This window comes from Lepeophtheirus salmonis, chromosome 6 (assembly GCF_016086655.4).
Source record: "Lepeophtheirus salmonis chromosome 6, UVic_Lsal_1.4, whole genome shotgun sequence".
Lineage (NCBI taxonomy): Eukaryota > Metazoa > Arthropoda > Copepoda > Siphonostomatoida > Caligidae > Lepeophtheirus > Lepeophtheirus salmonis.
In genome coordinates, this window is record NC_052136.2 from 55860121 (window position 1) to 55993143 (window position 133023).

At 31.0% G+C, this 133023-nt stretch overlaps 6 protein-coding genes and 2 long non-coding RNA genes across 15 annotated transcripts; 3 read left to right on the forward strand and 5 right to left on the reverse strand.

The window, feature by feature from the left end:
• Positions 1–21130: 21130 nt before the first annotated feature.
• Positions 21131–25880, reverse strand: LOC121120453 (transmembrane protein 45B). Of its 3 annotated transcripts, none has more exons than XM_040715324.2 (4): positions 25733–25880; positions 25508–25662; positions 24918–25365; positions 21131–21655 (listed from the first exon to the last, which is right to left on the reverse strand). In XM_040715324.2, exons 2-4 carry the CDS (start codon positions 25508–25510, stop codon positions 21399–21401), a joined length of 708 nt encoding a protein of 235 aa, XP_040571258.1. In that variant the 5' UTR covers positions 25511–25662; positions 25733–25880; the 3' UTR covers positions 21131–21398. The 3 variants fall into 3 exon arrangements, with proteins under 3 accessions (XP_040571258.1, XP_040571256.1, XP_040571257.1); XM_040715322.2 differs by having other exon boundaries at positions 25720–25789; XM_040715323.2 differs by lacking the exon at positions 25733–25880 and having other exon boundaries at positions 25508–25726.
• Positions 25881–35029: 9149 nt separating this feature from the next.
• On the reverse strand, positions 35030–39713 carry LOC139905889 (uncharacterized). The gene is made up of 2 exons (XR_011781002.1): positions 39584–39713; positions 35030–39547 (listed from the first exon to the last, which is right to left on the reverse strand). It is a non-coding gene; the product is annotated as an uncharacterized lncRNA (long non-coding RNA).
• Positions 39714–52564: 12851 nt separating this feature from the next.
• Positions 52565–53661, forward strand: LOC139905890 (uncharacterized). Its single transcript, XR_011781003.1, has 2 exons — positions 52565–53414; positions 53475–53661. It is a non-coding gene; the product is annotated as an uncharacterized lncRNA (long non-coding RNA).
• Positions 53662–54237: 576 nt separating this feature from the next.
• On the forward strand, positions 54238–86417 carry LOC121120243 (uncharacterized). 3 transcript variants are annotated; one of them, XM_071889750.1, is made up of 9 exons: positions 54238–54347; positions 69927–70619; positions 70695–71829; positions 80012–80180; positions 84429–84543; positions 84603–84908; positions 84988–85180; positions 85839–85911; positions 86066–86417. In XM_071889750.1, exons 2-7 carry the CDS (start codon positions 69947–69949, stop codon positions 85005–85007), a joined length of 2418 nt encoding a protein of 805 aa, XP_071745851.1. In that variant the 5' UTR covers positions 54238–54347; positions 69927–69946; the 3' UTR covers positions 85008–85180; positions 85839–85911; positions 86066–86417. The 3 variants fall into 3 exon arrangements, with proteins under 3 accessions (XP_071745851.1, XP_040571025.2, XP_071745850.1); XM_040715091.2 differs by having other exon boundaries at positions 85839–86417; XM_071889749.1 differs by lacking the exons at positions 85839–85911; positions 86066–86417 and having other exon boundaries at positions 84603–85003.
• A 6049-nt stretch (positions 86418–92466) lies between these two features.
• On the reverse strand, positions 92467–95002 carry Prp3 (pre-mRNA processing factor 3). The gene is given in 8 exon segments (XM_040714558.2): positions 92467–92849; positions 92903–93140; positions 93208–93512; positions 93514–93987; positions 93989–94132; positions 94193–94472; positions 94545–94672; positions 94731–95002. Coding segments are annotated over 8 exon segments (1848 nt in total). The 5' UTR covers positions 94857–95002; the 3' UTR covers positions 92467–92696.
• A 3149-nt stretch (positions 95003–98151) lies between these two features.
• LOC121120845 (CSC1-like protein 1) lies at positions 98152–102149 on the forward strand. Of its 3 annotated transcripts, none has more exons than XM_071889751.1 (4): positions 98152–100392; positions 100456–100890; positions 100952–101428; positions 101497–102149. In XM_071889751.1, the coding sequence occupies exons 1-4, from the start codon at positions 99837–99839 to the stop codon at positions 102042–102044; spliced, it is 2016 nt and encodes a 671-aa protein (XP_071745852.1). In that variant the 5' UTR covers positions 98152–99836; the 3' UTR covers positions 102045–102149. The 3 variants fall into 3 exon arrangements, with proteins under 3 accessions (XP_071745852.1, XP_040571675.1, XP_040571676.1); XM_040715742.2 differs by having other exon boundaries at positions 100254–100388; XM_040715741.2 differs by having other exon boundaries at positions 98154–100890.
• Positions 102150–106381: 4232 nt separating this feature from the next.
• LOC121119761 (beta-1,3-galactosyltransferase 5) lies at positions 106382–107612 on the reverse strand. The gene is made up of 2 exons (XM_040714541.2): positions 106898–107612; positions 106382–106841 (listed from the first exon to the last, which is right to left on the reverse strand). The coding sequence occupies exons 1-2, from the start codon at positions 107535–107537 to the stop codon at positions 106489–106491; spliced, it is 993 nt and encodes a 330-aa protein (XP_040570475.1). The 5' UTR covers positions 107538–107612; the 3' UTR covers positions 106382–106488.
• Positions 107613–109161: 1549 nt separating this feature from the next.
• Positions 109162–111143, reverse strand: LOC121119760 (uncharacterized). 2 transcript variants are annotated; one of them, XM_040714540.2, is made up of 8 exons: positions 110941–111143; positions 110796–110835; positions 110616–110736; positions 110326–110556; positions 110132–110263; positions 109740–110075; positions 109440–109668; positions 109162–109383 (listed from the first exon to the last, which is right to left on the reverse strand). In XM_040714540.2, the coding sequence occupies exons 1-8, from the start codon at positions 110975–110977 to the stop codon at positions 109376–109378; spliced, it is 1134 nt and encodes a 377-aa protein (XP_040570474.1). In that variant the 5' UTR covers positions 110978–111143; the 3' UTR covers positions 109162–109375. The 2 variants fall into 2 exon arrangements, with proteins under 2 accessions (XP_040570474.1, XP_040570473.1); XM_040714539.2 differs by having other exon boundaries at positions 109162–109668.
• Between the last annotated feature and the right edge of the window lie 21880 nt (positions 111144–133023).

Below are 133023 nucleotides of genomic sequence, written 5' to 3' on the forward strand. Positions count from 1 at the left end.
ATACTGACTTACAAAATGATAAAATAAATCCTGGTTGACGAAAACCCAGTGGTATGGTGGAGGGATGATTTAAATAAATTTTCCAATGTTTCCAAGTTAGCTTGTCGATACCTCGCAACTACAGATACATCAGTATGAAGCTAAATCATTTTTTCGACCGCTGGTGATATTGTGACTGCGAATCGGTCTTGATTATTTAGATAAGCTCATCTTTTGAAAAAAATATTATAAATTCATGAATAATAGTATTATCTAACCCGTGTATATTTTCTATCAAGCTTTGTTTTTTTTTAGAGAAGTTAAATTTATTTGAAAAGAAAATATTTAAGAATAAAATATCCAAAAAAGCATGGAAAAATAAAGTAATTCTATTGAATTATTTTGGGCTTAGCGTACATTTATTGGCATTGTAAAGTAAGACAGAAAACTTAGCAAGATTTTTTTCGTAATTGCAAAACCAAAAAAGTTATGCATTATTTAATTAAAGCATTGCTCATTCCAGTTACCAACTATACATTGATACTATCATTTCAGCTTAATCTATTAAAATGATACAGTTATTATGATTATTTATGAGTAATATAATCCTGGACATTTGAACTTTATGACGTGTCCACGAATATTTATGTTGTAGTGATTTTTTTTTTAAATCCACAAAAAATTACATCACTTATATGTCAATCACACGTGAAATATTCCATTATTGCGCCATCCTGACGCAATTACTCTAAATCTTTCATTTAAAGTTATACATCTCATTTTTTAGTTGCAACTTGTACAATTTGCTCATACAAGTTACAACTTGTACAAAATCGTAACTTGCACACTATATATATAGATTAACGTAATAGTCTAACTTTATACTTATATGTTCTTTTTTTAATAATAAGATACTAATGAGGACAGCTTTTGGTATATAAAAAACTGTTTATGTATCAACTTGTACTTGTCCAAGGTCATAAAACACTTAACTTACATTGACTTATATGAAACAATGTTCATAAAAGCCCCGTTATTTTTCCCATACCGTTTGTTCTCTTGGATGCAATGTAGTTTTAATTAAGTCAGGACTACCATGTGATAAAGGAAGATAATTAGCAGAGGAGATGGATGAATGGATGAAGCATAGAGTGGGATTTTGATTGATTTGATAGGGTATACATATTTACTTTGTACATACAATTCATCATTGTAGCTATGTAACAACTTTTAAATGTTAAGTTATGATAATATCAAAATGTATGCTAGATCTTTGTTATATCTGTTATTCATGTAGCAATATCATGTTTGTCAATCATTTTCATCTCAAACCCAAACACCTACGTAGAAGGTATTTATGAAGTGTGGACAGAGAGTCTTTGGTACATTTGATAACGGTCAAAAAGATCTCACTGTGAACATCAAAATAATTTAAATTTGTATCTTATGACACAAACTCATCTCCTTATAGTCAAACATGGGATTTTTGTAGATAAAAATACCTTTTTTTAAAGAAATAAGGAAAAACGGGTTGTATTATTGTTGCTTTAAAAGAAATATGTTTTTGATGGACAACCATGGTATTACTAACTCTCTCTGGTAGCCACGTGCTACGTAGGATGTAGTTTTGGAGAAAAATCCACAACTGTTCTCAAAAAATTAAATTTCAAAAAATGACATTTATAATATTAATGATTTAAAAAAAAATTATATTATAAAAAACTTCAGAAATACTTTGTTTTTCACAGAAAATTAAATTTTTAGGGAAAAAAACTTGAAATATTAAATTTTTTGTAAAATTTTTTTGAAATATTAAATATTCTAGTATAAAGCAAAAATCCTTCATTTGGGGTATATATTTATTTCATAACTTAAAAGAGGAATAAATAAAATATACATAAGAGTATTATTACAAAATAAGACATTATTTTCCCGATGCCAATTCCAGAAAAGCAACCCAATTATCCGATTCCCGATTAATATCCCCATCACTACATTCTACACTTTTTTTAAAGATTTATAAGTGTTCTATTATGTGTAGTAAAAATTTCAAAAACATCTAAAATACCAACCTTAAAAAATAGGAGGTCATGTTCATCTCAATTTTTGGCTTGAATCTATACACCTATATATTTAGTATTTCCCATAGAAGGGACCAGTAGGAACACAGTCTACGACGTCTACAATCCCTGGAAGGAGGAGAAATCATATAATAGAAAAGGCCACAAGTCCCGGAGTGCCTAAAAACACACTCCCAGATTCTTCGTTGGCCTGAAACGGTCTGTGAAGGCATCTCCTGGGACTCCAATTAACGTGTTTACCAAAAAGCGCCGATTAAGCCGTGTAACAATCTCCAGGGTCCTAAACACTGACCTGAGGATGAAATTATATCGTTTATATATAAGACCTATCCTTACAGACAAAATAAAGGCCACCTGGACTGCCCAATAAAGAAACTGGCTGAACGATTTGAAGTAGGTAAACGAACCACCATTTATATAGATGAGAAACATTGGACCCTACGTCTTTAAAATCAAGTTTCCAGCCATCATTATGATTTTAGGGATAATTGGGAGCAACAGGAGTTTCATGCCTTGCATCTACCTTGAGCCAAATGAGAGATTGTACGCCGACAGGTCCTGTGAACTCCTGTCTGACCAAGTGATACCTTGGATAAAAGCTGAGGCTAATTGTGTCGAGATCTTGTTTTAAAAAGACTCCGCCCCTCTCACAAGGCCTGCAAGGCCCAAAACTTTTTTAAAGAAATGAAGGTGCCATTTTGATACCCCCAGACCTGCCCTTCTAACTCGCCCATATGAATCCCACGGATTACTTTTTTTAGTAGGAGTTACAGAGGAAGGTGTCTGATAATTCACACAACAGCATCGACTTTTTGAAGGCCTACATCATCAAGTACTGGGACAAAGTCTCCTCCACGGACATGGTCAAGGCCTGCAAACTCTTTAGTCCTCCTATCGAGCGAATGATTGGGGATGATGGTGTACAGGGAAAAATGTTAAATTTACTCCTGTAAACATAAAAACAAACTGAATTTTTTTATATCAGAGTGTTATTTATTGTAAATCCTATTAATAAAGAGTACAAATGGATCAAACCGGCCATTAAAGCGAATACTGCTCCCATCTTTAATTTAAAATGGAAATGGGAAGCAATGTAATAAGTATTATGTAATTATTTATGTTAAGGGCTGAGTTACAAGGGCGGTCTAAAAAGTTTCCGACCTAACAAAAAAACACAAGGGATTTATTTATTTATTTTTCAACATAGTGTCCTTGTCACTCTTCACAGTTCTTCCAGCGATGTTTCCATCTCTGTAACCCGTCCAAATAGTAATCGCCGTTTTTCTCTCCAAAATAATTATTCACAAGACACTTTGTTTTTGACTCAATTACTCCGGGTTGGATTGACTTAGACGAGTAAAATTTTAAAACAGGAAGCCTTAATAATTCTGTATTGTTTGAGCCCTTTTAAAGGTTACAATTTCAAAAAATATATATATATAAAAATGACAGCTCAATACTCACTTCTATCCATTTTCATATACACACTCACATCAACTCACACAAACAACTGTTCCATAACAACTGTGCGTCTAAAATAGCTAAAACTTTGGTTAGTAGCTGACAACAGATGCTAGATAGAGGTTACCAGCTTTTATTTACGATTCCTGCCATCTTCACGTTGAGTTTGGTAACTTTTCAGAACACACTCATAACTAAACAATTCCCGTTAAATCTCCTATTGTAAATATAAATAAAAAAACCACAACTCAATATATTGAGGGATAGTAGACAATTTTAACGTTCTATTCGTGGATTGATTGAATTTGAATTGGATATTGTTAAGCTGTGAACAATTATTGCATAATAATTCCATAGTTGGAGGAATTGGCTAACTAACAACTGATTTGTTGGCCTTTACTCTCTTCTTTTCGGAGGAAGAGAAGTTGCGAGGTACATTAAAGGTAGCTCAACGTTATTTTTGTAGAGTTACAATCAAAGTCAATGACTTCATTTATAAAGACATACTCATTTAGTACATAAACAGATATAATTAGTATGGGTAGAAGGAAAACATCAAAACAAAACAGAATCATCATATTTTTTGAAGGGGTACAAAAATTAATGATACTCAAATACAAACGAAATAAACATGATTTATCATCATCTCCAACGGAATTTATATTTGAAAGAAAATTATATGTTTTTTTTTTGCAATTGAAAATGAAATTAACTATGGGAGTATGACTCTTGTAAAAATAAATACCTATAAAAAAATCGCATCCATGTTTATATATATATATATGTGTGTTAATAAACAGAAGAGATAAAATCCATATACGTAGAGATATACCGGGTAGTCCAGTGAAATCTGAACACTTACTAATTCAATTATTAATGAAGGTTGAGTGATTGAAATTAATTTATATTCCGGTTTATTAAAGCATGATCAATTAATTACTAAGTAAAACAAATCCGTGCTCTCTACCTTTTATTCTAGTCGAAAAAAATGAGACTTGAACGTAATCGAAGAATTTCCATTCGCACACTCCAAGCAGTTGAACGTCTCCCAGACCCCCGTCTACGCCATCAGCAAGTCCAAAACGTTAGAAATTTGACTCTGTCAAAAAAGCCAAGCTGGATCCGCAGGAGTTAAAGAAAACAACCCATGAGGACCCATGCAAGTGATCTCGGGATTTCAAAACAGACTGTCCAGAGATCTATCAAAAAAAGTGGCTGGAAAGAGCCTTGTTAGGATGGAGAGGCCACTTTTAACATCAGTAATCAAAGAAACACATCTTCAATTGCAACATTATTTTTAATGAGTCTTTCCAGTTCTTTTAAACTCTTTTTTGATACTTTTGGATCCCTACATCCCTGATGAAAAACCCTTGACGACACCTTTTGCGTGCATGTCAAGGGGAGGGCCTGCAGTGTCCGACATTCAAGGAGGAAGCCCTCAATGACACTTTCATCCAGCACTGGGATGTAATGACAGAGGGCTACATCCGTAGCGGGTGCCAGACCTTCCACCGCCGTCTGGAAGTCATCATTGCCGTTAAGGGGGGCTACATTAATGATTAACACACATATATTTATAGTATTGTTGAAATTCTATTGATAATGAATAATCTTGTTGAAGTTTAAGATTCAAAATTTTCAGATTTTAATGAACTACTCGGTAGTAAGAGTTTCTGACTAAAAGTCTTTAGGGTAAAAGAAATATTTAAATTCCGAGCATATTTTGTCTCCTACTACATATTTAAGCGAGTAATAAAGAAAGAAAAAACCCCATATTAAATGAGGTTTTCTTATTCTTGACTAAAAATAAAAATAAATACACAAAGTTCCCAGGGAGCTCTGTATTGTGGGGAGATGAATCTCGGAATGAAAGATCAAAGCAAATGAGGAAAAATATATATATTTATTCATCCATTCATGAGATAATTTAGAGCCTCTATTTTGAAGAGACACTTTTTCCCAAAAAATGATTTCATATCCATACAATACATAGAATGATTTGTAAACTGATAAGCGTATTAAATCATTATTGTTTAATACCAAACATGGGATTAAGATGGCTCTACCAGAGTCTCAGGTAAAAAAATATCTAAATCCTTTCAGTTTAAAAATAAATTTTGTTTATAGACATATACTTTTCACTCCCCTGTCTTGGAGGAAAATAACAGTTTTATGTATACATAGGTAAATTGTGTAGAAGTAAGAATGTGATTTACAAATGTCTGGAAAAAGTTTTAGATATTGTTGTTTGATTCATGCAACTCACATGTACACCACCAAACATGGGCAATGAGTATCATTCACAAATCATTTTGTTATTAAAGACTCACTTAAAAACCATCTGTTTTTGATATTATGGCAGATGTTTCCTCATGAATTGAAACAATTAAATTAAACATATCTCTAATAAAAGTTAAGCTGATTACAATTCCAAAAAATGGTTTTTGTTTGTTGGTTTTTTTAATGGATAAGAATCAATCACAAGGGTATCATCTCCTCAACGCCAATAATTCCAAATGTCAGCTGTCGGTTTGTCCACTTTTAACATTTATACATAAGTGTTCTGAACGCTGATTGGTAGATAACTTTAATTATTTATGGTAAGTAATGCACATATTATGTATTTTTTTGTAAGGTGTTGATTTGTTTACTCTTAACTTTTATTTGTGTTTTCATCTTGATCCAAGATATTTTGAACGTTTATAATTGTATCGGTAATACATACATATGCGACTTTAAATCGGTATGTTTCTGTCACTTATTGGGCCTTGAAGAACACATCAATCTTTAAAATGTTCTTTAGAACGCATTATTTCAATATTATTACAGTGAAGTACACCAATTTACCAATTGAATAAGTAGGTGTGGGAACTTAGACTCAAAACTTGCAACTCAATTTGATCACATAACAAAAGACTTGGCTTCTAAAACTAAGGATTTATACTTAATTTGATTTCAGACTGTTTACATCATTTACTTCATTTTTTTCACTGGATATAACTCTAGATGAAAATATTCCAAGACATGGACTTGTGAGCAAAGGCTTGAGACTTGACTTGGACCTACAGTATATTCCAACCTCTATAAATAAGTTTAGTAAATCTATAAGTTTATTTCGTGAACGATAATGATTTGGCACTTTTCTTAATTTATGACTAATTAAAGTATCTATTATTCTTATAAGCATTGGATCCTTGATGGACAAGATTGATTGATGATGACGTAAATGGTAGTAATTTATGATGATGTTTTAAAGCAATGGTTGTCCTTCGAGACAACTTTTACGTCCAATTTGGAAGCCCCCTTAACATATAAACCGGGACGTCAAAATTTTAGGAGTACCACACCCCTATCAGTATCTATTATAAAAAATAGTCCAACAGCTGAAAAAAATCATGCTATGAATTAATTTTAAAACCCTTTTTATTTATTTTTTAGGGGAGGGGGGAAGGTTGAGAGATATTCTATATAAAGATAATAGTTTTCCATAGGTTTCTGTTATCTATATGCAAATATTTATAAATATGTAACTATTAGTATTACTATGATAAAAGATGATTTATTATTTGAAGTTACAAAAACAAATATTTTGATCTATTATTGCTCGTCTACGCATGGAACAGTTATCCACTTTGTGTTCCTATTCATTTTTATACTAAAAACCATATGTTAACGAACGAAATTCCTGGAAACATCAGGTCATTCAATTGTTTTTTATACGTAAATAAGAACCTTCCATAAAACAAGTATGGATTGAATAAGAAGTGGCTCGTTTCTTTTTTATTGTTAGGTGGCACATTTTAATCCATTTGAACAAATAGCAATAAAAATACTATTTTTTGACGTGAGTGTTTTTGTATTTGAAAGGTTATGGGTCAGGAAATCAGTGAGTAAATTCCTTAACTAAAATACAAAACAATATTATTAAAGGGATCTCACATTTAAATCATTTAACTAAGATTGACCAGCACTCAGGTTTCGTTGTCAAAACTATTCTCGATGGATCATCCAATTATAACAAATAAATACTGGATTGTATCTATATGTTCTCAATGGTAGCAAACATGTTTTTAAGTACATTCTATTCTTTCAAATTTATCACAAACATCAACAATACCATATTATATTTTTTGTTTGCTGTCGATTGTTGAACTCAAATTAAATCTTGTTAAGATGTAAATAAACTTCTTTTAAATAGAAACTAATCCAACAATTACAGATAAATATATAATTGTCTAGCCAGCATGTAATTTGGGGCATTTTCCTATCTCCTTTTTTGGAAATAAGGTCTGGCCCTTACAAATTTACTCTGCATTTTATTGTTCTGCTAATCAGTATTTTGATCGTCGATTGTTTGAATTTGATGTAGCGCTTGTTAAGGTGTGAACCATTATCAACAGTTATTAATAGACATAGGATTTTTGAACTATTTTTTGGGCCAAAATGAGCGCTAAACTGTTGAAAAATAACCACCCAAAATATACAAATTGAGCAATTTGTATATAAAGAAAAATACAGTTTTATAATAATGAATTAAATTTGTAAGGGTTGTTTTCTATTTATCATTTATTTATTCATAAATTTTGCTAAATTATATCGACAAAACAAGGCTTTAAAAAGATTTTCTTCTGTTAATTTTTGCTTTCGATCAGTATTGGTAGTTCTAAATATACTAAAAGACGTCCATTAATAGTTGAAGGAAATGTAAAGTTGACGTGCTCTTCAGGAGTCTTCTTAGACAGAGGTTTTTCATAATCACAAGCAGAACAATTACGTCCAATCTTTACCATAAATGTAAGGTAAGGATTTGACTGTTTGGGGCAAAAGTATTTTTCATTTGTTGAAATCTTCAATGGGGATTATTCAACAGTCTATTTTGTGTCAAGTTTATCGATCCTCTAATAAACTGTCTTCGGATTCTAGCTCCCTCACATATCCGATCCTGTAATCATAACCCTGATGATATTATATACTTATTTTACCTTCAAAAAGAGAGCCTAATGAAAGAAGGTTTTGTCAGATAGTTTTTCCCTAGAAAAATATCATCAAATAATCTTCAAAAGCTTTTGTGTAATCTAAGGAGAACCCAAACGTTCTAAATTTATTTCATACCGGTTTAAAAAAACAAGCCATTTAAAAACAAAAAAGAGTAGAATGAGTAATCTTTGAGCAATTAAGCAATCACTGACAAAACCCAAGTTTAGTAATTAATTAATGTTTCCGAATTTGAGAAGAAATGGTTAACTAAAATGTGGTATTGACATTTGTTTATTATTATTTTTTTTTTTTTTTTGAGGAAAAGTTGCAAAATACAATAAAGGTTGTTACAGCGTGTTAGAGAGGCAATGGACATTAAGATACATTATAAGCTGAGTTCAAAGATCAATTCCAATATATATATATATATATACTTAAATCCAATGATAACTTCATTTATAAATCACTAAAGTTTTTCCTTTCGAAAAGTACATAGGGTAAATGCTTTACTAAAAGTATAACGCTTAATGCGCATGGATAAAAGAAACTCATTTTGAGTGAGATGCATTCGAGTCTTTAACAATGGTTCTTATTATGACGAGAGCTCTGTTTAGAGTAACTTTCAGAAGCATTATGTTTTAACTGACGGTATTATAATGGAAAACGGTAATAATGTATTTTCGCTATCTAATGAAACAGGTTTTTTGTAATATAGAATTAATATACTAGGCCAGAAGGTGGTGCATTCAAGAGGCGGCCAAATCCTGATTTTTGAATTTTAAAGTTTATATATTTATAACTCGTATATTGGGTCATTTGGGAAGGGGAGAAAATAGATCCACGATTGGAAAACAAATAATTTTCGATCCACTTTCATGACCGAAATTTCAGTGCATAAAAAATAATTTGAGTCCAAGCTGGGGGGGAAGGGGTCTTAACTAGTCAGTTCAGTCGTAGGACCGGTCCTATCAGTCCTTGGGATTGGTCCTTAAGACTGTCAGTACTAGAACTTATTTCAAAAAGAAGATATAAAGTTAATTGACGACATCAAGGATCAAACTTTAAAAGATTTTAGGACTGAACTGGACTGGACTGAGAGTAAACTGAATGGGACAGCAGTCTTCAATCCTAAATAAGGACTAAATCTACATTAGTCTCAATAACAAAAACACTATGCAAAAAAAAAAGTTTTTGATCGAACGTCCGCCGGATAAAAAATGTTGTCTGAAAAATTCCGAAATTGCAATTAAAAAGTCCATTAAATCTAAGCTAATAGAAATACAAGGTTATAACATAACGCATGTAGGACTGATGTTTGACATCCACCACGCTTTTAATATTGACGTCATTTACATGAGTGGTTGTGTGTTTTGTTAAAATCTGTTTTTATTTCCCAGCAGTCGGTGCAATACATTAAATTGAAAATTCTAGTAATAGTTACGTCATAGACTTTGAGTGGTTGCATATTTTGTCCAAATCTGCCTGCCTTGACCAGCAGTCCGTACAATACATCAGATTGAAAATTCTAGCAAGCCAGATAACATGATGTCTAACCTTGTATTTCTATTAACCTTGTATTAAATGAATAATATTCAATAAATATTAATCAAATACATTGGATATGAAATATACTTTATTTGGGTCAATCTCATTTACTTTTAAATATTATTTGCTTATTATAATTAGTCAAACAATCAACTTACTTATATTTTTTTTGGAACATTATTTGATACAAACTTTTTTTATTGCTTATTTATAAAATATTCTTTAAGAAAATTAAAAGTTAAACCTACAATCAAAATCTAACTTTTTGACTGTAAATCTTAAAAGTTGTCATTTAAGGTATATTCTAAATTTATAGCTTTAATATAAAGTAATTGAATAATAAATTAGCTTTTAAATATGAGCCTTCATTTTTCTTGATTTTTGTATAATTATACTACGCATTTTGTAGGAACTGTCTGCAAGATAACTTAATAATTAATTTATTTTTTGAATGTTGTTTTATGGTTTTATTTAATTGTTATAATCTTCAAATTTCATTTATACTAGAGTAGGTTTGCCTAGCGTTGATATAAAAAAAAAAAATTTATCTGCTTAATATAAAACAAAAAATAAAGCCCGTAAAATTAAAAGAATTATTCTCATGTTGGTTTTATGTGTATGTGTAAACTAATAGGTATAGGCACTCTTCTTTTACGAAATGAGGAAGTGGTTGCTTTATTCTAGGTCAGACGCCGAATTTGTAGTCACTTCTCTGAGTATCAAGGAAACCTGCTAATATCCCCAAATGCATGCTGGCTCTCAGTGGCCTCTAGGCAGTTTAAACTCCACCACCGCCACATTTATAAGCACCAAGAACCCCTTCTTATATACTAGAATATACACCCGTGCTGTGGGCTGCTGATTCCTGAGTCAAGTTAAATTCTTATATCGCTGCTTCCCTGAGCATCAAAGAACCCTTTTAATAGCCAAAAAATACCCCCGGCCCTCAAGTTATAGAGGTGAAGAGCTATAAAATGCTATTTATAGGCCGCTATGACCATGAAAACCAAAAAAAAATTTACCAGACCCGTTTATAGAGACATAAGAAGCTACATAAAAAATATTAGCTAAATCCATCATTTCTTTTGCCCGTAATTGAAGGACAACCACGCAAACAGACTATATAATTTAGTAATTATATAGTTATTTTACTATCAGGGGCGTCCACCTCATTTTGGAATTTTTTGTGAAAAAAAAATTGAATAATTAATTTTCGATTCCAATTCTAGAAAAATACCCGATTCTCCGAAGTCAGTTAAACGTCTCATCACTAATTATCCATGCTAAGTTTAAATCTTTATATTATTATAAAACTAACAAAATATTGTTTATCCTTTTTCTTAAATTGACTTGATACTTATTAAAAACAAACCAAAAATAGAAAAATCAAGTGTCTTCTATGTTGAATGAAAAAGTCTAATTGGATTGATATCCCACATAGTAGGTGCCGAATCAAAGGCTAATAAATGCTAACATTTCAAAAAACGAGAGATTATTATAATGGTTCTAATTTTATAAAGATGTAACCAAGATTGTGCCTTTATCAGTGTAGCAGTTCTAACGTTTGAAGCGGTTCCGGTTTTTGAACCGCTATAAATGGAACCAACAAAGTCGAACCGAGACAGCAATATATTGCTTTTCGGTCCCGGTTCTTACTTTCGTTTGTTGCATTTTTGGTATAGTTATAACTTTTTAATATACCATCGGCATAATTTTATGTAAATGAAACACGTCGTTACCTTTATTGTATCACGCAACCTTTCCTCCAAAAAATAACCTGTAGGAAGACCCAAAATCATATGATAGTTAGCCAAATAAGTCAACCATCTTCCTGAGCTAACTCCCCCCTAGCCACCCCTCATGGCCTCGCTTTGAAAACCATTGTCTTAAGCAACATAAGTTTTGCGTGTCCCTACTGGAGCTTGGGGCACTAAGCACTCTGCGTATCAGGTAGCTGAAACCCTGTTTGTATCTAATTTCCTTTCCTGAGCCAAATTTTCTAGCGACGCCTCTTATTTTACGAGTTTTGTTACCAAACTGAGCCTGTATAAAAAGAACCAAAACCAAACCGTTGAAATGAAAGAAGTAGGACCGATAGAACCAAGGCGAATATGTAATTCAATCATTACAACTATTATTTCTATATTATTTCTCCACTGTTTTTAAAATGAATTACTTAAATACTTTTCATAATATTAAAAACTTATAGAGTCCTATTTTATACACTAACCAGTATTATTTTATTAAAAGTATATTTTTATTCAAATTTCAAATTTCGAAATAGAAACATTAAGATGGGCAATATGCTACACTTCCATTTAAAGAATTTGCTCTTCAATTAGATAAATTTTTATTGATCAGAGAATTTTAGATATCCATCTGGTTTGTATAGCTCTTCCTTTTAATTCTCTTCACCAGAGCCAACAGGTTTGTATAGTCGTGCCATTTATTTATAATCACCTATACAATATGAGGTCACTGTTTATAATGAATCCATGACACATTTTTTGTAAGATAAAAGTATTTTTTTGGCATCTGCATCGTATTTTTCGATGTGTACATTGGACAATTTTCTATGCTACTCACAAAAGAGAAGTTCCCAATTCTTTTGGATCCTTTTATCAAGGAGACTTCAGGTGACTTTGAGGGCTCAATTTCAAGACATTGAAAAACATTATTTAAAATTATCTCTCCAACAAGATGACGACATGCTGACCACAAGAGTTATATTTGAATAGAAATACAAGCAACTGTAATATGTCAAGTATTCGAAGCTGTTGTATCGAAGCCGATTGCTTGCACTGCCATTTGCTTAAGAATTCAAGAGAATGTTCTGCAATTATATTTTTCCATAGCATCACTAAACCATATACAAAATATTTTGTCAAGTTGTGCTTTTTCAGACTCGAGCCTTGTCATGGTATTTTGATTTCCCAGACGAGACGCTGGAATTTGATGTAATTTGCTGCTTTCACTGAGAAGATCAAGTATTCATTTACAACATTGATGATCCGAAGGGATAGGAGTATTCGCCTTATTCTAGAAAATTTTCAGCTGAATGAGGAGGGTCCTTGATGACTTCCATTTCAATGGCTGCGTTTGCCTACATTGCACAACTTCTTTTTGAACGTGCCACATCAGGCATCTAAGAACCTGCCCACGAGTTGGAAGGCGGACTCCGGTTAATATACCATCCTACACTGTTAAGCCATTCTCAAGACCAAATATAGCCCTTGTTGATCTAGTTTTGTTAGTCTCCATGGGCACAATTTCAAAAGAAAATCGCAGGCGTATATAGCACAAATGTAAGTGAGAAAGGATTTATTTTTCTCCCTTATATAGTACATCAACCGAGGGGTATAATTTTTCTTCTTCTCCTTTGTTTCAAACAAAGGGTATCAACGGGAATTTAGATCAACGTGTTTAAACAAGAAAATACAAAAATAATTTATATAACAATATATTGGATTACAAAATGTAGTCATAGAGGGAAAATGAGTTATGGAATTTTTACTTTGTTTTACTTAATTTTTAAGCTTAGTTCGAAAAATTCAAGGGCTCGACGGGCACCCAGGACCCCCTCCTATTGTGCTTATTTTTTGCACATTATGTTTTTTCACAGAGTTACACATATAGGAGAATAGACAAGAAAATCAAAGAACATAAGGCGTTTGATGCACCCAAATATATATGTATGATTTGAGGAAAAAATATTTAGGAAAATAAGACTGTGGAAAAATCGAAAAAAATGGAAAAGTGACTTAGTAGAAAAAACGACCAGATTATTTTACATATTAACCTTATAATATATGTATATTTAAAAAAAATAATAATATGTACGACAACTGTTGAATGGAAGAAGTGTTAATCACATATTTATAAAATCATTAGACATGATGGATTATTCCCATTCGACAAGACTCGTGTTTTGACGAAGAATCATTATGATAATATTAGGCGAGAGTAGTGCTTTCCACTTCGTTATGATATAACATGTGTCAGAAGAGGCGGTTAGTTACGGTGAAACAAACCATAGAATATTCGGGTAGGCAGTCAAAGTTCGGATCGTTGGAAAGCGCAAGGAAAACTGCCAATCTCAGTAAAGTTAGAGCTATCTGAAATTGCAATAGAACGATGGTCTTAGTCTGTTCAAAAACCTTCATACTTGTCCAAAGAGAACAATATTACGTATTAACTCAAAGGACTCGAATCCTCAAAGTTATTTATCTAGGACTGGCAATTCATACTTCCAATGAATATCAAGCCAAGTATGAGAAACATAAAAAGTGACTTATAGGTTCCTTGAACAAATATTAATGTGTATTTTTCTAGTATGAAACGACATTTGAATATGTGACTACATTTGTTATAATAGTCTTCTGTGATATTTATTTAAGAATATGAAAACACATGTTCTACAATTGCTTAAGGATTCAAGGTATTAGGGAGGCCGTAGATAAGAATATTCTTGTGGAGTACGGGTGAAAATAGATGTCCTAGACTGGCTCATAACGACGTCGAGCCTTCACACGAACTGCAAAAAAATGAGACTTGGGCTGTGAGCGTCCTCTCAATCCTCTACGTGATCTGGTGTAGAAGGAAGGGGATTTAAAGGGTTTAAAGAATTATATAGAGCAATCGATCCGTATTCTCAGATACTCCACAGATAGGGGAGCCCGGCTTGGATCAGGAGAATGGACGGATGATGGGGAAAAAATATGTTATAAAAGTGTGTTCTCTATATATGGTTTTCAACTTTATACTATTCGTTGGTGGTCTTCAAATGAAAGTTTTTTTATTCTTATGTTGACATAGTCTCTGTTTGTGATCAACCGGAATTTTCTAAAAGAGAGATAAAGGCTCACACATCGACTCTCACTCCTTTCTTTTTCTTTTTTCTCCTTCGTTTTTCTTACGTCCGAGGAAGAATATACGAATATTATAATTCAATCTACCGGGTGGTGGTACATATTGAAATATGAACTTCAATAATAAATTAAGGTTGAGTGATTGAAATTAATTCATATTTGGATACATTAAACATAAACAATTAGTTACAAAAATAAACAAACCTGAGCTGTCTTGCTTTCGTACAAGTCGAGAAAATGACACTTGAATGTGATGGACGAATTTCCATTTGCGCACTCCAAGCAGTTGGGTGTCAGCAAGTCCGAAACGTTGGAGAGGATGAAGGGCTCTTTTACCAATCAGCGTTCCAATTATAAGGTAGTACCAGGCTTGTGCAGTATACATGCATTCACTAGCACGCTCGTTAAAAGAAGCTCTACTGTTTATGAGCCATAAAAAAGTCGGATACTCTAAATGAGATTGCTAAATTAAATTGAATGTAGAAAAACTATAACACTTTCATGTATGTCCGGGGCCCCAGAGATTTTTTTTGTCAAAAATGTCTATGGGAATCATAGCAAAACAATTACCAAACTCAAGTTCAAAACACTAACAGCCTACTAAAAATTACAATATTTTATTTTAACAGAAGTAGAATAGCTACTTCCGTTATGATTAAATCATATCGATCTTCTCTTAATCACATATGTAAATATAAATGAATTAATAAGTAATTAATTAGTAAATCTATTATATATAACTAATGACCAACTCTTAATAGTACTGAGTTATTGTAATAAAATTCAACCCAAAAGGAAGCTAGAATATTTATTCTCAAAATTGAACAAAGAATACATTTTCCAACAAATTACAGTTAATTTCAATGAACAAATGATTCTAATTAATCCTTTGTAGCCCACCGCTATTTGTAGTTAAATTAACAAAAAATCACCCCCATATATATAGATGTTGGAAATTCATAAATTATATTTCGAAGACAATATTGGGCCAAATTAAGTCAAATAATGTAGTTTTTAAACTACAGTTAACACTCTCGGATATTTCAATTCATCCCAGAAATTTTGAATTTAATGCCTTGAATTGACCGTAATATCTCTTTGAAATATTACTCTGTCATTTTATAAATATAAATGATTGAACCTTTCTATATATGATTGGTGTATTTTACATAAAAATAAATAGTTTTTTTTAACTAAACCCCGACATGTAGGCGACATTGAAAAAATATATTCCAGCCAAGATTAATAGAAATACTATTAACCTTGATTGCAACTAGTAACGTTAAATATATTATCTAACTAAAATATCTACTCAATGTGTAGTACTTTAAATCCATACGAAAAATTAATGACAAAAATAAAAAACAAAGAGCGTGAGAATGTGTTTCATCGAGTACAGAATAAATTAAATTATTACTGAGGTAAAGGAGTATAAATAATAGTTATGGACTTTTTAAAGTTAATTCACGTTTATATGAATATTAATATCAGGGGCGTCTGCAGGAGTGGAACCTCCACAATTTCAAAAATTGCCCCTGAGTTTGCATAGTTCTATTTCGAGGATACTTATCCCGTGGACAACTACACCCCTTCCGAAATTACTATCACCTTTTGGAACAGAGTGCTAAAACCTCAATTTTAAAATTCAGCGTTCCCATCATTGAACGCAGGTTCCATAGAACAGCCCAGGCCCCATAAGTCCATGAGGGCCTAGGGTAGAGATCTATAAGTTTCAAACCAGACTTTCGAGAGAGCTATCAAAAAATTGGATGGATAGAGCCTAGTGAGGGTGGAGATGCAACTTTTGACACCAAAGAAACCCATCTCATCCGTTGCAAAACTCTTTTTTATGCTTTTGGCCCTCTACTGCCCTGATGTCAACTACCTATACTACACCTTTTGAGTGCATGGTGAGGGGTAGCATATGGTACGTATGGTTGGGGTCAACTCACTCTGTGGAAAGGTTTCCGAACATAGAAAAATTCAAATATCTTATATTTCTCAATACATTATGATAATGATTGTTCGTCAATCCATGAGTCTTGTCAAATATGAATAATCCATTAAGTATAATACTATTATGATTGATAACGGATAATTAAGTGATTAGGACTCCTTCCATTCGAACTGTTGTCGTGTTTGTTTATTTTTCCTTATTCTAATTATATTACACTAGCAGCCACTAAGGGCCCCCATGCCAAATTTGCACATGGTAAAAATAGGGAGTCCTAAATTAATTTACTAAAAAGTTTAGTTGTAAATTGTATCAATATTATACAAATTAAGTAATAGGTGGCGACATTTTTAAATAAATAGCCAAATAATTTGCATATATGAGCAATATCTTACAAAATTAATTTAGTCAAAATTTTATTATTCAAAAGTTAATTTAACCAGATATAACTCCACGAACTGACTTCAACAGAGTCAATAGCAGCCAATAAGGACTTTTTGCAAATTATTTTTCAAATATTTAACCTAAATATGCAAAGACAATTTAATCAAAAGTTAATTTTACTAATATAATTCCAGGAACTGACCTGCATCAGAGTCAGTAGGAGCCAATAAGGATTTTTCAAAAGATTTGCAATATTAGCAATATTATACAAATTAGTTAAGTAAAAAGTATGTATATTGAACCAAAAAATATTTAAATAATAAGAGATTACTTTAAAGAACCTGGTTCTCATGAAATAGCCGAATATGTTTTTCTTTTTTTCCCTTGTTCACATTTCCTGACACCAAACGTATACATTTATATATATTAGGGTGCCAATTAAATAACTTTTTGTGAAAAAGTAAAAAATTAGGGTTCAAATGTATTCCTTTTTATAAAAAAATATGTTTAAAAATATGATTTTATGTCAATACAGATTCACCTAAAGTTTTGAAAATCAGAAAACAATTTTGTTTTGAGATCTTACACATTGACGTTGCCAAAATATTTACAGTTTAAATAATATGAAAAAGCCTTTTTGACTGTTTAATAGACAAAACTCGTTTTATCGAACAAAAAAATGCTTTTGATTCCGATGAAAAAAAAATGGTTCAAAAAAATGTCAAATAAAAAAATAATGTTAGATTTTTTAATAAAATGACGCCCAAAGGCATTTGAGCGTTAAAGTTCCAAATTTATAAATTGTATATTTAGACAAAAAAAACATTGTTGAATAAAAACCTAACCATTTTTGTCCAGTAGATTTTGACAAAAATACTTTAACGCTCTATTTTATTAAAATCTAGTTGAACCATTTTTTTTCAAAAGCATTTGTTCGATGAGTTTTGTCTTTTAAACAGTCAATTTATATTATTTAAACTGTAAATTAGCTGATAGGTGAATCTGTGACAAAGATAACAAGAAACACGTTCCCTTCAATAATGGCGTTAAGGGTATTTCCACATCACCATCTCAAAAGAAGACAAATCGAAAATCATCTTGTGATACCACAACTTAAGTAACTAATTTTTTTATTGATGTATATCAGCACGTACTGAAAGGTTTCTTCGGGGAAGGAAGAATTTTAAACGTGTTTATGAGCCTGTATAGCCCAGTGAGAAAAAAACAACACAAAAAGTATTCAAATCAAATAATCATCATCATCTACTAAAAAAGAGATATTAATTAATGAACGAAAAACTAAGAGGAGGAAATGCAAATGTAAGCTGAAAAAGTATTCAAATCAAATAATCATTATCATCTTTATAAAGAAATAGTTTGAAAAACGTTATATTGGGATGGAAAAGATTCGGCTAATTTGGGAGAAAAGTACTAAGGCAATGTCAAAGGAATATTCCAACATTGGTAGGAATACTTTGTACCCAAGAGTGTTTGGGTGGTTCCCGAAGTTGTTCTTAAACATAATTTGGATGAGCTTGTTCTTTATAAAGAAAATTATGCATTCGAATCTAATTGGGAGAAAATAGTTAAGGGTGGTTCTAACATATTAAATGTTTTTTCGAATGGTTGGTCTTTTAGATTCAACAATCTTTCCATTTTTTTTGTCTAAATATACAATTTATAAATTTGGACCGATCAATAAAACGAAATGTGAATATGGAATTGCAGATAAAGAGGTGGTTTTAACGAACATCTTGAAAATAAAATAAAGGGAAGAGGAAAAATAGAACTAGTGATGATAAATTGTTGAAATATACCTGGTGCATGCATCCTATCAAAAGTCTTATAATCTGGATGTTCAAATGCCTTTGAGGCGTCATGTTTTTTGAAAATATATATAATAGTTTAAAATTAGCTCCTACTAAAAATTTCATTCATCCAAAAACATTATTTTTTTATTTGAAGTTTGTCATCCAAAGGCGGATGCCGAGCTCTTTTTGAGCAACAACAGTTTTTCAAAAAAAATTGACTATATTCACAGGTGTTTTTCATAAAGGTCATGAAAAAGGTCATCAAGGTTAAGGTCATATAAAAATATAAGGCTATGTACTACTTTTTTAATTATTAACCTTAATCTTCACCCTCAAATACTTTGGACGCATTTACTAAAATTTTTGTATTTTTTTATAAGCAGCTGCTCATTGGCTGCAATACGTAAAGAAACAGACAGATAGGCAAAAAGCCTACATTTCATTTCAATATTTTTATCGTTCTTTTAGACACGTAAAAAAGGATTTATCATCAACATTTATAAAAAACTTTTGATAGAAGTTTAACTTGACTAAATTTGTTAATTTTACTAACAAGCCTTAATGTGTAGTGTACGGATGATATTAATACAAAAATTTCAAAAATCCATATCTATTCACAGAAATTTAAATTTTTTAGAAAAAAAAATGGAGATTCTTTTTTTTTTTTTCTTTTTGAAACTGGGATATTTGTGTGGAAACTACAGCTCTCTAACCCACTCTTTTTTTCTTTTCCACCAATTTTTTTGTGGGTGTAATGAAGGCTATAAAAAGTCGCAGGGAAGTTAAAAGCCTAAGGGGGGTAAAAATAAGTATAAACACGTGAGGACGTCCCTTTATTTGATATATTACTATAAGATTCTTATCAAGGTTTATAATGAACTATTTTTTCCTATTTATAAATTACAATGATAATTATGTCTATATAATATGTCTACGAAAGTAAACAAATATATTTGATAATTGATTATATGTAAGCTTTATCTAATTTCCATAAATACTATTACAAACTCGATGTTTCTAGCCTTTATCTAAGAACAAAGTTATTCCCTAATTCCAAATTCAATTCTTCCTTATATTTTTTATTAATTTTGGTAAATATTTCCACAACGTTTGCAATCCTAGTTTATTTTTGACAGATGAAAAAAAATAGACTTGACAATATCATATATATATTTTTTTTTAAAGGGGATGGGGCTTGTTTTTTTTCAACTTCAAAAGCCCAAAAATTTTCACAAAAAGTTAATTTTTTGCAAAAACGTTTCAAAAAAATATATTTCAAACATCACATTTTTTCGATAAAAATTCCAAAAATTCTCAACTATTCGGAAAAAATTAAATTTAGTGGAAGAAAATCAAAAATCAACAGCTGCATAGAAAAAATTAAATTTTTTGGAAAAAATTTTTTAATATTAATTTTTTTTGGAAAAAAAAATTAAAAAGAAAACAGCTTTTCACAAAAAATTATTTTTTTTCCAAAAAATTTATATGATTAAAACAAAATTATTTCAAATATTAACTGTTTTTATGTTGAAGCATGTGCAGTAGGGTGTCCCGTTAATCTATTTTTTTTAGCATTGCCAACACAAGGGGTATAAAAATTTGTGTAATTTTATACAAATTATCAAAATAGTAGGAAAAAAATGTTCATCGTTTGGAGGGCTCTACAAAGTTTTGTAAAAATTTACGTCTTCACAGATTTAAACGGTGTCAATAAAATAATCCAAAACTGAATTTTGAGAGTTGTTCGATGATTAAAACAAGAATGGGCATTCAAAGAGAACAAAACCTCCGCTTTGGTGTGACCTTGGAATATTGATCTTAACCTCTCAAAATGTAATGGGCTCTTACTGTGACTATATATAATCTTAGTACAAAGTTTCATCAAAATCGATCCGTAAATTGTATTATTTAAATCAATAATTTTCACTTTGATATATAGTAACAACTGCTGTGGAAGAAAAACAGATCAAATATTAAATTTTCTAGTAAGAAGCAAATATTCCTTAATTAGGGGGGGGGGGACTAGAGCCCTTCCGGCCCTGCCCTTGCAGACGTTCTTTATCTGAAACATTATTTTATTAAATTAAATTTAGCATTTATTCAATTGTGGAATATTGCAACACAAGTCCTTTAACTTTTTATAGGTCAAAAACAAACCAACGAAAACAAAAATGGCGGATATTGTCAACATACATTGTGGACATGCGATATAATAATTGTAAATTATTTGCAAATAGAATTTAGAATAAGAAAAAAAGGTTGTTTTCTTTTAGAGTAGATTCTATATAAATTATATATTAACTAATACTAGTAGATGCAACATGCATTTTTTATGAGTTTATAAGTTCAAATCCATTGTATCTGAGTCGGAAGAAGATGTGAGTGGTAGAAGTCGATTATTTGCGTTGAGTACAGCATAGCGAGCATTCTTTAGTTTATCTTTGTTGTTTTTGTAGAATGTCAGTCCAATGATTCCAATGAATGTGAAGATGCTTAAAACGTGGAGAATGAAATAAATTGGTATGAGCATGAGGTCCCTATGACTGTTTGGATCCCAATGAATGCTCTCGGATATGGGGTATAAAATGAGTCCAACTGAAATAAATAAAATGTTAGTTATATTATATTAGGGTCTGAAATTCCTACTTAGAAAATTATATTTTAAATGTTGTTAGTCTATATCAAGGATGTCCAACCTTTTAATATAATGGGCCGCAATGTCATTTAAAATATTTTAATGGGCCACACAACCTATTATTAAATTTCAAAAAACTATTCAATACATATATATAATATGTTTATGTAGAATTAAAAAAAAAGCAAAATCTAATTTTCCAATGACAAACTGCTTCAAAAAAAAAAAGAAAAAAAAAGCCAAAAATTATATATTTAGGGGGCTTGGTTATTTTTAGTGATGTGCCACGCGCAAAACTCGTGAATTGGTACTCCAGTTTTTATGAAGTAAATAAAAAAAGACACAAAAACCCCGGCTCGTGTGTTTAAAAAGCAGAGTATTACTCGAAACTCGTCACAACTTGGGATTCTTTTTGGAGCCCATTATCAAAGTTAAATCTTCCTAGACTTACTTCCTTTCTTTGCAAAATTTAGAATTTATGTTTTCCCACAGGTAGAATAAATGTGTTGACTTGTCTGTAATGTCTACTCATAATTCCTGCTAGTTTTAAAAATAATCTTTGTTTGATTTTTTAAAGAATAGAGGAAGTACTCGACATTGCTTGGAATTACTTAGCCGTCTAAAAACTTTTATTTTTCTATATATTATCATTAATATGCATTCATATTAATAAGCACCAGTGCCTCTAAAAACATGTTTGTTGCAAGTTATCACAAAACTATAGTATAATATTGGTTTATTGACTTGATAAATTGTTGAACTACGCTTATGACCATGATTCAAATAAGTTAAACTAATTTTTAATTTTTTAAATACAGTGTCCTCTAGAGAACTACACAAATTTTTAAATGACAAATCTCAATAATTCATTACAAAATATGATTTTTTGACTGACAAAATTTGAGAGAGGAAAAAATACGAGTATTTTTTTTTTTTTTTTAGAAACTCGAAAATATTCATTTAGTAAAGTTCAGCTCGTGGTACATCACTAGTTATTTTGATTTTTTTTAATATTAAAATTTTTGGTCTACTGCATTATTTGATGGAAGGACATTTTTTAGAATATAAATCCTTAATAAAAAAAAACTCAATGTTTTTTGTTTAATTATTTTTCCCCAGAGGGCTAATTTTTCAAGAATGACTTTATTTGTAAATTTTTTTTATTTGTTTGTACGCGTTATGATGATATTGTGACTATTTTGAAGCTACTTGAAGTGAGAATGAGTAGTGGGCCACACTTAAACGTTAAACGAGCCGTAATGCGGACCACAAACTATGAGTTGGCCATCTTGGGTCTATTGTATACTTTCAAATCTATGAGAGCCATAGTTGGCACTCAGAGTAAGTTGGTTCTCTTCAATTTTTAGCAAGTTTCTACGAGTTGTGCAAATAACATCATAATTTGAACCATACTACTTTTAATCATATAATTATGTTATTAATACTTGATACTTAAATACTTGACACTTGTTCACATCCATTAACATAAAGCCTCTTCAGAGGAAATTTCAATTCAATACAACACACTATTTACAAAGTTATTAAATAAATTATTTTTGTTTTTGAGTATATTCATATATTCCATTAGTTCCCTAAATTAAATAAAAAATGTATTTTTGTTTCATTAATGCCGATAAATACGGGGTGGTCCATTGAAATCGAATACTTAATAATTCAATAATTAATGAGTGATGGAAATTTATTCATATTCCCATTTATTAAGCAGTAACTATTAGTTACAAAACAAAGCAAACCTGAACTCTCTAGCAAACGTACAAGTCGAGAAAATGAAACTTGAACATTATCGACGAGTTTCCATTCGCACACTCCTAGCAGTTGGGCGTCTCCAAGACCACTGTCAGCAAGTCTGAAACGTTAGAGAGGAAGAGGAGCTCTGTCAAAAAAGCCAGCTTGGATCCGGAGGAGTTAAAGAAAACAGCACAGGCCAACAACCCCCAAGTCCATGAGGGCCCATGTAAGATATCTCGGAGTTTCACACCAGATTGTCCAGAGAGTGATCAAAAAACTTGGTGGAAAGAGTCTTGTAAGGGTGGAGAGACCGCTTTTGGCACCAGCAATGAAAGAATCCCATTTCCCCGTTTCAAGACTCTTTTGAATGAGTCTATTGAGTTCTTTTGATTTTTTTTTTTTGACACTTTTGGACCCCTTACAGCCCTTTTACCAACCCCCTCGACTACACTTTTTGTATGCATGTCGAGGGGAATGTCTGAAGTGTCTATTCTCCAAACAACGAGACCCTCAAATTCCTTGTGTGCTAGCACTACGTCGCCATGACAGAGGACTACATCTGCAGTGGGTGCCAGGACTTCCACCACCGTCTGGAAGCCATCATTGGTGTTAAGGGCAACCAAATTAATAACTAAGAGAGCTCAGACACACATCTATTGATAGTATTTATTTTATTGAAATTCTATTGTTATTAATAAATTATATCTTGTTGAAATTCTATTGTTAATTAATAAATTATATCTTGTTAAAGTTTAAAATTCAATGTGTTTGGATTTTAATGGACCACTCTTAAGGTATCTTAAATCAAATAAAGATTTAAGATGGGGGCTAAACATCTTGTTCGTATAAAATTATCCTACAAATTTGAATACAATGCCTTTAATTGCCTCAAATATACCTATTAAATATTGGGCTGTATGAAAATTTGAAGTAAAAAAATACATTTGGATTTTCTACATTTCTTTACTTTAGTTCAAGATTGTTTTTATTTTGACTCACTACATATCAAAGATATAATCTAATGTAGGGACTGCTAGTTTTAGAGAAGGTCACAAGGGGAATTTTCCAGCACCTGCATTTGATTGGGATGCTTAGGAGGGTAGATCTTTGTCGGTATTAGTAAATGTATAACTGGCCATTGAAAAAAAAATATATACATATTATTTTCTAAAAAAATAAAATCCAATATGTATTTTCTAAAACAAGCAAAATTCGAATTTAAATTCAAATGTTCAAGGGAAAAAGAAGAGGGGGCCTGCCCATGTATTTTTACCCAGGCACTGTTTACGCTAAAACCGGGAACTGGATGTAAGTATATACCATTTTGGTTGTGGGGATCCTATCCCACGTAGACTTCCTTCACCCCCAAAAAAAAAAAAATCATAAATGGAGTTTTTCCTCGAGTGTGTATTAGATATTCCGTTCCTACCATTTTTTATGTAAAAGGACCTTTAATTAGATTTATTTACGTACCATGAAAGAACCAGGTTCCTTGAAGAATAGTGGATCCACTTCTTAATAGAAAAACGCTGAAATTACGTCTCTTAACAAGCTCAAGGATTGTAAAGAGAGTACATGCTAAAGATCCGTATACTAAGAGGGTATGCACATAAATATCCAATTGATTTCGTCCATGAAGATGCCAATAGAACAACAGACTTTCTCCACCAAATGCCACAGCACCAAAAATGTAGTCTAAATCAGGTGGGAGCACCATTTTAGCGGAGTTTTTAGACTCTCCTGCCATGAGAACAATTATTTCCACTATACTTTGTACTCCAAAAAGGCAGTACATGACACAGTGTTGGGAGTTGTGAGCTCCTAGTTCACCTTCCGGAGATAAACCAGTCACAATTTCTCCAGCAATTCCAATCAGAGATGCAAATAATTTGATCCAACTCTCCAAAGGGATGTTTTTATACTTGAAGGTGGTAAAAATCAGGACTTTAATTGCTTGAAAAAAATAAAAAGAGGATCCTTAGTCTTGATGTTACAAAGTAAAATGTAGATTGAAGTACACGAAATGAATGATATGCTTAAGGATCCTCTTTCAATTTTCAAACCATGTTAGTTTTTCGATCTCTATATCGATATTTAGTACAGGTCCGACTTGAATAACCATTTTTCCCACGTATAGCTGCATGGAAATATCGTTTAAATCCATCAAACAATCCAATGCATCCAAAAATGAAGAAAAATGTACCAGGGAGTACGTGTCCTAGAAGTGTGCCCATTTTCAAAAAAAAAACACTTTTGAAGAGCTGCTTATACTAACTGTTACAACATACAAAACCCAGAAAAGAAAATATAATTTTTTTTTGTGTCCACATTAGGTTAGATATTAATATAAGTACGTTGTGTGCGTAAAATTAATGATAAGAAACTGATTCATGCTTCTGCATCGTTATCGTAGGAAACAAGCAAGTCATATTAAACGGGATATCTAACAATATAATATAATAAGTAGTGTTGGATTGGTCCAAGAACTGATTTCCTGATCAGTCTTTTATTTACCCTTTCAGTATTTTTTTAATATCTGTCCATCTCTTTTTCACTATTCCATGGCCCTTCAGTCACAGCTATTATTTTTATTTTCTTCATTCATAGATAGGATTGAATTATATAAAAAAAACTTCAACATGATATAATTAACAATAGAATTTCAACTAAATGAAGGCTATAATAATATGTGTGCCTGAGCTCTCTGAATCAGTAATGTTGCTGTCCTCAGCGGCAAATAAGCATTCTAGACGGCTGGGCGGAAGGTCTGACACCCACTGCGTATGTAGTCCTCTGTCATGGCGTTCCAATGCTGGTAGACAGTTGCTTTGAGGCCCTCAGTCTATAGATGAGGGACACTACAGGCCTTTCCCTCGATATACAGAGAAACCGTGTAGTGAAAGGGCTTCGTATCAGGGCTGTAGGAGTGCAAAAACTCTCAAAAAAAAAAAAGTTCATAAGAGTCTTGCAGTGGAGGAGATGATTTTCTTTCATTGGTGGTGTATAAGGTGCCTCTCCACGCTCAAACAACTTTTCAAATAGTTTATCACATCAACTACTAATATTTTTTTTCTAAAGAACGGAAGTTTGACTCAATTCAGTCAAATTTAATCAACTCACTATTTTCTCTAGCTCCTTCGGGTCCAGTTTGGTCTTTTTGACATAGCCCTTCTTCCTTTTGAACGTTTAGGACTTGCTGACGGCGTGCATATGGGCGTCTCCAGGACTACTTGGAGACGCCCATAATGTCTAGAACTTATAATAAATAAGTTCTAGACACACGCATTTGACTTTAAACGTAGGCTGTCTTGTATCACCACAGAGATAAAATACATGGAGTGATGATGTAAAGAAGTAGTTGACGCCGTCAAAAAAGAAGAAATAGTTGACCAAAACACTTCAATTGTAATAGTTAGGTATATTAAAACATTGAAGTTGCTTCAAATATGTTTATGTCTTCAAAGAAACATTGTATCAATTATCATTCCTTATTGTCACGGCGTTACCTCGCCAACAGCAAAATACCCTGTGTATTTTGCTGTTAGCTGTCGATTCCCCCCTCTCACTTCCTCTCACAGCCATGACGTATCATGGCTGTTTCATAATTTAGTCTAATATATACTATGTAGGATTTTAATATTATGAAATATCTATAAAATTGTGCAAAAATAACATGACAACGGTAGTATAAGAGTACTTAAGAGATAAATATCAGTTGGTATTACTTATTTGGTTAATGATCAAATGACATCCCTCCTTTTTTCTGTTTCTCTTTGGAGGGAAGGTTGCATGATACAATAAAGGTAATGACGTGAACTACGTCCTTTCAGCTCTTGTAGTTACTATAAAAGACCAATAAGGACCTGTCCTGGCGCTGAGAAATTTTATTTGGACCCGACTGATAGAACTGCAGTCTTTTCAGTTTTTTATACCACCCAACACAAATAATAAGTCATAGCAACTAACAATTTAGTCTAACATAAAAACAGGAAAAATACCACAAAATTGTAGGGATATTTAAGCGGCGTATTCATGTGACGTCAACATTGTTGATATCAGACATTTTGGGGCTCTAAACAACCAAGTATTAAAAATATAAAACTCCTTTTTAATTCATATTAAGAAAAATAGAGAACAGTAGGATGTTAAAATATGACCAAAAAACCAAAGAATCACGAATTTCTAATTCTATTTATAGGTGGATGTGGTCTAGGTCCTACCTCGATATCCGCCGTCCGAACTTTATTTTGCCAAGCTCAAAAGCCGTGTCCCGTGAACCTTCCACCTCGACATATATTACTAATAATAAATATTTCCTTTACAACCAATCGATGACGTCATTTTCCATTTGCCAAAAATGAAGAAATTTTTGTAAAAATAAAATCCTACAGATGCCCCTGTTGGCTGATATTTGACTTAATCAATTAGTTATTATCTAGTGATCCTATTGTATCGTCCCTAATCGATAACACAAAATTATACAAACCTACCCATTTCATGGGGATTTTAAGTACTTATATCTTTGAATTAATTCTAGCATCACTGTTTAACATTGGCATGAAGTAGTATTCAATACTGCTGTTAAGTCTTTATTAATTCTTAAAGCCATTGGAGAAAGCTTATTAAAAGTGTATTGGAAATTTGCAGATTTTATGTAGTAAAAATATCAACTTTGAGCCCCCAATTATGATGCAATTATTGACCTGAGTAAAAAGGTTCTATATGGATATGGAGTATTTCATCAAGATTTGTCATACATTGTTTTATTCACGTAAATTGGTTCCAGGACACTTTCCCAAATGACGACATTAGCAATCGGACACTTTGTCGAATAACTACTTTACCAAATGTGCACTTACCTGATTGACCACTTTGCCGAAAAAAATAAAACATATATTTGAAGATTATTGGGTAAGACAGACAGATATGACGTCATAGACTATCACATTGGTACTTTAACAGTAACAGTCAAGCAAGGCGGTATAAAGCTACTCTTGGATACTCTTTCACGTCACTATTAAAAACTGTGGTGGAAGTCAAATATCAGTAAGAAAAGTATACCTTTGTATTTCTATTAAACCTAGAGGTGTACAATTTCATGTCTATCCCTACTCCCGAGACGCTCTGAAGAAGTCACATGATATAAAACTTGACGTTATTTACGAGTAAAAGGATTCAGCAAGCCACAAGTATCACTAAAATATATTGAATTCACGCTACTTTTACTCAATTAGTAAAATTATTTATCTAATTGTGTTAAAAAATAAAATATGTATTATACATACCTATTATTACGGAACATTTTGATTGTAAATTACAAAATATAACTCAACTAAACCTAACATATATTTATATTATATATTTTTTTTCCAAAATATTTTTTATTTTGTAATTAATGTTTAAATTGATTTATAATTAAAATTCAAACAATTTGGTATAATGACTAATTTATTTATAGATAGATAAATAATGAATACGTATTCATCTTTTGGATAATAATTTGACAATATTCATAACCTAATGTATTTTTAAATAAAAATCAATCGATTTATGAACTATAAGATCATCAAATATTCACATATCTCCAATATATTTCGATAAAAAATTGTATTAAAAATAGTATAAATATCTGTTATACTCTATATTAATCGACGCCTGTATATTTTTATAATTGATATACATATAATGATTATAATTAATTGTAGCGGATTTCTATCAGAGATATTATAAATCATTTTATCTATAGATAATATTATAGGTTTTATTTAATCATTTTATAATTGATTAATTTTCAATAATCAATTACTGTAATATGCCAACATAAACTGATAAGGAGGGTTTCGTTCTGCTGAGTATATCTGAACAACTTTATAAAGAAATCTCATAAGTTATTCAATATTTAATGATAAAATATGTCGTCTTGATATATATTTATAAATGTTTTGTAAAGTATTTCTAATTTATTAATTATAGTTATTTATTTCTAATTTATTAATTATAATTATTTATTTCTACATCTTCAAAAAAATATGAATGTGTTTTGTGATGATTGATTCCGCCATTAAAAATACATTAGGGTAGCATAACTTTTCAAAAAAGAATTGATACAAGGTTTGGAGATTCACAAAATTTTTATCATGCTAACTCTGCGCAAGTTATGACAGCCTTACTAAAAGGAAAAATGGAAGCAAGAGTAAAATAAGAAATAAGGAATAATAAGGTTTTTTAAAAACTCATTAATTCGCATTTTAATCATTAATTACAAATTTCATTTAAAGCGTCCTAAACTTTAAGTTAATGTATGCTTATAATTGTCTGACTTTTTAAAAATACAATTTTTCTCCATTTCTAAGAACAAAAATATTTTTTAGTTTCTTTTTTTAATCAATTTGAATTTTTGAGTTGTTGGTTAGAAATTAATAATTCATTTTTTGTATTCAATGTAAATAATGGACTTTTTTGTTCATGGATTTTGTTATAAGGAAATGAATTATTTTCTGCATATCACAACACCTCTAAAATTAAATTTGTAGTTTCTCAAAAAACACGTTGCTTTTGCTTTTTTATTCAACTCTTTGTTTGAAACACTGGAAAGTCATTTATTTGTTGCAGTATATTATTTCCCCAATATTTTGTCTTGATTATATGGATATAATCATATAATATATACTGAGTGGTCGTCCTTTTTAAATCTAAACACTTACTAATTCAATAATAAATAAAGGTTGAGTGATAGAAATTAAGACTCTTTTAAAATGAGTCTTTTGAGTTCTTTCGAACTCTTTTTGACACTTTTGCCACCCCTACAACCCTTTTGCCAAACCAACTCGACTACATCTTTTGGGTGCATGTCGAGAATAGGTTTGCAGTGTCCTTCATCCCAAGCACCAATGCCCTCAAAACCACTGTCCTATATAATCCTGCAAATGCCCCTGCATTGGTTATTTATTTATTTTTTATTGCATTCATGGAGTTTGTCAGCCAAAAAACTATGAAACCGCTCAAATAGAGGATTTTAAGGCTAATATTCAATATATAATAATATGGCAATTGGAATGTTTAAACAGAACAAGGAATCTTCCTTCGTTTATGCTACAAGATTCGATTATTGTTATTACATATGATTTGAAAATCGACTGATGCTATTTTTTTGAGTTTTCTTTCCAAAATCAATCAAAACTAAGTACATCCATTCAACATACAAAAATCGTGACATTTGAAACCTAGGTATTAGTAATATACAGGCTTGTTGATATGGATTTTTTCTGATTGGCGATCAATTGCAATATGGTGATATTATATCACTAATCGCAGTATCACATTAGGTCCTGATCTTTATATCGCTATATCAAAACAGAAATGAAAAAAAAAAAAAGTAGCGATCCGATCTATTTGTACAAAATTACACATCAACTTTTCTCCCCCTGTTCAAATTTGCGTTTCTTACCGAGAAGACTCAAGAAAAATCAAAGCAGTTCCTTCTTGAGGATCTCAATAGTATCCAAAATAGAGCAAACTCGTTTTCAAGCGTGCTATAAATGTCTGAAAGTGTCATTGAGGATTTCTATAAATAATCAATTTTATGCTTATCGCATGAAAAAAAAAATCATTAACTTACAAATAACACATGAGTTTTATCTTATAATGAATATCATTATAGTTTCACATTAAGTATGGCCTTTAACGGCAAGTCGTTTCGTACGACCCTACATCCCTAAGGATGGGTTGGCTGGAGATAATACAAAAAAGTTGCAGGTTATAATCGATTTCATTGTGAACTTTTACTTCCATATGTGGTTCGAAATTAAAGTAGATTCAAGTATTTTAACGGGTTCATTACATAGGCTACATTAAATACAATTAATTTCGAAAATGAGAAAAAAAGGTGGACTTTCAAAAAAATCAAAAAGTATCGCCATGAGAAAAGAAAAATGGAGAAAGGTGTGTGGACTGCACACTCTGAGCATGTTCTACTATCTTTGCTATCAAGCTCTAAGCAAGAAGATGGACAATTCGGGATATAAAAAATAAGAGGAAAAAATGATTGAAGTGATTTTAAAGATATCAGTGTGGGGCCATACTGTTCATCAAACCTCAATTGGGATGCTCCTTCAATCATTAATGTCCAGTATTGGAACATTACAACTGAGACTCTTATGATAGTATTCATTCCTACAAGTCAACTGATTATTTTTATCAAAAAAAAAAGGAATTAAATATTAATAATATATGAAAAATAAACTTTTAGAATATTATAAAAATATTCTTGAATAAATCAAATCAACTCTAGAAATTAAGAAACAATAAATAAAAGATTGTATTTTTAGATTTAATTAGACAGTTTTTGTTTGCAGAAATTATATTGGTAAAATAGGGTGTGTTATTTGCCATAAATAAACAACGATAGTATATTTGATAATACTAAATTCGACACTTGCTATCAAAAAAAAGAGATTTGAGGAATAAAAATGAAGGGAGAAACATCAAAATAAATGCGCGTGATACGCAGGAACAAAAGATAATATTTATTTATTAGCAACATGTTTGGGACTAAAATGAGGCAATTTAGAGATGGATTGGTAATATATTGTTTCAAAATATATGTTTCATCTATAATACTTGAGAAAATAAAAATTCTGTAACTTGACTCAAAACAGTAATTTTACAGATACAACATCAAAATTTCCGCTTTTTCAACATTTTGCAGATTTTCAAATCAAAGCGCGTCCATAAAGGACCATTTTTGGAAGCATGTAATCAATATTACTTTAACCTTGAAGAAAGAACATCTACGTAGAATGCAGGCTTGTTGAACGGAATTTTTTTTCTGATCGGCGATCAATTGCAACATGGCGATATTATATCGCTCATTGCAGTATCACAATCGGTCCTAATCTCTATATCGTAACAGAAAGAACAAAAAATTGCTTTCCGATCAATCTGTACAAAATTACATATCTTATAATGGTGCTGTGGTTCTCGAGACCAGTCTTTGTCTTCAGACTGCTATCGAGTCCGTTTTTTCCGGGTTTGGTCTCGTCTCGATCTCGACACATCAAAGTCTTGGTCTTGAGTCTAATACACTTGTCTTTGTATCTGTCTTGATTTTCGTCAAAACTTTATAACTTTATTCGGGCTTGACATGATCTTGATCCTTATATAATTATGTCATGAGAGTGCTAGCAGCGAGTGTTTGTTCTCCAAGGCCGAAAAGGTCCTGAAGGGGACTAGACAGAGGCTGAGAAATGACATTTTTGAGAAGCAGCTCCTGTAAATGTAAAATAAAGAGCTAATACAGATAAATGATATATGTAGATATTGTAATATTATTTACTGCCAAACTATATTTTAGTTTTTTTTCAAGATATATTTTATTTTTTTATTATACTAAAATGTTTTAAATATATACATTTAAAAAAGGTTTACAAATCGATAATTTAAGTTAAAGAGATTTTAATGTATAGGTTTAGTTATAGGTTTTAAGAAATTGTATATTTGAATTTGATCGCAATTAAATTGATCGGATCGCTGATTGCAAATGGTCCTGATCATTATACTCCTATACCACAGTGAAAGTTCTGATCGCAATTATTGATTTTTTCCCCAGATCTCTCACAAGCCTGGTAAAATGTAATCACAAGAGCGTGAAAGACGTGAAATTAATCTTGAAGGGTTAATTGGGAGTTTTATGTGGTTTTCGATAGTCTAGAATTGAGGATTGACAGTTTGGTAATTCCTACTCATAACTTTGTAAGATCTAGAGTGTGATTTACTTTTTTAATTCCTCTCACAGAGGCTTGCAGCTGATTTAATCAAACCATAGAGATAAAATGTATAATACATACAGGGTAAGGCAGCAAAACGTGGAATGATAATGAATGATTATTTTTCCATACCTATTAGAAAGTTTAGTGTTTATTAATTTATATTCTGTTGCCGCTGCTGTTCTTTTTACATACACAAACTAAACTAATCATTTAGTTATTTAATAATCATGAGACAGCAACAAGTAAAAGGCAGCACATCTCAGATCTCTTAGATGCTGGAGTTCATGTGACAATGATTTCGGGCATTGTTAAGTGTTTTAGAAGCCTGGTTTTAAAGTTGGCCAAGATGGGAAAAAAATGTAGATTACCTCTCCAGGACATCAGAAAGTGGAGGGCATAATTCTAAGAATGATCCAAAGTTCTTGTTAAGTTTGGAGAAGAATATAAAGGAGAATACCATTAAGTCGATGAATCGTCTCGCCAACGACTTCTCTGTGGCTCCTAGGACCATCAGGAGGTCTATAAAGCAAAACTTGGGATTACTTTCTTTCACAAGGACCCCACGCCACCTTCTGGAAGGGGGCATGTAAGTCAGGAGGCTCGAGAGGTGCAAAAAAAATCCTCACATGGATCAAGGCAAATGGGTCGATGGGTATTAAAGAACAACAAGAATTTTAAACTTGATTAATTTCACGACTGCTTGCTTGCGGAAACGAAAGAAGAGGTCCAAGGGGTTTACCACACCAAGTATCTGGCCTAAGCAATAGTTCTCAGCGTTGTGGCCTCTAATGGGAAGAAGAGGCTTCCGTTCTTTTTCAAGGCTGGACAGAAAATCGGCCAGAAGGGCTTATATAAGTTGCTTAGGTAAACCATCTTGCCATTGTTGAAGACCATCTATCTGAAGGGATACAAGGTGTGGCCTCAGGAAGGTGTTCCCTCTGACACGTCCGCTAAGTGCCAAAAGTTCTGGGCAGATAACATGACTCGATTCTTGTCAAAAGAGATATGGCCTCTGCCTCACCAAATTTGAACCCGTGGACATTTATGTAAGGGGGACTTGAGAGAAGGAAACCAACTGGACCTCAAACCCAAATGCAGACTCACTGAAGTCCTCCATAGTGACTGCATTGGGCAACTTGTCATCAACTCCTGCATGAGCTTCAGGCGATGTGTAAAGGCTGTGATTGATAATGAAGGTGGCCATATTGAATGAAAAAAGTTTTGCAAAAACCTTGTCTACATGTATAATAAAAAATATTATCAATTATTAATGTATTTCTAAATCCATCTCTCGAGCCCACGTTTTGCTTCCCTACCCTGTAGAGTTATGATACTGAGCAATAGCAAGGGGCATTCTTTGACATAGCAACAGCAGATGAGAAAAAAGAGAAGGTTGAGCGTAACAATCGAGAACCCATAAAATTTCCCATTGTAAACTTTACCAATTTTATCAAATTAAAGGAATAATTTGCATCTCATTGTTCATTACATGACGTCAACCCACACATTATCACTTCATTTTGTGCGGTCTATAATTGTACCTCCAGAGCAGGAAAATATCTGTTTTAAGAAAAATAATTAGGCCTTTCAATTTATTAATGATTATGTCTTTGATTCATCTCGTGAATCAAACCGTATATCAACACTAATCAAATATATTTCAAAATGTTGAACAGGCATAAAATTATATCATTTGGGAAACAAGAAAGTAAGAAGATTCAAAGAACCAAAGTTTGGAGCATACTCACGAATCATATTCAATTTTTGAATCAATAATTATTGTTTCAGAAATTAAATTATTTAAATTGGAATAAAATAATATTTTCAAAAGTACTTTATTAACCAATTGATATATTTAGATACAAATAACTATGGTAATACATTAAAATATATTTGAAGCGCCGTCTATGTTTTTATTAACCCTAACTATGAGAATTCAAATGGTTTGGTAAACTATTCCTTCTTTTTTGATATTATTTTTATCTCTATGAATTAAACGCATTCCTCCAAAACATTCTTCAAATTGTCAGCATTACCAAATGTTTTCCGGTTTCTTTTTTAGCATACAATAACGTTATATTTTTTTACAACTATAAACCACTTGACACTTATATAGACTAAAAAGGATATCGTCTTACAGTCTCTTTAATTTAGAATATATTTATGTATAAAAATTCAAAAATCCGTAACTTTTTACAAGAAATTAAATTTTTTGGGAACAAAAATTTGAAAAATTTAAATTTCAAATATTATTTTTTTGTGAAAAAATGATTACCCTTTCTGTCAAAATTAATTTTTTCGGGATGAAAAATCAAAAAATAAATAAATATTATAAATTTTTTACAAAAAATTTAAAAATCCACAGCTATTCACAAAAAATTAAATTTTGTAAAAAAATTTGAATAATGAAATTTCAAATATTTAATTTTTTGGAAAAAATTTCAAAAATCCAAAGCTTTTGACAAAAAAGTACATTGGGGGAATATCCTTATTGGGGGGGGACTACAACCCTTCCAGCCCACCCCTGCAGACGCCCCTGATTCAAGGGGTCTTATTAAATATTATTAAATGTAGGTCTATTAAGAGGCTTTATTATTTTATACACTAAATTAATGTTTTTACTATTATTGCGAAACGTTTAAATACATTTTTTAATAAGTAATTATACAATTATCAAAATTGCAGACCTATTAAAATTTTAGAAATGAATATGGAAAGTTTAATTAATCATATTTTTTCGTTCTTATTTTACTATATATAGAAAATATTAATCCCTTTTAATATTAACGACGAGGTTTTAAATGAAGGATCTCATAGTAGGATCCCCATTTCAATGTAACTCTAAATTAATTATATATGTAGTTTCTCCAGAATAATACACACTCCTTATAATTACTAAAACATAAGTTGTATTCTCGAGTAAACGTGAACGACTGAAACAGTTGATATAAAATAATAGATGAAGAAATACTCTCGGGAAAAATATGGAATCAACTTGTATAGTTGAGCGCTACACTGTTCCCCTCCCAGGTTGAAATTACGAACCATGGGTAAAATAACGATTATAAATTATCATTATTTTAGTACTAAACTAAATGGAAACATAAGCTGCTTTAAGGGGATTCATTGACAGTTTTGAAGGGATTTCTCTTCTTTTTAAAATAAAATAGTGATCATGTTTCTTCAATATTTTGAAAGGACCCTCATATGGAGCGTCAAAAGGTCCTCTGATTGGGGCACTCATTATGAATGCTTTTTTGGCTAATCGCAACTTTTTCTCTTCAGGTGAAGTATCTTGGCACAATGAAGAGTGATAATTTGTCCTGAAATTATTATTTGATATTTTGCTCCCTTTCGAGCACATCAGGGAGAGAGTGAGAACGAATTTCTTCGCCATAAACTTTTTCAGGAGGAGAAACGCTGGAATCCGTACGAGGAGTAGTTCTCAGATCCAATAAGATCTTGTTCAGTGCTTTTATCCAATTTTCCTCGTTCTCTGAAAGACGAGCCCTCAAAGCCTCCTTCAACGTCTTGTGTACTCTTTCCACCAAATTATTGGATTGCAGATGATATGGTGTGGTATATTTATTTTCTATTCACAAATTAATACTCATACATCTCCATACTTCAGAGATAAATTGTCTTCCCAAGTCTGAGGTCATTATAGACGGGACACCAAATCGGAACACCCACGTTACTTCAAATGCATCTGCTGTCACTGGAGCAGTAGTATTCGAAAGAGGCATTGTTTCTAGCCATCTAGTCCTTCTGTCAATTATAGTAAGCAGATTTCTCATTCCATTTACTTGAGTGAAGGGAACAACTAAATCGACATAGACATGGTACAATTCCTTGTTAGACAATTCAACCACTGACAGCTTTTTGTTCACGTGGGTTGTGATCTTCGTCTTGGCACAAGTATTACAATCATAGACGAACTTTCTTACATCTTCTTTTAAATTCTCCCAAAGTAGCAGGAAGCTATTTTCCTAGTAGTGGCTTGTACCTCTCTGTGACTCTCACAGTGAACTCTAGCAATAATTTTAATTACTAACGACGGTGGTACAACTGGACGAGGGACAGGATTACGGATGTCACAAACTACATTGAATCCATTCCCATCCCGATCTTGACGGGTTTCATCTAAGGTCACAAAGAAAAGTGACGAAAATTCTTCCCAATCCACCTCGTCGATTAGGATATTGTTGAGTCTAGAGAGAAAATCTCCAGGTATATTGTATTTACAACTGAGGTGTCGTAACGTGGCTCCATACTCAGACACTTCCGCGAAATATCGGTAGACTTTGTTAGACTAATGGTAGGATGTATCCCTAGCCATCTTGCCGCTCGAGAACGCCTCCAATCGCTTGGTCAGATGCATGGACCGTTAGGAAAAACTCCCCTCAAGAAGAATAAAGCTTCAAAGTTGCAATACCGGAGAGGGTGCTTCGCAATTTGAAGAAAGCCTTGTTAGCCACTTCAGTCCACTCAATCTTGGAACTTTTAACTTTAGGGATTAATATATAGAGGAGCTAACAACTCCCCCAGACTAGGAATAAATCTACGATAATAATTGACCATTCCAATTAACATATGAAGGTCCTTCCCCTTACCAGATTGATCAAGCATCTCGATTTGCTTAAGTTTTTCTTCTATTGGACGGATACCCTATTGAATAATTTGATGCCCAAGGATCTCGATTTCCAGTCCGCAAAACTTGTTTTTTTCCATATTGTAGGCTTTTAAAATTGAAAGTACTTTTTCGATGTGGTCATGATGTTCCTTTTTGGAATGAGAAGCTATCATGTTGTCTTCGATATAGGCAAAAACATAGTCCAAACAAGGAATCCATCAATCTTTGGAAAGTATTGCAGGCGTTGCGTAGTCCAAAGGGCATTATTGTGAATTCATAAAGCCCTGCGCACTTCGTTATTGCAGTTTTCTTGCAGTCTACGCTGGACATTGATACCTGATAGTAAGCACGCTTTTAAATCCAATTTAGTAAGAATTTACAGCTTCCAATATTGTCTTATAAAATCAGGAATATGAGGCATCGGGTAACGGTCTAGAAGGGTACAGGTGTTCAACTGTCTGTAGTCACCGACCATGCACCATGAACCATCCTGCTTTGGTACCAAATGAATTGGGGAAGACCAATTGGATTTTGACCTGCGTATAATTCCAGCCGACAATGGGTTCGAAATTTCTTCCTCACTATAGTCTCTTTTTCAGGAGATAGATGGCGAGTACGTGAAAAACAGGGATTCCCCGTTGTGAAAATTTCATGCTGAACTACATGACGTGGCTCCGGACAGAATTCTTCCTCAAACTGAGGAGTGGGATATCGAGCTAGCATTTTCCTGGCAATGTCGCACCTTTTTTCTATCACCGAAGGAGTAAGTTCGTTCTGTTGCAGTGAACCTAGTTCCAAATTTATACACAGTTTAAAATGGCTCAAGAAATCGGCACCAACGATACCATACTCAATATCTGTCACAACAAACTCCCACTAGACCTTGCCCACAGGGTCAAATTCGACCCATAATTTTCTAGAACCATGAGTTCTAACAGGAATTCCATTCGCGGCAACGACCTTGGGGAATTCTGGATTACGTCTCCCGGAGATGAGGCTCCTTGGAACGATGTACCGTTGGGATCCGGTATCGACAAGGAACTTAATCCCATTACTATGAATAAATAAAAGAACATTTCTAAAGGTTGAGTCCATGGAAAGTGAATTTATGTTTAACCCGACGATTGCTTAGTTTTTAGGAGTGATGAGCTATGGATAGATTTAAGGAGTTTCGCACTTTCTGGTCTTTCCCCCCCATTTCCTGTGATAAAAGCATTCCTTTTGGGGCCTTAACTTCTTGATAGAATGAATCAGGCCTAGGCCTTCAACCTTAGTTTTTTTTATATTTGACGTTACTAATGAAATCCGTCCAGCTAAGATCTGAGAACTGGACCGATAAAACAACCCATCTACTTTCGGGGAGACTCTTCACGAGTATTTCTTTTGATTATAGCCTCCCAGACATCGGGAACATTTGAGATGTAATCCCTTGCGAGGCTCACAATTTATAGTGATAGTGTATATGCGGCACTTCGATGAGCTGGAAGAGCCTTTCAATTTTATTCTGGGTGGCTATTTTGTGTTCACCCAAGACTTTTGCATTCAGATCGGAGTAAGGGGTTGCACTTAATGTGTCTTCGCTCTCATCATCAACAGGGTCCAGGACTTTGTCATCGATGGCACACAATAAATGATGATACTTCTCCAATTCTTCCTTTACTTGGTATAATTGAAACTGGGCTTTGATGCAACGAAACCAAGCTCTAGGTTTGGTCGTCTAAAATGGGTAGACTTTGAACTGCCCTACAACGTGAGGGACTTCATTTGACTTTGGCATGTCGGGGTCCCCAGTGTAGTTTGTCTAGAATAATACACGCTTCTTATAATTACCAAAAGATAAGTTGTATTCTCGAGTAAACACAAACGACTGAAACAGTTTATACAAAATAATAGATTAAGAGATACTCTCGGGAAGAACGTGGAATCAACTTGTATAGCTGAACAGTCCATATATATTCACTAGGACGTGCCGCTAATAAATATTTAATTTCTGATTATTTTATTAATGTTTTTAATAAGTCTAGAATTTAGTCAAACTTGTTGATAAACAACATAATAATTACAATAGACACAACTGTAATACTATATCATATAGTCTATATGTTAGTAGATGTTTGTTTGTATGTACGGTAATAAAACGCATAACCAGGGTATATATTTCATAAACAGAGACAGTACACACCTTAAACATATCAAAAATTGTTTAGAATTTTGAGTTACGTACATAGAGTCATGCTTCATTTTGATCAGAGCATATTTCAGGACTCTGGAGGGCAAGTTTTTTTTTGTTAATAAGTGGATTATTTTCATAATACAAGATCGATTCCCCGAGTTTCAATTTTTTTTTTTACATAAAAAAAAGAAAGAAGATTTTTTTGTACAACAGAAAAAGAGTATACTGAACACAAATTAAAAAAGGGAACTAGGAAGAGGATTAGTGAGTTTGACTGAGTATGTATGTCGTATATCGACAATTTTAATCAAATTATAGATTTATTTATAGCATTAATAAAATAATTCGAAATAAAATATATTTTACACGGGTAAGTCTTATTACAACTATGATAATATATTATGGTAGACTAGGATGTACCCGTATTATATATTTTATTACAAATTATTTATTTATGCACATACTAATACAAACTTGCTAATCCGTGGACGGAAGGACAGGCAAACTTACAAATACTATAATATTATTGCAACTCGAAGAAACTAAATAGGGGGTTGAGTTATTTATCAATAAGTATTATATATTTTATTACAAATTATTTTATTATGCACTATAATGTGTACGCTAATTGGCGTTTCGAAAAAAACTATACGAATAACTATGTTTTCTAAATTTATTGAAAATCAAAAATGTTATTGGCTAAAAAAAGAAAATCCGTTAAAATTGACATTTCGTTTATATCAGGAGCAAAAAAATGAACTTCAATGGAACATGGAATTAGTAAATGGAAGAAAATTTGTAGAAATTTGTCTGCAAAATTCAATTGTATATAAATTTGAAAAATAAAAATTGGCGTTGAACTGAAATATCTGTCCTTTTCTGAATAATTTTTCAATTTTGTCTCTCATTATTTTCATCATACGTCAAATTTCAGTTTTAAAAAAATGCCACAAGACGATGCTGTTCATGCAAAATATGCAAACGCAATATTAAAAACGGAGTAATTTGTATTTCATGAACATTTTGTGAAATAAGTTTTTACAATATCTTCATAAAAGGAAAATATTATTCTCCATAACTATTTTTTTGGCAAGTACGAAAAAATATTGTTAGGTTGTGTTTCTTTTACAATTCTAATAAGTGCTATGAACTTTTTTTTTGTTTTTTTGCACTAATTCATTTGCCAATTTCCAATGTGATTTCCCTCTCCCTCCATAGCCGAAGCAACCCTGGGTAATCCTTAGCTTTTATTAGAGTCAATGTAAGTATCCTACTTTGTAAACATTGATAAATATATTGGAACATTTAAATCTTTAAACTCACGAAACCTTTCTTTGCAAAATAATTTCCCCATCATGTTACCTATATTAATAAGATAAAGTTTGTCTGTCTAACATTACATTAGAAATGTTTGAATGTATGAAAAACTGTCAAGATTACACTGTTTATATCATAAACATATTTTGATCCAAGAAATAACAATGTAGTCTTAATAATGAAAAAACGGACGTCAACAACAAGGTCCTCATGTTTAATATTGTCATGGTTGAAGAGGACATTCTCAACGACAACAATCTGTTATTTAAGAGGGCACACGCCTCCAAGAAGGTGCCGCATTCCTGCAGGGAGAACATGGCTGCCTTCTGGCCGGCAGATTTCTGGACTTTCTCCTCGCCCGACATGAATCCCCAGGACTTTGCTGTTTGGTGTATCTTGGAAGGTAAGCCCATTATACTTCTCACCCTTATATCAATACCCTGAAGGCCGTGGTTACGGAGGAGTCCTTGAAATCTATCTAGGGCAGCTGTGCTTCTGTTCGTCACTGTATTGATGCCATCATTCAGAACGGAGGGGAAGATATAGAATAAAAAGTGTAAAAAATAGTAAAAATGGCTTTTAAAATTTTATAACTCTTGAGTCCTCGCCGTGTAGACTTGCCCCCCCATTTCTTTATTATTACTTAAGAATGTGTTGAATATGCGCACAAGCTTTCTTCAAATAAAATGACACATCGTTTTTTTAGAAGTAACTACATAAATTATATAATGAACAACGATGATTCATTTTACGTTCTTATATCGAAAATATTTTTATAACTAAAAAATAGAAAGAACAGGGTTTCCCCATTTATACAAGGAGGGGGATGCCCCCCCCTCCATTGACATTATGTATGTAATGTTTAATTTATTAATAGTTTATTGTATGCTAAGTTGAACAAATCATTCAAGATTGTATGTGAAAGAAAACACTGTTGTAAAAAACATTCTTCAAGTATTATCCGTTTGTTAATTGTAAGATACACATTTTTTAATTTTATTTAAATTTCATTTTTCTCATCATTATTGAAGATTTTACTCTAAATAGGGTATCAGTAGGGGATGGGCTCGAGGGCCGGTAGCCCTTCCCTCAAAAATAAGAAATTTTTGTTTGTTACAATTTCAATATTTCAAATTTAATTTAATTTTTCTGATCTGTTTTCAAAAAAAAACTAATTTTTTCTTAGAATATCGATGAATTTTTGTAATTCTTCTCCAAAAAAATTTTTTTAGTAATATATATGGATTTTTCAAATCTTTTCCGGTAAATTTAATATTTTAACTTTTTTTTCAAATAGTTTAAAATTTGAAATTTTTTATAATAATTTAAAATTTGAAATTTTATTACAAAAAAAAGTTATTTTTTTTGGGATTTTTTACAAAAAATTCTAAAACCAGGACCCTCCCCCCAAAAAAAAAAAAAATATATATATATTATTCTACTTACGCCCCTGCTAAAAGATTGACAAATGAACTCTCATGTGATAATCTTTTAGTGTAAATTATATCCAAGTCAAATCATGAGTCTTGTCACTTTGAATTTGAGAGTCAAGTATAAAGTAGGAATTTAATGTTTACTTATGTTACACACTTGTTAAATTTGTTACAGACAACTTTTCTCGTATATCTTAAAAACGAAAGTCACAATATTTCCATTTAACTGAATATAAAATATAATACAAATATTGTGGGGAAAAAATAAATTATTTTTTTAGTTTTTCTTAGAGCTTTTACTGAAAAACTGGGGTTTTTTTTTTTGGGGGAGGGGTAAAGAGTAAAGCCAGTTGAAAGTATAATTAAGCTGAAAAACATCTACTTAAATTATGTTCACACACTCTCACTGAAAGGAAGAATGGGGATGGTTCATTGTCATAGAATTCTTGACCCAAGGAATAATCACATTTGCAGCTTAAAGGAAAAGAGTAATAAATGACTTAGACTCTTTTTTCACCTGTTTTTCAACCAATTACTCCTTTTATTTTTCCCTCATATGGCAATAAAAATTATTTTGGATCTTTTGAATTCTATGCAGATGGTGCATGGCCCATGAGGTCCCCTAACAAGGGCTGGAATAGCAAAAATTCACAAATATATTAAACGTCGTTTACATCCTGGAACAATACAACAATCTGACATCTTGTCAAAAATTAAAATGTAAAGTTCAATAACCTAGGGTTAAGTCTGAAAAAATTCTGACAAAATAATACAACTAACTTATCTATTCTTAGTACATTGAAGGACTAAGTTTAATCGAACTTTTCCTTTGGACCTATCTAGACCGAATTTTTATATGAGACCGGTCCAGACCGAGGTTTTTTTTTTTTTTGACCGAACTAATTCGGTCCAACAAAAAATATAACGGACCGAACCCCAAAACTAGTCATTACCTTCATTGTATAGCACATCCTCTTCTCTAAAAAGAAGAAGAAAAAAGGCCTCAAATTAGTTGTTAGTTAACTTATTGTTTTCCAACTATAAAATTATTGTTCAATAATTGTTCTGAATTGTTTAGGGCTGAACAAGAGCAGATTCAAGTTCAACCAATCAACGTTCAGAACACTGAATAGGAGACAAGAAGAAGATGCATCTACAGTGGACAAGAAAAAACAGAAATTTTTTGACAAATTTATACAAAAATAATTGAATATGATTTATTTTTTAAGTTGTGATAAAAAAAATGCAAATTTTGACAACCTACTTTCATTTTTTGACAAAAAAACCGCTACCTTTTCGACCCCCACCCCCTCTAACCCTACTCCTTCAGTAATTGACCATGTAATAAATTATATCATTTGAATTATTGATTATTTTTGTTTGGTTAGATATATAATTCAAAATTTAGTCATTGCTGATAAATTTGAAATATGGTAACGCTGAGTGGGCCAGTAGTAATACTTTTTGAAAATGCCCTCTTTTAGAATATTCTTTATCGTTATATTAGATATTCACAGCAAGCATTTTTGTTAGACAGGTCAAGGCCTTGAAAGAGAATTTATTTTATTATATACACTATAATATAAATTTGAATAAGGCATAATATACTGAGAGTAAAATTTCTACACCTTCCTAATTCTATTTATTATTCTTAATAACATATTATTTAGTCTTAATAGACTTTCATTTATTCGTTTTTTAAACAGTTTGAATTCTCGACAGCTATTGGGAAAGTTGCAATATTTGACACGTTGTATTCAACAAGTCCAAAAGTCCGTAAAGTTGTCTATCATGAAGGCCTGGTTCTTAGCTAAGTCTTGAGTGAAAACAAAATTGTTTCTGGCCCAACCAACGTAGCACTTTCCTATCCAGAAGTTTGATGTAAGCCTCTGCATTGAGTACCTCCTTTTCTCCGTAAAAATGTGAGGACAGACTTCACCTCTGCTGGTCACAACGCCCAATACCATGGCTCCTGTTGTATTTTCTGTTCTGAAGACATCTCACAGATACTGAGACATTGTCTGAATGTTTGTTTTTAACGTAGCGGCTGTTCTACATATTCACAGTTGGATCAAAAGGGAAACAAATTTCATCAGAAAAGAGAAAGACTTAATCCGAATTTTTGTTAGCTTTGAAAAAATTTAAAATCTTCTCTCCTCTTTCCAACTGTCTCAGCTTCCTCTGTTCAGAGATAAAATCTTTTGTTGTCTTCTTCCATGATTTTGTACCAATGTCATTCCAGATTGATGATAACAAAATTTGTACCCCTAAATAATATCAACCCTTTATATATACATTCAAACAATAACAGGTATATTTGAATCTGTTGTATTAAATTGTGGTTCCTGTATGTCAAACCCCTTTCAAAGGGGATTTGAAATCCATAAATACCAAAAAGGTTTTGTAACTCTTCCCTGACTACCCTACGTTGTGTACATGTTTTTTGTTGAAGATTTTCCCCAAAAGAAAGATAAGAGATTTGAACTCTGTTGATAAGGACATTAAAGGTTTAATTGATGGGACATTATACAACATACATTAATTATTATCCTATTTTGAAGAGGCTTTATTAATTATAATTATTCAAAAGGAATAAACGGTGTGATTTGTTAGTTATATTTTATAAAGATGAACTACAAAATATTACCTGACGTTGCTCGGGAAAAGGAGGGAGCGGGATATCACATTGACGATGGTCAATTTTATTTCTTCGTAGGTGTGTTAAACCCTCTTCGGCACCAGTAGAGGTCTAATAATATAGCACCTGTACATTATATGAAATGTATTATTATTCATTTAAAAAAAAAGGTTAAAAGCTTCCAATAAACGTACCAACATATATGCTTAGAAAAAAAATTATAGATAAGAAGTCAATTTTTTATTTTTCTCAAAAAATTGCTAAACCGAAATTTGCCAAGAAAATTGTAAAAAACTATTTGAACCAAAGTAGAAAAACACATTTAATGTCATTTTAAGGAAAAACACAAATATACCAATATTTTTTCGGACTTGCGAAAACAAAAAAGATTATGGAAAATAATGTAGTTGAAAAAATAACCCTCAATAACGGGTGCAATTTTTCAAAAATTGCAAAAATTATGTTATAAACTGTTCCAGAAATTAAAAATACTATATTTCAATGTCAAAGTCTAATTTTTTTTGTAAAAAGTGCATTGTTTTATGGTATTTCTTCTTAAAAAATGAAAATTGACGTTTGATGAAAAAAAGAGACATAAATTTTAAAAAAATTGCAGAAAATGACAGATATTTATTTAAATATCTGTGTCAAATTGATATGCAAACGAATCTGCAGACAAATATCTACAAACTTTATTTTATCTACGAATCCATTCCAATTGAAAATTGCAATCGAATATGCAATTCTAACCGATTTCTTATTTTGCCAATAACTTTTTAGATTTTGAATAAATATAAAAACGTCCTTATTTCAAATATGAGTTTTTTTGATTTATAACTCAACCATCTATCATGTGTCATCGAGCTCCAAAAAACAGTTTTTTTGCTTAATGTATAGAATAAGCCCCCTTTATGTGACCCCCTCATCAAAAAACAACAACAAAACCCTTACGAGGATCAAAAGAAGCACCCATGCATAATTTCAGCATTCAATTTTTAATGTTTACTAATTGAAGAATAGGGTAAATAAATACTTCTTCAATACTTCATTTCTATAGGGGAGGGGCAAGATCTCATGCTAGGAGTAAGTTGTTGTTACTTGATAAATCTTATTTTTAGGAGGGGGAGAGGGAACGTCAAAATTTCAAATTAACGTTGTAGTATCTCCCAACATTTTCTCAAAAAAACAAAACAAAAAAAAACACCTCTTAATCATGCGGTAGTTTGTCAACTATTTCTAAATGTGGAACTAATTAGCATTAATACAGTCATTTGCAAAAGTTTAAAACTACCTGCGATATCTCACCTAATTCAATAATAATTGTTTTCCCAACGTATATGAACGATATTATATAAGTAGGAGACTTGTCATATTCAACTGAGTCTAGCAAGTGTACCTATCAATATGTTGCATAATGACGCTTGGAGGAGAATGTTGTGTTCACATAACAGCTGAAATTATTATTCTTCAAAAATGGGCAAAAAAGGTACTTTTATAGTGTTGTTACACGAAGAAAGGTATTCTAAGCACAAAATTACTGTAAAAATGTGCTGTAGCAAGACAGTTGTACACAATGGTCCTCAGTAATTTGTAAAATTCGGGATTGATTCGGGCAAAACGAAAACAAGGCGCCTTAGGAAAACATCCACAAGAGATGACGCTATGATGAAATTGACTGTTTCAAGATTTCCCATTAGTTCCCGTAAAAAAAAAAACCCATTCTAATTTCATTCGAAAAGGGTGTAAAGTAAGTGTCAGAGTCGTTTGAGTAAATAGTTCAACTTCAAAAAAAAAAAATCTGAAATACATTCTTTTTCAGCTGAAAATAAGAAAATATCCCAAGTGGTCTTAAACTTTTACAAATGACTGTAGTATGGAATTGCTAATTCGATTATAAACAATCAAGGTATATATTAATTTGTAGCATGAGTAGTAGAAAAATCGACAGCTGACAAAAACCAATAAAATTTCCACATTAATTACGCTTTTTGCTAACATAAATATTCAATATATATTTATTTATATCAGCTATGGAGACTTTTCCGCTTAATTTCACTCTTCCAGTGTGTTAAACGTGGATTGGTTAAAATCAAATTAGCTTTTGTTAGGTTGTGAACAATATTCAACAATCATTAAAATATAACTCTATAGTAGGGAGGAATTGCCTTGAAAACTAATTGATTTTGGGCCTTTTTTTTACTTTTCTCTTAAAAGGCATGATGGCAAAATATGAAGCAAGTTTAGGAGTACAAGATTTTGTAAAATAGTTATTACTCGTTGTTTGATTTATATAATCACTTAATCTAGGGTGTATTTTTCTAATAACAATCAATAAGGTTGTCGACACCAGATTCAACACCCTCCCAAAGAAGAAACCTAGTAATAGTCCTTATAATCAATACATAATAATTAAAACACGATTCTAGCTATTTAAGCGTCGTCTAGTTTTTATGTTCCTTGATGCATAATTTGAAGGACTCTCTCATAAAAGACATTAATTGATCAATGCAATATGCACTCATAGGGATCGAGGAGAGCCTATTTAGAGATGCCAGAAATCTATTTCTTAAAAAGTAACTTCCCCCCTCCTCCAATATAAAAGGACTCGACATTTTATATAATGAATTATACTACTTAATGAAACAAGAGCGTCCGCAGTGTGTGGGCTGGTTTTGCTGTAGAAACAACCTCCTCCCCCCTCAATAAAAGAAAAACAAACAAAAATTAGCGAATTTTTGCTTTTTATAAGAAAATTTAACTTTTTTTTTCTAAAATCCGTGGATATTTTTATTTTTTTTTCAAAAAATTTAATAGTTTCATTATAGCTATGGAATTTAAACTTTTTTTCACAAAATTTATTTTTTGTATATAGCTGTAGATTTTTTAATTTTTTTTTTCGAAAAATTTAATATTTGAAATTTAATTTTCGAAATTATTTTCCAAAAAATTTACTATTTGAAATATTTTTCCAAAAAAAATAATATTGGAAATTTTTTTCCAAAAAGTTTAGTTTTTGTGAATAATTATGGATTTGGATTTTTTTCCCCAAAATTTAATATTCAAAATAAAAATTTTTATATTGTTTTTCCAAAAAATTTCACTTTTTATATTTTTAAGATTTTTTTTCAAAAATCCTTTCAGATCTTGTCTTTGGAATTTTGTTTTCCAAAATTTAATAGATTTTTTTCCAAAAAGTTTAGTTTTTGTGAAAAATATTTGGATTTTTTCCCCAAAATTTAATATTCAAAATGAACCTCTTTCACTTTTTATATTTTTAAGATCCTTTATTTTCTTTGGAAATTTCCATAGAGCAAGAAATAGAAAGAAATTTTATATAGCGAAGGTTTTTATATATATAAAAACCTTCACTTTCCGATTTTCTTTTATAATATAAATTCATTTTCTTACTATTATAAAATTTGTATTTCTCAAAAATCCTTACTCTTTTTTTCTATTGTCTAATCACAAATATTATATTCTAAAGATAAGGTAGTGTTTATAATTTTTTTATATAGTATGTCCAAGTAATGTTCTCTTCAAGAATTCAATAAGGACCTTATATTTTTTATTTTTCTGTTTTTTTAACTAATGTTTTGATGATTATATTTACATAGATAAGAACCCTTAACATTTTTCAAATATTCTTCATTTTTTCTTGATTAACAATATGTTCTGAGTTAACATAAGAAAATTCAAGAAAAGTAGAGCATCCCATACTTTTTATATAAAAGTTTTATTGATATATTTGAGTAAATTATAGGGTTTTTATTCAAATTTGTGGGATGAGAAAAGATACTCAAGAAATGTAGCTATGGTTTAGAAACTTTATTTCATTTGTGAAACTTATATTGGCCCCGAATTGGCTTCCTTCAAATAAGGTATATCCATTTCTCCTTTTCATACCGGGTTGTTCATTGAAATCTGAATTATTTATAATTCAAAGGGTTTAAAGGGTGAGTGATTAAAGTTCTTTCATATTTAAATATATTAAACCTTGCAAATTAGTTTCAAAACAAAACAAATTTTAGGTCTCTAGCTTACGTACAAGTCAAGAAAAGAACACTTGACCGTCAACTTTAAGAAAAAACATTATAGCTTACTTTTGTGATGACAGACCACAAGCGTCATACCATCTTTAATTAGAAGATTTATAGTTTTTTCGAATATATAATTTTTCGAGTATAATACTTACATAGGTTTTCTAGAAGCAAATTACTCAGATTAATCCATTGGAAGCATCACAGCCAGTTCACCTTCGTGGGCATAGTAGATTATCCCAGAAAATAGAATAAAAACTCTATAATTGATCGAAATATGTCTATTAAATATTGAGCTATATTTAAAATTCATTAAATCAATCAATTGGGAGCTCGACTATTTCTAAACTTTTGTTCAAGATTGTTTATATGTGGACACGCCTTATTAATATTTTTTTTACTTAGCTATTAAAAGTTTAGTAAAAAATTTAATTCCGTATTTCCGTGAATATTGGTCGTTATATTCAAATTTACAAGCTGTTATTTATAGCCTGAAGCCTTGATTTGATTTAAGTGACTATATTTTGCTTCAATATGGTCTTTCAAATAACTAAAATATATCATATTGTGTTATTCAGTTGTGACCGTAAAGTTTTGAGGCATGCATATACAAGAAAATTTTGCGGATTTTGTAGAGAATGAAGGAATTGTGACTGAACAGTACAAATGCAAGAATACTATTTTATTGGTGTTACAACTTGATCTGGGAATCACTTTTAACTGTTCTTTTTTCTCAAAAAAGTTTTTGGATAGTACTAATATGTTTTGCTACAATGAGGAGGAAAATTATACATAACTTTGCCAAATGGCAATACTTAGGCTATTCATTGATAATTAATCTATTACTTAGTTGGTAATTATACAATTTTGAGTTAAATATATATAGGTGGGCATTTGAACTTATGTAGATATAATGTCCCACTAAATACATATGAATTAGTATTTTCATCAAAATATTTAAAAATAGACCATAAATATATGTAATAATCAATTTGTGTTATTATTTTCACCATAGGTAGGATTGAAAATATTTATTTTTTCATTATTAATCTCATTTTTGTGCTGCAACTTGTACAATTTGCTTATACAAGTTGAAACATGCTAGATAAACGGGTTTGATTTCCAATTTTTTCGAATTTCGATTACGAATAGTGCGGAAAAGTTGTCCTATAGTATGAAAATTACGTATGCAAAATTTCATTGCAATGCGATATCATCTTTAGGTAGCACAACTTGTTCAAATTTTGATGAGAGACAAAAGTTCTTTATTTCACCAATAAGGATAAAAGTACAGCATTAATCATTATTTTTAGTGATTTGACAATTCCAAAAAGAAATCCCAATAACGATTACGATGCGATTCAAGCAAAAATTCCCGATCCTAATGCTTAGTTTTTCGATTTTTTTTTGAAAAAAAAATATAATTATGAAATAAGAAATATTATATTCTTTTAAACAAAAATTTCCAATATACAATTTGATATTCAAAATTTTTTCAAAAATGTACTACTATTCATAAAATATTTAATTTTTATTGAAAAAAATTACAAAAACCCAGGGCTATTCTGAAAAATTTAAATTACCTTGAAAAAAAATTCAAAAATCCACTGCTATTCATAAAATATAAAATTTGTAGAAAAAAAATTCGAAAATTAAATTTTTAATACCATATTTTTTGAAAAAAAAATTAAAATATTAAATTTTTTTGAGAAAATTTCAAAATTACAGAGTTATTCACAGAAAATTAAACCTATTGGGGAAAAAATAAAAATTTTATATATTTAATTTTTTAATTCGCAATATTAAATTTTCTAGTTAAGCGCATCAATTCCTTAACTTTTGGTTAGGGTGACATTTTTTTTTTTTTATCACTTAAAAAAGTAATAAATAGTTAAATAACAGTTATAAATAAGAATTGGAATCGCAAATTAAGTATTATTTTTCCGATGCTGATTCAAATTCCAGAAAAAACAGACGATTCTCTTATTCCAGATTCCCATTAATCGTTCCATCACTAATTTTTTTACAGTAATTAATGATAATAGACATTTTTCTATCTAACAAAAACGATTAATAATGTATTTTTAAAGCTACCCTATGGAGCAAAAAGAGAGAATACCATAAGAAAAATTGATATTTCCTTTCTTAAAATATAAAAAATGCGCGTTATACACGGTTTTTTTGTTTTGTTTTTTGTTTGTTCCAAAATGACAATTTTACAAAAAAAACCAAAAAAACTTTTCTAACGCTTTTAATTGGTTTAAAAATGTCTACTAAAATTATTTCATTTAAAATAACTAAAAGGTTCCTTGTTTTATCTATATATACTCTATAAAGAGTTTTTTTACCATATTGGCAATGCATTTTTGTATAGGTCATTTTCATACCATATGACATCTTTTCCGCTCTACCCAAAATCAAAATTCAAAGAAAGTTGAATATCAAACCTCTCTAATGAAGGGCTGTAGTCAGTGAGGATTAAAATCAGGAAAAGTAGGATTTGGATTATTTATTTAATGATTTGAAAACATTTTAAATGATATTTTGTATTTGAGTTGAAAAAAATAAAAATGATCTTTTACAAAAAAGATAGATTTAAAAAAAAAAACAGGGAATTTTAAAAATAGAGAGATATTTTTCTTTATAAAAAACTCTCTGCGTAAATTAAATTTAATTTAGTAAAAAGATAGAAGGAAGGATTGACATTTTGCGCAATAAGGTCATTCATAAAATAGCATTATTTGATAACTTAAAATTATATTCATTTTTTTTTTTTTTTTGTTTCACATGTGAAAGTTGGAAAAAATGAGATGTAAATTATTAAAACTCCAAAAATATTTCTACATCCCCAAAAGGACAAATTATTTTTCCTCGCAAGGTATTATGCAAATGTGAAAGTCGCCATTTTCATGGCGATACTCTTCGTATTAAGTTGGTTGAAAAGTTCGAAGGCTGGCACGATACGTGTACAAGTTTAAAAGCTGTCAGACAATTGATTCGTTAGATATAGCATTGTGAGGGAAGCAACTTTTCCTATTGTTAAAATAATGATAAAAAAGAATTGCGTGTGTTAATGAAGCATTTTTTTTGTTAATAGAAACTATACGGTTGCTTGGCTTGGTAATCATTATTCAGACTCGGCACTAGCAAAAAGTAAACATTATATAATTATTGCTTAGCTTAAACGAGGAAAAATAAGCGTTGAAGAAGACGCACATTGTGGACGTCCCAAAGAGTAATTTACGGAGGAAAACATCAAAAAAGCACACAAAATAATTTTGAACGATCGTAAAGTTGACTCTACAGATATCAAAGGAATCAGTTGGATATATCATGCATGAATATGTGCTCATGATTATGTGCAATGTTAAGCGAAATTCAACTCGTAATAAACACCATTTTTTAGTCGATATGTGTCTATGGATAAAATCTTGTTCCAACACTACAGTTCACACGACGAACCGAATCCAACTACTTGGCGAAACGCAACAGTCGGCTGGCAAGGTTATGGGATCAATATTATTGATTGTTTACCCCTAAATGGGCCAAACCAGGAACAGCGATGATTACAAAGCATTGTTGGGGCGATTGAAGGATGAAATCGCAAAAAAAGCGGCTCCATTTGAAGAAGAAAAAAGTGTTGTTTCATCAAGACAGTGCATCTTGCCACAAATTACTGAAACCGATTGCAAAATTTGATAGGATGAGGCTAAGAATTCCTTTCCCATTCACCATATTCTCCAGATCTGGACTCCAGTTACTTTGTCTATTTGTAGAACTCTAAAGAATGCTCGCTGTTTGGAATAAGATTATAGTTAACGAAGAGGTAATCACCAAAACTTCGGCCTACTTTGAGACTTAAGTTCTATAAAAAAAGGCATCGGAAAATGTATGACCTCTATAGACGTTGTTTCGCCTTCAAAAGCATTGGATAAATAAATCCAATTTTGCAGATTAAATGTGTTCAACTATGTGAGTCAAAGAACTTTTCAGCTGACCTGTACTAATTATTTTATTATTCAATTTCTAAAGAAAAAAAATGATATCCTATGGACAGTGCGCTCGGTAGAATTTTGAGGGAAGAAAACATACGTAATGTATATGGACTTCAAAGTCAATTCCTAGCTCAGGTGGAGGCATTATATAATAGTAATAACGTTTCTTGTACTTCATCAGTAGTACAAGAAACGTTAAATATACAAAATGATTTCTTAAAGTACTACAGACACACATGAGTCTTATTTCTTAATGAATATCACAAAAAAAAAAAAAATGCGTAGTCGAAAAGTATGTTTAGACACGCACACAATGTAGGGCAAAAAAAAAACAGAGTGGAAAGGCAGTCGTAGTAGAAGTAGGCCCACCCTCATCTTCATCTCGCCTTTTCCTTTCCCTCCACTTACACACTCAATACTTTCCATGTTCTTCATTAGTATATATATAAGGAGGAAGCATCCTATATGACGTCATAGAGTGGATCCATCAAAAACCCTTATCTGCCGTAACTGAATGAAATATCTTCATTAACATACATAGGTATAAGTAATTGATTGTTAGCACAATATGTATATACAAAACAGTTCGAACTTTGTCTTCCTCATTTAAAGAAGAAAATGTATTTTTCTTCATAACCCAATCGTACTCTGTATGGACCAAAATACTATTTTCAAAAAGCACTTTTTTTTTCTTATATTAAATACGAAATGTTCCTCTTTCTTGTTTGTATACCTTCTTTGAAAGTTTATTTCTTCTCTTTCCTTCCTAGGAGGCACTAATGCTCCTCTTCTTGATTCTTCTGATATTTCTCTCAGTTTCGTGTAAGCCATACAGCAGTGCACTGGATATATCTTCTTCTTCTTCCTCTTCTCAATTTTCCCCTAAATTAAATACATTATTATTATTTTCGTAAGTTCTTATCAACGATTTGCTTATATTTTGTATTTTTTTCCTCTTCTCGCTTTTATGTTAGCCTTTGACTTCACGGCCCTCATGAAAAGAAGACTAACTATTGCACGCCTTATTATTTGTAATTTGAAAGGAGTGTCATTTATGTGTATACATTAGTTATCATAATTCGGTGTACGGTTTATCATATGTCCTTTGCTTTTATTATGCTTATGGGTTTAATCAATTTAAAAGTTCAATTAAAGTAATGGCCTTACACCGCATGATATCCTCTACACTATTATCGCCCAAAACATTATCACAATGATGAAAGGCTCTTCTCTCTAAGCGTTGTATATTCATTCATTCATTCTTTTTTTTTTTGTGTGTGTATGTGATTGAGTTTTAAACTTCCTCAACAACACTACGAAAAATGTATCTCCTTACTAACTTGTGGGTCATCATATTACTTACAAACCATTCATAACAATATTTGTTTTGTTTTTTAGACAAGATCTGGAGCATTTATTTGGAATGTCATGCTTTCTAATATTTCGCTGAAAAGTTAAAAAAAAACAATCAAAAATTAAAACTAGGAAAATTATAAAAATTCCACTTTTCTACATCATTTAAGCATACAACCTAATATTTCATGAGCATATTTCGGTCCATTGTAGATTTTGTATTCAAATTTTGGGAATGAATTGTCATACCCAAAAATGTTGCCCATAGTTTAAAACCTTCATTCGGGGTTCGGGACTTAATTTGGCCCCGATAAGATATTTCAAATATATTGCATAAATTTATCTAATTTGGAACTTTAACTACCTAAAGTGTAATTGTAGGCAACTCCAAAGGATTAATCAGAATAAAATTTTGTTAAAAATTGACCATAATTAAATAGCTGAAAAATAATTAAAAATATAAGAAAACTTTATGCTTTCTTTTATGTAGACGTGAATCTCTCAGTTACAAGCTTATTTGTATTGAATGACTCCATTAATCACATAAGATTTTGCTACTCATGCTTATTTATCCAAAAAAGGCATTAATGAGATAATTAAAGAAAGAAAATAAGATTTCCCCCTTTATTTACTGATAGATAACATAAACTTGCCGTCGAATTTGGCTATTCTATGAGATCTGTACTGTAATCAAGGTTTTGATATTGAGTGTCTAATTTGAGTCATTATACATAATTCACTATTAGTAGGCCAATAAATAATACTACTATTAAAAAAATTATTGGGTGATTACAGGTCTAGAAATGCAAAGTCTTTCAAAGGTAAAAATTCCTTTCGTCTGATAGGCCATATAACTTTGTCCGAGCATGTACATAAAAAAATTAAAACAAAAATTTAAATTTAAAAATCCAAAGCTAAACACAAAAAATTTAATTTTTTGAAAAAAATTGTGAAATCCACAGGTGTACACAAAAAATAATTTTTTCGAAAAAAATCAAGAAATATAACATTTCTTGAAAAAAGTTTAAAGTATTAATTTTTTTCAAAAAAAATATAAAAAATATTCATAGTTTTTCACAGAAAGTTAAGTTTCTTTTTAGTTAATTTTATGGAAATACAAATTGAAAACTTAATTTTTTATAAAAAATTTCAAATATTATATTTTTTGGAAAAGAAATTCAAAAATTTACAAAAAATTAATTTTTCTGAAAAACATTTTAAATATGAATTTTTTGCTCTGCTGTATAATACCTGAATGACCATTTTTTAAGAAAATAAATCTTGAAAGAAAAACTTTTATTACTATTTTTGCAAAATTTGTGAATACCAAAAACAAATCATGTTAGCTGATTAAAGGAAGTTTTCGTGAGAGTAACGCCTCTCCCAATATCATGTATTCTAGTGTTGTGCCAGTCCTTATTTATTAAGTCTAGTCCATAATTGGAACAGATCCTATTAAAGTGGACCAAAATTTAGGTCCAGACCGCAGTCTGAAACCAGATCCCAAAATTGAAATCGTAGTCCGGATTTTCCTTTTGTAAAAAAAAAAAAAATCATTTTAATTGGGCATTCTATATCAACTAGATTTTTGTATTGACCAAAGAACTTTACTGAAAGAACAGTCCAGACTCAACTTGGATCAAGTTAGGTGGCCCCAAGGTTAATAGAGATAGAAGGTTAAACCATCATGTCATGGGGCTTGCTATAATTTGATTTTGAAGTATTTACCGACTGCTGGGCAAGACAAATAGATTATGACAAAACACGGAACCAATCATTTTATATGACGTCACTATTGTTAGAGTTTTCAATTTAATGTATCGTAACGACTGCTGGACAAGACAGACAGATTTTGACCAAAATAAGCAACGAAATATATTCAATGAAGTTGCTATCAAAAAACGTGGTGAAAGTCAAACATCAGTCGTAGACTCGTTTTGGTTTAACCTTCTATTTTATTAACCTTGGTTGGGCCTTACAAAAAATATTATGGTCCCAGAACGGTCTAGGATTTTCCGACTGAGACACAACATTAATGTTTGTATTAATATAAGTGATGCACACAGATACACATGTGTATAAATAATGAAGGAAAATTGATTTTCTTTTAAATATATTTATTTACATGTTGCATGATGACAAGAACACTACACATTTGAGTAAATAGAAAATCATATGTTTAATATCTTGTAATACAAATAATAATTTATGAGGCTTGTCATACAAATTTAAAAAAAATAATTAATTTTTTATAAGTCTTTGTACATTAATATATAGTCATAAAATTGTGTGTATTTTGGGCATGTTAAAAAAAAAAAGAAACCGAAAATCAACATGTTAACCCTAATAATTTGAAGAATTTTTTGGAGATCAGCTACAATCAGCTGCGACAAAGGAGGAGGCGAAGGAAGTGAAGTAAACAAGGACATTTGTAAGAATTACTCCGATGCCTATCCCCAATTCTACTCTCACTCCAACGAGTACATCCAATTATAACCCCCCAATAAATCATCAAGGTTACTCTCAGTCTTTTATGAACACATACGAATGTTCAATCAGGTTTTGAATATGATTGAGTGTAGTAGCAAAGGAACTCAGGAGTTTATTATTAATGATAAGAGCAAAGGAAATAAAAAAATATTCTCCAGAATAACAATTAAAAAAAACAAAACAAAAAAAAACGGGTCAGCTAAATAATACACATGATTTACATCTTTCTCAAATGCAACCACTACTAAAGCCTATTAAGTAATGAACAAAAAGGAAGAAAGAGCACACGCAAAATCGTTTTTTCCTATTCTGATTTTTTAAGGTTGTTTCCTTCATTACAAACAAGTTCCCTCTAGTTTGAACTCAATTACCTCTTTTATTTCAAAAGTATTCTTTTCTACAAAGGGCCCTATTAGATCAATTAAGGAGAGGATGGAGATTTAAGCACATGTATAGAGTATTCCTTGCATAAATCGAGAAAATAAGAAAATTTTATGAATTAAGTTTTATGTGCTCAATTAGGGTTTCAATTTTCATTTAGCAGCTGCTGTCAAAATTAAATAATTCACAAAAAAAAAAAACCTTTCTCAATATTTCAAAATAATAATAATAGAAGAAAAAATCTATTTTTTTAAAAAGTACCCTTAAAACTACAGACGCTTGACTATAAATGCTCCCTAAGGAATAGTATTTATACTCTAAAAATAGAAACAGACGCGGCAGTGGGGAAATGACATCCGCCCACCTTAAAAACATTTTGCCACGTTTTTTTTTTTTCTTTTTCTATTCGACAAACTTTGTTGAATTCACAGGATGTTCACCAAAGCCACGATATAATAATATATTCATTGTACATGCAATGATTTATAGCAAGATTTGAAATTTGATTATAAATATTTAATAAAACGAGTTTGCAATCGTAAAACAACAGAAAAATACCAAGAAAGAAATTGGGTATAATATTAGTTTTTTCAAAGTCTATTAGTCAAAATGTTTATTGTTCAAAATAACGGATTTATTGTGATATTGGGGTACTGACGTATTTAAAATGCTACTATAATAAATCGACATTGAAAACGCTATTTGCACCTCCATGACGGGCTACAAAATTGTTTCGCCTATAACCGAGCCCCAAAATTACTGAGCAAGAAAAACTGTTCTCTATAACGTCATCAATAGACTTAACAATTTTGAGGTACACTTTTGGCCAAATTGAGCTACAAAAAGGCTAATACTTTTAAATATGATCACTCAAAATATACAAATTGAGCAATTTGTATTTAAAGAAAATATGAATAATTTAAAACAATTACCTGATTCAATTTTTTAGCAGTCGATTTTGCGTCAAATTTTCCCTTTCCTATAATTGACTGTTGTCGGAATCTGGCTCCCTCAGATAGCCAAATTATGTAATCAGAAACCTGATTGCGTCATATACATAGCTTTACCTCAATAAAAGAGCTTAATGATAATTATTGCAAGGGGATATTCTCCAGAAAAGTATCAGCAAAGAATCATCAAAAGCTGTTGTTTAATAGAACTAGAATCCTAATTTTCTATATTTATTTCATACTAGCTTAGAAAATGAGCAATTTTCACATAAAACAGGGCAAAATGGGCAATTTTTAAAGCAATTGAGCGATCGCTCACAAATCTTAAGTCTACTCATCAAATGTCTGAGCTAAACCTCTCATGCCACACCAAAAATAAATCCTGTGAAGGCTTCTGAGAGTATGAGTGAATTACCATTAATGACATTTTTGTTATTAGATTTTTTGTCAAAAAGTATTATGTTACTGGAACTGGTATATCATGATAACACTCTAAGAAATATTAATTACTCTATACCTGCGGATCGAATAGAGTAGGTTCAGAAAGACAAGGATTAAAATATTATTTTTTGATCTCTAATCCAGGAACACTTTGGATTCCCGTTAATTATGTCACGTCTTGATGTAGAAAGGTTTCCAAGTGATATTTCGTGGTCCACATTCGAAAAGCAGATAAGTTTGGATCTCGGGTCACTGCCGGGTGGGGGAAGGGGCGCAGCAGACAGACACGCTTAAATTTAAAAAAATAACCTAGGTTTATTAAATTACGAAGATTAAATATTTCAAGTTGAGCAAATAAAAAAATCTTTCATGGAACAGTCTTGTAAGTAAGTCATATTTTCTACAACTATAAATATCATAAACAAGAACCGCTCTACCCATGTAGAGGGTGAGGACTCAAAATAAGATAATTTTAAAAGCAGTTTTCACTTCTACATATTTTTATTTTGTGCCATTTTTATGGCAAACTTTTTACTCAAAAGTTGGTAATTGAACAATTTTCTATATTTTTTATTCACTATGTCTCCCATCATTCTGAATTATGGCTTCAATAAGGAGACATGGTACCTGAGGACCTTGTAGAAGATGTTCGTTTTGACTTTTTCGTTGGCTTTGAAGAAGTAAAGAGACATCATTTCTGTCGGAAGCCACGACGCCGAGGACGATGACCGGAGCTGGATGTCTGGTCCTGAAGATTCCCTCAAACTGAGCTTTTGATTCAGCCAAGAAGCGATCAATTTTCCTGTTCAGAACAGCGTCCACTGTGGAGATCTTCTTGTTGGAGATCCATGTGTGCGGGGAGGAGCTCGCAACACAAAAACAAAACAATCATCAAAATGTAGCTTTTTGTCACTTCTTTTGAATGGCTTTCAGTACAAAAATGTCAGACTTTTAGAATTGAGGCTAGACGTCCTCGAAGAGGATTCTAATATTTTAGTCATCACCCTGTACATATAATAGAGAAAGATACGAATCTGTCAAAAGAAGTGTGTGATCTTAATGTTTCTTTCCAATGAGTAGGATTTAAAAGTTACCTTAGATGACCGTGATTTCCAATCGGGGATCTGCGGTGTAGTGTTGTGTCGATCCTTATGTAGGAGCAATAATCGCAGTCCATTCCGTCCACCTTCTCTGTCTTTAAAGAAGGTAAAATGGATCCCCCGTGACGTCATTGAGGAGGTTTTTCCTTTTTTAGTTATTCCGTAGGTTAACATAATTAATTATATAACTCAGTAAAAATAGAATATTTTCGAGGAGGGCCTGAAAAGTTTCCGACCTAACAGAGATACAAGTAATTTTTTATTAAATTTTTCAACATAGTCTCCTTGTTTCTCTATACCCTTCTCCCAGCGATGCTGCCATCTTTGTAACCAGTCCAAACAGTACTCCACGTTTTTCTCTGCAAAATCATTGTTCACAAGACACTTTTTTTCTCATTTCTCAATGACTTCGAGTAGGATTGAATTAGATACTTCAAATTTTAAACCAAAAGCCTTGTCTGCTATTGTTACTTCTTCATTACCTCTGATTTTGTTCCAGTGAGCATTAATTTAGGATTGAAAGCAGGAAAAAGTTACTGGGAGCCTGATCTATAGAATATTCTGGATAGGAAAGTAATTTGTAGCCATGGTTTTCAGTTATTTATGTCATGGTGCATTGTTTCGATTTTTTATTTTTTAAAAGGGCTGTCTTTTCGTGATTTCATCCTTCAAAACACTACAAAATCTATCTAACAATCCTTGACCCTTTTTGAAGTAATCAATACTGATACTGTCGATTGGTCTCTATAGTGTAGTGATGAGTCCACGTTTTATCTAATATCGCATATTGTCAACGAAATTTATATTTACTAGGGATTAAACTTCACGATATAATTACTCCAAGTCATGAAGATGTTGTTATTTTTAATCGATTTGAGCTCAATTAGTACATATATTGCAAACAGCTTACAAATGTCCAAATATTCAAGCACAATATGTACAGCATGTTTCTTTGATATCTGTAGAGTGTAAAGTCTTAGATATGTATATCAACTTCACTGTACTATCATTCAAAATTATTTTGCAGATTTTTAAATGTTTTATTTTTTGGTAACAACCTCTTTTAGACTGTGAGAATAGTCTTTGACACGCATTTCACATCGTTTTAATTTAATAGACCATTTTTAAATTCATAATTTCAGATGAACAGTCTGAATAATGTTCATCAAGCCATGCCTGGGCTACAACAGTATTATTTTTTACCAAAAAACAATGTATTATTAATACACAAAATTATTTTTTATTCATTTTTTTAACAAAAAGAAAAGTTGCTTCCCTCACAATGCGATATCTAAAGAACCATTTCTCTGATGGCTGAAAAAAATGGTAAATTTATCGTTTGAAGGTTGTAACCAATGTTACTAGAACAAGGTTAGGCAACAAGAAATGACTGGGCAAGGACATTTATGTGGTACTTATAACCCAGACTCGTCATTGGGACGAGCGTTGGTTATTGATACTACATGAACTTAAAAAGTAAAAATTTAAATAAATGATATCATTATCATGGAAGTGATTACTCAATATTTCTTAAGCGATATTTTACTAAATGTAATATCCAAGTTAAGTTTTTCAATTTAATAAATTATCAAATACTAAGCGTCAAAATGATGATCATAAATTCTGCCATAATCAGTATTAAATTTGTCCTTTCTTCCACAAACCAAAATCAAATCCTTCCTTCTTGAAAGATCTTTCGGGAATCGGTGGTATGAAACGCCTCTTGGGTTTTTACAAATAGCCACTGCACATTCTCTTTTAATTTAATTTACCTAATTAAATTAAATATATGACAAATCAAAAACATTATATGATATTATTTATATCTTAATAATTTATGAAATGTAAAAACATACCAAGACTTTTCCCTTATGATGTAACCAGCAGTAATAAAAAGAAAGAAATTTAATTAATAAATCTGCTGGGGTTGCCCGACAGTGATCTAGTAACATTGGTAGTAACTAACTAAACGTTTTAGTGGTCCCATCTTTGTGTCAGTGTTTTAGCTTTTCAGCCTCCCTAATATTATATATTAGGGGGGCTGCCAAATCATAATAATTGAATGGAAATGACATAATATCTAATACCATGTATATACTTGTGTGTAAATATATTTATTGAATAATTTTCGTATCCCTTACATTTTACAATATGAGTGAAGTGACTGGGGGAAATGTTATTAAATTGTTTTTTTTTACCTTTCCTAATATATATGTATGTACATAAATGTACTTGTATTTTTCATAATATCCCTTAGTTTGAACTTTCTATATTCATTATTTGACTTTCATAAACATTACAACAGAAATATAGAAATATAGGACGGTGTTGTCTCAGTTACTCACCAAAGTTTCATCCATTTTGGAAGCACCGTTGTTACGTAATAGTCGTTTGAGTGAGTTGATGCATAGTGTTCCGTCAGTACTTATTTATTCGATCCAGTCCATTCTTAGCACCGATCCTAAAAGTCTTTGGGATGGGTCCTTAAGACTGCCGGTCCTTCGGACTATTAGTACTAGAAATAATTAAAAAAAGAAACAATAAAGTTGATTGACGTCATCTACGACCAAACTTAATAAGTTTTAGGACTAATACATTGGACTGTACCGGACCCAGACTGATCTGAACATGACTGTAGTCTTTAGTACGAAATAAGGAGACTATGTTGAAAATAAACATTCAAAAAAATTGGCTTGTATCTTTCTCAAGTAAGACACTTTTCAGACCACCCTATTATATACATAAAATTTAAAAAAATCCTTAAAATTTGTAAGATTTTTTACATCGATTCAGAAACTACATTCAAACCTGTATTAAAGGTTTAGGTAAAAGAAAAAATTCTAAAATAGAAAATGTAGGACAGTCACTTAGTAAGTTTACATACTTACAAAAAGGGGGCCCTTAGATCAGGCTAGAATGGTTACCTGCATATAAATTAATGAAGCAAATTGTGTATGGGTGTTTTTATGTATACTATCCGTAAAGAGTAATGAGTGTCCTCATGAAGAAGGGAAATTAACAATGAGAAGTTATCTTCTGAATTATTAAACCATAGTTTGTCCGTTGATCGACGCCTAATAACTCCGGTCAATGCCGTGTACTACAGCAAGTATATGTAAAATATTTTCTACTGGAATTATACTGATTCATAAATGTTTGGGAGACATAGTCCAAAGAAATATACAGTTAGAATAATGGTTCATAATTTAACAATTTGGTATTATTAAACTTATAAAAAAAGACAATAATTTATTGACTAAAAAAAAATTAATATCTATTACGTATTATTACATACGTAATATTTTAAATTAATCTGGGAGGGAATGGATTTATTGGAATTTATTGAAAAAATAAAGATTATACAAAATAACTATTATAAATGGATAAACAATTTATTAAAGTTTGAATATCGTTTTTCTCCGGAAATGATTATTTCTTATAAAAAAATGACAAATAAGAAACTTTTTTGACCCTTATGTATCCTTAATAAAAGATTAAACTTTCCTTCAAAATCATTTTTCATAGTGAAGAAGTACATTAAGTGATATGGGGAAGACACAATTTCGAGCAATCAGCGTGATCTAGTTGAAAGTTGCCTTTGAGACAAATAAAAATTTATAAAAGAAAAAAAAAGGTGTGTTTTTGACCTTCCCAATTTAAAATAATAATTTTTTATTATGTTATAAAGGGGAAATTTAGAATTTTAAGCTTCAAAAAGATATAACATTGATTAGCAATAGAATTTCAAATTAATTAATAGTATAAATAGATGTGTGTGTGAGCTCTCTTAATCATTAGTGTAGCTGCCCTTAGCTGTAATGATAGCTCCCAGGCGGCAGAAGTTCTGCAGATGTAGTGCTCTGACGTATTAATGCTAGCTGACAGTAGATTTGTGGGCCTCCATGTTTGGATAACGGACACTGCAAGCCTTTTTCTCGATATTCAACCAAAAGTTGTAGCCAAGGGGGTTCGTATCAGGGGTTTAAGGGGGCCAAAAGTGTAAAAAAGAGATCAAAAGAGTCATGCAAAGGAGGAGATGGAGATCTTTCTTTGCTGGTGTCAAAAGCGGTCTCTCCACCCTCACAAGGCTCTTTCCACCGATTTTTTGATAGCTCTCTGGACAGTCTCGTATGAAATCCCAAGATCTCTTGCATGGACCCAGATGGACTTGAAGAGACTGGCCTGGGCTGTTTTCTTTAACTATGGATCCAGTTTACCTTCTTTGACAGAGACCTTCTTCCTTTCCAAAGTTTCAGTCTTGCTGACAGCGTAGACAGTGGTCCTGAAAACTGTTTGGAGTGCCCGAATGGAAATTCGTCGATCAGGTTCAAGTGCCCTTTTCTGAATTTGTAGTAAAGCTAAAGAGCTCAAATTTGTTTTTTTATACATAATTTATTATGGTTTAATATATCGAAATATGAGTTAATTTCAATCACTCGAGCTTAATTAAATATTGAATAAGTAAGCGTTCAGATTTCAATCGTCCACTCGGATTAGATATGCTCTATTGTTTTGTTCTTTTTAATATCCCAGGCTGAGTTTAAGCTACACATTCTCATTCCTAAATCTAATCGAAAGTCACATTCATTACTTTTTTATGTACTCCTCTTTTCTTTTTTAATATACCGAGCTGAGCTATAGCTACACACGCTCATTTTTTTGGACATGAGTTATCAGCAGACAGACAAACTTTTCTTTATCAATATAGATTCAATAATTCTAAAAAATGGGAATTTTTGCAACTATTGAGTGCCCCTTCATGGAAAAGATAAACACTCTACACACATACATATGCAATAATACAGGAAGATTCTTTATTTTTATATTAATTTTATTATAGAAAATTTTAAATCAATTTTCAATAAGGTAACACAAAATAGTTTATCTATTCTAAGCTCTGGGCTCATTTATTGACAGTAGTTGTCTGTCTTTTAAGAAATTTTTTCATAAGAGAAATGTATTGATATACTTCACCTTATATATTTAATTTTTTCCATATTTTGTCATTTTTCTGGTTCACAATGGATTTTTCTACTTATTTTTTTTTTAGATAAGCTTAATAATGAAAAAAAGATGGAAATGAATACAAAATGTAAGATTTTTCATTTATGAGAAAAAAAAAAGAGTTATTTAGTAATAAATCCTTATATGAATTCAGTATAACTTTTTTATGAAAAGATGAATAATAATTTTTGAAGACAGAACTAAGTTTTTACAATATTTTGTAGCAACATATATGTATGTTATATATTATAAGGATTTTTTTAAATGAGAAAGATAGCAAATTAGATTAGCTTCATTTAATAAGTTTTTTTCATGTGTGGGAACCAGGTCTATGTATAATAATGTTCTTCCCCTTTCAACCCTTAAATCATGTGACAATTCTCTGTTATTATGAAATTTCTCTTATAAAAATTCAAGTTTAATGAAAATTTTGGATAAAATTTAATAAACGAAATATTGAAGAACACACACCATCTGTCAAGCAGATCGGTCTATTTCGTTTTGTTTGGCATTCGTTTGAATCGAGGAATTGGCTTGAAAGATTATGGGGACTGTCTCTTTGGATTCTCAAGGAATAATCATCAATATTCTTCCCCATTCAACCCTTAAATCATGTGACAATTCTCTGTTATTATGAAATTTCTGTTATAAAAATTCAAGTCAATGAAAATTTTGGATAAAATTTAATAAACGAAATATTGAAGAACACACACCATCTGTCAAGCAGATCGGTCTATTTCGTTTTGTTTGGCATTCGTTTGAATCGAGGAATTGGCTTGAAAGATTATGGGGACTGTCTCTTTGGATTCTCAAGGAATAATCATCATTGACTATGTGAAAAAGGGTATAACTATTACAGGTGCATATTATTCATCGCTATTGGACCGTTTGAAAACCAAGCTGTAAGAAAAACGAGAACGATTGGCCCACAAAATAATCATTTTCCATCACGACAATGCCTCAGCATTTGTGGTCGCAAAGTTAATGGAAATAAGGTTCCAACTTTTCAAACGACCCTAGTATATATATTTTTGTTTTGAGGGGAGGAAGGCTTTACTCCACTGCATAATTTGTTCGAAAGACCTTATCTTTTATGAAAAAAATTTAACCTCTATTTTTTCATAAAAAAATTCTACCAACCGAAATATTTTTCAAGTTGGAAACATAATTCCAACTGTTTGGGAGGCTCTATAACCCTTTCAGCCCCTCCCCCCTCTGCGGACGCCCATTCTGACATACTTCATATTGAAAAGGTTTTGTTTGTATATGAGTGAAACAGCTATCAGTTCTCAATATAGTGGACTCCGAAATCATTCAAACTATCAACTCAAATGAATCTACAGTTAAACTGACTAAAGTTCATATTAAAATCAATTAAGAGGCATACTTATCTATAGCATGGAATTGATTGGCTAAAGATTATAGATTTATCGGTCTTTTGACCTTCTTCAGATCATGAGGAAAAAATATTAAACTTATTTAGAGCTTTTTTAATTTTGAAATGATAAATAATACAGACGTTAAATGCAACATGAGTTGTATTTTTATAATATAAAATCGACACAATACAATTTGTAATAGATTCTACCATACAATAATATTTATACCTAATACTCGTAGATGTGCAAATAAATTTAATATTTTCTAAGGAAAACCGGGGGGAAAATGTCAAATTTTATGCTAGTCATTCAATAACTTAGATTATGAGCATTTCCTCCTGAGTAATATATTATATAATCATTCTTATAATTTAGCACTATCCTTCTTAACGTCTCTGAACTAGTCATGTACATAAGTTTATATTGTTTTACTAAGTTCATTCACACCAACGCATTTTTCTATTTTTTCTTCAGTCAAGGCTTCTTCTCTTTTAATATAGTCCAAAAATTTCCAAATATTTGGATGGATAAGAGGATGTAATTGGTTCCTGGAACTCCATAAGCCATCCTTAAACGTTGATATTTGTGTTGGGAAAGTTTTATAGGACTGAATAATAAACATTTCAAATTTTGTGAGCAAATTTGATAGGACGTTGATTACCTCGTCTCACAGGCGTTTCAATCTAATTGCAATCAAAACATCCGATCACGTCTTGAGCCTCATTTGCAAAATATGTGAAACAAAGAATTTTGGTAGTATTCACAATATATTTAACCACCTGGTATTCTCAATTATAATACAAATGGTGCATCCTTTGTGTAACGCAGCTAATTAAAGTCTGCTATATTACATTTTTCGGACGATACAATATGAAAATTGCACAACATATAATCTCTGTCCTGTGTCTGGTAATATATATTTGATGGCGTTCAAATAAGCGTATTTGGCGTTTAAAAATTAACTTATCCTCTTAACTTCTCCGAACAAACTGTGCAAGGCGCTCATTTTCTCTTCTTTAATAATCTTTAATTTTTTATAACAGGTGGAAGTAAAAAGTTCTGAGAGTTTTTTCGATTTATTTTGACAATAAAATTAACCTAGTCAGGATTATTAGATTGTCATTTTCGACGACTATATTACCAGAACAGAATGGTTGGAACAACCACTTTGCTGTTGTATTTGATACTGTATTGAGTCCGTCAATAGTACAAAATTTTTGTCCTTCTGCTTCGCTTTTACCTTGTTTGTAGTGATACTAAAGATTGTGTTGAATTTTCTCTTTTTTTACTTCCATTTTGAAACGCTCAAGCACACAACTGACTTGACGGAATGAACAAATTGTAAATAAAGTTTTTTTATTGTACGCTTAATCTTTAAGCATATTTTCAGATTTTTTTAAAAGCAATGAATCGTTAGATATCGCTCAATAAAAGGCATCTAGCAAAAAAAAAACACTCAGAACTTTTTACTTAACCTAATATTATTTAAAAAAGTTGTTTTTTCTCGAGATGAACATCCCTGGCGATGTACTTGATTCGGAATTAACTTCTCTCTAGATGAAAAGATGAAGGGGAACTTTTCTGTAAACTTATTTAGATAAACTGCTCTTTTCCAATGCAGGTTTTAAACTGACTGGTTTATCATGTCAATTTTCGGAGATTTATTTAAATACTCTAAGTGCTTAGAATTAACAACTATAAATATATGTCTCCTATGAAGAAAAATAATCATTTCTTGGACAAAAAGTTTTGTGTTACAAGAAACAAAATCTTTAATTACACCTATGGTTGGCCAATGAATTTCTAACTAAGTAGAAATATATAAGCAGCTTACATAAAAATATATGTGTAGTCGGGAGGTAGGTTTTATGTTGATATATATACTAATTGCGTAGGGATGTGAATCCTGTGATTTTCTTATAGGGCCTATTTTTTTAGAATTCTTCATCTGAAGAAAGAATCTTCTTTTCCATAGCAGTTGTCATTATTATTTAATTCCTGAGTAGTGAACTTCCTCTCCTTAAATGTATCAATTATATTCAAAAATTATTTTGACAATTTGTGTATGCTCAAGACCCTGAGGATTTGTTCGGGGGTTATAATTGTAAGTCCGTGTTGGACTCAGAGTAGAATTGGGGATCAACATCGGAATAATTCTCGCCAGTGTCCTTGTTGCCCCACCCTATTGGCATAGCTGATTTTGTTGATCTCCTCCAAAACATTCATCAAATATTCAGATTTTCGGTATTTTTTATAACATGCTCATTATACCTACGATTTTCATCACTACTTTTAATATCCAGCAACTCTACCCATGTGCCATGAGACTTGAGGTTTTAGCAAATCAATTGACTTCATTTGTTATGTTAAATCCTTGTTTCTTTTAACTATATTATGTGATTATACATATTTATTTTTCAAGAGTCAACATAGAAGGGCTTTTGAGTTTTTATATACATATATAGGTACATATTTTATATGCCTTTATCTCAGAACAGCATAGAATACATACAAACATTTGTTGAAGAACTTTTTTTTAAATGGAAATTATTATTTTTTCTTAAGCAATATCAAAGATGTGAAAGATTTTTTATTTGTTTTTGAAGAAAACTTTTAGTATATATAAAAAAATTAAAATGAAGGAAAAATAAAATAAAAGAAAAGAAAAAGGAAAATAAAGGCAAAATTTGACATACTACAAAGTTATATGAATAGAGGCACACATTTATATGTAGCCTTGCTTATTTATGTAAAGTATAATTGTATGACTATTAAAGGACTGTGGAAAAAAGAAATGTACTTGAAAATCATATGAAGAGTCGACATTTTGTTCTCTTCTCTGTCAGCTGTAGACTGTTCCTAATTTGAAGCATATCCAATTCACAGAATTCAAATCCTTCATCAATTTTTAAAAATTAGTTACATTTTATTTAAAATTAAGAATTAATTAGTAATACATAATTGTATGTAATAAAAATTAATTCATCATATTATGATTTTAACATTGACGAATTTTCCTAACTTATTCCGAAAGAGGGAATGTGTGTAATGAAAAAAACTAAGTTTAGCAATTAGAAAAGAATAATTGGTTGATAGTATAATCTTTTTTCTTCTTCAGGTAACTTATATTAGCCAATGTCCTAATTCAGGGAATCCATATGTATTGCTTCTACCTTCTGTTTGCCCTCGTACAAAAAAAACCTTATTTACTTATTTCTCATGTGTCTAGTCATAAATTATTCCTTTTTATCACGCAAGGTTGAGAACGTTTCAGTCTTTTATATATTTAAAAAAAAAATTCAAACAGAATTTAGAATATTCACTCTTACATTAAATTCCCTTACCTTCAATATAGTAGAAATGTGTAGTAATTATGACTTTTCTTCAAAAGGTATCTTAAGGTTCTTCGTCATGGAAATCGTTGATTTAACGAATCAACCCGAGATACGCAAGAAAATTGAGACCCTTCCAGTATTCAGCATTGATCTTCTCAAAAGCTCTCTCATAGAACTGGATTTCCTCAAAACCATTGATGATGCTGGGATTTATTATGAGCCTGACGTGATTCTGAAAGGGATTTACCGCTATGAGACATACTGGTTGCCTTTTCTAACCTCCGCTAAAGGTAGCAGTCATCTCAAAGATTTAAATTGGGTCCCTCCTTTAGACATACATTGGGTATGGCACGTTCATATGCTTGCACCTGTTGCGTATAGAGCAGATACTATCTCTGTTGCGGGTCGGTTCATTGGCCATCAACTTAATAGTATCCACGATTATACGTATAAAATGCGAGACACAAAAGATGCTTGGGAATTAATGTATCCTGAAGTTCCTTTTAATGACATCTCTTCCTTTACTGTGCCAGAGGGCTACATTCCAAAGTTTTCATATGACATTGCATCAGCTGCACGGCGGCAAAGAGACTTTTATTATCAAGTAGCTCTGAGTCACTACAGGTGTGAAAATTTTTTGAAGGACGCTGTTCAACGCTACAAAATGTATTTATATCTCAAGAAGGAAAACAAGGAAACGTTTCTTGTTCCCTGCTATGATATTGACCTCGTTTGGCACTCTCATCAAGGTATTTTTAAGACTATACTTTTTTGTATGATATTTAAGCCTATAATATCTGATATTTTCTATCTCTCATTTACAGTACATCCATCTTCATATAATCATGATACAGTCAATATTCTGGGCTTTGTTCTACGACACGATGACTCTGTCAACGATAGATCGGAGGGATCTAAACTAAACAATTCAGATGAATTAACACGTATGCTATGGAAAAATACCTTCAATGTCGCATTTGGTCGCCCTGGCTCCATGTTTAGAGGTCGTCCTCCTAATGGACGACTCTTTACCTTAACCAAAGATTATCAGAGGAGCTTATTATCCCCAAAGGAGATGGATTTGGAGATTCTGGAGATAGAAGTAATCAAAGAGTTGGATACAATTACCAAGGAGAAGAAAAAAGTAAATCCAAACGGGATAAGTTCAGAAGGAGAGGATGAAGAGGAAAATATTGGTATCCTTACTGTCTCACTTCAGCAAGACCTTGGAGAAAAATCCGGTAAAGCTCATACTATTGAACTGATATCTCGTCCCATTGTGGATATGAATGAATTCACACTTTCCGAGGAATGGATTAAGCCGAACGTCTCCGTGAACGAGGGCAATAATCCACGACTCATTTTTCGAGTAATAAAAGGAAGCTCACGCAAAAAGTCCTGGTTTCGTCGTATTAAAGTCAAAGCCCTCTCAAACAAACCTCTTAACTTATTTCGTAGTGTCAAGAACTGCCGTCAAAGACTCAAAGAGGAAGAACTGGCAGAACAAGCCTTGAGTATACGTCATTCCCCTCCTCCTGCTTATAATGAATCGGATCAGTATTCTAGTTCAACAATGGACATGGGAGCCATAGCTGCCGCTACCAATGCAGCACTCCTAGAGAAGGATCCAACTTCCGTCCTTAAAATACGTCACGTACTAAAAATAGAGAAAGGCTTCCGCTTCTGGAAGGATAAGAAGACAAAGAATGGGAACGATTCCAGCAATACAGAAGATGGAAACTCTTCTGAACTGGATTCCAATAATTACCTCAGGTTGGATTTAACTGTGGCCATAAAGAATGAAGTCCTTGGAAAAGCAGTCACTACTCATTATACGATTCAACCCGGTACTTTTTATACTTGTATCATCCCTGCCAACATTGAAAAACTCTGGGGCCCCATACCCCTTCAAAAGCTGCCTATAGGCGTTAATAATCAATGCCGAGCCGTTACACATGGGTAAGTACAACATAAGCTTCAAGAAAATTAACATACATAAGGGTTGTCACGGTACAAATATTTTCGCGCCACTTATATTAACAACATCAGTATTTCTGTACTTTTTTGACTAAAAACAGATAATAATTGGCATGCTAAATCCTCCTATAATTGTAAGGTTAAATATAATTAAACATCTCAGTATTATAAATACTTCACATTACCTAGAAATAGCCTTTAGAGTCCATTTAGGTACCAAATGTATATTTCCTTCTCTAAGAACGACTAGGGTGCGAACTTATGATCATTGTATATTAGAGAAGTTTGATTTTCAACTTTTTCGAATTTTGATTATGACTAGTGTGGAAGAGTTGTCATATGGTATAAAAAGTACCTATGCAAAATTGCATTGTACAATGTGGGCATCTTTACATATATCGCACATCTCGATAAAAGTATTACCTTGTAAATATAAATACGAAGAAGACATTTCTAGTTATTTTGCATAAAAAAAATTGACAGATATTTTTTCAACTTATAAAAAGTGTAAATTTTTTTTCTAAAATTGTCTTGTGGATCAAAAAATAGTTTGGAAAATTAGATGATCCGGGTATAGCGCGCATTCTTTTTTTCTTTTTACTTTTTTATGAAGAAAATATCTTAATTATTTTTTTATGTAAACTACCCATTTCTAATAGTCCAGTTCAAAATGAGAATAGTCCACTTCAAAATAGAATAATCAAACTCAAAATGGGAACAATCAAATTCAAAATGAGAATAGTCAAATTCAATATTTATATATATATATTGTCCTTACTCCTTTAATATCTAATACAATTATTGTATGATATTTTTCATGAGTACTGAAAATATCTACATTTATATATCATAAGTTAAATATTTAAATTGCTGCATCTCATTTTATGGTTGCAATATTTAAAATCTGCTTGTACAAGTTATAACTTCTAAAAAATCACAACCTTTACACAACTCAAAGCTTAGGGGTCAATTATATACAGGCTTGTTGATCGTAGTTTTTTTCTCATCGGTGATCAATGGCAATATTATATCCCTGATCGTAGTATCGCTATATCGTACCACCAGAATTAGAAAAAAAAATTGCGATCCGATCAATTTGTACAAAATTACATATCAACTTATCACCATCAATTAAAAGTAGCCCTTATTAATGAGGAGACTCAAGAAATAGCATAAACATGAGACCACCTTATTTGAAGATCAGCCATCCAGGAAGCTATCTCAGAATGTGTGATAAGGGACTAATTTTTTCACCAAAAGTCCCAAAAAGATGGATACGGCCAAGCAAGAAGCGGAAAGGTACCAGGGGGAATGATTCTGAAGGTCTGGAAATTATCTTGGCCGAAAAAGTTGTTCTCCAAGGCCAAACAGATTCCGAGGAGGACTAAACTCAAAGTTGAGAGACGACTACTTTGAGAAGCAGCTCCTGTTAAAGTTGAATAAAGAGCTGGGAAGAGAAATGATTTATGTAGATATATTATTATTCGCCGGCAGACTATGTTTTATTTATTTCTGAATATATTTTGTCATAGTAAAATATTGTAAGTAAATACATTTGAAAAAGGTCTATAAATCGTTTATTTAAGGTAAAAAGGGAAATATATTATATAGGCTAAAATAGATTGAATACTTGAATATTATTGCAATTAAATCGATCGGATTCCAAATGACCCTGATCATTATATGGCTATATCGCAGTGAATTTCGAATCGCAATATTTAATCGGATCACAATTTTTTTCTTGTCAGGTTCATTTATCACTCTTTCTCAAACTATTATATATATAATACAAACGTGCTCGCTAAATGAAAATTTGAAATTTTGAAGAGACTGTTGAAAGTTTGATTTTCGTTTGTCAAATACATCACAGTATCTTAAAGGATTAATATATATTGAGAATGAAAGCATTATTTTCACACAAGGAAAAATAAAATAAAAACAGCTACTTTTGAATCTAAAAATAATTGGAGAGCTAACTCCGCCTTACTCAAAATTCCTATATCAACTTCTTAGAAATTTTTCCTAAATTAGATTATTCCATGTTGAATTGGACTATTCCGTTTTGAGCTGGACTGTTCCCTCCTTTTAGAATTTTACTATAAGGTATTTCCATTATATTTTAGCAAATGCAATATACCCATGGTTGAATTATGAGAAAAAAATGTTTAAAGATGGCAACTTCAACTTACACTTTAAAAAAAAAAATCGGCCAACCGGTTAGCAAGATATGCCCTTTTTAAAATTTTAAGCTCTACGTATGTTGAAAAACTTTAATAACTGATTTTAGAGGTCATACTTATGATAAACGTATGATTTTGGTATAAAATTATATGGTTTTCGGAGTGAGAAGCTTGAATTTAATGGTATAATTTGTATAAAACTAAGGGAAAACGATGATTTTTAATGTATTTATTTTTCTAGAGGCATATCTTTGGGGCCCAATTTGAGGATGAAGAATTGTGCGAAATTTAATTTTTTTCTTACTTCAAGAATTCCATAAAACAATTAAAAAAAATTATTTATGTTAGTTACTTCCTTTTAATTCAACCATGCAAAGTCAACGTTATTATTGGATATATTTCAAGATTTGCAATATACCCAAGGTTGAATTATGTAAAAATGACATGTATGCAGTTAAACTTATGTTTCCCAAAAAATAATTTTAAAATCGACCAACCCGTTAGCGAGACATGGCCCTTTTTAAAATCTTAACCCCAGGTGGCACTCACATATTGAAAAACTTTAATAACTGATTTTAGAGGTCATACTTATGATAGAACAATGATTTTGGTACCAAAATATATTTTTTCAGGGTGAGGAGCTTGAATTTTATGGTATAATAATCAGTGTAAAACTAAGGAAAAGTAATGATTTTCAATTTTGTATGTTAAACTAACATTTAATTTCCATGATTGAATTAAAGTTGAACGAAGTAATTAAAATAAATACATTTTTTAGTGAAATATGAAACTCTTGAAGAAATTTAAAAAAAAAACGTACAATACTTCATCCTCAAATTGGGCCCCAAAGATATCCCTCTCGAAGCCTAAAAACATTGAAAATCATTATTATTTTGATTATGCCATCAAATTGAAGCTCCTAACCACGAAATCATATAATTGGTAATCGTATTTAATGATAATCTATGCAACAGTGTAGTTAAAATAAATTTTGAATATACTGGGTATAAAATTGTTTGAAAATTTGTTGAAATATAATGGAACTATCCTACTCATATTTTGAATGGGAAATGATATAGATGTACTCCCTGAAGATGAAATTTTAGGGAAATGAAATTTTGCATAGGCTATTTTTTAACATCATGACAACTTTTCCGAAGTAGCCATAATCGAAATTCGAAAAAAGTTGAGAAAAAAACTAAGCTATTGTAGCAGCGGTATTGCGAACAACACTTTAGTGTACTATACACATTTTGTTACTTTTTATATTTTAATATAGCCGTACTATATATTTTTATAATGAGTTCTGCTGATATTTTCTTTGAGATTATGACATTCCTATACACTATACGTTACATAGATTGATTATGATCAATCTATGTATTTAAAGTATAAAAGTATTTATGTACCAAGTGGTCCATTAAAATCTGAACACTTTGAATTTTAAACTTCAACAAGATATAATTTATTAATTAACAATAGAATTTCAACAAAATTTTTACTATAAATAGTTGTGGGATTTACCTCTCTTAATCAATAATGTAGACTCCCCTAGTGGTAAGGATGGTTTCCAGGCTGAACCGGGAGGCCTCGTACCCGCTGTAGAAGTAATCATCTGTCAAGGCGTCCTATTGCTGGCTGACAGTGGCTTTGAGGACCTCGGTGTTAGTATAACGGAGATTCTACATGCAACCATAAGGTGTAGTCAAGAGGTTTGGCATTAGGGGTGTAGGGACCAAGAGGGTCAAAAAAGAGTTCATAAGACTCGATCAAGAGAGTGAAACCCCGAGATCTTTTGCATGGGCCCTGAGGGACTTGAGGGGATTGGCCTGGGCTGCTTTCTTTAACTGCTCCGGGTCCAGTTTGACCTCTTTGACAGATCCCTTCTTCCTCTCCAATGTTTCAGATTTGCTGATGGCGGTGACAGTGGTCCTGGTGATCCACAGCGTAATTGAGTGCACGAATATAAATTCCTTGATCACGTTATAATGTCCTTTTCTCAACTTGTATGTAAGCTAGAGACTTCAGGTTTGTTTTCTTTTATAGGTAATTGTTTATGCTTTAATATATCGAAATATTTATTAATTTCGTACACTTAACTTCCTTTAGTTATTGTTTTAGTAAGTTTTCAGATTTCAATTTACCACCCGGTATGTATTTATAAAAGACATAATTATAAGCTTAGTTATACTTTTCCAAACACACATACTTCAAAATAGGAAGTTATGTAAGTATAATTGTCACTATTAATAATGCTTTAAATATTAGATATAGGACGGTTCTTGGATCAGGACCCAAAGTATCCAGGTACGGTATAAGTAAACTTGTATTATCCGAAAAGACCTCAGATTCAAACTGACTTCGAGTAACGGAATTTTTACGAATCATAAAAATGATTTGAGGGATTTTCCGGATCTTAAAAAGCATATACAAGTATTGCTTAATACGAGTTCCTAGTTATGACAAAAAATATTTCATCTATATCGAACATATGTATACTTTATTTATCTTGATGCGTGATTAAAGCGACATTTACATAAACAGTTGCATCTCGTGGTCATTCTACAGTGCGTTATCTCTCACGTCGATACCTTTATTTTACCCTTTGACTTTTCTCCCGAAAAAAAGAAAAACAAAGGGTTTAAAATCAGCTGGTAGCTAGCCAATTTTTCTCAACTATGGAACTATTGCTTAATGATTGATTAGAATTGTTCACAGTTGAAAAGGAGCGAATAATAATGCAACCAATCAACGTTCAGAACACTGAATAGGACAAAAGAAGCAAAAATATCGGCAGCTGACCATAAAATACAGTGTATAGTTTTGTGATAGTGAGGTAACACCCTGTACAAAAACACTCAAGTGTACACTGTTTCTGATTTTTAGTTGTCTAATTTTTTTCTTCTTTTATCATAAACAGTGTTCTTAAAATTCATTGGTTGAATACGAATTATTTTTTTAAGCTGTGAATAGTATTCAACTCTTATTGAATAATAATTCCATAGTTGCATATAGAACCAAATATCTAGAGTAAGAAGAGAAAAAGCAAATAATGATGGAACAATAATAGTAAAGAAGAAATAGTAAATGAGTTTTAATAATACCTGTAGGAGCAAAAGCTCCAATCACATCACCTTGGATGAAAAATTCTTGTTGGTCAACTCATATGAACTTTGTACAATTATAAAGCTATAATATTAGTCGGTTATATATTATTTGCAAGATTTATATATATATATATATATATTTATTTTTTTAAATCCAAAAATTAAAATTTTTTGGTAAAAAAAATTGAAAATTAAAATTTTTTAAATCTTGTTTTTTTCAAAAATTTACAACTATTCACAAAAAATTAAATTTTTTGGAGAAAAATTTTAAAAATCCACAGCTATTGACAAAAAAACAAAGTTTTTGGATCAAAATTTAATTTCAAACATTAAATTTTTGTAAATTTAATGTTTTTTCAAAATTCACAGTTCACAAAAAGTTAAGTTTAAAGTTTTAAAATTAAATTTTCTAATAAAAAGCAAAATTGCTTAATTTAGGGGGGGGGGCTACATCTCTCTAGCCTACCCCCTGCCTTGTTCGTTGTTGTCATTTTATACCCTCATCACGGGATATTTTAAGCAACTCTTTCACTTTTGAATAATATTTGAAATCCTAAAAAAAAATGAACAAAAATCATGAATTGACAGAATGTATGGAATTCAAAATCTTAGTAGATATATGTTAAATGGTTTACTAACGTATCAAGTTATCTTCTATACTATTAAAGCCAAGTTTTTCGGTTCTTCGAAGCCTAATAACTCCTGACTATGCGGAGCACTACCAGTAGTTATTTAATAAAGGGATTTTGTAGTTTAAAAATTTGCTTCCGATGATTTTGCTCAAAGACAAATCCTTTGTAAATTAGATTTTTATATAGTATTGTTAGAGGTGGCAGAGGGTCTCGTGTAATTGACAGTCCAATATAGTTATGAATCTATGGGATTACATCTACTGATTTCAATAGCAATTTAGTGTGGTTCTGTTTTAAATGTGTCAGTACCCCATAGTGTTGTCAAGATACCAATAGTTTTGTACTGGTTCCAGTACAAGAATCCATTCTTATTTGACTAAAAATAACAAGCAATAATGTCCTGAAGGAGCCTTCCCATGCACTTGCAGGTGCGTTCGAAGGGAGTTTTGTTTGGTGTGTTAAGAGAGACAAGGTCAGAAATTTAATAACAATATAATTCAACGTACTTTGCTAAATAGAATGAAATTTCTAGCTTAGAAATTTAGGAATGTAAGTCATCGGCAGGACAATTTTTTTATGACAAAAGGGTACACACACATTAATTTAGTATGAAGAACCGTTCCCAATATCAATTTAGTATATCATCATTTTATCCCGGTACCACCATAGTACCAGTATACGAATAGTTCTACTTACCTCGGGTATCGAACAACACAAGTATGTGCGTTGAAAGTATCTTCAAAAAGTAAGGTGACTTTTTAAATTTTGTGGGGAACGTACATTTGGTATGTTCGATTTTTTTATGTTAGTACACTTGCCACGAACATATCTTTACAGTTTTAGGTATATAATATGTTTAGTTTGTTTGTGAGAGGTATAAAGGTTAGAAGTATTTCGCGTGTTTGGCAATTTTTTGCTATTAAAAAACATGGATCGAAGAATTTGTATGAAGTTTTGTGTAAAGTGCTCCAAAACACTTGAAATATTGACAGTGGCATACGGAAAAACTGTTCTGAGTAAAAAATAAAAAACAATGTATAGAAGTGGTTAAATTCTTTCCTAGATGGCCAAAAAGTTGTCAATAACGAGCCTCGCTCAGGATGCCAAAGTACATCTAGAACAGATGAAAATATTGAAGCAGTGAAGAAAATTGTTTTGATAACTGTCGAATCACTATCAGAAAAGTTACATATCAGTTGGCTAGTCATAAGCTTTTTGGGCATGAGATAAGTGTCTGCGATGCTTGTTCCGAAACTGCTTAATTGTGGCCAAAAGAATAGTCGCTTGAGCATCGTTCAGGAGCAGTTTGTAGTCTCTATGATGATCCTGATTTACTCAAAAGGGTTATAACTAGATAACTAGTAATGAATCATGGGTATATGATTATGATATCGAAATCAAAGCCCAATCGTCTCAATGAAAGAGCACAGGTGAGCCAGTGCCAAAAAAAAACCCCGCCAAATTCGACTAAATGTCAGGGTTTTACTCTTTTTTTTTTTTTTTGTTTCTTTTTCGACAACCGCGTATAGTTCATCAAGAGTTCTTATCATGTGGTCGTACGGTCAATAAAAAAGTATTATCTTAAAATTATACGCCCCTTGCGAGAAACAATACAAAGAAAACGTCTGGAATTGTGGAAAAAAAAATTTCCATCAAAATAATCACTCATCTATGCTTGTGATAGATTTTTTGGTAAAAAAAAAACATGCCTCAGCCACCATATTCACCAGATTTGGCTCCATGTAACTTTTCCCTATTGCCAAAACTGAAGATACTTATGAAAGGACTTAGATTTTCAACGAAAGAGGAGATAAAATCTATATCGCTGGAAGAGCTCAAGGCTATACCGAAAAGTGTTCATGAGAAGTGCTTTAAGGATTGGAAAAAGCGTTGGCACAAGTGTATGGTATCAGAGGGGTATTACTTTGAAGAGGACAACATAAACACTGATTAATGAGTAAAGACTTTCCCTAAAAATACAAATTCACCTTACTTTTTGAACACACCTAGTATGTGTTTGCATTAAAAAGTATAAATCCTTTATAAAAACATTGAAAATAAGAAAAAGATAATTCGATAAGAGTTTTTTTATTCCTCTTCTAAACATAATATACCTGTATATAAGTATAATATTATATCTACATACACTTTTGAAAATATAAATCCATGTCAATTATTAATAAAATATATTTTCTGAGCCGTTGATACAAAATAAATAATAGATTTTCCTTTTTATTTTTTATAGGATTTGCAATGAGAGAAGCGTTCGAGAAATGACAGTTTATTTGATTCATTCTCTACCACTTCTCATGTCCGCTGTGCAAATATTTGTTCAAGACAAAATGGCCGTAGTGGCACATCTGGTCGGCCTCGAGCAACTAGGCTATGAAAGGGAACTTGGTATGACGAATGATGTAAGTTTCTATTAAGGTTTTCTACAGTGCCTACAATATTAGGATAATAACTTTTTTACAGCCTAATTTCTCTGCCTTATTTTTTCCATATTTATAAATAAGTTAGATATTTACTATAGTCGGGAGTGAATTTAGGGTTATGGCTCCCCCATATTCATTCAGATCACTATTTTAAGTATTTTGAAACTACGATATTAAAAATATATTTATTTTTTGGAAGCCCGAAAAAATATGCTAATATATTCATATAAATGACTTTTAAAATAATCATGGTTGATTTTTTGTATTATTTTAATTAAGTAAAAGTTAATTAAATATTTTAAAGGCAAAAAATCATTCATTGACAATACAGGAAATAAATTTTCTAATAATTACCTCAGTGTAAATAGGTGTAAGGTTATTTCCTCAAATGCTTTTTAAAGTAGCATATAAATACAAAAAAAAAACAATCTGTTGCGTTTGTTTATTCAATACTCAAGGGCGTCCGCATATATATCTTCTTTTTTTTAAATTTTTAATAAATTATTTCACAGTATTTTTTTTTTTTTTTTTGTATTTGACAAAGTTCGGATCGGAAAACTACTTTATAACAATTTAAATACTTAGTTAGTATTTTAAATCTTCTAAACAAAGACTCATAACTCATAATCCAATATATTTCAACATATACATACCTAATTACAATATATGCAAGTAATAGGCAAGTATCAAGATAAAATTAATAGATAAATTGGTACGTGGAAATCCTAGCTCAAAGTTATATTAATATTTGATGAGAGAAGTCAACACACAGACACATTGAGGGGGAAATAAACAAATTTAGCACGCCGTTTGTATCTACTACATCTTGTTTAAATACGCCTTTGATTAACTTGTTTTCAAACCAAGTGGAAAAATCTTACCTAGGGGTCCTTTGAAATCTGAACAAATACTAATAAACAATTAGTTACAAAACAGATCCCCTCTAGCTTAGGTACAAGTCAAGAAAATGACACTTAAACGTGATAGGTGAACTCCATGACAGAAGACTACATCCATAGGGGGGGTCTGGCCTTTTGCCACCCCCTGAAATCCATTATTAGGACTAAGGGTACCTACATTAATGATTAAGAAAGATCAGACACACATTATAGTATTCATTACTTTGAAACTATATTGTTAATTAATAAATTATATCTTGTTGAATATAAAATTCAAAGTTTTCAGATTTTAATGGACCACTCAGTATTTGATTAGACATGATTCAAAAGAGTTTGTATTTTCTTTAGAAAGTAATATGCAAAAAAGACAATAGTTGCCTTGATATTTCAATATTCTTGCAGGATTAAAACAAATGTATTCACGTTAACATATTATGTACATACTTACCTCTTATTTTAACAAATGGATCACGGCTAAATAAATATATTCATTTTTACTACGATAGGACATGAGCGTACAAAAAAATAGTGTTTTATTAACTGGAAGGTGGTCTGACTGTCTGTACCTTACTATTTCAACTAGTTATTAAAAAAATGGCGTTTGCTAAAAAGAATTTTCAGAGTGCCTTCCAGGGTCTTAGCCCCAAAAGTTATTAAGACCACAATACATAATTACTTACATAAATTGGTTTATCATTTATGCTGTGTAAAAGTTGCGATTTTGTGCACGTTGAAATTATCATACAGTGAGTTGTATTATTTTCCCACAAGATGACGCCATTCTTTGTCGCTTATTTTTACAAACTAATATAAGTAAATAACGCTCCATTCGCAAAACAAAAACTATACCCTGTAGTTGATCAAAGTAAGGCCCTTTTTTTAGAAGATATTTAATTAAAACAATCGTGTAATGGAGTGGCTTAAGGAATTAAAAAATGTACTTGATTGATTTATTTATTTAACGTTGTTGGAATCAATAATTAAAGTTCTTATATTACTGAAGATATTCATTAAATGATTTTTTTAATTCAATTCTCTCTTTCATTACATTACTATTCTACTTATATTAAAAAAAAAACGACGTTAGTTGGTAATATTTTTCCTTACACAGTCTACAAATACTTGGCCGTTCTTTTCACCCATTTATTTGTAGCCAACGAATTTGTAATGAACCTATAATTTACTCACCATGTGTAATGGGAAATCAAAGAGCTTTGAATGCTTTTTAAAATCACCTTTGACCATTTATTTATCCCTATTTCTTCTTCAATTTTTTGATAAGCCTCAAACCAGATGAAGTAAGTGAAGTTATGGGGTTCTTAATTCTCTACTTCGAAATACTTTTTAGTGAATGGAAAAACGACGTATTTTTTTAAAATCCGTATCAAAATGAGACAATCATTTGTAACTCCTCTAATTTTATATCACCCGACGACACTCTACATCCTCTTTGGATCAATTTCCTATGAGCATGCTTCCAGAAGATCCATAACACTCTTGAATTTCAAACTAGAGGTTCCGTTACTTTCATACCCAATAAAACGTTCTCAAGTAACTTCGAACATGCAGCACCTACACAACTCCAAATGTTTCACTTAATTTTAAATGGTTTCGTAATATAAATATAAATATTTGTGGTAAAAGGAAGAATTAAATGTATCAAATTGGTGAGTATTCAGTGAGATAAACTAGAATTTGAAGTCAATGAGTAGCATATTGACCCATGCTAGTGGGAAGAATTTAACTCTTGGGAGTAGAGATGAGAATCTAAATTTTAAATGTTTAAATGGTCTGAAGTTTTTATGGGTGATCCTCTTATAACTTCCAATTAATTCAAACGTTATATATTTTTAGTTAAGTTAAATTTTATTCTCAACGTTCCCCAGTTCTGTCTCAAATCGATGGGACAAATGGGCAACATTAAAATGGATATTACAACTTAAGTAATATTAAATATGGTATTAAAATTATGTTAAAACTTGCATATTGATTTGAACTTTTCAAGAAAAGATCATGTCTCAATATCATTTCTACATGCTGAGTAATATACGAAAAGTAAATTTAGTATCAACTGGGTCCTTACTCCTCTACTATATAAAACATTACTCTACAGCAAAGCATTAGTCCGCTCAAAAAATGCTGAGCGCACTCTTGCTCCCGCCCACTTACTAATTTCTTGGGCACGCTCCCGCGAAATTAAAAATGAGCGACTGATGTTTGACTTCCACCACGGTTTTTAATATTGACGTCATAGTTTATGAGGTGTTGTATGTGCTGTCAAAATCTGACTTTCTTGCCCAACAGTCGGTACGATACATCAAGTTAAAAAATCTAGCAATAGTGACGTAATAGACCAAGATTTGTTGTGTGTTTTGGGAAAATCTGCCTGTCTTGCACAGGAGTCGGTATCAAATTGAAAATTCTAACATGGTCTAACCTTGTATTTCTATTAACCTTGGTATTTGAATTTGACAACTCTTTATGATTGTAATTAAATTAAATTTATTGCAAATTCAAGTGTGCTGTACGATTTGTGACAACCATACATTATTTGCAATAGCTTATAATAATCGAAAAGATTGGTTTAATTAAAATAGGTATGTCAAGAAATTTTTATTTGTCTTTTAGTGTACTTTAGGGACAAAAAGTTTTGGAATCCCTGTCTTAGGGCAATTATAATTATGAGGTCCCGTGCAATATCATCCAGTTAAGCCTGACAATTAGCTTGAGCTTGTATAAAGGTTTCTCAAGTTTTTGAACTTATGTTTGCTTGAGATTTTGAGATCTTATGTCAATTTACCACATAAAAATATACAAAAATCCCATTTCAATTCGAAAAATTCGTTTACAAAAAATAAAGATTTATTTTCCAACTATATCTCCACAAAGAAAGGAGCTGGGTGTGTCTCTGGGGGAACCGATAGCTTTGTCCAAACAGAGGTAGAAACAGAAGAAGTAATAAAACTTCTATAAATGGGGCAAACATTTTATCAATCTTCTAAACTGATGAGCGCACTCTCGCTCAAAAATTTGAGCGCCGCTAACAAATGCTTTGCTCTACAGTCTATATCCCTCTCCTGCTCCGTATATCTTTGTTGTTTGTGACATTTAAGTGGACTTTGCAGTACCTTTGAAGGATAATAACTTAACAACCAATAAATATAAAGGAAAGCTAATTAATTATATACTATAATTGAATAATACTAATGCATTTCAGAGTCATTCTTGAGAAAGATCATCCTTGCTTTTGTTCTGATGGGTCACATATAAGATACTTCATACTAATATAATTAAATTTCTACAACTCCTACCGTACTTTCAATTGCAGGTAATGAAGAACGACAATACATGGAGAGCTATGCTAATAAAAGACAATGAAGGAGATTGGGGGGTTTGTGCTGCAGCTTGGAGAGGGATGAAATCTGGAACTCCCGGAGTACCAGGTAAACTCCAAATATTTATGTGTCCATTTTATGATAAATAATGATTACATTTTTTTTAGGAACGAAAGGGAATCGCGGTAAACCTGGAACAAAGGGTAGTCCAGGATACTTTGCTCTGAAATTTGTTCCTCTACGAAGCCGTCGAATATCAAGCTATGTGAACCTTGCCAATGCCAATAAGGACTACAGTTTCTCCATCGATGCTCTCAAAGTTAATCTACGTCAAGGTACTTTTAGCATTGGTCCTTGGGAGCCGGATGTAGTCCAATATACTTGTCTTGCCTTTGTGGTTACGACTCTGTATCTTCTTGTGCAGCCTCGGCCCAAAGAATCCCAATTTGGTAGTGAAAAGAGGTGGGAAAAAGGTAAGAGAATATTAATGAAGTTTAATTGTATTTAAATCTAATTATACTTTTTATGGTTTTTTTTTTTTTTTTTTTTCAGATAAAGCCGGTGTATCATGACAACAACGAATGTCTCTTACTTTATGCTTGTGGATGGTCAGAGCACGAGTCTCTTCCCAGTAATAGTCACATACGATACAACTGCAGCGCAGGAAGCTGTGCCGGATGTTGCTCTCTAGGAGGCGATGACGGAGCTGGATGTGGGGGTTGTGGAGGCTGCGGGGGTTGCGGAGGTATACTGAACATATCTATAAGGATGGCTTTTGTAATTTTTTTGAAAATTTCAACAATCCATGGCTATTCACAAAAATCAAAATCCCCAGCTGATCAAAATGCTAATTTTTTGGGGAAAAAATCTAAAAAATTTAAAATAGTTCAAAAAAATTACATTTTTGGGGAAAAAATTTCAAAAATCAATAGCTTTGTGCAAAAATTAATTGTTTATCAAAAAATTTCAAAAATTAAATTTTTACAAAATGAGATTTCAAATATTAAACTTTTTGAAAAAAATTACATAAATCTAAAGCTATTCACAGAAAATTATTTTTTGGGAAAAAATTTGAAATTTTTTTTAATATAAATTATCAAAAATGAAACTTCAAATTTTTTGAAAAAAAATTTCTAACATCCCCAGATATTCAAACAAAAAATATATTTTTAGTTATAAAAAAAACTTGAAATATTAAACTTTCGGAAACTGTTTCCAAAATCTACAGCTGCTTACAAAAATTTTAAAAACCCATAGCGATTTTGCTATTTTGAGTAAAATATTGTCATCCTGACATAAAAGTTTTTCGAGTAGAAAGCATAAATTCCTTAATTTGGGAGGCTACAGTCCACCCCCTTAGGACGTCTCTGTTATTGTATATATAAATCTTTTGACCCTTTTAGGTTGTGGCGGATGCGGAGGATGTGGAGGATGCGGAGGATGCGGAGGATGTGGTGGATGTGGAGGCTAAGACAGGTAACAGAAGGGAAAGTGAGGGATTCCAAACGTTTGCCAAACAACAATTACTGCATTTAATATTATTATATTTTCATAATAATAGTTTTTCATTAGTGTTTAATTAATAATTAATTACTATATACTTCTGATTCAACATGCTATGAATGTCAAGTTGGTTTAGATACTATGTACAAAAACAGACTCATGTTAGTGTCATCATCCTTCTCAATACCTCCTCGGTGGAAAGAAAACAAAATATAGTTTTTATTGTTTTAAATGAAACACACGGAGGCCATTTAAAAATTGATGATATTATGGACATTGCTGCAAATATTGAAGATTGTTTAGCCCTGACGACTTACGCTTGAAGATCTAAATGGAGAAAATATGTAAATGTATACAAATGCACACACTCTTTATAAATATTTACATTACAAGACTTGAGAAGTTGAAAGATCTATGAGTATGTATCTATGTTTGTTAGTAGATGTATTTTGTGTTCACAATAAAATATTTAAGATTAAGATTAGATTTAGATCAGTTTTGGATTCCACGATCATAGATAAATCCGATTATTGTCTTTAATTCATTTGTAAAATGAAACCATTTTAATAACTAAACAATTCATGTCATATAATTTGAAGATTGCCGATATTACAAAAACAATACAACTCTGAAACCATTACTTGTGAAATTTAGTGGTTTGAGCAAATTAAACCTCTCGTATTGCTTATAAACCACCTTCAATCTGTGATACAAAAAAATTGGTTAGTTATGAAGATGGTAGCTAAATATTATTCCGAGTAATGGTCTCATGCCCAAAACGTTCGAAAAAATTTATGGGACGATCCAACCGATATTTAAATATCCTCATCCACTTTTCTGATAGTAATTTTCTTCACTGCTTCAACGCTTTCGTATGTTGTTGACGTGCTTGGGCGTCCAGAGTGAGGCTCGGCATTGGCAACTTCAAGGCCATCTTGGAAAAGTTTGTACCTCTTGTAAACATTTTTTTATTTTTTTTTACTATGAAAAGTTTCAACGTCTGACATTGTCCACATTTCAAGTGTTTTGGAGCACTTAATTTCATTTTTTTACACAAAATTTGATGCAAATTCTTATGATCCATGTTTTTTAATAGCAAAAAATTGACGAATATGCAAATTTCATAAGAAAATAAAAGAATCGAGCATATTAAATGTACGTTACCCACGAAATTTTAAAGTCATCTTACTTTTTGAACACACCTCGTTTGTGAGTCCACGGCTTCTGAAGCAAATCTATTTTTTAATTCTATAATACACTGCAAATACTAAATAGTTTCAAATTGAATGTTGTCTGTCTGAATTTGGAGATAGTTTCTAAATCCTCTCTGCCATTATTTTTAACCCATAGTACAGCTCAACAATAATCCCAAATTATATTATCTTTTTATTAAATGATGTAAATAAAATGTTACACCTCGTTACCTCCCAAAAGAAAAAAAGGCCCAAAAAGGCAAAGTTTTCTAATTTTTAAGTACTAATATTTCTAAAAAAAAATTCCTTCAAAATTAGATGTAATATCATTACTAGTAATATAAATACTAGAAATTATGGTTGATTAATCATCTATACTAGAGTAGGTTTACCCATCGTTACCGGTGACATTAAGAAATTATAATCAATTAAGAACTCTTCTGCTTAAAATAAAACAAAAAATAAATACCGTAAGATTTTAAGAATTATTCTCATGTCGATTTAAAAAGTATGAGTATACTAATATATAAGCACTATTATTTCCCGCTATCAGGAAGTAGTTGCTTAATTCTGGGTCAGACACCGAACTCGTAGTCTCACAGCTGCTTCTCTGAGCATACAAGAAACTTCCTAATATCTTAATATACACCCAGCTCTCAGATTGTACAGGTGAAGTGCAGGGCCGAAATACAGTTTAAACTCTACCGTCGCCACGTTTTAGGCACCAAGGAACCCTTTCAAAATGCTATAGTATCCCTCAGCCCAGGGGTTGTGCAGGTGAACTGCTGGACCCAAGTAAATTTAATTTGTCAGACGCCGCTTCCTTGAGCATCAAAAAACCCTCTTAATATCCCAAAATACAGCCCGACTCTTAGGTTGTACAGGTTAAGTACTCGGCCACAAAAAAGTTTAAAATCAGTTTATTCCACCACCACGAGATGTGTATATGAGATGCTGGTACCTGAGGCAGGTTAAATTCTTCCACCGCCGCTTTCCTGAGCATCAAAGAACCCTTCTAATATCCAAAATACACAGTCCAGTAGGCTGTACAGGTGAAGTGCTGGGCTAAAATAAAGTTTAAACTCTACTGTTGCCGTGTTTTTAGGCACCAAGGTACCCTTATGACATTCTATAGTACACCCCAGCTCATGAGTTATGCAGGTGATCTGCTCGGCCCGAAGCAAGTTAAAGATTGGTCGTCCCTTCCTTGAGCACCAAGGAACCCTCATAATATCCCAAAATACACCCAGGCTCTCAGGTTGTTCAGCCTGGAATACTGGGCCTCAAGGCAGTTTAAACTGCACTGCTGCTGCTTTTGTAAGGACCAAGAACCCCTTCTAATATGATAGAATACATCACATCCCATGGGGGTTGGGCTTATGGTCCCTGAGGTAGGTTAAATTATTCCACTGCCACTTCACTGGGTATCAACCAACCCTTTTAATATATAATTATACCCCGGCCCTCAAATTGTACATGTGAAGTGCTAAAAAATGTTATTGAAAGGCCACCATGGCCTTGAACACCAAAAAATGTTAGCAGAACCGTTTCTGGAACCATAAGAAGCTACGTAAAAAAAATCAGCAAAATCTGTTCATTATTTCGGCTGGGATTTAAGGAAAAACATACACACACACACAAACATTCACATTTAATATATAGATCAATAAAAAAGCAAAGTTTATCTGTTCGCCTATGGATGCCTCATGTTTGACTGTGCAATTAATATCCTAGAACTGCGCGACAACTTGATCTAAGAAATATCAATGTAGCAACGAGCGTGTGTAGCTCAAGCACAGTACGTCATATGAAGAAAGAAAAGATAAGGGAAATACATATTATTTAAGCAAAGTGTCTGTTAGTCAATGTTTAACAACTCCAAGTATTGTGGGTACTCCCGTTAGTTATTAATAAATGCCACTAGGTTATATCAACACTCAACACCCTGCTTATTTTACAAATAAGTAGACAGACTACAAAAAAATTATGCATTACGAGTATATATAATGTAAATAAATATTTTATTTTAATCTGTAAGGAGCTCAAATATCACTTTGAACTTCTGCCAAAATTTTATTTGGTTTCAAAAAATACACTTTTAAATAACTTTAGTTTCATTTAATTTCAATTAGTCAATAAAAAAAGTTATTTTATAATCCAAATTAAATAAGTACTTTATGAGCTAAAATTGAATATATCATTAGTTTTTTCTCGTATCAAATCTGGTTTTAGAGCATTTTTATTTTTTTTGAATACACAAGAAAAACTATTTTTTTTTAATTTAAATTTTTATGAATAGTTATGAATTTTTTAATATATGAAATTTAATTTTTGAATTATTTTTCCAAAAATTTAATATTTCTTATAAATAAATATAGATTTTTGACATTTTTTTCTAAAGCAATTAATATTTTATTTGCTGAAATTTTTTTCCAAAAAATGTAATTTTTTATGAATAGGATTTTTAAATTTTTTTTCAAAAATATCAAAAAAACCAAGCCTCCCCCCTAAAAAAATAATCCTGCGGACGCCCCTGTATAATATCTTGTGGGATCTTTGACGATGCACTGCAAGGCAATAAGACTCCGAATTTGGGCGGTTTTAGTGTGAGCAGAGCCTGGGCATAGATAAATGTCCAGGTCCTTTTTTATTTTATTTCCTTTCCTAAAAGGTTTTCACTTTTTAAAAATAAAATGTGGAGTCCTTTATTTTGTAATATTTATAGAATGACGTTTTTAAGGCCTTTTTTGTTAATTATAGCCATATATCATTTTATGAAGTTTTCCAAAGAAGAATTGTTTTCTATTTTCAAAATGACCTTTTGTTTGGAAAAAGTTAATTATTTAACTTAAAAATAGGGCAATTCTTTTTTCTTTTTCGAAAAAAAAAAATATATATAATAATTCAATGTGGAACCCCTTGCCAAGAGCAAAACCTGAAGCATATTTTCCCCTAAAACTAAACCTGGCTCGTATAAGTCCCGGTTGGGAACCACTGTTGTACTATTTGATAATTTATCTTATATTTTATAGAAACCTTTTTCCCTTTTCAAAAGTTGTTGGAAGGAAATACAGTTAAAAATTAGACTCTAAACTCTTGTAACGTATGCACTGTTCGGTTCTCATTATATCGGTTCTCCCAAAGTACATGCAGTAAAATAAATTTACGTTATTGTAGATTTCACCTATTTTACTTATTGAAATGATATTTTATTTCTAAAATCTTTGTGAACCCTTCATATATTATTTCCTTTTATTTGTTTTAAATTGAAATCAGTCGATCTTTCATCCTAATTGAACATAACAAAAACAGAAAACTACTTTAAGTATCCTATTATTTTATAAACACTTTGTAATGTTCTACGAACACCACCAACAGATGGAAGCAACGGACCGGAGTAAAGCCAATAAGAACACCTTTGGATTGGGGGTACAATCATACACTAAAACATATATTCTGTAAGGGATTACATTTAAAAGGATGTACATACATATGAGTATTAAAATATACAAACTCGTAAAAACACAAGGTACATTACTATCTATTTAAAACAAATCCCTACGTCATGACTTAAAAGTAAATATAAGACAATACATAACACATTTAGGAATTTATTTGAGAAACTTATAACGTTATTATTAAAGATCAGTATTCAACAGAGTCTAGAATACAGCTAGTAAATATAGTAAGATATCAGAGGGATTAATTCGATCATCTTTAACATCACCAATCAGAAAAGGATTTGAGCTACGCTCAAAATTCTTGACCGAGAGTGCACTCATTGTTTTAAATAACGAGCGAAAGCGCGCTCATCATTTTAAAAGAGCCATAAAATCGCTTGAATTTTCACTCCTTTATATAGGTTTGTATTACTTTTTAATTTTCTACATCTTAGAAGATAGCATCAAAAAATTTGAGAGATAAAGAATAATTTTAAAGATTCCAAGAAAAGATACTTAAAGTTATGTCTCCAGATAGGCTAGAATATTTTTTTCCATGTTGTATCTGTGACTCTACTGATTTCGGTTCATGAGTTTGCCTGTCATGTAACTGGCCACTTTAAGAAGACTCAGATATCAGTTCCCTCAAAGGCACCAGCTCTTTCCTGTACCGTTGCAAGATAAATATTTATTATTTGTAAACGAATTTTACCAACTGAAATACGATTTTCTCATATTTTTATTTAGTAAATTGACATAAGATCTCAAAATCTCACGCAAACATAAGTTCAAAAACTTGAGAAACTTTTATATAAGCTCAAGCTAATTATCAGGCTTAACTGGATGACATTGCACGAAACCTCGTAATTATATGTCTCCTAAGACAGTAGTTCCAAACTTTTGTAACCAAGGCACACCAAAAGACAAATAAAAATTTCTTGATAGACCTATTTTAAACAAACCAATCATTTGGATTATTATAAGGCATTGTAAATAATGTATGGTCGTCACAAATTGTTTGGTGCAATTGAACTTGCAATTTATTGAATTTAATTTCTATCATTATGAGTTGTCAAATTCAAATACACCTATATCAATATATATGAGTGAAAAAAATGAGCGCTGCTCATTTTTAATTGAGTGGGAGCGCACTCATTGCTTTAAAAGATGAGTGGGAGCGCGCTTAGGATTTCTTGAACGGACTAATGCCCTGCTATTCAGGAAACTTTCAACTATTTTTGCTTTTGGATTGAGATTAAGATCCCCGGATTGCTTTTACCTCGAGAAACATAAAGATGACCTTTAGAATCCGAAAACTTAGCTTTTGTTGTCTTTTTTGAAAAATATTTTTTAACAATTTCTACGTGATTTGGTGTTAGTTTTCGCCTTAAAAGATCTAGATAAAGAAAAAAAACAGCAACTATATTTTGTAGATTCATGTTCCCAGATTAAAAATATTTTAATTATTTCTGTATCTTTTTTTTATATCGGAGAAAATTACTTGTAAGTACAAAAGACTGACAAAATTGAGCCATTTCTATTGAAATCTGGTAATTTATTTTTTTTTACCAGTATGATATTAATCTTAGTTTGTATTAAAGAGTAGAATAGTAACTATTTTTTTAAATTAATAATATTTAATAATTATTCAAGATTGGTTACTTGAGAAAATAATTATGTATTTTAAAATAAAATTCCATAGTTTATTGATAGTATATAAAGTGTGCTACCTTCAGGCCATAAAAGCAGAAATTTCGTGTTATAAATGTCATTTTTTATATTTCTGGAGGTAAAAGTAATGAAAAATACACCCTTTCAATTCTAGACGAAAGATATGTTGACAATTGTAATTAATGTAATAAAACCAGAAAAAGTTTTCATAAAAAAACAAGCAATGAACCTTAGATTTGAATGTATATTCATATAAATAAAAAAAATTTATACTTAGCAAAAAATGTATATAAATTCTTGTTTACCAAATATTATAATAAATACATAACGACACCCTAAAAATCAATTTCACAACTAACGAATAAGTATCAGTATAATATATGTATTTACTAGCATCTATTTATTATACTGGTTGATTATAAATTTAAAAGGACAAACGAGGAAGAGCATGAATTTAAATGTTATCAGATGCCTCTACCACGGCTTCACTGTACGCTTGATCCCAATAGTGTTCAACACCAGACTTTTTGAAATATTCCCGTGCAAAGATCTCAGATGGACAAACCTTGAACTTCATTTCTGGAAAGTGTCTCTCCTTGATTTCACCCTAAAATAAATATATAAACAAAATAGTTTATGATTAATCTTAAATGTACTTGCCTCCCAGACGAGAACACAATTGTTTACACACTCTACGCCATCTTTATCCTTATACGTTTCTTCATCCCATTTTATTCGGTTTAACATGAGCTGTCTATACTTTTTCTGTTGCTTTGGACCACCTTCCACGACAACAACGTTAACATCTTCATATAGAACTATAGTGCCTGTCATGTACAACTGCTTTGCATTTGTTTCGACTTTGAATTTCTTGGATTGATTCCCAAGACTTTTGATTCTAAATTAAAAAAAAAAAAAAATTAACAGATAAATACTGGACCTGGATTTTGTTCATGACCTCCTACCTATACACTGCCACAGATACACCCCCTGAAGTATCTTCTTTCAGCTTTCGAATCATTTTTTCTTTTCTCTGTTCAGGAGTTAACTTTCTATCCTCATTCATTTGCGTATGTGTGGCTAATCTTTTAGCCATTTGCTCCCTTACATGGGCTTCAACCTTAGTTGGATCTTGAACTGCCTCATTTCCTAATACTCGCATTAAATTTGAGAGCTTCACTTTTGCCTGATCCGGTTCAATGAGTCCCAATCGGATTTTATCTAGCTTTTCCTTCCATGCTTCTCGGCGATTCTGCCTACGCAATTTTTTTACGTTCTTTCTTTGTCAAGAAAACAGCAACTTGAGGTACTTTAGATGATTCTAAGGGCTGAAGTTGAATGGGATGTTCAATGAGATTTGTGATGGCTTCATCTCGGAGTTCACAGTTTTGGTAGATATTTTCCTTCATAATAAGTTGATCCCACCATTCAACATCAGGAACTCGATCCTTTCCGTCCCCTTTTGGAACTAATTTTGCAAGTTGTGCTGCTGATGTAATACCAGTTTTACGAGCTGTTGTTGAAATACCCGCCTGTAAACGTTCCAACTGAGCTTTCATACGCATGCGATTTCCTTCAATTTGAAATTTACCAGGTTCATGAAAACTAAACACTTTTTTATTTCGAGTAACAGTTTTTTTCGATAATCTAGGATCGAAAAATTTGATGGAGGGATCTTGGTTAGCTTCAATCTTTTGCTGCCCACCAGATCCATCCTTGGAGTCCTTCATTTCGTCCCTTTTTTTTAACTCTTAAATTTGCTTTTAATGTAGGTGTGTGCTGCATCATTTGAATTTCTTGACCCGAAGTATCGACCATTCTTCCTTTATCGTTCAGAATTAAGCCTTGAGGTTTAATGGCCTCCTTCATTTTCTCCATTTTACTGGCAATCTAGGGAAGAGAATAAGAAAAAGATGCTTTAGAACGTTATTACTAAGACAAGGAAGGTACCTGAGCTTGAAGTGCAGCAATAGTCTTGGCCTTTTGGTCAATAAAGGGGGCTGGAGGTATAGCAGCTACACCGGGAGGAGGAATCTTGGATCCATTACTACCAGAGTTCATTTCTTGCTTCCGTTTTTTGAGCTCCATCATGGTATTGGACATCATTGAGCGGATTTGTTCAGGAGTCATGAGTGAGGGTTTTTTCGTGCTGGGCTCTTCCTTGTTCTCCACATCCTTCTCCTCCTCCAAGGACAATCCAGACTCCGGTTCCAACAAGGCTCTTTTCCGGCTCCAGAAATAGAATGAAATGCATAATCTTATTAGAAATGACTGATGGCAACTACTAGTGCTTACCACTTACCAGGCCGTCAACTCTCGGGAAATGCAAAAGTCATCCACAACATCCCAAATCCGTGATGCCAATTTCTCGGCTTTTTTGTAGTCCAACAAAGTGGCCAGCTTAATAATGATTCGATCCGGACCTCCGCCCTAAAAGATAGAAAAAAAAATGACTTTTGGATGCGTGTGAAGCAGCCCATCCTCGTACCTGCATGATGGCTGCCAGAGAGGCTGACAGCAGATCCGGCTCACTGAAACCCAAGTACTTCTTTATCACATTACGGATCTCGGGCTCAAGATCTTTGATATGCTCTCCGTTCAATATTGAGGACATACTTGATCAATTCCTAAGGATCAATACGATTTCATATAACACCCGATCCGGGTCCGAACTGTAAACAATCACGTAACACGGGTCTAACACCGTGTAGTTATTAGTTCCTATTTGTTATTTCTCTGACTCCTGTTGACAAGAATAGAGTAAAAGGTCGGGGCAAACATCTCAAGAATAACAATTTCAACTGGTGACGTCATGGGATACAAGCTTGTAGTGCTACATGGAGTTTGACAAAAATTTAAAGTGTACACAATGTTCTTCAAATACAAGGTTTGTCAACAAGAGATTTGAAGTGAAAATACAGCAGATTTATTAAGTCACTTTCTTTCTCTTTTTTTTTGATGATGTCATTGGGTGGAAATAGAATATAGACTTGGAGATAAATGTTTAATTAGGCGAAGAAAAGTGTGTGTGTCGTAGCTATCTGCTCAAGTCCGATAAACACGTCATACCACCGATTCACCACCGATTCTTCCATAAGGAAGACACAGATTGAGGCTTGTTGAAGGGAAGATGATTTTAATGTTCAGGAAGCTAGAATTTGTGGAAATCATCTCGAGGCTTATTTTAAGCGATACCTTCAAAATGAACTCTTCGGATTTCCCACTCGAAATTTATTTAAAACCGGTTCAATTCCATCTCTGTCTTACGAAAAGAATATACAAGCCCCCCCAAAAAAAAAAAAAAAAAAAAAAAGATAGAGAAAACAGAGCCGTCAAGTGAAGGAGGCAGAATTAAATTTAGTCGCTGTTCGATTCTACAATTCTTCCAAAAGCACTGCCTGAGACTGATCACCATCTTATGCTCCAACTTGACCAGATAAAGGAAAAACCTCTTACCCAAATCAAAATTTGTATCGGAAATTCAATACCTTAGAAACAAACTTCTGGTGGTAGAGAAGGAAATTTCAAATCTTTGAAAAAACAATAGGTATCTACAGACCATGAAGCATGAGTTGATTATCGTGAATAAATATATTCGTGGGAACCTTAGTCCATCCTTAATAAACGTATCAAATCATCTAAGACTATCATTCGTGGCTATACAAAAGATCAGATTGTAACTGCACTTGTCTTAAGATATATGAGTTTCAAATTTTTTTTGAATATCTTAGAAAAAATTATGTTCTTGCCCTTCCAAGTCGTCAAACACAGGAAAAGTGGCTTGAAAAGTTTGACTGCTATTTTGGGTTCCAATATAACGGTGTTAAGGCCTTGAAAAATATATTACAGATTTCTGAATTTAACGAAAAATTTGCAATCTTGGCCTTTGATGAAATGGATTTAAAAAGAAGATATGAGATGGATCTTGTAAAAAAATTATAAATGGACAATGCAAGGTAACGGGTTTCCTATGCAGCCTAGCTACTGCGAATGCGATTTCTTTTACATCAAACCAAAGAAAAGAAGAAGGTGCGAAGCTTAAGGATTCTTACATTTGACACATGGTTTGATGTTATGAATTCTCGTCGTATATTTGATAAGAAGAAAATGTCATGTGGTTTGGGTGTACATTGCGAAGAGCAGCCTGATGTATTAGAGGATGGAAGTTTTGATCACCACTATGAAAATTAGGAAGAAATCGAGAGATGGTTATTTAAAGGCTTATCTTCCATGGCAAAAAGGGATTTTATTGTCTACTAAATATTTAAAATCTTTATACAATGACTTGGTTGAAAATGGTCCATTGACTTGCATCCTGACAACCAGACTTAAACAAGATTTTGTCGAAAATTTCTTCAGTGGGTATTTTGGGACTGATTTTTCTTTTTGAATTTGACTATTAATCTCGATATGATTATCCGAATATTCTATTTTAGAATTCGTGGTATATCTGGTGATAATTCTCATCCAGGGCCGGTAGAAGTCAAATCCAGAATAAAAATATTACTAGTGGGGAAAAATGCTCAATTCTACGTCCTAGATCCATCTGTACAGATGGAAGAAAATTATGAAAGTAGACCTTGTTTTACAGCTCAAATATCCCAAAATGTTAAAATTATTCCGGAGTCCGATAGTGAAGATATTAATGAATTGAACCCTCCAATCGACTCGTAGGAAATTTCGAATGATTTTGAACTTGTAAAAAATTGTCAAGAGTCAAAATTACTTGAAATTTGCGAGAATGTCAAGTGGGACTTCAATTTTCAAGGGCTTAGTTATGTGGCTGGATACATTGCAAGAAAAATGTATGAAAAATACCCAACTCTCGGTACTATTTCTTCCCATGTTCCTCATGAATCATCACTTTCTCCCTGGATAATGCATTTATCTAAAGTTGGGCTAATAGTCCCAGAAGAAAATTTCCTTAAATATTGTGTCCTATTTACTGAAGACTTTTGCCAGTTTCATAATGATCTAGATCGCAGCAATCCAAATGTCATCCGTCGATTTGGGGATTTTTTAATTGAAAAATATGAACTTATATTCCCAGAGGATGTTCTCAGGTTTTTTTTTAAAGTACAGACATTTATCAGAGTCAAAGCCTTAAATTATAATCTAAGGGTAAATGGAGCTAAGTCCAAACTTAGATAGATGAAACAAATTCGGCAATAGGGTACACACCATTTTTTTTTAAATTAATTTTCTAATATGTTCGTATACATTTTTTAGTATTCGAATAAATTATAAAAATATCTTAAATCATGTTTCAGTGGTTTTTCTACTAATATGCTTGAAAAGAAAAAAAATATTACGTTCCAAATTATAAACTATAATGCTTACACATTTTACTGGTTTGTTAAAAATAAATGATATGACATAATTTTGATATTTTTCCACCCAATGACGTCATAGACAACTATACTACTTTTTCCGAGGGAAATAAAAATTGTTGCTGCCAAGCCTTGTATTTAAAGAACATTGAGTGTACATGTCGAGTCCTAATGTTATTATAATAACAATGAATGTTAGTCACCACAACAATTTTTTTTTCTCTGAAAGTCACCGACCAATATAAAAACTGGATACTCAATATAGCCCAAGAAAAGGAGTCATCCGTCAGCTGATATTTATGTTTTATCTACGAAATAAAAAAATTGAAGTTGTAGTATTCATGCTTTAGTCAAGAGCTGAAAGAAGAATCGCTCTTTTTTCCTTTCTATTCAATAGGTTGTGCATCCAGTATTTATACAGGTCGGTGCTGAAAATGCACAAGCATACTAGATGACGTCACTGGGATCCCGAATATATGAACATAACTATGGAGAATAATTTAAAAACTTAAATATATCGTTAAGAAATAAGGAATCATTTGAAGAAAAAAAATAATGTACTAATTTTTTACTTTTTAATTCTTATGAATAATGTTTACTCAAACAAATGCACCCAATGACGTCAGTAAAAAGAGAGAGAGACTTCATAAATCTACTTAATTAATCATGCAATAATGATGTTGCACATCTCTCTAAGTATCTTGGTTCTGATAATATTTACATAAACATTGTTAAGTCCTAAGGCTAAAGCATTAATAAATGCTTTAGTCAGTCCTAGCTTGCACCGGTCTGGGAATATATGGAGGGGGACTATACTTTACTTTATAGTACATAAGTAAGATCTAAGTCAATAAAAATAGCATTGCATCCTGATCCATTGCGATTCTTATTGTTGAATTAAATTACGGAATCTTCAGAATACTTTCCAGTGATGTGAATCCCGTGTATTTTTTAGCGGAAATATGAGTTTTGTTGTCCTTAGTAATTGTCATTATGATTTAATTCCTGAGTTTTTAACTTCTTTTTTAACAATTATATTCAATAAAGTTAATTTTGCCGATGTTCTTGTTAATTTCCTTCTCCCGCTCCCGATTAATTACCTACGGCGAAAATTTTCACGTCAAAATTAGCGGTCATGGATTTTTACACCACTGAAATTTGTTTTGAATCTGGAAAGTAATATCAGTCACATAGCGTATATATTTTAATAAATGACTATGATGAAGACTTGAATTTCAAACAACATTTTATTCTATATAGATATTTCATAAGGTAAAAGGATTAACTAATAAACGTAATCAGTAACTTATACTGAAAAATGAAGATATAAATGGTTAAACATGTTGAATATTCAATAATAAATTAAGCAGTTGAAGTTATGTTACTTAGTAGTAAATATAGGTAGTATGGAATAAAATACTATTGAGGATTTTAATATTATGAAATATGTATTATATGTAATTCGTTGTAAAAATTGTGAATAATTAATATAATAATGATAGTCTAGTAGTACTTCAAAGATAAATTGCAATTGGTATAATTGACTTATTTGGCTAAGCACCAACTGATTTTGGGCCTTTTGTCTGTTTCTTTTTGCAGAAAAGTTTGCCTCACACAATAAAGGTAAGAACGCGATATTATTTAGTCGTGCCCTTGTAAATATATAAATGGTAAAATTTTCTTGTTATATTATCGTTATATCGTTTATTGTAAATGTATTTTACTCTTTCTGAATCTCATTTCAATAACCTACAAGTTTTTATGACAAAGAATTATATTTGAATTTATTCTTCATTACAAACATAGATTTCTTATTGGAAAAAACATGAAACTGAAGTAGTTATACATAGCATTGATATTAATTACTCGGATCTTATTTTCCTCATGGCAATTGGTGAACATAAAGACACCAATCATTTTTGATATTAAAGAAATTATCTGCAAGTAACTTCTGTTAAACTTGATTATTTTATTGAGAACTCGCATGATTTAATCGAGGAACTGGCATTGTAGCTTTTTGGTTCACGATTGATTAAACCTCTTGGGTTTGTTAGATTGAAGTCCCTTGACTACAAACGAGGATGAAATAAACATTTAAAGAAATGGATACAAAGGCAGTGACTGATTTATCTAAATCGATTGTATGTAGTGTAATAGATCGGAACTATGGGGGGAAATTAAAAATAAATCTTGTGAATAAAAATTATTATTTATATAAGTATTATATAGGTAAAGTTACATGATATCGTATTTTTGGTGTGGCCATGGATGCTACCGAAGAGGACGATCTTGCCCATTGTTCAACTTTGAATGTGTCACACACTGATATTTTATATATATTGGGAAGAAATAGATACGAAGGTCTCCCGGATATGTTGATATTCAATTCTGCCGTGTCAGTTGCTCTACTTGCTATTTTACTTCTAATTCCAACAAGAGTTGATGAATATAGTTCTCCTGAAGATTACACTAAGTATGTTTTTGATTGTGGAGTACGGATAAATAAGTTTGTAAGATTTGTGCTGTCAAGAGACTGGATGTATATGAAGGAAGAGGTTTTTCTGCAGCTGTATGATCAAGAAAGCTATCATTTACTTCGTTTTCAACGATATTTGATTATTTCACTTGTTCTAATGTCAAGCATTAATCTCTGTATCATTATGCCAATAAATATTAAAAAGGGCGATAATCAATTCCCCGATTCATTCAGTGCATCTACATTGGGTAATTTGAGTCATCGTTCTCCCTATGTATGGGCACACATAATAGTTGGAAATTTGCACACGCTCATTATAATGGTGGTAATGAGGCAATTTGTTAGTAAATTTGATAAAATACGATTCAGCCCGGAAGATAATGTAGAAAAACTCATTTTATTGAAAGGTTTGCCATCTTTGATGAATAAAGAATCTGCGGTGATAGATTGGTTTGCTCAAAAATATCCTTGGACAAGGATCCGGAATGTTTCCTTCGTCTATAAAATCAAATTGATTGAAAAATTGAAAACTGAATTACGAAGAGTTGAAAAAGTTCTTAGCGTTTGTACGAAGGAAGATAAAACTTTTAGAAGAACAAAACTTTTGGGTTGTTTCTATGGAAGTGGTAGAAAGAATGCCAAATCTTTCTATGAGTCAATGCGATGTCAAATCCTGGAAGATATAAATGAAGAAAAACGAAAAAGAATAATTGAAGGTCCGTTACATTGGGCTTTTGTGGAATTTGAAAGTAATGCTCACGCCAAATTCATTATGGAGTGTGAAAAGTATTATCAAATTAAAGAGACCACTTTTGAAATTCTTCCAGCACCAAGTGAAGATAGTATGTAATAATTATGCATATTTTTTTAACTAATATGTTTTAGCCACATTTTTCAATATAGATATCGAGTGGGGAAATTTTACAACTAATTTTGGAGCACTTATGAGAGATGTATTTGTTAATTTAGGCCTTTTCCTTACGTTTATTTTCTTTACGACACCTCAAATTATTATGGGGAGTCTTGATGATATATTAACTATGATTTATTTCGATAAAAATGTCAAAGTCCCATCCTTGATTAAGTCATACATTCCAATTATATTAACGTCCATTATTGGAAAAGCATCTATATTTTTCGTTATGTTAAGTACCCGACTTTTAGGCATTACCACTCAAACCAAAATAAATCAAAAGATTTTGACAAGAGGCTCTGCATACTTTTTGTTTATCGTTTTAATACTTCCAGCGTTTGGATCACTATCAATAGAAAGTCTTGTTCAATTATACTGGAATTTATTTATTGAAGGGTCCATTGGAAATAATAAAAATAAGTCTCGATGGGAGTGTATATTTTTACCAAACTCTGGAGTATTTTTCAGTAAGATGTCTTTTAATTTATGTCTAACAAATTTAATATCTATACATAACTTTATTTTTATTTTTAAGTTGACTATCTCATCACGAGTGCATTTTTTGGAAATGTGTTTCAATTACGTAAAGTCAAGTGTCTCATGAAGTTCATTTTAGATACAATCATTTCATCCTCATGGTTGGAAGTAAGAGTGAGGAATGAGGAGGGAATGGGAAAAGTCTGGTTTGGCCAAGAATATGCTTACTTTATTGTTCAGTTTTTTATTGGGGCAGCCCTTGGAGTATCTTGTCCTTGGGTTACAGTTTTTGCATTACTATTTATGATTATTCGACATTTGGTTGATACTGATCACTTTCAAGGTAGTTATGAATCCACCAAGTTAGGTGTCGATTTTTACGTACTCATTGTTTCTATCGCAATTGGAGGAACCCTGTTTCAACAATTTTTCACTTCTCTTTTTCTGAGTATTAAATCTTATGGAGAAGATCACTTTTTGAAGGCAGAGATGTTTAGTGCTCTTCTATCAATATTTTTTACCTTTGTAACATCTTGTGAGCTCTCTAATAGGTGGAAGAAAATCATCCCGATTATAAATATGAAAAGGATTAGACAATACATCTAGTTTTATAAATTTAATTGAGTGAGAATATTAACTATTAGATAAGTGCTATTGTAATTTAGAATTTTTATTTGAAAACTGTTTTATTAAATAATTATAGTTCATTAACACGGGGGAGGTGATAATTTTATTTATCTCAACTTTTCCTCTCCAAAAAAAAAAAAAAAAAAGGAAAGGAAAAAAAGACCAGTAATTATAGTTAGCCAATTATCCTTAATTGTGGGATTATTTCATTGAGAAGCTATTTCCCAATCCCTTTTTTTTGGTTCACTTTTCAAAATTTTAGTATAAATTTTAAAGTAAAATCGACCCGATATTTGGATACATTTTGAGCAGTTTTTATCATATTCATATTCTTTTTCTCCTCTATAATACACAAATAATTCAATCATCATGCAAATTTTTATTTCATTACTTTTGCTGTAGGTATTTTAATCAAATTCAAAGGTCTTCAATAATAAAATTAGTATATAATTTCAAAAATGAATATTTTAAAGACAAATTGATAACAAAATTTTGAAAATTGACCAAGAGTGAAAGGAAAAAACATATGTCTCAAAATTTTGAAGCAACAGTATCTTCTGAAAAATTCCCTTACGTTAATAAAACGTGTCCCAGCCATTCTATTGATTTAAAACTTTATTATTTTTATTTTCGAGGTAAACTTAAAGTACATCCTAAAAATCATCAAATTCTGAGACATGATCGAGTGGCAGATCCAATTGCCCTCTTGACATGGAATACTCCTATTTTTCATTTAGTAGTAGGTAACTGTTAGAGTTGTAAATCGTTAGATTTTTAGTTTGTAAAAAAAGCTCCCGAAAAATAAGATTGTAACCTTGACACTTTGAAGAATGTTTTAGAGGAGAGAAGATTAGCTGTCATATGACGTTTCATTAGATTAGTCGTAAGGAGTTATGACAGAAAGGGAATATTCACAAATCCCACTCCGTATCTTGCAAGGACACCGTCGTCGATCCCCAATTCTACTCTGAGTCCATCAAGGACTAACATTTATAGCCTCCACCTAGGGTTACTAACCCTCTGAAAAATAACTTCTTTATTTTTCATAGAGTTAGGAGCCCTAGGGGGAGGCTATAAAGGCCAAACAGAATAAATTATGAAATAGCCATGATGACAGGATGTATCAAGTGAGACAAGCGAATCGATAGCTCACAACAAAATACATAGGGTATTTTTGTGTTTTTGAGGTAACGCCTTATATAAGAAGTAAATTGAGGGTACACCCATAAAATGATAGATGTGAAAGGAAACTAATGATGAAAATCTGGTGTGTTTTTTCGCTGGCCCGTTTTTTTGGAATTGGTAATCTGAAGAATTAATTTTCTTTTCCTTAACAGTTGCCATATTATTTAATTGCTGAGTAGTGAAAAAATGAATTCAATATTATTTCAAACCTGATAGAACATTTGTATGTGCACATAAAAGACGGAGAGTAAGCCTGAGGATTTATTGGGGAGTTATAATTGGATGTACTCGTTGGAGTGAGAGTAGAATTGGGGATCGATATTGGAATAATTTTCGCCAATGTCCATGTTTATTTATTTCTCCCCCCACCTCCTCCTCATCACAGTTGATTGTAACTGATCTCCTCAATAACATTCCTCAAATTGTCAGGGTTACCATGTTTATTTTCGGTTTATTTTTTTCTAACATCCCTACTCTACACTGTATTTTTATCATTGATGATAGTATAGCAGTGAACTCTGAAATGAATATGGAACTCACTTTTCAGAGAGATATGACAATGTATTATATATTTTTAATTTAACTAAATTTTTATAATGGAACACATTTATTTTGTATTTACAATGTATACTATTACATAATATGTATCCAAGCCAATTTCTGTAATTAAGTAGAACAAATCAATTTCCTATTAAAGTAGCATGGTTTCAAACATCGTCATGCAGTAATAACTACATGCTCAACACATTTTTCAATCACATTGCATCGAAATTCTTCAAAACCTACAGTGGCGTCCGCAGGGGGCGGGCTGGAGAGGCTGTAGGCCTCCCTCGCTCCCCGAAAATTAAGGAATTTTTGCTTTTTAGTATAATTTTTTTTCGTCGTTCGGTCAAATTATACAGCAGAGCAAAAAAATATTTTTTTGTGAATAACTATGGATTTTTGAAGTTTTTTTTGTTAGTAGCTATGAGTTTTTGAGATTTTTTTCGAAAAAATTTAATATTTAAAGACTCATTTTTGAAATTTTTTCCAGAAAATTCAATATTTGAAGACTAAATTTTGAAATTTTTTACTTTTCAAATTTTTTTATATAAAGTTTTAACTTTTTAAATTTATTTTTTTTTAAATTTAACTTCGAACTTTTTTTCAAAAAAACAAACACCCTGTGGACGCTTTTAACCTAATCTAAAAATTTTGTATTCAACTGCTATTTTTTTTTTTCAGAAAGTTTGATTGAATTGTTAATTCTTATATGTTAAAGTATGTGATTCATTATAAAAATTGGGTTAAGTTATATTATATATATGGTAAATTCTTTTGCACTTCAGTCAAAAAAAAAATATCGTTCCATATTCATACCATTGTTCTTTGGGTGTGGTAATCCGCCTCCTATATGAATATGTAATTAATTTTTTGGTATAAAGTCAGATTTTGAGCTATTTTGTTTTATATTTGTCTGGTTTTGAATTCATTTTTAAGAGTGAAGATATATCGAAATACATTTAAAAAAATGTATAGATTAATTGAATGTTCATTTCAAATATTTGACAAAAGATCGTTCAATCTTGAGAAAAAGAACAATTAAAAATAAAAATTCAATTTTGTTAATTCTTGAATTAATAACATCTTGAATTTTCATCCTTTTAAAAGTAATATAAATAATAGAAGCATATATTTTTTGAGGTTCTAATTGTTCTACTATTTTTAATTTAATTTGTAGTATTTATTACGTTAGTTAGATTACAATTCCTAAAAAAACATTTTTAATAATATTTTATTCAGGAATTAATATATTTTTTTTAATTATTTTATAGCATAGCTAAAATTATAGAATAAACATGATATTACAATTTTAAAAGATTTATCCTAAAAAAATATCGATTTTGATTGATTTTTTCCATTTTTAATTTTCTTATGAAATATCAATGTTTGATAAATAAGTAATGCAATTAAATATAATCAATTATTCAATGCGATTATATGCAGCGATGAAAATAATGTCTATAATTGGTATGTTAAAAAAAAAGAAACCAAAAATCAACATCAACCTGACAATTTGAGGCATGTTTTGGATGAGATCAGCTACAATCAGCTGTAATAAGGGGAGAAGGAAATAATTAAGGACATTGGGGATAATTAATCCAATGTCGATCCCCAATTCTACTCTGAGTCCAACAAGGACTTACAATTATAACTGCAACAAATCTTTAGGGTTACGCTCCGTCTTTTATGAGGGCACACAAATGTTCAATCAGGCTTTAAATATAATTGAATCCATTTATGAAAGGATATTCACTACTCAGGAATTAAATAATATGGCAACTGTTAAGGAAAAGAAAATTAATTCTTCAGATTACACAAGTTGACTATATATAGGATACTTGAAATTACCAATTCTAAATATAACGGACCAGCTAAAAAATTCACACGATTTATATAACTAATTATGTGACTAGTTGTAATATTTAGAGGGAAGAAGATTATCTTGAATATAAATATGCTTTATATCTAATTTTATTGATAACTGATTAGTAATCATTAATTCCTTTGCCAAGTAATCGACTTATTTGATTTGTTACTTTATAAAATTAAATGCATACACCCAAATATTTAATTAACATATTTTGCATTCAATTATAGTCTTTATATTAAAATTTCTGGCATGAGATGAAATAATTAATAATATTAAGTACAGTTTAAAACATTTATTTGATTGATTGAACTTAATTTGACCCTGATATTATGGTTTTTCAAAGAGGATCTATCATATTATTTTTCTTAATTTATGGCAGGGAATTTTTTTGACCTCTAAGAATGGTAATTTGCGGTACCTCAAAAAAAAAAATCAAATCAGAATATTTCATTATGAGTAGTAGAAGATAATGAGATGAAAAATAAAAGTGTAATGCAGATTCAATTTCGGGGGAAATCATTCTAGCTTCCTTTAATGATGATGTGCCCAATAATACGTATACATACAAATTTATAAAGAATGAAGTGATGACTTTGTAGTAAATATTTTCAAAAATGAAAGAAGCAACCATTACTAAAAATAACTGCAATGCAAGATGAATTCAATTGTAATGAAAAACCTATATCTCAATGACCAAATTCAAATGAACACAATATCCTTCAATATTTTAGGACAACAGAGTCCTATGATTTTATTCAAGTACAAATATAAATCCGTTTTATGTTGTATGAAGTACCACATTAAATAGTATTATCCCAATCCTGGCTATAACTCATATCTTCTCAAATTTTTATCTTTCAGCTTCAGCTCTCGGGGCAGATATGTCTCTCTATGGTTTTTAAACTCTTCTTCGATTAATTTAATTTGTTGCTGCATTTTCTTACTTTTTTCGAACAAAAATCCTTGCTTCGAGAATGGTACATCGTATATTACCATGAGCTCAGGTGTGTTAAATCCTGTCTCTAATACGTCATTTATGTACGAAGCATGGTTATGAAGAAAATAGTTGTTCCATTGATAGTATTTTACTTTTACAGGCGCTAGATTTGGTAAAATCCCCGTGAGGAAAACGTCGTCTACCCAAAAAAATTTCTTGTAATTCATTTGTACTATGGATTCTGTGAATAAGGAAAATATTGTTAAGAGAGATTTAAAAAAAATATTAATAATTTACCAATTAGGAGTAGATTTGTTACATATGCACCTCCTGAGCAAAACACTGGGTAATATGAGTAGGGATACTCTTCTTTTGTCACTAGCCACTTTCCAAACTTCCTTGGAGTTGCTCCATCGTTTATGTGACACATAAAAAAAGGATGCTTCTCTACTATTTCATCGAATCCAAATTCGGTCAGTAGTTTGGGAAGCTGAAACACATCAACGAATACGTCATCATCTGTTTTTAAAATGTATTGAATATCTTGACAATGACTATGAGTCCATTTATAGCCTAGTAAATGCTTATATGACAGATTTTTATAAGTATCTACAAAGGATCCTTGGATAATGTCTTCATATTTTTGATGTTCCTTTTCAATATCCGTCTCTGTATATGGGTCAAGACTGTCTCCTAGAAGGAAGGCAACTTTGTTATTCCGTGTATTACCCCATGTTTCACGTATTTGCTTTCTTCTTTCTTGATGTGATGGAGCTGAATGTACAATTGTAATGATGGAGGTGTTTTTGCAAAAGTCCTTCTCTGGCAACTTTGTAAATTTTACATCCTTGAGATCAAAAAGTCGGAAACCAAAACAAACGTTCATACAGATAAAAAGGTAAATACCATGTTGTATTTTTGCCTGTTTCATGAGCATGTCTACAGTACAAGTTTTTAACACAAGTAATATATGCTGAGTAAATAACTTTCTTCAATTATACCCATAGAAAAGTTATACTTTTTAATGTGTTTAGTAAGTAGTTTTTGTTAAAATTTAAATTGATAAAAATTAAATTAAAAAATATATAATATATTTTAAAAGTATTAATTTAATTAATATATTTAAGAAAGGATATAGGACTATTGAAAAACCTTTCTATAAGACAAACAGGAAGAAAGTACCTATTTCAAATTTTTCGATTTACTCAGCTTATTTTTAAATGACTATCCCTTGATTGCTAGTATAGAATGAATCATTCAATAATGATGAGTGTATTAGTTCTTATCATTTTCATCTTATTTTATACAAATCTTCATTGTGCTCAAATTAAGGAAGATCTCATTGCTGTTCAAGAACAATATATGGTTTTACCTTATCCTTATGTCAATCCTGAAAACGAGCATACAGACCTAGTCTACTATAGTTCTTCAGATAGCTTGGCTGAGATAGACTATTTTATTCATGGTGGCAATGTCAACTTCTCTACGAATTATCGAATTCTCGTTGCCGGAGGCGGAACAGGAACACAAACTATTTTTTTAGCTGAGACACTATCTCCTTATGGTGGAGAAATAGTGTATCTTGACTTTTCTAAGGCATCTCTTAAAATTGCTAAGAGAAGATCAGAGATTCGAAATTTAACAAATATTCGGTTTATTCAGGATTCCATCTATAACATTCCTCAATTGAATTTAGGAAAATTTGACTATATTGATTGTTATGGAGTTCTACATCATCTTTCTAATCCATCTAAAGGATTGAAAATACTTAAAGATTCGTTGAAGGAGAATGGAGGGTTAAAAATAATGATATATGGATCGATTGGTAGAACGGGAATCTACAGCATGCAAAACTTACTCCATGAATATCAAGATAAGAATGAATTTTCAGTTACTGAAGAACTTCGTCGTTCTAAAATTATTCATAGAAATCTACCGGATTCAAGTCTAATTAATTATAAAGGATATTTTTCAGATGTAAACACTGATCACGGTTTCTATGATTTGTATTTACATAAACAAGATCAATCCTATTGTGTAGACGAAGCTTACGAATTCATTGAAGACTTGGGGGGCCTCTACTTATCCGAATTTTCTAGAAATCTAAAGGTTTTTCTCAATCAAGTTGAATGGATGAGTCCTTCTTTGCTGAAGAGAGTGTTACAAATGAAGCCAAAAATTCGGAAATCCATAGCAGAAATAATTCATGGAACGTTAAATAAACTCGAATTTTTCGTGACAAAAAAACCTTTGTCTAAAGATCCATTGAACGACATTACCAAAATTCCCTACTTTTTTGAGTTGCAACCTCATGTTTTACTCTCAAATATTCCCCCTGGAAGTTTTAAAGGAAATAAGTACATTCTCATTATCTATCAAATCAAGGCTATAAAAGCCATATCATCAGCTATTATTCCTATTTCAAAATATACTGTTCATCTAGTAAAAATAATGTCTCTATCTCGTTTTTCTCTCCAAGAGATTGCTCTTGAAACTCGTAAAGTATTTCCAAATGCAACCTTAAAAAGATTGTATAAAGACTTTAAAAAAACTCTTGGACCTTTGATAGATCACAGTTTTGTTTTATTGACAAATAAAATTTCCAATAAAAGATCAGTAGAATATACAAAGAATGGAAATCGAATAGTCATACATGAAATTAAGCTCTTGGATCAATCTCCTGTTTTGAACACATTTTAATTATATCAGAGGGTCCCCCTCAAAATAATTCATATTTTTTATATCATCAAAACTATACCTATTGAATGTGTAAATTTATAGAACTAAAAAAAATAAGCAATAGTTATAAACAACAAAAGAGTTAAGTTGAAACCCATACTTTTAGATGTATTCCCTCCCCCTTTACCATTAAAACCTTTCCATCCGTTTATATGCACATTTTTCTTAAAATTAGCCAGAGTGGCTGGAAAATCTGTAAAGAATCCATCAATACCAATGCGAACATATTCTTCATATTCCTTGTAAGGATCTTTTCCAAAATCCCATGGAATATCTGTCCACTCATTACGAAAGGTATAAAGATGAGCCTTTAGTCCGTAACTATGTATCTGCAATCAAATATGAGATACATGTATTGAGCAATGAAAAAATAAAAAAAATATCTACTTAAAAAACTTACTGTTTCAATACGTTCTCGTTCCACAAATCTAATTAATCCAGGATCGTTTGAATCTGTATCATTTTCTGTCGTTGTTCTAATGATAAGAGATTTTGGAATGCCGACACCATAGATTCCATTATCAGATAATTCCTCCCAAAGGCTTTCTGTGAATTTGGGTTCTCTTTTTACAAGAAATATTCGCTTCATTGGTGTTTTCGATTGAAGACTCTTTATGGTTGAGAGTTCAAAGCACTGAATAAAAACTTTAGAGAGTTCACTATCGTATCCATGCTCCGACAACTTTCTTAAAATAATATCTTCCACCTTTTCATTTATGCCTCTCTCAGCAAAAATCTGCAAAATAAATTTACAAATATTTAATTAATTAAATGTACGTCATATTTAATTACTCGATTGATAGCACTTGGTTGTTTGATTTCGGGATAAATTCCAGCATTAAAGGATTTAGCAATATCAATGAACTCGTCAAATGTTACGAAAGAATACTTCCAATCAAATTGAGAATCTCTATTTGGTTTAGTCTAAATAAATAATTAGATATGAATAATATTACTATGAAGAACTTAATTATTTGAATTTCTACTTGTTTACGACGGAGTTCCATGATTTCTTTCAAAGTAAAATCAAAGGTAAAATAATCAGTAACATCACCCTTATCATTCCAATCGAAACCTAAGTCATCGTCATTCATGTTATAAGTTTTAAGTCTGTCACTAAAATCCGTATGTGGAACTCCTGAGATTTCTCCAGTATGATCTGCTACATTAGATGTCTCAGATATCCATGGTTCATGGGAACATACCAATTCGAGATCCTTAAAGTTGAAAAATATATACATTTGTTTTTCTATTTTAAATTGGGAAATTTAATTACGGAAGTAATAACGACATCACATTCAATGTAATCAGCACCTTGCTCTAATGCACTAACATATGCCTTTCTTGTATGCTCCGGAAACATTCCACTGGAGCCTCTATGTGCTATATTTAACGGCCTATAAAAAATATGGGTAATTTCTTAATAAAATCATCAAACTTTTTTTTTATGTTGTACCATTTGGAGTCTTTATTGGGGAGTCCGCACTGAGCATACCCTATATGATTAAATTATAACTATTATAGATAAACAATTATGCATAATTAATTAATATTTTCAAATAATGCATACTCTTTTTTATATAAAAAATCTAAAAACTTACCTAAAATACAAAGTAAACCCAACAATCTGGTTTTCATTACTCTCAGACAAGAATGACGGAACTAGAATATGTAAATTATTATTCTCTAACCACACACTAAGAGGAAATTACTTGAAATGAACTGTCAGATAGTAGAGAAATAAAAAAAAACTTCCCTACTCTCTGAATAAGCGGACTCGGCAAGCCGAATGTTTTTTTAAAACGAGTCAATTTTGATAAATTATTTATGTACTGTATACAAAGAAAAAGATAGAAATTATGATAACAAAAAAACACCGTAAACAGTACGATCTACAGTAAAAAAAAATGTTAACCCGAAAAATTAATTAATGACTTGAATTCCGGAAGCAATGATGTTTAGTTTACCAATCATAACTTTATTTAGGAATTATATTTTTTCAGGATCGGAACTTTAATATTTCATCGCAACCTCTTCCTTCATTATCCAAGCTTAATTATATAATATCATCGACCAATATATTATATTATTATTTTATTAAAGAGAAAACTCTTTCAAGATAAGAACAGAAATGCATGTTATATCCGGAAATGAGTCCTTATATATCACAGAGCGGATGTTCTTCTTCTTCTTCATCATCAAAAACATAATTAGTTCATTCAGATTTATTTTGTTCAAAATGCTCAGAATTATTTTCTATTTGTTTTTTTTACATAATATTATGTATCTAGCTAAGACTCAAGAGTATTGTATTATTATTAGTGATGGGACGATTAATCGGAATTGGAGAATTCGGTGTTTTTTCTGGAATTGGTATCGGACAAAACATGTTCGATTTGCGATTTTTATATATTACTGTATTTAACTATTACTTTTCTATATTAGGAGAAAAAAATACTTCCCCTCCCTAAATTAAGGAATTTTTGCCTTGAACTAGAAAATTTAATATTTGATTTTTTTTTTCAAAACAATTAATAAATGAAAATTAAGTTGTTTAAAACAAAAAATGGAAAAATTTAATTTTCTGTGAATATCTTTGTATTTAAAAAAAAAAAATTTATATTAAAAATTTAATTTTGAAATTTTTTTCCAAAAAAAATAATATTTAATATTGTGTTCCAAATTTTGTTTTTTTAAAACAGCTGGGGATTGATAATGTTTTTTGTTCGAAAAAGATAAAATTTGAAATTTAATTTTTCAAATTTTATGGAAAAAAAATTAATTTTCTGAAAATAACTATGGTTTTTTGAAATTTTTCTTTCAAAAAAATGTTATTTCAGAAATTAAATTTTTGAATTTCTTTTCAATTTTTTTTTTTTGAGCAGTTGTGAAATGCAAAAAATTAATTTTTTATGAATAACTCTGGATTTTTGAAATTTCTTTCCCATAAATTTAATTTTTTGAAAGTAACCGTGGGTTTTTGTAATTTTTTTGTATAAAGATGTGGATTTTTGAAAAAATTTTAAATATCAAATTTTATATTCATTTATTTTGAAATTAAATGTTGGAAAATTAAAAAAAAATCCAAAAACCAAGACACCTCCCCCAAAAAAGAAAAATATATATATATATAATCATGTGGATGGCCCTGATTGAAAATGGTATTTTATAATTATTATTTAAAATATTAAAGAATCTTCATCGGGACTTCTTTTGGAATCGTCCCATCACTAATTATTATGCATATACATATTCGTTTATGTTATACACTCAACCGTTGCAATTGTCCTAACATAATTGATACTGATAAAAAAGGTAGTGACATCCAGGTATTAAATCCTTAAGGAATAGAGTTGTAACGACTCACCTGTCTAATGCAATTCACCTAGGGACAATAATATTTATGTTATAGTTAGAATTGTAATTTTTAAGCAGTTATTACGTTTGTGATTTTTAATTTTTGGCAAACTGAACAATATTTTTTTATTAATTTATAATAGTGGCTGAGTGTTGTTTAATTTTATTTAGTTTATAATCAAGGCTTCAGAGAGAGGTCCCGGTATTGTGGGGAAATAATACAACTCTAAGAAGTATAACAACCAATAAGCAGCAGTTACGTAGATCCTGTGAATTTTCTGGCTGGCCCGTTTTTTGGAATTGATAATCTGAAGAATGAATTTTCTTTTCTTTAACAATTGTTATAATATTTAATTCCTGAGTAGAAAATATTTTTCCTAAATAGATTCAATTATGTATTTTGAACATTCGTGTGTGCTCATAAAAACAGATTGTAAACCTGATGATTTGTTGCAGAGGTATAATTGCAAGTCCTTTTTGGACTCAGAAAAGAATTAGGGATCGACATTTGAGTAATTCTAGAAAATGTCCTAGGTTACTATATATAATGTGTGTTGATAACAAACATGTAACGCAGTCTGGTTGAGGTTGCCTGAAAACTTTTTTGATGACGTCACAACGGAGCCAAATTCAATATTACTGACTAGATTTCATTGTTAACTCTTATTCCAAGAATTATGTCTTCTTCTAGAGATACTAGGCGTATTTGTGTTGTGGCAATATGTACAAATCCATCAGATGCCCAGTATTTTGTTTATTTATCTGAATTTTTTTGTTTTAACCTATTTGTAATTAAAAACAACTATTAATTTATTTTTTTAAATAAATCATCTAGTGACATAATCGTTGGAAAGTAAAAATTTACACTAATAGTACTATTGTCTCATGAAAAAATAAAATACTATATTTTATCGAACTTACCTCCTACATTGGCTCCTCTGTGACGTCACCAATACAATTGATAATAAAAGATAAGAAATCTCTTATAGACACCTTGCAAAATGTCCTTGTTTATTTCCTTCTCCCCTTCCTCCTTTGTCACAGCTGATTGTAGCTGATCTATTGAAAAGTCATGATCATTATTCTTTCTCTCGTCCAAAACATTCTTCAAATTGTCAGGGTTACCATATTGATTTTCGTTTTTTTAAATGACCATTGTTCACAGGACTTTCATCACAACCATTAGGGTATTATTACCGTTGTTTACATAATTATAGCTTGACAACCCCCTCTTGAACATTCTACATGATAGCTATTCTCAGACGAATCGGAGTCTCTGGCTCCACACACTTGTTACTTCGGTCCAGACTGCGGTTTCAGACAGTTAACAGATTTTTTCGATCTCACTTTATGGATCGATTTTTTTTTCGGTCTCACTTTATGGACCGATTTTTTTAGTCTATTATATTCTGAGAGACCAAATTTCTTTTTTTTAGATCCACCGTCATTCCTTTTTTCAAAAAAATCTCAAAAATACAAGATATTCTGTAGAACAAATACTCTATACATATAATATAAATTTATTCATTTCGATTCTACAAGCAAATGCGTTGTGTAATACATAATAAGTCGTATAAGTAATAAGAATTAAGAATCCGTCCCCACCCCCATGGGTTTGTTTTATTATTTTATTAAGTGGTCTTCTATGCTTTCCAAGAGTTAGGACCAATAGAAGATAAATCGACGAAGGATATTTCTAACTTGATCATCCATGTCAAGAGCTGTTAGAATTCAGAATTCTATATTCCACGAGAAACGACAGGATTAAGATTCCTCGGGGCTATCTCTGTTTAAACTTCGTATGACGTCATTGTACTTGAAAATACATGTTATAAACAATTTATCTATAAAATCGGTCTTGACCGATTTTTTGGGGACTAAAGAAGACCAAATTTTTCCTTTTGGTACGGTCTAGACCGAACTCCTCCTTAGGACGTATCTACACTGAATTTTTCTATGAGACTGGTCTAGAATGAGCTTTTTTGTTCTTACCAAATTAGTTCGGTCAAAAAAAAAAAAAATGTAACAGTCTCAGACCTGGGTAGGATTTTCCAGTGGTATCCCATCGCCCACTCTGGGCGGTGTAACGTTTTTGCGGCACATTCAAACTGAAAGCAGGTAGCTCCAGTCGACAGTCACATGAATGGATATGGGGGCTTTCTGAGCCCCTGAAAGTGTCTCGTCGAAACCAGGTTAAGAACCACTGGTTTAGACTAACCTAGATTTCAGACTAGGGGCTCCTACCTGTATGACCTATGGATAAAATTTTATTTTCTTCCATTTTTATTTAAACATATAATAAGTGCAATAGTAATAGATCTGCACCACAAAATTCAGGTCAATCCATTGAAATTGAAAGTCTAATAATTAGTGCGGGCAATATATATATGAGCTAACCAAGAATCAATTGACTCATGAGCACGGAGAGGAACTAACTTTTTAAATAATTTGAATTTCACAGTATTTATACATTTTGTTATTTTTTTATGTAATGTCCTTTATAGATAATATTAATAAGGTATCGGAATCGTTAATAAAGGTATTGTATCAGAATCAGAACCGACTGAAATTTTGTTATCAGTACATTTATAGTTGTTTTTTTTTGTTGTTGTTTTTTTCATAATGATAGTTCATATTTAACGTTTTGTTTTACACAGTTATATCAAACGTCCCTTAAAGTTCATATACTGAATAAACCAAACTTTGGTATTTTAATACCCTATCATTTTTTCTTGTTTCTTTAAATAACTTGTCATTGAGAGGTTAAGAGCGATAATTACTTATTAAAAAAGGATAAAAAGTTTATTTGGTAATATATCTTCAGGGCATCCGCAGGGGGTTGGCTGGAGGGACCGCAGTCCTCCCCCTCCCACCCAAAAAAAATATTGAAAAAATGTTTCTTGGCTGCACAGCTGCGGATTTTTGAATTTTTTTAGCCTAAAATTTGATTTTTCAGTTTTTTTTTTCAAAACAGCTGTAGATTTTTGTAATTTTTTTCCATTTTTTTTTGTGATTAACTATGGATCTTTGTAATATTTTCCGAACATTATTGATTTAGAATTTTTTTTCCAAAAAAAATTAATTTTATATGAACATTTGTAGATTTTTGATCTTTTTGTTATAAAATTTAATTTTTTAAGTTTTTTTTCCAAAAAATTTGGTTTTTTGTAAACAGTTAAATTGCTACTTTTGTAATTCTTTTCAAATTTTTTTTTTTTTTGTGATTAGCTATGGAATTTTGAAATTTTTTCCAAAAAATTATTTTTTTTACGAACATCTACGGAATTCGAATTTTTTTTCCAAAAAAATTAATTTTATATGAACACTTGTGGATTTCTGACATTTTTTTCTAAATAATTTATTATTTGAAATTTCATTTTCTATTTAATCCTGCGGACACCCCTACTATTTATTGCACTTTTACCTTGATAAAGGATGCAGACTTCACTATGCCACAGTCTTTAACTTATCAATCATCATCAGTTAGTCATAAGTAAATAAGAAGTACAATAAATTCCAGAATTTAATAACCGTTTGGTTCTCTACGTCCTTTGAACCTATGATATTATCACTGAAGAAACTATTTTGTTTATTCTTAAGTGAGTGACATTCTTGACAAAAACAAAACTATGGATAAATAATATACTTATCTACCTACTCAGCTTAGTGAGATCTGTGCAAACAGTTGATAATAATGATGAAGAGTTGTTGTTAAAATAGAATGAGCCAAGTTGTAAAGGTTGAACTACTCTTTATGAATATACGTAAACCAAAGGCAGGATTCACACTCTTGAAAATACAACATATAAATGACAATTTGAAAATACTGATTTTGGTAAATATAAAACAATTTTTTCAAATGTTTGAACTTGTGATTGCCATTGTCATCACTAACTTGCCATGTTCATTCTTCAACCATTATGAAGATTGAAAATAAATTCTAAGATTAACTCGCTGATCTTCATCCTTCATACCCTTTTTTAATTCGTATTTAACACGTGTAGGTTCTCCCTATGTCGTTTTTTGGATTTTTATTTTTTTTGGTGTATTTTCAAATCGACAACCCATACCATTAAAAAAAACTTTGAGACACAGGCAATAGATCTTATTTGGGAAAAATTAAACTTTTATATAATTGAGATATCAAAAATTAGAATCCTCTTCGAGGTCGTCTAGCCTTAGAACTTCTTAAAAATATCAAACTTTTAGATTACAGTTACATTTTGCAATTAAAAATTTGAACGTTAATTGACTATATTCATGAAAATAAATGTTAATATTCATTGATAAAAACATTGCAGTATTTGAAAGATTAATCATTTATTACTTTAGGATCATTACAATTCAATGCTGTTAAATGGTGTTATCAGTATATTAACAAAAAAAAAAAAAAAACAGAATAAAAATGTTTCTTATCGCTCTCCAATGAAATTTTATTAGCAAAGATATTAACAGCATCCTATTCATTATTTCAAGATAGTTTATTTTTGTTCCATATATTCACAAATTTTCCTTAACGTAAAGAATTTGTATTTATGAAATAATTGTTCCTCTAAACCTCAAAAACAGAGTCCAATTGATTTCCAGCTCATGTGTAATCCGTTAGTAACAAATCCTACTAAAATGATATTTTTCTAAAAGTAGGGTATAGATTATATTTGCATTCTTATATTAATTAATAATCCTTCATCTTCACCTACAAATGATTCTGACTAATCATTTTTGGACGCTGGAAATTGCACTAAAAGTTGAAAAAAATAATTATCACAAATAAGTAATGAGAAATTGATCAATTTTATTTAAAATGCCTGATGGAGAAAAAATTAAATCTCATAACTCTAATGAAGATTCTAAGACATAACTAGATTATTTTGTATCCCAAATTATCCTAAAAAGTAGGATAATAGCAAGTGTGGTCTGAAAAGTTTCTGACCTTAAGATGAAGATGGTACCACATGTAAATAAAAGCTAATCACATTTATTGAGTATCTGTTGACAGTTACTGACCAAAGTTTCAGCCATTTTGAACGTGCAATTGTTATGTAATAGTCGTTTGCGTGAGTTGATGAGTTTTTTTGAAATTGTAACTTCTAAATAGATTCAAAGAATAACAGACATATTAGAGCTTGTTGTGCTCAAATTTGACACGTTTAAGTCAATCCAATTTGGAGAAATTGGCCCATAAACAAATATTGTACTGTACTATGTGGACGGATTATAGAGATGGGAACATCATTGCGAGAAGTGGGTAGAAATAAAAGGAGACTATAGCGAAAAATCTGTACAGGTGGAGAAGTTTCTTTTTTATTCGCTGAATGAGCTGATGGGTCGTTCGCCGATGGATGATGGTGCACTGTTGGAGACTGTTATATTTTCTCTTCTGGGCAGCCCAATGGCTCGTGTTCATCCACTGCCAGATTAAAGTTCACCGATGGAGAAGCTTATTTCTCTCAGGAACGAGCTAAGTACTCGTATCACTTTGTTTGAGGTTAAAACCTCAGTGAGGACCATTGTTGTTTCGGTACAAAAATTTATTCGGAATAAAAGTTGTTCAGAATTTTGACTATGGCTATGATTAATTCTGAGCGGACCATATTCCGAGGCTCTGGGTGTAACTTGGATTTTTTGCTAATGAGTTTTTTTTTTTTTTTCATGAAACAAAAATGATTCCCTGTCTCTCAAAGTTTTTTATTTAACGTACGGTTGTTGATTTGAAAATGCACTAAAAAAAATTAAAAATCCAGGAAGCGAATGATTGTTGATTGGATACGAATAACAAATGGGAATAAGGAAGAGAAGGGGCGAATTAATCTTAGTATGTATGTATCTTCAATCTTCATATTGATTGAAGAAGGAAAATGGGAAGCTAGCAATGCCAATGACAATAAATAAATCACAGCCGTCAAACATTTGAAAAAATTACTTGATATTTACCAAAATCAGTATTTCCATTTAGTCACTTTCAAGAATGTCAAAAGATGGTGCAGTTTTGATTATATTTACATCAAATGGAAGGAAATAACAAAACAATTGGTATACAAGGAGGTTTTACAATATAAATTTACCTATTATATAATTATTGTATATAGTCAATCGTTTTAGTTTAGAATTTTAGCATAAAAAAGCTAAATATTAATAAAATCTTTTAAATTTTTCATTGTCTATCTTTAGCATAGTGTGTTCGTGCTAGTGTATTAATAAAAATATTCGAAATAAAATTTATAATACGGATATAATCAACAATATTCTGAAATTATTCGAACCCGCTTGAAATATTTTTTCGAAAGTTTGTCTTGTGTTGAACTCCAATAATCAAAACACAAAATGTTCCATAAACTACATACAGTCAAATTTCTAGTATGCCTCCAAAGAACAGTAAAAAATTTCAGACGCCGATCTTTTCTTGTTGAAAAGGAGAAATAATCACCAAATCTCAAATGCTCCAAAATTTTGAGTCGAATCTAAGACTACTGAAAAATATTTTGCATTTACATTCAGAAATGACTTTACTTCAGACTAGTGATGGAACGATTCCAAAAAAAAAAAAAAGTTCGGATGCTGATTCTGATAGAATTCTATTAAAAATTCCGGATACCGATTACTCTCCTTTTTTCATAAGCACACTCACATGTAGTTACTCAACACTTGGATGTTCTTTCCTCAAGACGGAATGAATGAATATTTGAGAAAATAAAAACATTCTGTAGGTTGCAAAAAACAAGTTTCGTACGCTATAAGTGCTTAGAACTAATTTTTGGTGGAAAGCTGAAATTTTTTCCAAAAAATTAATATTTAATTTGCAAATAGCTGTGGATTTTTGAATATTTTTGAAAAAAAATTAAATTTTTTGTCAATAGCTGTGGATTTCCGATTTTTTAAATTTAAATTTTTAAAATCTTTTCCCAAAAATTTAATATTTGATTTTTTCCCCCAAATATTTATTATATAGCCCTTAATATTTTAATTTTTTTCCCAAAAAAATTTAATTTTTGGTTTTTTTTAACGCTTTTCCCCCTTCAAAAAAAAAAATTCATTTCGACCGCTATCTTCCTCTTTTTTGTTAATACTATTATTTTATAAATTTTGTATGAAATATAGTCTAATAATAACAATACAACGGAAGATATTCGTAAGGGGAAAATCTAGGGAACTCCCTTTTAGATATCAAAAGCAGACAGACCGACATATTTTGCTTTTATTATTATAGAAGATAACATTTTAATAAAAATTGAAGTCCACTGCGCATTTCTTCTATGTTGTCAATTAGCGAAAGACTTATATATGAGATAAATATAGCATTTCAAAGACCTTTTGTTCTGTCCCAAAATGCGACTTGCTTTAAAAAGGAAATTTGATATAACATATTTTATGCAAATTATGTTTAAAAAAATACTATCTCCTCAAAGGTGATGTATAATTTCATAATATAATGCGAACAATGTGCATATTTGACAAAGGTGATGATTATCCGTATGTACAGTCAAACCTGTATTAAGCAGTCAGGCAAAGAAGATGAAAAAAGAAACACTTTGTCGTGCTGGTGACATCTTAAACCAGATTTCTGATTTTGTAACAAATCTAAATTTGAATACTGGATATACTCACTTAATGTAAAGACACTTTTAAAATGGGTGGCCGTTCAAGGGCGTCTGCAAGATTATATTTTGGGGCGGCATAGGTATTAAATTAAAAAAATGTTGGAAAAAATTTGAAAAATTAAATTTTTCTCAAAAAAAAATTAGAGAAAGTAAATTTTTTGGCAAAAAAATTTCTAAAATTAAATATTAACAGAAAGTGAAAAAAAATTCAAAAATCCCCAGCCATTTACAAAAAATTTAAATTTTTTGAAAAAAAATTCAAATAGTAAATTTTTTAGAAAAAAAATATAAAATCAATAGTTATTCTCATGAAATAAAACTTTTTTGAAAAAAAAAATCAAAAATTCATAGTTGCTCAAAAAAATTCAAATATTAGTTGCTCAAAAAAAAAATTTCAAATATTAAATTTGTTGTAGAAAAATTTCAAAAATGCTTAGCTATTATCAGAAAATTAATTTTTTGGAAAAAAATTTATAATAGTAAATTTTTAGGAATTTCTTTTTCAAATATTAAATTTTCTGGTAGAAAACAAAGTTTCCTTACTTTGGGGAGGGCTACAACCTCTCAAGCTCACCCCCTATGGGCGTCCATGCTGTTAGACTAGGATTGACTGTATATGTGCAATAGCCTTGAAAATATGCATCTCTCACAATGACATATTTGGTATATAGTTTGAAGTGTCATGCACTAAAATAAACCACTAAAAAGAGTAATGTAATTATTAAATTGGCCTCTTTTTTAAGTAGAGGATATTTTTTTTAAATCATTCATATATTTTGCAATCCTAAGAGAATTTATTTCCAGACTTAAGTCTGAAATTTTTTCAAAAATTATAGTTCTTTTATTTTTTACCAGACAAAAATAATGCAATACAATGAATGATACAAAAAGGGCTCTTAATATTTGAAGTCAATTTGGAGATGGTTTTTTAATCTGGCTACACAATGTCATCCGTAATATGACTCTTTCTTCTCACACGTCGTTACCTTTATTATATCACAAAAGAAACAGAAAAGAGGCCAGAAATCAAATAAGTCAATCACAAGCCCTGATATTCATCTCTTAATTACTCTCAGTTAATATCCTAGATAGCATTCATTTTGATATTATTTATATTTTATTAAAAGAGGGTCTATACACTTGTATTTTTATATTTCTTCATTGAAATTATAAGATGGCCAGTTTATACATTAATATAAAAGGAGGGATCAACAACAAATTGTATTCGTGGCATTTTGGAAACGGAGCAAAAGTAAAGTAGAACTTATTGCTTCTTTAATTTATGAAAAAGAAGAAACTATGAAATAGTCATGACGTATTAGGTGAGACGAGTGAATCGACAGCTGACAACAAAATACAATAAGTATTTTTGAGTTAGGGATGTAAGGCCGTGTCGAGTGTTTAATCAGTAATAACAAATAGTTATACAAAATGTCCGTTAGAGCAGATAATGAGCAAAATGCCTGTGCAATCTATAAAATTTCTAATAGAGTGGTCATTTGACGATCATTTACATTGTCAGGTAAAATGCTTGTGGGTAATTTGATTATTAAACAATTAATTGTAATCTAAAGAGTGTGATATAACCACGGTGTAGCATCTATTAGAGATTTGTGGAAATATTGACCAGGAAATCCCGTAAGCAGAGGGCATAGAGAGAACACCGGTTCATGACAGGAAATGGGTATTCTGTCAACAATCTGTATTTGAGAACAAAATTTGTTCCATCTATGGCCTTAAAAGCCACACTTTAGAATCTTCCAGGGTTACCAAGGAGGAAAATGAAGAGGATTGGAAATATCTCATGTGCTCACGTGACAATCTGCTTTGGATGGCCATGTGCAGCAGAGATGAGCTAATCCCAAGCAAGAAGAACAAGCAAACAGAAGGATGCAACTCTCCGCAAGGCAGTTTAAGGAGACCGAGGTAAGACAGTGTGTCAAAGTCCAATGTCAAAATATCGACCGTGGAAAACAGATCCCACTACGTCTTGGCTGTTGTAATCCATGTGGTTGAGAACGGATATTCTAAATTAGGGACAAAAAATGATTTCTTAAAACAGCTCAATGTAAGAAAGTCGTTTGAGCCTTGCAAGGAGTCATTCCTCAGTCTTGATGAAGTTCCCAGAGAAAAGGAACTCAAATTGAAAATGACTGCATCAATTCTATCGGATGGAAAGGAACAAGGCCTTAAGTGTTGCACAGATTCAAAAAAAAAATAAGTTCAACTAAAAAAAGCAAGATACCTCTGTAATAGCAAATGCCATAACAGCACAATATGCTGCTAAAGTATTTTGTTTGGTTAATGTGTTTATATTTAGGATATATTAAGTAAAAATATTTAGGTATTATTATGTATATTCAAAAAGACAATTTTTTTGAAATTATTACATTTAATGGTGGAATCCACATTTTATCACGTTCACCTTTTTGGCTTACACTTTTGTATTAAAAAACACCTGAGTAGTCGCAAGTACAGTCACACACCACAGCCAAAGTTACACAGGCCTGCTATGTATAGTATCAAAAAAAGTTCAATTCCTAGAGTTGTGTGAATAACGAAGGTTCTTGATGCTCAATGAAACAGTGGCTAATGACCCACCTTTTCGACCAACTTGCAAAATCCGTGAGCGGCAAAGATAGGTTTTGATCCCTCTTCTGGAAAAGCGGTTCACTTACGTAACCAGTGGGTTTCACGATCCACCTTTTAGACCAGTGGTTCACTTTCACAACCTATGATATTGGATCAAACATCCATCTCAAGCCATGGCTCTTAGAGTTATTGATTTGAACGGAAAGAGAATGGTCATTAGCAGGGGTGTTCGCACAGGTGGGCTGGAGGGGCTGTAGCCCAACAAAAAACATAAGGAATTTTTACTTTTTACTCACAAATTTAATATTTGAATTTTTTTTTTTAAACTCAAATATTTGAAATTTAATTCAATTTTTCAAATTTCTCTACAAAACATTTAATATTTGAAATATTAAAATGTAATAATTTTTATATTTTGAAATTTAATTGTTGAAAGTATTTCTAAAGAATTGAATGAATGAGAACAGTAGAAATGTTGTCCAATTTTTTTTTTTTTTTTTGTGAACATCTGTGGATTTTTGTAATTTTTTGAGAATAACTATGGATTTTGAAATTTTTTTCAAAAAAAAATATTTATTTGTGAAAAAAAAAAATATATATATATAAATTTACCATATACATAATCCTGGGGACGGCCCTGATTAGTTTAAGGGTTATACTCTTTTTCTTTTATTCTAACGACATAAGGCTTAGATTGCCGTTAGAATACCCGTAAATCAAGGTATATGCAGAAACTTTATATTTATCGTAAGATTACTTTTTGATATATATTTGTAAGCCCTTGGAGGACTTAAAAAATTGGCTCTCTGCATTTTGTAAAAGGTTTCTTTTGGCTAAATCAATAGCTCTAAAGTGTATTTAGTCCCTATAAACGATACCTTACTTAAACTTTGATTTATTCTTTGGAATGATATACTAAAAAGTAATATATGCCTTCCTTATACTTCATATTAATTTGATAAGATAAGAAGTTAATACAAAAACAAGTTCATTATGGATTAATATATACAAATACAAACCTACACTTTTATATCTTCAGTCATTACGACAAGTAATTAAAGTTTTTTCTTTTTTTTGGAAGGGAAGCATTATGACGTGTATCAATATATTATGTAAAAACATGAATTAATTTCATTGTTGTATTTTTACTAGTGTTAAAAGAGATTTAAAAACTAAGCCCTTACTTATATATATGTATTACAAAACTACCTAAAGCGACTCATCCTTTTAAATAACTTTACTACATAATAAATCAAATACAACTTATTGATGATGTAAGACGAATTCTAGAAAGATATGTGTGACAAGGGATTATTTTGTGCACACTTATCCTAATAGTTAATACAATGCTAGCGATTAATTATAATATACTATTGAAACTCGATAGAATAAGAATTCTCAAAAATTACAAATGAAAGGTAACAATTTAATTAAAATCACAGAACCTCTTTATTTAATCAATAATTTTTTGGGGGGTTTGAAGATTATTATATTCAGAGTCCTTAAAAATAGGTTCTCCATTAGTAAAGCCGAATATGTATAGAAAATATATATTTATAGATGTGGATTATGGAAACTCACGTTTAGGCAATATTAAGTTGGATGCCATATTTTTTTAAATAGTTACGTAATCGATATCAACAGGTGAAAAATGGCCTTCTTTTAGGATTACAAATTAATAAAAAGTTCCTTATCCCTCCGTTGGTAAACATCCTTTTATTTTTGTTTTACGTATATATTGAACTTGGTTTAAACGTTAACCCAAATATTAAGCGAAATATATTTATTGATTAACAGTTGACATAGACTAAAAATTACGCTATGAGTCGTAACAACATTAGGTTTGGGTATTAACAAGAGATCATTTATGATTATTGTTATAATTTCATTTTCAATAAAATTTCTATGAAAACTTTTGGTACTAAAAATATACTTGTTAACTTTGATGAGATTGAGTATATAGAATATATGGAATATCAGCTGATAATACTGATTGTAGCAATGTATATCCCTTTTATTGAAAAAAAATAATAATATATAAACAAAGCAAAAGAACGGCGGGAAAAAATCACGAAACCTTGATGGAAATTGCAAAATTTTGTGAATAATTCCAAGAAAATATGTTTTTGTTGTAACCAAAATTTATATTTATTCTGAATGATGTTTTAGGAGCATATTAATGCTATCTCCAGCATTGAAATCTATTTTAAACAGATTTAGAGCAATTTTAATAAAATTGGGGTGCAGAAAATCCCAGTTCACTAAGGAAGGGTTAAGTTGAAATTTTATATTATTTGCTTAGAATAAACAATCCTATGTGAATTTTTCATGGGTTCTTACTTAAAAATATGATTCATCTATTTTAAAACAAATTCATGAAGTAGCAATATTTTTTTAAGAAGTGAACTGATAAGCAAATTGAAAAAGGAGTAAGTTATATGGAGTATATTTGGAGTCGTAAGTTCTCAGCATTTTATAGTGTGTGATTTTTTTTTGTAGTTGGCAATTTGAACAGTGTTTTCTTAATTTCCAAAGCTGCTATCAAAATTATTAAATTCTTGTAATTAAAAATTGAAAACAAGAGTGTTCATGTGTTCATCAAGGACAAAAAGTAACGTTTATAGTTTGTTTGGGATTTGCATCTAGATGTGAGCCCCGACATGGCCTCAAAGTAGAATTGAGGATCAAAATTATTGTAACTCTACCTATGTCTTTTAATAATGCAGAGTGGGATTTGTGTTACTTTCATTCCACTGATAGGTGCTTGCACCTAATCTAACCTCAAGCCAATTTAACTGTTTTACAACCAAACGTTCGTCAAATTGTCAAGGATACCAAGTTAATTTTTGATTTGTATATTCAACATTCCAAAAATTCTTACGCCTTGCCAACTTAACGGAGGCATCCGTAGTAGGATATATTTTCTATTTATTTATTTATTATTATTATTTTTTTCTTGGGGGCTTTCTTTCTTGAATTTTTTTGAATAAAAATCTAATTTCTCGGGAAAATTAGATGAATATATATTTTTGAAAAAAAATTCACATATTAAATTTTTTCCAAAAAAAATTTACCAAATTCTATAGCTATTCTCAAAAAATTATTGTTTTTGGAAACAAATTTCAAAATTTTCACAGTATTCCCAAAAAATTAACTTTTAAAGAATAAAAATTTCAAAAATCCAAGACTATTCTCAGAAAATTAAATATTTCGGAAAAAAATTTGAAAAATCCTCAGATGCTCATAAAAATGATTTTTTTTGTAGAAAAAAATTTAAAAATACACAATTGTGCACAAAAAAAATGAAAAATCAAGAGTTGTTCAAAAAAAATTAAATTTTTGGGAATTTTTTTTGAAAAATCCATAGATATTCACAAAAAATTTATTTTTGTGAAATTTTTTTCAAAATTCCACAGAAGTTTACAAAATATAAATTTTATTAGAAGAAAAAAATGAAAAATTACTAAATTTTTTTATATAATAATTTCAAAAAATAACATTTTTCTAGAAAAAACAGGGTAGGGTTACAGCCTTTCCAGCCCTTAAATAAGATTTATGTTTGTATCCTACTTTATGAATATGAGCTAAGGATATCTGAATTGACAAGCTCTTAATTTTTATTTAGTTGATGATAAATATCTTTTAAAAAATATGTATCATTTGTCAATTTGATTTTTGAAGCAATCTTGTTAGTTGCTTTATTTATGAAAATTTTATTTTATTCTCCCTAAGAACTTTGTGTGAGTAACATCAGTTAATAATAATCATTGACATTTTGTGTCAAAATAAAAATGCTTAAAAAGGAAAATATCTAAATATTTGTATATTAGTAAATAATATGAATTTAGAAGCATTAAATAAGCTATATAATTATAGTGGTGACCTAGATATACAAATGTATTTACAGGAGGGTCCGCAGGGGCTGCAGCCCTCCCCAATTGAGGAATTTTAGCCTTTTACTAGGAAATTTAATATTAGAAATTTATTTTTTTAAATTTTTCTAAAATCTACAGCTATACATAAAAATTTCCAATAAAAATTCAATTACAATTTTCTTTTTTAAATTTTTCTAAAATCTACAGTTATACATAAAAATTTCCAATAAAAATTCAATTACAATTTTCTTTTTTAAATTTCAAAACTTTACAGCTATTCACAAAAATGTTAAGTTTTCGGAAACATTTTTTGAAATTATTGGGGGGCGTCTTCAACCCTCCCAGCTCACCCTCACAAACGCCCTTTAGACTCAAATAACTCAATAGTACTTATATAGGCTAAAACATTTATTATTAATAAACAGTTGTTGGAGTTGGTGACATTCAAAATACTGGATTTGGAGTCGGGTATTTTATGCACCGGCTTTGCTGCCCTGCATAAAACAACTGTATTCAAAAATAAAATAAAAATATGGGTTAAAAAAAGAAACCTGTGAAAATTGCACTTTCGTTGTTTTCAAGTTCAAAAAAAAAATAATAGGAATATTGGATTATAGACAAAAAATGTTTGTACAAACTTGTCTGGAGATTCATTAGATTAAAAATTTGAAACATAAAAACAGATGTTAAATTGAAATTGACTGTGATATTGTGGAATAATTTTTATTTTTATTTTATTTTATCAAACTTCAATTTTCAATTTTTAAGAAGAAATGCCACAAAACAATGTATTTTGTACATAAACTTTTAAACCTTCTGCTTTTAAACTGGTACTTTCAATTTTATGAACATTTTATTGAATAACTTTTGCAATTTTTACAAAAATGAACTAGTTATCTGGGTTATTTTTTCAACGACATTATTTTTCATAACTTTTATGGTCTTGCAAGTTCTAAAAAAATCTTGTTAAGGTTTGTGTTCTCTTTACAATACCTGTAAATGTTATTTACTACTTTTTTCGAAAATTAGTGGAAAATAGTTTTATCAATTTTCTACGCAAATTTCGATCTGGCAATTTTTCGACAAAAATAAAAAATGGAATTCTATTCTAAAGACATTTTTTCATGCATATATGTTGGGATGTTATTTGAAGTTTATAATACTATTTATATTTTTAATTCATTGTAATGCAAATGTTATGGAGGCAACATATTATAATACTCGCCCGTACCGAAGGTGTCTAAACATTAAGAAGAAATAACATTCACCATTGTCCATGTGTTTTTCCACTGCCTCCTGGCCCTGAGCAACGCCGAGTAAACCGTTACTAGTTATAATTAAGTGTGACTTGACTCCGAGTTGTAACTACAAATTCCCTTCCGTTCTCTAGCTCCATAAATCACTCATCACTGATAAGTCATCAGTCATTTCCAATATCAAAAATTCAGCCATAAAAAATAAATGGTGCTTAAATAAACGAAAATATGAGTCTCAATTAAGCCTCAATCCTTATTCAAGTCTGAATACTGTAACTACGAGTCTAAAGGCGTAGTTCAATAAGACTTGTAGAGTCCTCCACTCCACATATTTAGGAGCATAAATATCTACTTTTGGACATATACATATTACAGATTAAGAGAAATCCTTAAAAAATGAAGACCCTTGTCAATATCAACTGCCTGTTATATGATTTTCAAGGAGAAAATGAACTATGAGCTTATGTCTAATGAAATTTTTCTGCCAGAGGGACACTCAAAGAAAATTAAATTTTTTTGAACAAAATTTTAAATCTCAAAAATCCATAGTTATTCGAAAAAAATGAAATATTTGGAGAAATAATTCAAAAACTCATTGCTGTTCACAAAAAAATTAAATTTTATCCCTGCGCATTCCCCAGCTTACACCACAAAAACAGCTGTTAAATACGAAAAATGCCGGCTAAAAATATTATATTAAGGCGAACTCCTCGTTTATTCCAAAGCCTGAGTTCTCCTGCGATTGTAATATTGAGGTATTCATTAATTCTATCCATTCTTGGGATGTAGTTCACTGGATCTGCATGGCCAAGGATCTTGCTAACTTTTAAAAAGATTTTTGATCACCCTTGAGACATTCTGTTTCAGTACCAGCTAAGCTTATTTGTCAGTTGAAAAAGGTCTCAAGGCCCTTTAAATATGTTTTTCTTGAAAGTGCTTCCTCTGGTTGCTTTGTACTTTGTTTTAATTGATATCGTCCAAAAATCTTCACTTTTTATCCCATTCATGCTATAAAATTGATCTATTTCATTGTTTACCTTTCATTGCATAACTAAGTATGAAACCCACAAAATTATTTCACGACGTAAGGATTCCTATTAGTTTCTATATACACTTTTGTATAATAAAATCAATTTGTTTCGTTGTTGACCTTTCGAATAACGATGACTATTGACAAACGATGCAGTTCCAACTTTTTTCGAGCGTTATAGGCTTACCAGTGATTACATAACATATAATGAAAATTCAGTGTATTTTTTAGGTGGCCTGTTTTTTGGAACTGGTATTCTGAAGAATGAATTTTCTTTTAATTAGGAGTTGTCATTATTATTTAATTCCTGAGTAGTGAACATACTTTCTTACATAAAAGATTCAATTATATTCTAAAACTGATTGAACATTGGTGTGTGCTCATAAAAGACGGAGCGTAACCCTGAGGATTTGATGAGGAGTTATAATTTTAATTCCTTGTTGGACTCAGGGTAGAATTGGGGATCCACATTGGAGTAATTCTAGCAAATGTTCCATTTTATTTCCTTTTCTCCTTCCTCTGTTGTCACAGCTGATTGTAGGACATCTAATTAAACGTCATGAGTATTATTCCTTCTCTCGTCCAAGACATTCTTCAAATTGTCAGGGTTACCATATTGATTCTCGGTTTCTTTTTATTTTTAACATGCCCATTCTACACTGGATTTTCATCACCTTATATGGGCCATTCAATGCGACATTTTTACGAGGAAACGAATTTGACACAAGCTTTGTATGCGGTATATTTGACAGTAAATCCGCTCAGAATTGAAATTTTGGATCTGTGACTCAATCCAACATTGAATTCTATGGTATTAATTATGAAGAAAATAGTACATAGTTTGATGAATATTAAATTAACAAAATCTGTTAAACCAAAGTAATGATAAAAAAATATAATAGAAACAACAGTGAACATGTGAAATCGATTAAAGATGAAAATATTTTCAAAGTTCTATAAAGTTTTATTAAGTATACTAACCGGTCATATTTGACATTTCTGTTTAACTTATTTTTTAAGTCCTATACTTTTTTTTTTCAAATATGTAGTTTAGATACTAAAAAATTGAGATTATCCATGTATTTCAACTTATATAAAACTATGAAATTAGTTATTGTTTTTTTATTTGATTTGGGAAAAAAAATAACAGAAATAGTAGTTTATTGGGGGTCTTTAAACCTCATTTTTTGAATGAAACCCGTGTTCGATATTTTATTTCAGTGCTTATTTTTTTATTCTTTGCTCCTTCTTCCACGGAAATTATGATTTATTTATATTTAATTACATATAAAGATTTTTTTCAAATATAGTTTTGGCTAGGCAAACTTTTTCAAGCAGCAATAACTGACGAGGAAAAACATGTTTGGCTTCCCAAAACTATGTAATATATAGTTATTGACCGCTATTAGCTATTTGTCTACGTAGAAACGACATTTTTAAAAATAATTTATTTTGAGATAAATTGATTTGACTAACAAACACCGGTCTAGGAACGAATTAAACTCGTACGTCAAGGTATTACTGTATATTATTTTATTTCTGGGTCTAAAAGTTATTATAATTTTAATGTTGGCTAAAGTAAAAAATTTGATGGATTAACAATCAGAGTTGAATGTCATTTCTCTAGTTGTAATTGCCTATTATTAATGTAAAAAACAAAACAAAATACTGTATCATATTATACTGATACCTTTCCTCAATAATTCGTGCATCTTGTTGCCTCTATGTATTTCTTTCTCTATGGCTCCAAACATTTGTTTAAATTAAAAATTTGCAGGTTTTGATGATATAAAATCCTAATTTTATTCTGCTATTATATGGATAAATGGTTATTGCGAAGTGATTATGTTATATAAGTTATGAGTTACTTCTGTAGACTTCTAAATAAATATTTCACTGTGTCATGAATCCTCTTCTACACAACTAAATTTTTTGTCACCATACCTAAATATTGCTCTTATAATAATCTTAGATCTCCACACAAATAAATCGATAAAAGATAATTACAAATCGTTAATTATAAGAGTTATCATTCTTAATTTGCAAATCGAAAAACCACGTTCTATAAAAATAACCTTTCCTCTCTTCAATAAAATCCTCAATTAGGAGAAATGGTGTTACTCATATAAATAATAGTTTCATTTATATAGTAAAAAAGAAAATAAAGTTTCAAGAAATATACAAAAAAATACTACACAAATAAAGATATTATCTACATTAAATAACAATAATAACAGCCCGGTTTTAAGGTGGCATTTGTAAGGGGCCCTTCTCTTGCCTGGGACCAGCACAGGATATAATTTTGAATTAAAAATTAAAATTAATATACTTAGAATTTTTTAAAGAAATTTCATAAGAAAAAAAAGGATTTAACTTTACACGAAAAAAAGGTAATTTTATTATATGGAAACGAACGTCATTCTAAATAATAAAAAATACGTCATACGATAACTTTTTATGAAAGTTCTAATTAAAAAATGTCCCTCTAAAATATTTTTTTTTCATTTTAAGTTGACTTTATATTTCAATGCATAAATACAAATGAAAAACTATAATATAAGTACCTTCGTCCATACATGATGGAATTGTTAATAAAATACGGGAAGAATTCTTAAAGTTTGATGGAGTTGCACTTACATAATTAAGACACAAAAAAAAACAAAAAACAAGGCACATAATTTGATTAATTATCCTTTAAATATTTTCAAATTAATCAAATGACCAGATAATGTCCAATAGTTCCATGTATTTTTGCTAGATGAAAGAGCCAGTCACAATTATGAAGAAAGGAGCCGTACATGAGAAAGGTTCCAAAGTACATTTCTTGTACATTAATGCATATCCCGCATGCTCTACAGTTGTACAATTAAAGAAATTATGATTATCTACAATATGTCTCTATTACTTTGTGTCAAATAAGCAAACCTTCAAAGTTGCTCTCTTCCAACTAACTAGTCATTAATTTATACTCATATGTTCTGTCTTGAATAATAAATTAATAATGATAGTTCATTTTTAAAGATTATGCAAAAAAACCAACATAAAATATGCGATTTTATATTTATATTATATTCTAACGAGGTATTATTCGTCCCGGTACAAAATCTTAGTCTTGGTTGTGAATAGAATGAATAATTCTGGTTAATATCGTAAAAACATTTTCCTTCCTCTCCTTGACAGGTTTATGGAATTTTTCCCAAGCACAACCATATATTAACATATAAAATCCCTTGCGGTATACACAAAAACGTCTCTGTTACGCTATCCAATGGCTACTGGAAGCTTAGGACTACAGTAGCAACACTCACTATGTCTCTGTTCATTCAAAATTATTTATTTGTGTTCCTCTTTAACCTCAGTTTAAGTACACTGGTAAAAAAAAAACGTTTTGAATTCATTATTATAATAAGAAACAACAATTATTTCAAATTAATTACTTAAATGCTATAATTTCATAATTAATTACAAAGGAAAATTCCCAGGCCAAAACTTCCTAGGGCATAACTTTACAGGGCGAAACTTCCGGTCACGCTAGTTACCAATTGATTGTGAACCTTTTTTATTCTATTCTTTTTGTAGGAAAGGTTGCGAGTAAAAAATTATTTAGGTTCCGTATATTTATGTATATTACAGAATATTATGTACAATTGTTTTTGTATTCAATCTCAATTTTTTGTTACTATTAATAATTTCGACGACCCTCATTGAATTACATTTTTTGAGTATGCTTGAGCCAATTTTAGGGTGAGTAAAAATGATTAGTAATTAATATGTGATATTCCTTTATAATTTAGCGGTGATTTTAAAAATTCGTTTTCATTTTAAGCGAAATCATACATTCTAGAGAACACAAATCTTATTTATTCATTCTAATGAATGAATTGCAGATTTTTATTAGTTATGAAAATAATAATAATACCCTTTAGAGTAGAGCAGTGCTCATGACACATTAAAAATATATTTTTTCAATGTGGCC

Excerpts from the sequence above, each read along its gene's own strand:
- LOC121120453 (XM_040715322.2), bottom strand. The coding sequence starts at position 25,774 with ATGTGGACACAAAAAAAAATTATATTTTCTTTTCTGGGTTTTGTATGT. Across the intron at positions 25,663-25,719 it reads GGGTTTTGTATGTTGTAACA|GACACGTACTCCCTGGTACA; the intron begins GTTAGTATAAGC and ends GCACACTTCTAG. Across the intron at positions 21,656-24,917 it reads AGGAACCTGGTTCTTTCATG|TTGGACTCATTTTATACCCC; the intron begins GTACGTAAATAA and ends TATTTATTTCAG.
- LOC121120845 (XM_040715741.2), top strand. The coding sequence starts at position 99,837 with ATGGATGCTACCGAAGAGGACGATCTTGCCCATTGTTCAACTTTGAAT. Across the intron at positions 100,891-100,951 it reads TCCAGCACCAAGTGAAGATA|ATATCGAGTGGGGAAATTTT; the intron begins GTATGTAATAAT and ends TTTTCAATATAG. Across the intron at positions 101,429-101,496 it reads AAACTCTGGAGTATTTTTCA|TTGACTATCTCATCACGAGT; the intron begins GTAAGATGTCTT and ends TTTATTTTTAAG.
- LOC121119760 (XM_040714539.2), bottom strand. The coding sequence starts at position 110,977 with ATGAAAACCAGATTGTTGGGTTTACTTTGTATTTTAG. Across the intron at positions 110,836-110,940 it reads GGGTTTACTTTGTATTTTAG|GGTATGCTCAGTGCGGACTC; the intron begins GTAAGTTTTTAG and ends TTAATCATATAG. Across the intron at positions 110,264-110,325 it reads TGGAACTCCGTCGTAAACAA|ACTAAACCAAATAGAGATTC; the intron begins GTAGAAATTCAA and ends TTATTTATTTAG.
- LOC121120243 (XM_071889749.1), top strand. The coding sequence starts at position 69,947 with ATGGAAATCGTTGATTTAACGAATCAACCCGAGATACGCAAGAAAATT. Across the intron at positions 70,620-70,694 it reads CGTTTGGCACTCTCATCAAG|TACATCCATCTTCATATAAT; the intron begins GTATTTTTAAGA and ends TCTCATTTACAG. Across the intron at positions 84,544-84,602 it reads TGGAACTCCCGGAGTACCAG|GAACGAAAGGGAATCGCGGT; the intron begins GTAAACTCCAAA and ends CATTTTTTTTAG.
- LOC121119761 (XM_040714541.2), bottom strand. The coding sequence starts at position 107,537 with ATGCTCATGAAACAGGCAAAAATACAACATGGTATTTACCTTTTTATC. Across the intron at positions 106,842-106,897 it reads AACAAATCTACTCCTAATTG|AATCCATAGTACAAATGAAT; the intron begins GTAAATTATTAA and ends CCTTATTCACAG.